At 38.1% G+C, this 144,179-nt stretch overlaps 5 protein-coding genes across 8 annotated transcripts in view; all 5 read right to left on the bottom strand.

Annotated features, from left to right (window-relative positions):
• LOC149800212 (heat shock 70 kDa protein 12A-like) overlaps positions 1 to 7,616 on the bottom strand; it is a 15,141-nt gene extending 7,525 nt beyond the window's left edge. The window contains exons 1-2 of the mRNA XM_089959786.1: positions 7,494 to 7,616; positions 5,901 to 6,246 (exon numbers count right to left, since the gene is read on the bottom strand). Of these exons, the coding sequence (XP_089815912.1) occupies positions 5,901 to 6,209 (309 nt within the window). The 5' untranslated portion in view covers positions 6,210 to 6,246; positions 7,494 to 7,616. The remainder of the gene's footprint in view (positions 1 to 5,900; positions 6,247 to 7,493) is intronic.
• A 7,031-nt stretch (positions 7,617 to 14,647) lies between these two features.
• LOC149800211 (heat shock 70 kDa protein 12A-like) lies at positions 14,648 to 23,991 on the bottom strand. The gene is made up of 5 exons (XM_089959785.1): positions 23,811 to 23,991; positions 21,733 to 22,078; positions 20,830 to 21,048; positions 20,213 to 20,369; positions 14,648 to 17,736 (listed from the first exon to the last, which is right to left on the bottom strand). Exons 2-5 carry the CDS (start codon positions 22,039 to 22,041, stop codon positions 16,661 to 16,663), a joined length of 1,761 nt encoding a protein of 586 aa, XP_089815911.1. The 5' UTR covers positions 22,042 to 22,078; positions 23,811 to 23,991; the 3' UTR covers positions 14,648 to 16,660.
• Positions 23,992 to 36,425: 12,434 nt separating this feature from the next.
• LOC149800210 (uncharacterized) lies at positions 36,426 to 54,145 on the bottom strand. 3 transcript variants are annotated; one of them, XM_089959782.1, is made up of 5 exons: positions 53,923 to 54,144; positions 45,764 to 45,939; positions 41,429 to 41,622; positions 38,258 to 38,386; positions 36,426 to 37,300 (listed from the first exon to the last, which is right to left on the bottom strand). In XM_089959782.1, the coding sequence occupies exons 2-5, from the start codon at positions 45,928 to 45,930 to the stop codon at positions 36,741 to 36,743; spliced, it is 1,050 nt and encodes a 349-aa protein (XP_089815908.1). In that variant the 5' UTR covers positions 45,931 to 45,939; positions 53,923 to 54,144; the 3' UTR covers positions 36,426 to 36,740. The 3 variants fall into 3 exon arrangements, with proteins under 3 accessions (XP_089815908.1, XP_089815909.1, XP_089815910.1); XM_089959783.1 differs by lacking the exon at positions 53,923 to 54,144 and adding an exon at positions 52,649 to 52,745; XM_089959784.1 differs by lacking the exon at positions 45,764 to 45,939 and having other exon boundaries at positions 53,923 to 54,145.
• Positions 54,146 to 65,291: 11,146 nt separating this feature from the next.
• Positions 65,292 to 110,953, bottom strand: LOC149800209 (uncharacterized). Its single transcript, XM_089959779.1, has 5 exons — positions 110,902 to 110,953; positions 100,343 to 100,518; positions 73,632 to 73,825; positions 66,863 to 66,991; positions 65,292 to 66,164 (listed from the first exon to the last, which is right to left on the bottom strand). Exons 2-5 carry the CDS (start codon positions 100,507 to 100,509, stop codon positions 65,605 to 65,607), a joined length of 1,050 nt encoding a protein of 349 aa, XP_089815905.1. The 5' UTR covers positions 100,510 to 100,518; positions 110,902 to 110,953; the 3' UTR covers positions 65,292 to 65,604.
• A 1,341-nt stretch (positions 110,954 to 112,294) lies between these two features.
• LOC149800208 (uncharacterized) lies at positions 112,295 to 130,058 on the bottom strand. Of its 2 annotated transcripts, none has more exons than XM_089959780.1 (5): positions 129,959 to 130,058; positions 120,025 to 120,194; positions 114,114 to 114,307; positions 113,621 to 113,746; positions 112,295 to 113,264 (listed from the first exon to the last, which is right to left on the bottom strand). In XM_089959780.1, exons 2-5 carry the CDS (start codon positions 120,192 to 120,194, stop codon positions 112,708 to 112,710), a joined length of 1,047 nt encoding a protein of 348 aa, XP_089815906.1. In that variant the 5' UTR covers positions 129,959 to 130,058; the 3' UTR covers positions 112,295 to 112,707. The 2 variants fall into 2 exon arrangements, with proteins under 2 accessions (XP_089815906.1, XP_089815907.1); XM_089959781.1 differs by having other exon boundaries at positions 129,986 to 130,037.
• Between the last annotated feature and the right edge of the window lie 14,121 nt (positions 130,059 to 144,179).

The following is a 144,179-nucleotide window of genomic DNA, read 5'->3' as shown; positions in this document are numbered from 1 at the left end:
ATGCATCATCTATGTTAAAATCGTGTTTAACAGACTTTTTATTCGTCCACTGCACATACGTATTAGGACTTATGAATTCCTTCTAAGATAAAGAAGATGTGGTGCCAGTTTCATCAGGATTCAACTTCATCTGTAGAAGGAAGACAAGGATATCTATCTTCAAACATTAGCTACAACGACTTTATGCTAGTGCAGGCAAATCGCGATAAACTAAAATAAGTACGAGATGCTATGGAGATATTACCATAGGGATGAACTGGCATCTTTGTTGCTTTCTTGTATACTGTTCACTACCAGAACTGTCTAGAATATTTAAACTATCCTCGGTATTCAAACCGTCACTGTCATGTGTATCTTCCACTCGATACATCACAAAGCATGGAGATTTAAAGATTATTGAAAATGATGCGCTCAACAGAAATGGATAGGCCAATGGACTTAAAAGACAAATAAATTATTACCCGGAAAAGTGACTGTTATATTAACTGAAAAGATGGCTAATACATTAAGTGAAATGGTAGTCAATGTTTTGCTGTAAATGCCGGATGAATTACTCCGTCAAATATTATTTATGACATGTAACTAAGGGTGTGTCCAAAGTAACTATGCCTAACAAAGTATCAAAATGCAGAAAGATTAAATGTATATATCGTGATAAAGAACTCATCGCAACAGTATGAGTAAACTAAAATAGACATGTCGAAAAAGTGGTAATAATAGTTGTAATAGTAGCTCTATTGACCTTAATCCTAATAATAACTCGTCTAGCAATGCTAACTGCAATGCTGACTCAAATCCTATTTCGAAATCTGACTATAATCCTAACTCTAATCCTGACTCAGATCCTAGTACACAATTTGACTTTAATCCTAACTCTAATCCTGACTCTAATCCTATTTCGAAATCTGACTATAATCCTAACTCTAATCCTAATACACACTCTGACTCTAATCTGAACTGTAATATTGACTCTAATCCTAATTCAAAATATGGCTCTAATCCTAACACTAATCCTGACTCTACTGACTTGGATGATGACGATTACTATACTAGCTATGGCTATCTGAATGAACTATAATACAAATATAATTTAGCACAATCCGTAACTGATAATTATTAATACGTTATGGAATATACAGGTCCAGAAGATCAATAGATTGGAAATATTTCTTTCCACAGGATACCAACGAAACAAAAAGGGAAAAAAGTACATGTTAACTAATTCAAAAGTATTAATTCATCTGTGATATCAAAACCGAGTGCTCAGGTTACTAACATAAGTATAATGCAATATGAAGTTACTATATAAGATAAGCTAAATAGAGTTAATGTATGCTTTAAAAATCTGTTACTCATAGTCATGATCCAGATGAAAATATAATTGGTATACTTCAATAATAACACATATTAAAATGCTATATTGGATTATACCGTTGGTGGATGACGATATATTTCTCTAACCTACGATATGGTTATCAATTTAGTGATAATAAGGGGTACTATAACAAATTTAAAAAAAATCATCAAATAACTTCACTTTAGGACTAAATGTCATAGAAACCGATGTAAACAAACAATTTCTTCCAGGAGATGATCAACAAAGTGTAACAATTCATTCAAAGGTTAACAATCAGGCAGAAGATCAGAATCTCAGCCAGATTTATGCAGACAAACAGGTAAAGAGTGGTGATTTGGTCTTCTAAGTCCAACATCTCATGTTAAAATCATATAAACGAGATCTAAACGAGAATAAAGGTCTAGAGAAAAGTAATCATTCGCTTATAATGATTATGATTGTAAAAGGAGCTGGACTGCGGTGGGTTGTTACATAAGGAGGCCTCTTTATAATTCGGTAAACAGAAAGCTATACCTGGGAAAGTATATTAAGTTTGAGCTCGTTTAGTAGAGGTCTTCACCTGTTATGAGTCTATGCACTTATAATAAGTAACAGAAAAGTGTGAAAGACACCAAGCTTTGTAAAATTTAACAAATAATTTATTTCCCTAGAGTACAAAGTGAAAATGAGATAAATGAACTTACAGTATTGCGAATTTAATCCGAAAATAAACCAAGAACTACAGACACAGGTCCTGGTAATTTATTGTCCTGAATAAAATTCAGTAAAAACCCCTAAAAAAATCGCAACAGAAGTCGATGACGTGTCTGTGGTAGTTATTAACGTGTTGATGTGTCAACAGTCTTTTGTTGAATTACAGAAATATAATTCCAGGTGTTGAATATACTATAAATTCCAGTGAATGTCCCTATCCAACAATTTTATCAGAGAACTTTTGCTTTTCCAGAGAAAATAAGCACTTGAATTCAAAAAGTTTAAGAAGAAAATTACAGCCCAAAACTACTGGTCATAACATATAATATACGATTTGAAGGTATTATATGTTAAAGCGCGAATGACCAAGTTACAAGATTATATAGTTCTCTACTTGAGATCAGGTCACAATTAGCATTTTCTGTTTATTAAAAATTACCTTATGGAAGATAACCTTTTAGAATGATCCTGATGCTTACCAAATCAAAAAATAACGTATAAAATTCAATTAGTAAATTCCAAAATAATGACCCAAATAAACATATTTACTTCTTCTATTAATAAAGATCCTGATATTAAGCCCATACACAGAGAGGATAATTTAGTTATGTATTAGTTGTTTACTTAAAATGAAATGAAAAGTCAATCAAGTCAAGCAGAAATGAACTCCATTTTGCACAAGGTCAAGTCCAGCATACAATCTTACATTACAATAGCATGTAATGAAATAAAAAAAAAATTTAAAAAAAAATAACAAACAAACAATTTTTAAAAAATATACATAATACAGCTCTTAAGAGCTTTCAAATAAAACCTAACTAATGCTACCCTAAGTAGCGTTACATGATCATCCAACAATGGGGCAATCTTAATACAGCTATCAATACGGTCAATAATACCAGGAATGGGTCCTTTTACTTTATCAACTACTTCAAATACCAAGTCTCTGCAATATGTTTCAAACATTGGTTAATTTTGTAAATGATTTTGTCTGTGAAGGATTGAGCTGGGAAAAAGAGTTGGACTACATGCGTTCAAATTACTTTCATAACATGGTTTGCAATGATCAATGCAAGAGTTACAGCAACCATTCCTGTAACTGTTGCAATGGTTGCAGCCTTACCTTTAAACAGCTGTTTAAGCCTCTCACCAAGACTTAAGATAGCGTGTGTATTTATCTTTTCTATTATTCTTTAACTTATCTCTCTGATTCTAATTTATATTCACGTCTTTGTATTTTCAAACTTTCAGCACCAAGCAACATATTTTGTAACGTCTTTGATTTACCGCTATTTCTTTGCTAATGTCTTTCTGTAGGACCTATACATCTTTGTCACACACACACATACACACACACGCACACACACACATATATATATATATATATATATATATATATATATATATATATATATATATATATATATATATATATATATATATATATATATATATATATATATATATATATAAATATATAATTACAATCGTTTCATTACATCTCGTTTTCATAGTCTTTATCGAATCAGTTAATTTCTCATTATTCCATAAATGTACACAGTTAATCGGGAATTTGTTGCCATTCAATTCATTCATAAAATATGTCTATCATTGTTCATACATCTCGCACCTGCTGCTCTAATGTTCAGTTCATATCTGTTGTTTACATCTTTATTTCCTCTGGTAAGGTTGTCTGTTGCCTTTGTGTGAAACTATGTTCCAGTTGTTGTCTATCTATTCTGGTTAGATTGTTTCTAGTTTTAAAAACCACATTCGAGAACACGTTGATGCTTATCAGCTTGGATCACTAATTTGTTTCTATGTTCGGATGATATTCAAATATAGATAAACAATCACCTGCCATAAATGCTTAAAACGTAATTACTCTGTACAGAGCATGATATGAAAAACCACCATAATACCATTTTGGGGGCATTTCAATCTACTTTTCGTACGTGTACATACAACAATATTTTGTTAACTATAGCTCCTTCCAATCATTGATAAATTCATTTCAAATACTTACACTATTGATCGCACATAAGCGTAAACACTCTACAGAACAATAATACAAGAAACTAGCAAACATACACCGACACAAAATAATTCCGACAAGAAAATTTCAGCTTTATAAATATGTACTTGACCAGTGTAAACATTGAACAAGTAAGTTTATTTTCTCCCTTTGCCTTATACACATATAATTGGCCGCGCAATAGTAAATATATGGGCGCGTGAAAACAAGTTTCAGAGGAATTTTACATTTCAATTATATAACAAACTGCAACACACTTTCTGTCTTGTTTATATTCTTTTTTATTCATTTGGTTAATTCCTGCCGAGCTTATTTATTTTACGGTTCATATACGCATTCTTGTCACTCTCAGTATAAAGGATTTCTTTATCAGGGTCAGTTTCCTTATATGTGATGTACTTTATTTTGCAACGTTTTTCGATAGATATATAATTTATTTTCCCAATACACTTTCATTTATATATTTAACCTGTAAGATACATGTTAATAAGACATCAAATATCAACGGTTACTCCAGTGTTTATGTTCACAATGCTGACATCTGCGATATAAAAAAAAAATGCATTTTTGCATCGCTTCTGTGTTTTTCTGTTTTCGCAGCAATTGCAATGTATAGTTTCCCATTTATTTAATGAATTAAATTAACAACTGACTAAGTGGTAGAAATAGTAGAAAGATGTCTGATAGTTCTATATCACTATCTGCTGACACCAAGTTTTGATTGCATGGTCTTTGTTATAAAGTGGACCGTAGTATGTGGATGGATGGTTGAATGTAGAAAATTAATAATAGCTCATGTTGTGATCACAATTATTAATAGTGGAAGATGTGTCGGTGGGAACCATCAATAATTTTAAGATGAACGTGTAAATAGGAAATGAATGAGTTCCAATGAATTGATTATTACACATGTGTATAGCTATGGGAATGAAAGGAACTAAAATTAGTTTGGTACATGCAATTGTACACACACACACACACACACATTAAACTCGAGAGATGGAAAATCAAAGACAAGACTCTATATAAAACCTTAAAAATCGCATGAAAAAGTCAATGTCAAAATCTAGACAAAAGAAGTCATGTATTAAAGACCTCCACGTCACTCGGGTAATCCATGACATTTTGTATTTCACAACACCTGGGTTTCCCTGCAACTAAAGTAGCTGAATTGATCGATGTGGGGTTCAGTGTTTAGGTACTAATCCTTTTAACGACTTATCAACTACAATGGACGCGCTTGTCACATGAGTCTTATAAGTTTTGGGAAGGAATGCTTTAAGGAAAGACGAACATGGAAGGTAGAAGCAGCAATAACACGCGGCGAAAGCAGACGATGATTGATAAAAACGTAAATAATGCTGAGGATGCAGGAATAACACATGTTAGAGGAAATTCCAGAGCTGGAATTTTTTTAATAATCAATAAGAAAAGAATAATTTTATCGAAGCAGTCTGCACCATGTAAAGTAGGGCGGAGATTATTGATTTTCTCCAACCTCATATGTGGTATTTTTCTGAAGAAAAAAAAACAAAAGCAGACGAAAATCAAATTAGATGTTCTAAATAATCTTTTGGAAGTGACCTGTCTTTAACATAAATTGTATCGCGTTTGAAAAATAATTGTATCGCGCATATATTTGCTTGAAGAAAAGACTCATAAGGACTGTTCTGAAAGTAGTCTAGATTGTAGATAGGTTCTGAAAAAGAACATTTTGAACAATTTTTCATTTCGAAACATGATTGGTTACGGGAGGAAGGGTGATGATGAGTTTGCGGATGTATACAGCTAATAATTTTTCTTTTCAATACTCACAGCGTTGTCATGTAATGCCATTTTGAAGTGGTGGAAATAGTAGTAGCCGTGATGAGCGTTGTCGTCAGCCAACTCTGCATACTCGTTTTCAGCATCAAATCCAAATGCCACAAATCTCTGCTGGGGGTCCAGAAGCAGAACTGTTGGTGTCTTCGCATACCCATCAGGCTTCCAGTGCTTGGTAAAAATCTTCATTCGGTCCTGCTCGTACTCAGCTTTAAAGGAAAAAGCGTAGCCGGAGTACGTTGTTCCGAAATCGATGCTCACTACAAGCAATTTATTGGAAGTGTGAATGTCGGCAACTGCCATTTTATTTGTTTGGGAATTTTGTTAAATCTCGTTAGACCTGAAGATAGAGAAAAAAGTAATACATGTCTTACAATGACCAAAAGTGAAAAATATGCGTGGGGAAAAAATGAAGCATCATGTGGGCACATTTATCTCAAGACAAGGTTTACCCTTTGTAAAATTGCATATTAGACCAAAGCCTACATCAGATTTTAATATGGAAATTACTTTTCTTTGCAAGAGTTCGCTTATTGTTTACATATTAACTCTATATTACTAGAAAATAGTCCACATCTTTATTTTATTCTGCATGCTTGTTTTGAACATACAACAATAAAATGAGTTGTGAAGTGAATGCTAACAGAGGATATGCTGGGTTTTCGGGCTCATGCACTCGGATAAGTGTAGCATTTCTCAAATATGTCGTAAAGTGAACTGGCTCTCTGTTGAAATAACTTAAGATGTACCCATTCAGTGATGAATGAGTAGTCGTATATTCCCTTCTTCTATATTGTTACGTGTTTCAACTGCCACCACCAACCCAACAATTCCTATATCCCATGACCATTCAACGTAATATCATTTGTATCGAGGCCCTGTACTATAAGTGCTTCTTGAGATATTTGTCTGATCATTCTCCAGATTTCAGAGGCTGGTCCAGAAGGTGAGTGTGTACCAGAAGTTAAAGTGGGATGAAACCCCTGGTAGGGCCCAGAGGTCAAAACTCCCTGAAGGAAATGATTCATTTTATGCCAGGGAGTTGGGGTGGGGCACTGCTCAATCTCCATCCTGGATCCACACCTTGTTTGTCAGACTTTAATTTAAATACTTCATCATACACTATCTTGCTTTACTTGCAGACACATATATTTATTTTCTCTAAAGAAATTTCATTCAAAGACGTGAAATAATAGCAGCTACAGATTTCATATTTCACCGTGTATATACAGCATACATTAGAGGATGTTTGGCGTTAACAGGAATGGAAAAGAGAAATAAGAACAAAAAGGTAGAATGCACGTGAGGAGAAGTAAATCATTCTAAAGAAACGATTACAAATTCTTACAATCAGTTCTGCATATGGATCGATGCACTTGACTTAAATATGCATACGTATTCATCAAGATGTTTACAAACAAGACATTGACATAAATATACATACGTATTCATCAAGTATTTACAACTAGATATTGACTTAAATATACACACGTATTCATCAACGTGTTTGCAACAAAACATTGACTTAAATATACTTATGTATTCATCAAGGTGTTTACCAAAGACAATAGCAATTTACCTACCTACCGTTATACTGTATTGTTAATCAGTTGTATGATCATTACTGTCCAAATCTTAAACGTGTAGACTAAATAAAGTGCGTATAATCATAAATTCCTATGAGTTTATCCAAATCGCTGTTTCGAATGCATTTGTTTGCTGTGAAATGAGGCCAATCCCAAAAGTCTGTGCGTATTATTACATCCTCGTTGAATCATAATCGTGATAATTTAAAGACAGGTTAGCATAGGTATTTTATGACACCACATGGAATAAATAAATGGCACTTGGGACACATGGAGATATTAACAGTATGCCTCCGTTTTGAAATATGACACACGTGGTATAAGTAGAATTTTAGATAAGTGCTTCGGTTTAACATAAGTATCACACTCAGGGGTAGGTGTGGAATTTATATTAACTCTTTACATGACGCTTCCCTTTGTGGCCATAATTTGCTTTAGTTTTGAGTACATAAATTACACCAGCAGTAGATGAGTTGTACACTCACACCTACATACAAACGAAACTAAAGTGCTATATGAATAGAGAAATGGGTTGAAATATTCACACTTGCACACAATACATGGCGTGAAGATTCACATAAACATGCAATCACCCACTCCCTCAATTACACGTTTTCATAGATGGGACAAAAGGAAAGAAAATGGCAGGAATGCTCTCATACAAACGTACGATCACGCGTATAAAATATATAAGGTTGGTGCTTAAGTTTCATTTGTGGAAGACATACAAAATATTCATCAGTTTAACATTGGTAAGACATTATTCGACATTAGGCAATGATAATGTAAATAAAATATCCATAGGTTCAATTGACCTTCTAACTCACCAGCATCCACCGCTGTTGATCGCACCCTTATGGGAATTAAACATTAAGGAGCGCTACAGCCTTGTATAGACGCTAAATATAATTGAGAGAAAAACAAACACAATCTAAAGGACGGGTATGGACTTATTTTTCCAACCCTAGTGTATTACAACATATCCAATGTAAATGTTGTATTGTGGCAATTAGGGTTTACAGTGTGTAACACTATTCTCGTTTAATCGTTTTAGATAGATTTACTTCGCTTACTAAATAGTTACGTATTGTCGATTCGATAAACATTGGCAGAAGGTGTGTAGTGAACATTTGATGTCAGTTTGATTCATCTAGTTCCAAATGCTTTTGTCGCTCTTGATTTAATAGAAGTGCCACCTGTAGTGAAGAGAGGTGGTAGTTTATCACGCTTTCAGACTAGGTCAGAATTTTTTGTTAAGGATTTGTTGTACCATACGTTTGTGACATTTTCTGTTTGAGCTTGGTAATGGTAAAACTTAAGTATGTTGCCATTGTACGTCGAAAATGTGATCACCAGTCTCTGTATAAAATATACCATATATTGACTTCAAATTAAATTCTTCGTCATTCTTTGCTCTAAAACTCAACGATCAAACTTAGGAATATCAAACCCCCACTATCGGTGGGTGGCATCATTCATACAGAACAAATCAGAGATATAAGGTAGCACTGTACCAATCACTTATCGGACATATATCTGACTCGTACATCCTGAGTGGTGAACCAATACCGGAATTCATACCATGCAAGTGTACATTGACAGTGGAGTTTATTCTTATCGAGTGTCTTGATTTCCAACCTGTGAGACAAAAGTATTTGAAGACTGTTGGAAAACCTTAAAGGATGTAGCTCATTCTTCTCGTCTTTGAAGACTTTTACTTGTGTTATTTTAATTATATTTTTACAGACTGTTAATGTCTCCATTTTTTGTATTTTATCTTTTGTACGATATATTTCATTGTATTTGCAAGTTTGTCTTCATAAACTTTTGTAAATTCGTTTATATATTTTTCGAAAGTTACCTTTCGTTCGCACTACACAGTCTTTGTTGAAGTGATGTGCCTCAAATTCAACTCTTTGCAAATTTACTGTATACAAACCATCAGTGAGTGCACATACTGCATTGAATTGAACACAAGGTCGAAGAAAGGGTAAATGTTGTAATACTGGTTTGTAAGATTTATCTCAGATGTCTCTCTCTCTCTCTCTCTCTCTCTCTCTCTCTCTCTCTCATACGCAAACACAAATGCACAAATAATGCGGATGGAGGTATGGCACGAGTCGCGGGTGATGCACAAAGTATGAAGAGCGTGGAAAAGAAAAACTTAAATAGGTTTTCAGGAAACGTCCGAAGCCAAGTATATGTTATACAGTATCTCCAAATAATCTGGTCAACACAACAAACGGGACTAGATAACGAATCTGAAAATAGGGGATAAGCGACTTCTGTCTCCAAATTAAAAGGAGTGAAATGAAAGATTGAAAGGAGAGATAAATGGGAAAAATAATAATAATAATAATAATAATAACAGCAATGTTTACTTAGTAAAAGGCCTAAGTTTTAGAATCTCTACGAGCTTTCCAATAATAGATAACACATAATATATATATATATATATATATATATATATATATATATATATATAGAGAGAGAGAGAGAGAGAGAGAGAGAGAGAGAGAGAGAGAGAGACAAGATTACAAAAAAGAAACACCATGACATTTTAAAACATAAACATGCTGACACTAATATGGAAGCAAACATTGTTAAGTGTTTAAGTCTTTTACTGTGGTCGAAATAAGTGACTTTTAAGAGCTCTCGTGAATGAGATCATAGTATCCTTGCTTTTATGTTAAATGGATAACTGGGACCTGGTACGCAAAAGAACGTTGTCCGTATGACTTTGTTTTAACAGTTGGAACAATGAAGCTACGAGTATCGGAAGAAGTGCGTAAGTTTGTAGATGGGTTGCATACACCAGAAAGGTCAGGTAGGTATATTAGACTGGAGGCAGATAAAGGCTAATTACAATAGCCCAGTCTTGAAAGTACTAAGGGACACACGAATGCTTTAGTAGCATCAACCGAAAGAAATTTGCGAATGAAGCTGATGCGTCTCAGCTACAGATATGCAGCCTTGCATATGTCCGTGACAAGTTGGTGTAACGATAAAGTACTAATCGAGTATGACGCCTAGGTCTCGTACTGACTGTTTGAATTAAATGTTGATATTGCCGATGCCTAATTTCTCAGGTAAAGAATGCGAATGAAATAGTATTTGCGTGGTGATCACGATGGCTTCAGTTTATATCCATTTTCTGTAGCTTGTTCCTTGCATCCATGACTTCACATCAGTAAAGCACATCTCTAAGCCTTGGATGGTAGACTCAACTTCAATTGGGAAGATAGATTTGTATATCTGAGTGTCGTCAGAGTACAATTAATTGAAACATTGGATGCCAATATATGACACATGACAGGAGCTGAGTGTATAAAATGAAGAGAGCGGGGCCGAGAACAGAGTCTTGTAGTACACGAAAACATAGATAATCTGGGCTGAAATTTTTTGCATTTACGGACATAATTTGTGCCGTGCTGACTACGTAGATGTGCAGCAGTCAAGTCAAGGAGTGTGAAGACATTATATTTCCACTATCCAAAGTAGAAAGCTGTGAGAAGGTGGTTAATTACTCTCAGAGGGGCCGTTTCAGTACTATGGCGAGGGCGAAATACCGAGGTTATAAACAGTTATTTCAATTCAAATGAGATACAATTGTAGAACAATTTTTTTTAAGATTCTTGACATGAGTGGGAGGTTAGAAACAGTGCGGTAGCTCTTTAAATCGTTATGTTCAATTGTGAGTTTCTTAAAACAAAGACTTTACAGTGGCAGTTTTGTAAAATAATGGGAATTGCACGGAGAGAGAGAAATACTGATTACATCAGTTAGTGGCCGCAAAATTGAGCCTAAGTACTCAAGCAGCAGTAATGTCGGGATTGGATTGAGTTCACGTTCGGGGGGGGGGGGGGGGGCTCTTCGCCAAAATTGTATGTACCAGGTTTAAATTCTGTTACAGGTTGCCGCTGACATACTGTATCATAAATGTAACGTGACGATGAGTCAACTGAAATTATGTTGTCCTGCCTATCTCTAATGGATTGTACATTTTCACGGAATAAATTAATTTCCAAACAGGTACAGAAGGTCAACGAGAGAGGTCATTGGAAGTGGGTTACATTTCTTCCTTGACATTAGTTTGTTTTTAATCTTAAAGAGCTCTTTGCAGGCTGGAAATTTCAGTGATCTTAGTACTGTAGTGAACTATATTTGTGACATCTTCATAGTAGTTTCATACTTCTGTGTTTTTTCAAGTAGGGCGAAGCTCGTTCCTAACACTGCTATACCAATTATAACGCTTTTGCACTAGGTTGCTTGGACATGTTTAGTAGTAACGAAGCTGTTAGGTTTGCTTGGATGACATGCATTAGTTGAGTTATATTTATCATACGGAGGTTTCTCTTAGTAGCAAATATAGATTACGGGACTGATATATGCTGAGATTGCATATGTCGCGGAGGTGATCTGATGAAGTTCGTGGGACACGAATGAAGTCATTAGAATCATAAAAATATGTATAAGAAAGATCCCATCTAAAGTGTGACTATGACTTGGTTGGTTAAAAAGACTGAGGTTGAAAATGTGAATAGAATCAAGGAGTGCTGTTGTGTATGGGTTACCAGGTCAGTCAAAGTGAAAGTTGAAATCTCCAAAAATGATCAGGTTGTCACCTTCTAAATATATCTTCTAGAAGGTTAGGAAAAAGAAAGATTCATTAAGCTTGTTTTTTCGACTAGGAGGTGGACTGTCAAGGTAGAAAAAATTGACTGATCTTTGTTCCAGTGAGTGAGATTTGGACTCGTTCAAACCATGTGTGATCGAAAATTAAAAGTTGTAGCTTGGTTAAAACATTGGATTATAGTGTTCATTGCGATGGCATTCTTTCCACCTCCGCGTGCTGTCGTAGGAACGACTTGATAGAGTAACCGGATGATGTTAACTCCGTACACTTTGGCTTAACGCCTTATTTTTTAGCTATGTTTCTTTTAGGAAAAAGACGTCGATATACGGGCTGTTGATAAAGTTAACTATCTCTGCGCGCATTTCCGGTTGTTCAGACTTCAAAGTTGAGTTTTCGAATTGCTGTGACAGAAAAGGGGTTAAGGGAGACAACTGGAATGTTTCGTCCTGTTCTACGCCGGCATGTTTTGAAACAACGTTTAAGTAAAAAATGAATGTAGTCCTAGGTCATTAAGTCTAGTGTTAGTGTACAATGCAGTATGGCGTACTAATGAGGGATTATTTGATACAATTAATGAAGGTTCATCGTAGCATAAATGGGGCGACTGGAGAATGTAGTTTGATGACGTCATATTCAAAACAAAAAGGTTTGTAGCGGTGGTGTAAGACGGCTGAAGCAAAGTCCAATAGTTCTCTTTTCCAAAAACAAGTAAATGAAGAAACACGTTCCAACAGAACAGCCAATGCATGATGAAATAACTAATAAAGACGAATACTGACAACAAACACTTATATCATAATAAACGGATAACTAATCTGGAGTAGCTACCGCAAGCCTGTTAATCGAAGGCGGCCATATTGAATATCATATTATTCGTTTAAAAAAATTTTAAAAATGTATTCTGAACTATTGTAAATAGAGGGAAATATTTTGGAATGGTTTCCAAAAGAATGCTCTAATGATTTGTTTTCAAATTAAAGATAAATGTATTGTTGAAAGAATTGCATTTGCAAACTGGTCCTGATAATTACCTTTATAGCCAGTGCATAATTATTTTAAGGCAGTACTTTAACAGGAGCCTTGCGAAAAGGCACAATAATAATAATAATAATAATAATAATAAATATAACGTGGACTTATTACAGCACTTATTCAAACTACTTTTTGGTACATACACAGTATGGTTGGTTTTTCAATGCTGGTGAAAACACATTTTACATTCATAGTGGACACCTATTGTTATTGGAGGTGGAAACATCAGATTGTTTAGCAAGAATTTTCGCCCATGCAATCTCCATTTGTTCTAATATACCGTGGACTATATTATATCGTCATCGTATCCTAATGTTAAATTATGATGAGAAAACGAAAATAAGTTTTCGAGTTTACATTTTTCTTTAGTTTGAAAAAATATTTCATGATATAACTGTTGTGAGATAGACCAACCAGGTACCTGTGCATCATGCTGTAGATACCTTTGATAAATCAGGACATCTAGAACAGGGCTACAGCGTTTCTTCAATTCTCTAGCGATTATTGCCCACCCACCCACCCCATCCCACCCCACCCCCATAAATCACGATGCAGTTGCGCTAACTCTAGAAATTAACAGATATTCCGAGACTATTCTCAGCATCAACAATATAGATATTCCGAGACTATTTTCGACATCAACAAACTAAATCCAGTAATATTCCACGGTGTTTTATCTTCATACTAAATGATGTAGTGTGAGACTCGCGATATTACTCTAACACTAGACACGCATTCAAGAACAGACTTGCTTGCGAAAAAATTTATATTTTCTAAATCAAGACGATTTTATTAGCAATTCCAGTTCTCGATTTTAAAGCCATGCCTATCTGTTCAAGATTTATCGCCTTTGTTTATGCTCCTGAAAAGTTCATTTAGATCAGATTTGTGTGAATTCCTTTGATACTGGAGTGTGGGTTTGACCCGAAATTAGCAACTTTTCATTGGAATTTCAGAATTTACATTTATTCTTAAACTGGGTATCTACATTGACAAATGTTTGTCTTTGCGTCCAGGTATAATCTAGATCTTATTGTAATAAATGTAGGGCATTTGCTACTTGTATTTCCGTTTCCATTTATAGTTTTAGTAGATTTAGGTGAGTATCGGCTAATTATGGGGAGACGGTGTTAGAAAGATATTTCTCAACCCGGTAAATTAACCTATTTCTAGGAGCAATATCACAATGAACAGCAATCACGAGAATTTAATACAGCATGTATTAATTCCGTAAAAATGACTCTTCCGAATGTCAAAACATGTGTTGTTCTCTGTAAAGATCTTGGTATGCGGGTATAGTATTTTGAGGTAGAAATAATTCTTCCTGTTATTTATTTGGGTCGTATTTGTATAGCCTGGCGTGAGGACAAACGTGAATTTAGAAGTTCGTGATATTTGGTCATTAGGTGATTGGATAAAAACTACTGTAGTATTTGCTAAATTTGTCTTGAGGTCCTTGGAAAGAGGGGAAAAGATGGACTATAAAATGTAGCTCATGCGGGTGTTTAATGCAATTTGTAGCGTGTAACACCATATACTCAGTCAATTATTGCTTGCCATAGGCAATCGGTTTAACACTCGCCATTTTATTCTCAGCTGATCAAAAAATGTAATAATATCACATCACATCGCATCAAAACCACAAATGAGTAAAGAAGTTCGACATCGTTCATTCTTACGGAACCATCAATACATGAAATGCTCTAGTTTAAAACAGAAACTTTAGTATCAGATGTAAATCGTCTCTATATGATACGTAAATAGTTGAGAGTTCAGAATAATTTTCAATAAAGTAGCAAATATCTTTGATAATTTCGAAATTATTTCATGATTTGCATTAAAATATTCAAACATGTATCGCATTAAGAATATGCTCTTTGCGGAGGAATGTAAATTTCAACTAATATTCCAGTAAACCGTTTAACTGGACTTGGCAGAACGCCAAATCTTTATTGATAATTTTCCATACAAACATATTTATCACATGAACTGAATTTATATGCAAAGCTTAAAGAATTGTATGCATGCCGTGAGAAATGGAAATGACTTTTATCACTAACTGCTAGACTAAGAGTGTCAAAAAGTATCATAGTCATGACTAAATGGAAATGACTGTTATCACTGACTGGTAGACTAAGAGTGTCAAAAAGTATCATAGTCATGACTAAATGGAAATGACTGTTATCACTGACTGGTAGACTAAGAGTGTCAAAAAGTATCATAGTCATGACTAAATGGAAATGACTGTTATCACTGACTGGTAGACTAAGAGTGTCAAAAAGTATCATAGTCATGACTAAATGTATCGTGTCAATGATGGATGTACAAAATTCCACAAATGAGAACAAGAAGGAAATAGAATAAAAAATCACAAATAGTTATGGTAGGGGTGGCCAAAATGTTGGATACCGATAGATTCATTCACACACTGTTGCCTGTGCAGAATTTTCAATACAGAGAATGGTGAAATTTTGGAACATATCTCCCATTAAAATGACTAAAAAGATGCGAGGCTATTTTGTAAGGGAAATTAACCACCACAAAGAATTAGTAACTTAAATATATAAACATGGTTCACAAAGAGATAATAGAAGCATGGAACGTTATCAATTACCCAAAAATATATCACTAATTAATGTGAAAACATTCTGGTACAGCCACACAATTAAACACAGAAGATTAATTTTAGTATACTGAGATTGGATAGATAAAATAAAATGCATAGGGATATATATTCCTTCACAGAAAATACATTATTAAATTTCAGTGAAATGTGTAGCCATTACACAATAAATACATTATTAAATTTCAGTGAAATGTGTAGTCATTACACAATAAATACATTAAATATCACATGCTAGTATCTTCTATTCCAAAATAGTGGTTAACTTCTCTGGAAAACGGGACGGGACAAAACGCTATGCAAAGTGCGTAGAAACATTTGATAGACAAGTTCATGAAAGGTAATAATGCATATAAACTTCTCTGCAAATATGACAGAACTACTAACATCTGATAGTTCCTTCATGTTTCATTAATCACGGATATTCTGCTAAAATATTTAAAAAAGTGATTATTTTTCGATGGATCTCCGAAGTTGGTTGTTTTGCCAGATGCTCATGAAAACCGATTATATTTTTCAGCTGCACCGTCCCTCAAAAAGTTTCAGTCAAGACAACGAAATGGATCAGCGTCTTAACGATGAAAACTTTAAATTGCATCTGAATATTTCAAATTCTCTATCGTTTATTTTTACACAAAAAAAACAAAGTTCAATCATGTTTTTATGTTACAACTGTTTAACGAATACTTGGGATGGGTGCTTGTGATACTAACTTTTTTTCTTTCCAACTTATTTTTCAACAACCCCTCTGTATTTGGCCAACGTTGATAACAACCCCAACCCCGCAAACAAACATAAAACAATCCACGTATATTATTATGTTGCCAGACAATATTCCATCATTAGGAGGGAAAACATTCTTTAAATGTGTTATCTCTCAGCTATTTCTGTTTCCTGGCCCTTTTTCACCAAGTAAATCAAAGCTGGCAGAAACTTTCTCTCCTGACTGAGCATTGATGGCTTCAAGCATCAGTTCCGATTCTCCATATGTAATGCTGACGATCACCTTGCGGTTGATTCCACCGGATATGTCCGGCATGTCCACCTTTACCTTTCCAAGTAGTCGACAAGAAATATCTGAGGTGTAAACAGGATTTTTTTCCTCTGAAACAAATACCGGAATAGTCATAACTGTCATTGTTGCCCTCACTGCCTCCAATTCGCACTTCGATGTCTCTTCAATAGACACGGTCTGTCCCATTTCTGCATGTTTCACAAAGACTTTGCAGAAAGGCTGGCCATCAATTATGACTTTCTTGTCTTCAGGATCATATCCCTCTATGAAATAACGCATGGCCTCGGTTCCATATGTACATTTACAAACACGGGCTGTAACAATACTAGGATCATGTCCATACAATACGGCTCCCTTAAGGACACAAAGTCCAGCATCATCGTGAGATACTATTCCTTTGCCTGGAAATGTTTGTCGAATCGTCTCACAGACCAATGGCGATTCAGCGAATCCACCGACCAAAAAGAATGTGTCAATATCAATAATCTTAAGGAGCTTCTTTAGATGTTTAACAATGCTTTTCAGAGAATCGTCAAAGAAGGACTGAACAAGTTTGGGATCTAGTCTTAACTTGTCCCTCTTTATCTCTACCTTACCTTGGAACCCGCCTTCTATAGCTCTAACATTATTCAGATCCTTATGAGTTACTTCCTTGAAAATGTCTCTAACTGCCGACGGAAGCTTGATCAAGATTCTGTTATCGGAGCCAAGTTCTATATAACGCTTCTTTTTCTCAAAATCTCTCTCAATTTCTAGCCTGTCTGACATGTGCTCTGAACAGAATGTATCCCACACCTCCTGGCTAAGGAGTTTTCCCATGAAGGCCATGAAATTGTCGTTTACCTTCGATCCACCCCAAGGTCCTCCAGTCGCTACATGCAGCTCCTTCAACTTTCTTCCTTCGACTACCTGCCGCACAGTGACATCAACAGTTCCACCTACAAATATTAGTAATGATGAGTGTAGTTGTGTCTTTCGATCACGAAATTTCTGCATTTATAAATGGTTTTGATACAATGCTTTTTAATAGAATATAATATGCTGCTTTTGCGAATGGAGAAGATAAAAATGCTGCATGATAACTGTTAAAATTGGATGCCGTAACCAGAAAGGCCTGTTTTGATATCAACAAAGAGCAAATTAAAAATGCTCTGATATGTACAATAATAAATGTTCTTGTATAATTTCACCTTATATTTCTAAGCTTCATCATGTAGGGATTGCAAAGTCCACTCTAATGTGTATTTATAACTTTCTAGCAGAGAAATCCAAGGTGAACATTTGCTTAGATAAGAGGTACTGAAACGCGATTCGAGTTTGTTTGCTAATCGAGTCAATGAATATCTAATACTGCGTTCTATGCATGTTCGAGGTTGTGCGCGCAGTAAACGGTTAGTATCGAGATTGGTGCATGGATGTGAGCCCTTGCGTCCCGTAACTGTGAACTTGTTTTCCAGACTAAGAGAGGAAAACTTAAAACGTCGATATTTTTTAAAATATGTTTCATTCTTCAATCACACGCTTCAGTAGGTAGGTGACACTGTTCAATAGGACAAATGTAATTATTAAATTTTCATAAGCAAAGCTATATTGACTTTTGTGTAGAACAATATCTTTTGAAAAAGGTTTAGATCTGTAAAGATTTTTAGGACATTTCTGCTCCCTGACAATAATTTTTTAAAAAATGTTTGGATCAGCAAGACATTACAGCTCAGTGTCAATAAGTTTCTATAAAACTTTAACGTTTAGACATTACAGATGTCTGCCAATATCACTAGAAAAAATTTAGATCTGAATGGCATCACAGCTCCCGGTAGATACGTTTTGAAACAAGTACAGAGTTGTAAAACATAACAGCCTGACAATGCGTACTATTTCTTACAACTGAAGCGTCATGAACAAAACCAGAAGTCTTAGAATAGTGCAGAGAAAACAGTCGGATGTGACAATGCTTAAGACACGATCTTCAACGACGAAATTTTAAACAGTTCCCTATTCTCAAACAGTATTCTAATCTTAAACAGTGCCCCATTCTAATAAAGTACATTATTCTCCAACAATGCCCCATTCTTCAACAGTACATCATTTTTCAACAGTGCCCCATTTTTAAACAGTTTCCCATTCTTATACGACTTTTCAACAGTTCCCCATTCATTCTGCAACAGGACCCCATTCTTAATCACTGTGCCATTCCTAAACAGTACATCATTTTTAGACAGTACCCCATTCCTAAACAGCACATCATTTTTAGACAGTACCCCATTCCTCAACAGTACATCATTTTTAGACAGTACCCCATTCCTCAACAGTACATCATTTTTAGACAGTACCCCATTCCTCAACAGTACATCATTTTTAGACAGTACCCCATTCCTCAACAGTACATCATTTTTAGACAGTACCCCATTCCTCAACAGTACATCATTTTTAGACAGTACCCCATTCCTAAACAGTACATCATTTTTAAACAGTACCCCCTTCTTAAACTGTATATCATTCTTAAACAGTGCCCAGTTCTTAAACAATACATTATCCCTTGGTTGCCGCTTCATTTTAGTCTCATATAGCACACCTTCTTAAAAAGTACATGGTTTTTCAACAGTGCCCCATTTTTAAACAGTATATCATTCTTCAACGGCACTTAATTCTTAAACAGTACCACAGTCTTAAACAGTACATTATACGTCAACAGTGCCCCATTCTTAAAGAAAGCATCATTCTTTAACAGTGTTACATTCTTAAACAGTGTTATATTATTTAACAGTGTTACGTTCTTAAACAGTGTTACGTTCTTAAACAGTACATCATTATTCAACAGCCCCAATTATCACGATATGTTGCACCTTTATATAGCGTTAGGACTGGTCGGCCTGGTGTCAGGATAATGTTACTGGGTGGGACATCACGCTGCATGTCTGCGACATGATGCCAAAGTGCTCGACATCACTAAAAACTGCCACATTGCATACATCGTATCGATATGACTGAACAATTGTTAAAGCTACGCTAAAAATCCAAATCACACACACACACGCACACGCACACACACGCACACACACACACACACATTCACCTTTATATACATACATATTAATCTAATATTATTACCAATGAAAACTCGAAAACCGTCATCGATTTCGAACACGCAAGACTTCAAATGTCGTAAAAGACTTAGGTCTGTTTTAGAATCCTACAGGGATTGCAGAAAAAAAACAAATGTTGATCACCTATCCTAAGGAAGTTTTTAATATCACACATATCACAAAAGGAAGCCAATATGTAAATTATATGCCTCGTAGCATTTCCTCAGATACATTATCCCTTGTTTGCTGCTTCATTTTAGTCTCATATAGCACACCTCCTAAAGTTCAACTCTCTCTCTCTCTCTCTCTCTCTCTCTCTCTCTCACTTTACCACCCATATCCACCACCATGAACTTGCTTCCCTCACGAAGGGCCGTGAGCTCCGAACTCTGGGTGTTTTCTTCGCGATTGACGATCAATTCCTTGCAGTAAATGCTGGCTGATTCAGGTTCTAAAGCCAGTCTCAAGACGTTGTGTGTTATTCCTGCCTGAAAGACAGTTATTACATAATTTCGCCATGTATTCATAATTTTGTACCTTTTTATGGACTACCATCAATCGAAAATAAAGCATCCGATTAGTCTCATAAATGGACAGTAACAATCAGCTACAATCAGTTAGAGTATCAAGGATTTAATCAGGACTTTGCCTCTAAGCAGTAGGGCAAAGTCACTGAATTTATACTTTTGTATGCGGATAAATGAACACAACCTAATGACAGACCATAACATTGGTAATCTCAGTATGCTTAACACATATGAAACGTAAATGGTAATATCATAAATACATCGATACGAACTAAGATACATTTAAATATGAACATTCGTGAGCTAAGACGTTTTGCTTTTAAACAATAATCTGTTGGATAAAACAATGTCTTGAAGCAACTGCACACTATCAGGAATAGAAATAATTATCTCAGCACCATTCCGCTTCCCCATTGCTTACATCAGCGGCGGCTTCTCTCATGAATTGTTTAGCAGCATCATTCCATATGGCGGGAACAGTAAGGATCCATCTGATCTCGTTTTCTGTTATCGGTATACCTCGGTCCTTTAAGTCCTTCTCAGCCGTCTCCTTCAGGTAACGTATTGAGTGCGTGAATACAACGCTAGCACGCACATGTTTCCCTTGGTGGTCCTCAATGTCTTCGTTCCGACTTAGATTCTGTAGAGACAGAGTAAAGTATTGTGACTTTGTTGACCAGGTACTGAAGAATACTGGAGAAACTTAACGATATCAAGTGATGACAAATATAGAAGAGACTAATTTTTTTCTGAAAGATAGAATAGGCCTGACAAAGGAAACAAAAAGATATTTCGTGATCATATCACGCCTTATATTCTATGTATTTTAGATATTCACGTTAACAATTAATATCTATAGCACATAATATTTCCAGTATGCACTAACAGTCAAATGTTTGGGGGAAAAATTGGGCAAACAACGGTGTGCCTCGGATGAAAACATCCCAGTATGCACTACACTGTCATTTTTTAAATATAAAAAGGGTATGACTAGGATAAAACATCATGATAAGATTTGATCAATACGTTTCAGATTTAACATTATCCTAAGCTGTTTGTTGCTGGTGAATACATATGTGTTATTGCCGAGTGATATGCTAACGACAGTGGGTAGTATATTTGCTTAAATTAAGAACCTCAAAATGGGTAGAAATGTTTAAAACAAGATCCTGAAAAAGGACTATAAGACCTTTAAACGTGGAATTAACTCTTGTACATTATGATTCGGGGCAGCCGATTAATAGTTAATTTGTTAAAATAAGTGTAGCTGAATAAACGAAAGCGTGAGCAAGAACTGTATACACATTATATTTTCAATACTCACAGCGTTGTCATGTAATGCCATTTTGAAGTGGTGGAAATAGTAGTAGCCGTTATGAGCATTGTCGTCAGCCAACTCTGCATACTCGTTTTCAGCATCAAATCCAAATGCCACGAATCTCTGCTGGGAGTCCAGAAGCAGAACTGTTGGTGTCTTCACATGCCCATCAGGCTTCCAGTGCTTGGTAAAAATCTTCATTCGGTCCTGCTCGTACTCGGCTTTAAACGAAAAAGCGTAGCCGGAGTACGTAGTTCCGAAATCGATGCTCACTACAAGCAATTTATTGGACGTGTGAATGTCGGCAACTGCCATTTTGTTTGTTTTAGAGTTTCCTTATATCTTGTTAGACCTGGAGATGGACAAAACAGTAATGAATTTCTTAAAGTAACCAAAACTTAAAAATATACATGAAGAATAAATGAAACAATAAATGAATACCATTATCTCAGGACAAATTTCACCCATTACGAAACTTTAAGCTAGACCAAGCCTAAATCAGTTTAAATATTGAAATTACTTTTCTTTACAAGACTTCGCTTAATGTTTACATATTAGTGAAATGCTAGGAGTAAATAGAGCTTTGTTTTATATCGCATGCTTGTCTTGAACATACAGTTTCGTCAAGAGTACAATACATGATGATCCGAATGCTAACCCAGGACATACTGCCCGTTCGTGCTCATGCAGTTGGACAAGTGCCGAATTTCTCCAACATCTCATAAAGTGAGCGAGTTTTCTATTGAAATAATTTTATGTACTTCTTCCTACGTCATACGTTATTTAGAGACGAACATAGGAGATGCTAGCTCGGTTGGGAAGAGTGTATAATGATGATATTTAGCTCACCACCACCCGTCCACACAGTCCTCTATTGCCTTGCCGATAAACTTAATATCATTTGTATCGCTGCCCTGTGTTATAGCGTGTCTATTGAGAGATTTGTCTGGGTACCTCCCAGTGTATGTGGATCTTCCAGTTTGCATTTTCTGATCCAGAAAGTGCGTGGAAGCAAGTAGATAAGAAGTATGTGATATGAAACCCCTGGTAGGGCCTAGAGGCCAAAACACCCTGAAGCCCCTGGTAGAGCCTAGAGGCCAAAACACCCTGAAGTCCCTGGTAGGAGCTAGAGGCCAAAACACCCTGAAGTCCCTGGTAGGAGCTAGAGGCCAAAACACCCTGAAGTCCCTGGTAGGGCCTAGAGGCCAAAACACCCTGAAGTCCCTGGTAGGAGCTAGAGGCCAAAACACCCTGAAGTCCCTGGTAGGAGCTAGAGGCCAAAACACCCTGAAGTCCCTGGTAGGAGCTAGAGGCCAAAACACCCTGAAACCCCTGGTAGGGCCTAGAGGCCAAAACACCCTGAAGTCCCTGGTAGGAGCTAGAGGCCAAAACACCCTGAAGCCCCTTTTAGAGCCTAGAGGCCAAAACACCCTGAAGTCCCTGGTAGGAGCTAGAGGCCAAAACACCCTGAAGTCCCTGGTAGGGCCTAGAGGCCAAAACACCCTGAAGCCCCTGGTAGGGCCTAGAGGCCAAAACACCCTTAAACAAAACCTACTATAGGAAACGATTCGATCATTTTATGCCAGAAATGTGGGCGTTGGGTGTGGGACTGTTCCGTCTCCATCATGGATCCTCGCCTGGTTTTGCTTGTAAAACTTTTAATTGATATGCATCACCATACACTGTCTTGCTTTACGTCCCAACATATTTATAGCTACACATTTGGGACAAATTTCATACAAAGACTTGAATTAACAGTTACTGCAGAATTCATATTTCACCGTGTACATACAACATACATTAGAGTGTGTTAAGTGCTAAAGAAATGAAAAGAGAAAAATGAATGAAAAGGCAGAATGAAGTAGATTATTCTAAAGAATAAAATTAACAATTCTTACAATCAACACTAGATATGGATCGAGGCACATGACCTAAATATATATATATATATATATATATATATATATATATATATATATATATATATATATATATATATATATATATATATATATATTTATTTATATAGGTAGTAATCAAGGTTTATACAACAAAACAACAGACGTAACAATTTATGTACCTACCGTTACACTTTATTGTTGATGAGTTGTCGGATCATTACGGTCCAAAGATTAATAGCGTAGACTAAATAAAGTGCTAATAATCAAAAACTGTTATGCGCGTATCCAAGTCGCTGTTTCTAATGCATGTATTTACTGTGAAACGAGGCCACTCTCAAAAGTATGTGTATTTTACATCCTTGTTGAAAGATATTCGTAATAACTGGAAAGACAGGTTTGTGCAAGTATTACCTGAGGCCACCTGGGGTAAGTAAATGGCACTTGGTGTACAAGGAGATATTAGCAATATGCATTCGTTTTTAAATTGGACACACCTGGTACAAGACAAATTTTAAGATTAGTGCCTAGGTTTAACATGAGTATCACACTCAGGGGTACATGGGGAATATACATTAGTTCTTAACATGACATTTCCCTTTGTACCTATAACTTTCTTTTGGTTTTGAGTACATAAGCAACGCTAATGGATAAGGGGGAATGTAACGTCAAGATATATGGCGACTGTGGAAAACGTAATGCTAAATTGTTGATAGGTTTGAACTGGGATATATGGCGGCTGTGGGAAATGTAATGCTAAATTGTAAATAGGTTTGAACTGGGATGTATGGAGGTTGTGGGAAACATAATGCTAAATTTGGATAAGTTTGAACTGGGATATATGGCGGCTGTGGGAAATGTAATGCTAAATTGTAGATAGGTTTGAAATGGGATATATGGCGGCTGTGGGAAACGTAATACTAAATCGTGGATAAGTTTGAACTGGGATATATGGCGGCTGTGGGAAACGTAATGCTAAATTGTGGATAAGTTCGAACTGGGATATATGGCGGCTGTGGAGAAACGTAATGCTAAATTGTGGATAAGTTCGAACTGGGATATATGGCGGCTGTGGAGAAACGTAATGCTAAACTGTGGATAAGTTCGAACTGGGATGTATGGCGGCTGTGGGAAACGTAATGCTAAATTGTGAATAGATTTGATCATACTACACCTACTGACTAGCTCCTACCGACCAAAATGTCATCTTACTAGCTATCACGTAGTTTAAAAGGGGATGTAAGGAAAAGATGTAAGAAGGAAGAGTAACGCAAAACAGCAGATGAATTTCACTATCACACCTACATACAAACAAATCTAATGTGATGTGTGAGGAGATAACTGGGATGGAATTTTCCCAATTGCACACAATACGTATTGTGTAAGATTCACATACCCATTCAATCTCCCTCAGTTACACCTCTCTCTAGATGGGGCAAAATGAGAAAAAACGACAGGAATACTAACAAACAAACATACTCTCAAACGTATATACTAGCACACAAGGCTAAGGTTATAATGCTCGTGTTTAAATTTTATTTTTAAAAGACATAAAAACATTGAATATTGATTCATCAGTTTAACTTTCGTAAGGCTGTTGTTGTTGTTGTTGTTCTAGGGTTTAACGCAATTTTTCAGTACAAGATAGGCTATACATGGCGGCCAGTATAACTGGTGGAGGAAGAACCTTGGAAAACCCCAGGAAGAACCACCGACCCACGAGAAGCTACTGACAGGCTTTCCCACATACCCACGCTAGCCGAGCCTTGGACTCGAACCCACGCAGACAGAGGTGAGATGGCAGTGATCCGGAACGGTGAGCGCTTTAGACCACTCGGCCACTCGGGGCCCCCATTCGTAAGGCACTAAGGGACATAAAGGCCGCGATAACGTTGAAAATGGCCATAGGTTTAACATCACCTTCTGACTCACCAGCATTCGCCGCTGTTCATCTACACCCTTATGGACCGCTCAATTGTCCGCGTCCATCTCGGATGAGGGAGATGGCGGGTTCCAACCCAGGCCGAGTCATAGCAAAGACGTATAATAAAGGTACCAGCAGTTGCCTCGCTTGGCGCTCAGGATTAAGAGGTTAGTGCTAGGATTGGTCGGCCTGGTGTAAGGATAATGCGACTGGGTTGGACATCATGCAGCATGTCTGCGGCATGATGCCCCAGAAATAGACATCACTATAGCATGCCACGCTGCAGGCTTAAAGATTGTGAAATACGAAGCAAGGCTGGTCCTCAATACTACAATAACATGGATAGTCCTTAATACTACAATACAAACGTTGGTCCTTCTGAATACTACTATACAAAGGCTGGTCTTTAATCGTACTGCACCAAGGCTGGTCCTTAATAATACTATGCCAAGAAGTGCGAGGCTGGTCCTTAATGCTACTATACAAAGGCTGCTACTTAATACTACTGCACCAAGGCTGGTCATTAATACTACGATACCAAGGCTGGTCCTTAATACTACTATACCAAGAAGTGCGAGGCTGGTCCTTAATACTGCTATACAAAGGCTGGTCCTTAATAGTACTATACAAAGACTGGTCCTTAATAGCACTATACAAAGGCTGGTCCTTAATACTAATATACCATGAATGGTCCTTAATAGTACTATACCAAGGAGTCCGAGGCTGGTCCTTAATAATACTATACCAAGAAGTGCGAGGTTGGTCTTTAATACTACTATACCAAGGCTGGTCCTTAATACTACTGCACCAAGGCTGGTCCTTAATACTACGATACCAAGGCTTGTCCTTAATACTACGATACCAAGGCTGGTCCTTAATAGTACTATACCAAGAAGTGCGAGGCTGGTCCTTAATACTATTATACAAAGGCTGCTACTTAATACTACTGCACCAAGGCTGGTCATTAATACTACGATACCAAGGCTGGTCCTTAATACTACTATACCAAGAAGTGCGAGGCTGGTCCTTAATAGTACTATACAAAGGCTGGTCCTTAATAGCACTATACAAAGACTGGTCCTTAATAGCACTATACAAAGGCTGGTCCTTAATACTAATATACCATGAATGGTCCTTAATAGTACTATACCAAGGAGTCAGAGGCTGGTCCTTAATAATACTATACCAAGAAGTGCTAGGTTGGTCTTTAATACTACTATACCAAGGCTGCTACTTAATGCTACTGCACCAAGGCTGGTCATTAATACTATTATACAAAGGCTGCTACTTAATACTACTGCACCAAGGCTGGTCATTAATACTACGATACCAAGGCTGGTCATTAATACTACTATACCAAAAAGTGCGAGGCTGGTCCTTAATACTACTATACCATGACTGGTCCTTAATACTGCTATACAAAGGCTGGTCCTTAATAGTACTATACCAAGTCTGGTCCGTAATACACTATACAATGGATGGTCCTTAATACTACTATACCAAGGCTGGTCCTTAATACTACTATACAAAGGCTGGTCCTTAATAGTAATATACCAAGGCTGGTCCGTAATACTACTATACCAAGGCTGGTCCTTAATACTACAATACCAAAGCTGGTCCTTAATACTACTATACCAAGGCTGGTCCTTAATACTACTATACCAAGGCTGGTCCTTAATACTACTATACCAAGGCTGGTCCTTAATACTGCTATATCAACGCTGGTCCTTAATACTACTACACCAAGGCTGGTCCTTAATACTACTATACCAAGGCTGGTCCGTAATAATACTATGCCAAGAAGTTCGAGGCTGGTCCTTAATAGTACTATACCAAGAAGTGCGAGGCTGGTCCTTAATACTACTATACAAATGATAGTCCTTAATACTACTATACCAAGGCTGGTCCTTAATAATACTATACCAAGGCTGGTCCTTAATACAACTGCACCAAGGCTGGTCCTTAATAGTACTATACCAAGCCTGGTCCATAATACTACTATACCAAGGCTGGTCCTTAATAATACTATACCAAGGCTGGTCCTTAATACTACTGCACCAGGGCTGGTCCTTAATAGTACTATACCAAGGCTGGTCCGTAATACTACTATACCAAGGCTGGTCCTTAATACTACTATACCAAGGCTGGTCCTTAATACTACTATACCAAGGCTGGTCCTTAATATTACGATACAAAGGCTGGTCCTTAATACTACTATACCAAGGCTGGTCCTTAATACTACTATATCAATGCTAGTCCTTAATACCACTATACCAAGGCAAGCCCGTAATACTACTATACCAAGGCTGGTCCTTAATACCACTATACCAAGGCTGGTCCTTAATACCACTATACCAAGGCTGGTCCGTAATACTACTATACCAAGGCAGGTCCTTTAAACTTCTATACCAAGGCTCGTCCGTAATACTACTATACCAAGGCTGGTCCTTAATACCACTATATCAATGCTAGTCCTTAATACTACTATACCAAGGCTGGTCCGTAATACTACTATACCAAGGCATGTCCTCTAAAATACTATACCAAGGCTCGTCCTTAATACTACTATACCAAGGATAAATGTTTGAATTTATTTATTTTGCACTTGGCTGCTGAAACATAATTGACAAGCAATAAATGCAATCACTTATCAAGTTATACTGCTGTTGTTGTAACGAAGCTGTTGGGTTTGCTTGGATGTCATGCATTGAGGTATAGTTATCATACGGAAGTTTCTTTTAGTAGCAAATATAGATTACGGGACTGATATACCTTGAAATGGCATATGTCGCGGAGGTGATCCGATGAAGTTCGTGGGACACGAATGAAAACATTAGAATCTTAACAGCATGTCTATGAAAAATCCCATCTAATCTGTGACTATGATTTGGTTGGCTAAAAAGACTGAGGTTGAAAATGTGAATAGAATCCAGGAGTGTTGTTGTGTATGGATTACCAGGTCAGATAAAGTGAAAGTTAAAATCTCCAAAAATGATCAGGTTGTCACCTTTCGAATTTCCAGAATCCATGTGATTAAGAAACCGCTCCAAAAAGAAAGATTCATTCAGCTTGTTTTTTTTTTTTTCTTTCTCACTTGGAGTTGGACGGTCAAGTCAGAAAACATTGACAAACCGTATTCCAATGAGCGTGGTTTGGAATAATTCAAACGATGTGTCGTCGCAATTGAAAGTTGTAGTGTGGTTAAGACATTGGATTATGGTGTTCATTGCGATGACAATAATTCCACCTCAGCGTGAGTGACGTGGGAACGACTTGATGGTGTAACCAAGTATTTTAAATCCGAGTAATTTGGCTCATCTCCTGAATTTCTTGCTATGTTTCTTCTGGGGAAAAGACTTCGATATCATGACCGTTGATAAAGTTTACTATTTATGTGCACGTTCCCTGTGTTCCTACTGACTGAGCGTTGAATAATACAATGCGCAACGGTCTCTCAGACTTCAAAGTTGAGTTTTCATATTGCCGTGACTGAAAGAAGGAACGGGAGACAACTGGAATGGTTCTTCCTGTTCTACGCCGGCAGAGTTTAAGTAAAGATGAATATAGTCCTAGTTCATTAAGGCTAGTGTACAGTGCAGTATAGAGTGGTTAGTTAATGCAGTTAGTGAAGGTCATTCGTAGCATAAATGTGTCGGCTGGCGCGTGTAACGTGATGACGTAATATTTAAAACAAAATCCTTTGTATTGGTGGGGAAAGACGACTGAAGAAAAGTCTAATAGTTCTCTTTTCCAAAACCAAGTAAAGAAGAAACACATTCCAACAGTACAGTAAATGCGTGATGATATAATTAATATACACGAATTCTGACACGTATGTCATGATCAAGGGCACTAAATTCCGAGTAGCTGCCGCAAGCTTTCTAAGCGATGGAGGCCATAAGTATCATTTCATTTCTTTCAAATAATTTTTAACAAGTAATCTGAACTGTAGACAATAGTGGGAAATATGTTGGCATGATTTCGAACAGAACGCACTAAGGTTCTAACAAAATAACCGGGTTGATTTCGGATTTATAACAGAACACTTTTGATGGTGATACAAATGCAATGTTTATTGACGAATGTCTCAAATAAAGAGAAAAAAAAATATGACTAATACGTGCTTGTATAAAATCCAAATATGGGACAAATTAACACAATCCCCACGAACCTAATAAAGTAACATAATGTGAACTCAAGTACATGACCTTACACGGTACAAGGACAAAGGTTAGTGATTCACAATAATTTCACACGTGGAAAAGAATGGTATTTTATTCAAATAGTAAACATGATTTATGGTAATTTCACACGAGGAAACGAGAATGATGTGTTTTACTCAAATAGAAAAATTGATGTTCTTTACTCATTCAGAAAAATGGTGTAATCAATCAAATGGTGAAAAATGAGGTACTTTGCTCAAGTATTATAATGATGAAACGATGGGACAGATATCACACAAAATATCTTTACAGTCAAGAAGCACTAGGTGTAACAAACCCCAAAATTAGCCGACGGCTAAAAGATTACATTTATGGAGTTACACAAAACATTCAGTTACTAGAATACTTGGGTACCAGACACACTGGTCAATCAAGCAGTCAGCATTACAGGTAGTCGCCGACCACCATTCAATTCATTGATCAATCAAGGAATCAGCGCCCAACAATCAGTCAGCAACGCCCGATCACCTGCTACTCAACCAGCAACGAATTGTTTAATCGGTTCCACTGCCGTCGTTCAACCAGCTCCATCGCCAGCTCCACAGCCGCTTTGGCCAGCACCACAGCCGTCATGGTCAACATATATGGTCAGCTCCACAGCCGCTATGGCCAGCACCACAGCTGTCATGGTCAACATATGTGGTCAGCTCTATAGCTGGTACCCCGTCAACCCTGAAATTAAGAAAATATATTGTTGAAGGAATTACATTTTTGACAACAAACTGGCCCTGATAATTGTAAAAAACTGCAATAATGCACGTTTTACTTTATGGCCGGTGAATAATGGTTTAAAAGCAGTATTTTGAGAAGAGCTTTGCAAAAATATTAAAACTTATTCTTTATTTATTTATGTGTTTATAGGCTTGTAGCTAAATAGTGTCTTATGTGCAGAAATAAAGAACCTGTGTTTTTTTCACACTGTAAGCTACTACCAGGGGATTCTAAATGGGGACGAGAATAATGGAAGAATAGAAATAAAACCGAACCTAGGAAAAGAATATTTTATGAAACGTAAAAGCTAGCAATGGCGGTATAAGTAGATTGTTCTTTTGGACTTGCAGCTCTGGCAGCCAGTCACACTATCAAAAACAAAACAAAACGCCAATGGTAAGAATAATGGCAATCAAATATGGTGTATTTAAGCTAAGAGTAAGTAAATCAATACAGTATTTCTATTTAACTTAAGGGTAAATAAATCAATACAGTACTTCTATTTAACTTAAGGGTAAATAAATCAATACAGTATTTCTATTTAACTTAAGGGTAAATAAATCAATACAGTATTTCTATTTAACATAAGGGTAAATAAATCAATACAGTATTTCTATTTAACTTAAGGGTAAATAAATCAATACAGTATTTCTATTTAACATAAGGGTAAATAAATCAATACAGTACTTCTATTTAACTTAAGGGTAAATAAATCAATTCAGTATTTCTATTTAACTTAAGGGTAAATAAATCAATACAGTATTTCTATTTAACTTAAGGGTAAATAAATCAATACAGTGCTTCTATTTAACTTAAGGGTAAACAAATCAATTCAGTATTTCTATTTAACTTAAGGGTAAATAAACCAATACAGTACTTCTATTTAACTTAAGGGACAAGGAGTGATTAAGTTGTCTGCCTAGCTCGCCTTTACAGAACACTCACATCTCACCTCTAGCAGCGTTTTCTCGAGTCTGATCTCGACGGGTAGCTTCGTATGGGTAGGACGTTCTTCCTGGTGTCTTCCTGGTGTCTTCTCTTCCCTCAACTAAACTAGATATCATGTATAGCTTATATTGTGCCTAAAAATGGCGTTAAAGCTCACAAAATTAAACCCTGAATTGTAGTTAGATCCAAAACAACGAAGGATAGGAAAACAAACGTCTATGATATATTCAATTACACTTTTAGTATTTTCTCTAAACTATTTTACCCTCAAACTGCTGGGCAACCAGAGCAGGTTTATATATATATATATATATATATATATATATATATATATATATATATATATATATATATATATATATGCGCTGTGATGCACTACAAGAAAGAAATGTTTTGTTTGAGTTTTCTCAATATTGGTACGGTCATCCAATTAGGAGAAGTAGCTGTAATGAGATGTTTCAGATGTTGGAAGGTCACGTCATTTTTATTTCGGACTAACTTCATATAGTACGAAGCGTTTCATTGAAATCCTTATGTCTATTGACCATCCCGTTAGCGAGAGTAGGAAAATTATTGTCGGAAAGGCCACTTTTAATTACCACCATCTGTATTATGGACCAGCTAGATGTCATAATAATTTGTTTAGTGCATATAAGACAATCGAGGCTTTTCGTAGGGTATGGCATGGGGCCTTATGGGCAACTATGAGCAAGTAATTAACTCAAACCTGGTGCAGGTTGTTGAGCACCTCTATGACAAAGCCACCAGTGCTGTCTTCATCAATGGTAGCAGAGGAGATAGGTTTCGAACAACAGTTGGAGTCAAAGAGGGATGTATACTGTCAACCACGCTCTTCAACATTTTCCTGTAAAGGATCATGGAGGATGCCTCGCATGACCAGAAGCACACTATCAGCACCGGAGGAAGAACAATCACCAACCTTCGCTTCGCAGATGATACTGATGGTTTAGCAGGAGATGAAAAAGAACCGGCAGACTTGGTTGAGCGCCTCGACCCAACCTCCACAACATACGGTATGGAGATTAGCACCCAAAAAACCAAACTGATGACAATAATAACAACGGCACCAATGAAGAAGTAAAGGTCAGTGGACAGAAGCTGGAAAGAGTCACAAGCTTCAAGTACTTGGGAACAATTATCACAGATGAGAGCTCCATTCCTGAACTACTTTACAGGATTGCCCAGACATTGGTAGCAATAACAAGGTTGAGACCAGTATGGAAAGATACCGATATTACTTGTGTTTCCAAAATAAGCCGATGTGCTGCATTGTCATATCCCTGTTTCTATGTGCTTGTGAAACATGGACGCTCACATGAGATCAACAAAGAAGGAATCTTGATCATTTCATACATTGACCATGTAACCAACAAAGAAGTCTACAACAGGATCAAACGAGCCATCGGATCCTAAAAAGACCTCTTGACCACTGTAAAAAAAAAGCGTAAACCGAAGTGGTACGGTCATGTCTCAAGATCATATGGACTAGCAAAACCAATCTTCGAAGGCACAATGCGAAGGTGAAGAAGAAGAGGCAGTCAGAAAAAGAGGTGGGAAGACAAACATTAAGGAATGAACAGTCCTGGGATTTGTAGATTCCCAAATGGAGGAAGAGAATAGGCAAAGATGGAGAGAATTGGTTGTAAAGTCAACTGTGTTGAGCCAATGACCTCATAGGTTAAGGGATTGATGATGATGATGAGGAGGAGGAGGAGGAGAAAGAAGAAGACAATCTGTTCAGACGAAGTAGCTACAAGAAAATATTCACGATGGCGACAATGGCGTCCATAGTGTAGGTTAGCTCGGCCCCATTATCATCAAGGACCATATATATATATATATATATATATATATATATATATATATATATATATATATATATATATATATATATATATATATATATATATTATATCCTAACTTTAGATGATAGCATATAATTTGCATTTTTGTCCTTCCTGTAACATGTTAGTATTGTGAATATTACTGTACCCTTAGGGCACATCATGGAAAAAATGTTCAATGGCGCGAACATTGGTTAGAACGAAAGAAATGAATACCATTTTTGTCACCCATTTACTTTCGCACCAAGATAATAAGATTTACATTCATGAACATGACCTAGCAATGGACGACGTAGCATAATAGATCATGTGTATGTGCAGCCCAGACATATTTTTACATACGACGCTCGGAAGTAGTAAATATGTCACCGAATGGTATTATACACAGGAACAATTTCTAATTAAGAACTTTAGCGGGCTAAAAGAAAGTCGTGACATCAGCGGGGTGGTCTGAATATAGTGGCACCGCTTTTAGAAGCTATCCGACAAAGAGGCTGTCAAGGTTTGCAAAATCGGGACATTATCCAACGCGTTTGAAAAATGTAAATTAAACCATTACCCATTTGAAATTATGTTTATGACATAGTTTTTATTTCAATGGCATTAATATGGAGAGAAAGGGGAAGAAATAATTTCGCTCCTTCTACTAAAGGCCGTGCACCTTTAGCTTGTTGCTCGTAAAAATGCTCCAAGACGGGGTCGAATTAATAATGCTGTGGATTTCTATACCCAGTAACATTTAAAAGTAGATTTTGATGCAAATTATAATTCAATGAGAAACTGTGCTTCCAAATAAATAGAACGTTTGATACTGATAACTTCATTTTTCAACACAGGATATATCAAGATAGGTCAGGAACAATACAAGCATTCGTATGTGTCAGTATATAATTGGGAAATTCCACCCGAGAGTAAAAAACTTCTTATCCCGAGAGTGATAATTTTCTAACAACGATGCATAATGAACGATGTTTGTTTTCTTCTCATTCCTGAACCAAAAATGATATTTTGTCAGTATGAAGTTAAAAACAGGATACCATTCCCCTTGTTTAGACTGGTTTTGGGATACGACAGGTTCTCACTACACCTGCTTCTCATTCAAGTCAGTGGCTGCAGGATAGGCCTTGGGGTCTAATTGCAGCCTTGCCATCACGTTTTTATAACACACCGGCCTGGTCATGAAGTTGACAATAAGCAAGCTTTGCACTTGCGTAAATGACCACATAGGTTAACCCTTGAAGTTGCCCAAATCTAGGTCCCTAATGTTAATACGTGGGGATTTATGGTATTTCACATCAGTTTCAAGAACGATTAAGTATAAAAAGACGATGACGATGAATAACGCATTCTAAGATTTATCATAGTTCTGTACCACAGTCTGAAGAGATATATAGATAAACATGTCGCCAAACAGTTGCAACGGGAATATATATATATATATATATATATATATATATATATATATATATATATATATATATATATATATATATATATATAAACTAAAAATGTAGAAAAACAGTTTACGCATCCTTTCTAATACGCATCCTTTCTAATAAACTTAGTTTCAAAACAACATATTTACACTCTCACTCATACTGATGAAACAGCTCGCAAATTGATAATGACAGAAATGGTTGGGAATCTTGTTTTACTTTTGGACTATACTAAATTACTAAATTATTCTTTGAAAGACAAATTTTGCCTAGGTCGAGTATGTGTGTGTGTGTGTGAGAGAGAGAGAGAGAGAGAGAGAGAGAGCGTGCGTGCGTGTGTGTGACATGACAGGCATTGTTGCAATACAACATTGCAATTTCAAACAAGGGACAAAGTGGGTCTAAGATCGATCACCTGTCTTACATTTCCCTTATAGCCAAACGCAGTTATATTTGGCACCAAAATCTGGAACAACATGAAGCATTCTGCAGAAATTTCATCCAGTACTGTTGGTTGCATACAAGATGAAGAAAAAATACTGTTTTAGGAATTCTCCAATTTTTATATCTTCATCCGTATTTGATATTTGCACATCAATATCTTTTGTCAAAACACTTACAAACCTCTGTGTCTGGATGAATAACATCAAGTTGTGCAAATGATTTCATCTGTTTAGTAATGGCCACATTAGTTGATTGTGGACCGACATGATTTTATAAATATGAAAGATTCTTAAGCTAGCACACATTATGTCTAATTTTATCAAGTTCTTATATGCAGCTTTTTAGAAAAGTTATTAATTTTTGTATTCTTCTTTTAACGACAGTAGCAGATTGTCGTACTTTGTAAAATACCTAAAAGCGCTTTCATGCCAAGATAATTTGTCAAATTAGGCCAAATTATGCCGAGTGGTTTTAAAGATTTTAAACTCTTTGAGTTTAATAATAATAATAATAATAATAACAAGAACACCAACACTGCCGTACTCGAAGATTTGACAGCGACCGCTTATGGGTCATGTTCTGGTGACCATTTAATTAACCAATGGAAAAGCAGCTTTCATAAATCTGAAAGTGAATCAGATCGTTCGGTACGCACTGACGCTGTTCAGCTATAATGCTCAGTCTCCCAAACGCGCATATATAAGACTTCATCTAATTGGCAGATAAAATTAGGCATTATGATAAATAATATAGGTGACAAGAACGTGATCCCAAAGCGGAAGCTGTCAGATCTTCAACTGCGACAGTTGATATCTTATTTTAACTGGACAACGGGTGAAAGACCAGTTGACCAGCTCAGCTAATCATAATGGAATGTCAAAACCGTCATCATTTCAATAATTCTGCAATCATGCAATTAGTTACATGACATAACTAGGATACCCTGCTTTACCGTTGTGTCAGTTTGCCTTGTTTCAAATAAACTTTAATTGACCGTAAACATGAAATATAGTTATTTGGTACGTGACAATACATAATTCATGCAACTGAGCTAAGTGAATCATATTTGCAAGTATATGCACGTTAAGTTAATGCGATCAAAATAGTTGGCTGATATATAGACACAATGTGCTCACAATATCATGGCATTGTGTTTGTATTCGAGGAAGAGTCGTTATTACACAAAATGGTGTAACTAGTCCATCAGAGTCTTAAACATTACAGTCATAAACGCATGGAAGCATGAAACATTGATATTTGTGGATTTTATTTTATTTTCAATGACTAAAAGCCGAGGGCGTGTAAACGTAATTAAGATGATCAATCAAGCAAATGTTCTCAACATCGGGTTCTGCACAAATCAACTGACGCTTCCACTTTTCTGGTAAGGATAAGCTTGATCCGTTCTGATTAGTCATAAGGTAAGCACTGTACGTAGTACGTATATCAATGTTTCCATGTATACGCGTCTTCATGAGAAACAAAATTGGGCTTTTCCTGCTGCCAAACCACTTTTCAAATTAAAAAGTCTGTGAAAATTTGGGAGACGGTCTACTTAACGCAACCTATTTAACGCAGATAAACAAATATCCGGACCCATCACTGACTGTTTTCTTCATTATAACTTTTAAACCTGATTCTACCAGGGCCTGTTCGCATTCTTCGATACCCCAGCAAGTACCATATCCAATATAAGGTGGGTAGCACATGCTCGCCGGCAGGCAAACAAACATGCTCGCCGCATATAGCATGGCGGCAACTTTGTTCCCCACATTGTCCACGTGTGTGCTGTGTGCATTAACTTCAAAGACCCAACATATGCCACCATCTTTCAGGATTCGTCTTATTTCTGAAATGGCTTTCCTCGGGTCTGGAAGATCGTGTATGACATCATAAACAAACACCCAATCAAACTGCCCTGTCCAGGAATCAGGGAGATCCAGAGCGTCTCCTTGTTCGATGGTCATGTTAGTGACCCCTTCACGGCGGACGTTCTCTCTTGCTCTCTCTACCCCGGATTCTGCATATTCGAGGCCAATAAAGGTGGAATTCGGAAAAAGTTTGGCAATAGCACATGATATGTTGGCTGAGCCACAGCCAATATCCACAACTTTCATGCCAGACTCTGAAATGATATAATTGTCATTTTCCAGATTCCATTTGCTGATTTAAATACGAATCAGTCAAATGAAAATTTGTATAATAAGCGACAATATGACATAATGGTTATACAATATCACATAATGTTTATAAACTATGAAATTTGTTTATACAATACAAAATAATATACACTTGTAGGTAGTGATTGTCACTCAGTAATGTTGAGTCAAAGTACAATCCCATGGGATATTTAACGATTAAAACAATAACCTTCGGCTCTAAATTCATGAAATAAATAATAAGCATGTGTGTCATATACTTGAGTAGAAAGTATGGTGTATTCAGAAACAGATACAGAATTCCTTTCAATTGTACTATAAAACGACAAAAAGAAAGAGTACATTTCACAGTACGTTCCACATTCCACAGTACATTCCACATTCCACAGTACAATCCACAAGAAAATGAATATGTTTCTCTTACACATTTGTTTGGTAAAGGTGACATGATCTTTCCAACAAAAATTATATCGAAACGTTTCATATGACACGACGGTACAATATATGAAACATCGATCAAAATAATGAGATGCCTAAATGTGACTTGAGTCAGGATGAAATATTTCCATCAGAGGGACAAGTTATTGATAGCCTGCACTTGTGTCACTAAGCAAATTACAAGGACAGAAATTATGTCCGGAGAGCCACAATATGTCAGCTTCCGATTGATATTTTAATATATTCTGGAAGGATGCATCACGATTAACAATTAATTTGTATTAGCAGGATTTTAAAAGATCACAACAAAAGTTTGATACCTATGAATAAAACGACAAAAACAGTACAACAACAACAAACAAACATTAGAAAAGTCTAGTCTCGGTGATCGGGCACATTTGATAGGACAGAAATAAATCTCATTTATGCATTCAACAAAGGAAACAACCGCCATCCACGTGTATAAATGTAACCAAAAAACATACCCAGTTTTTGCTTCATCCCCAGATCCTCGAGAACCGGGAGAACCTCAGTTGCAATGACACGGTCCTTATTCTGCTCTCGCAACGAATCCATCCAATCGAACAGGCGTGGGTCTGTTGCAAATGGAAACCCTAGGATGCAAAAACAACAACATACACAACCAATCGAAAATCATGTTAATTACCCTGGTAATAGAATGCATAAATTCGTGGGAAACATGATTATCGGGATGCGTGAAATCAGTGTTTTCATACAAAAACAAGACAGCTGAGTATGCCTGAGACTGCTCTCCTGTATGAAGTCGACAAAATGAAAGAGATGTCGCCAAGACATCTCACAAAGGGGAATGTTTTCTGCATAAAGTTATTCTAATGGTGTTGATTACAAGTGTTATCAACAAAGCAATTTTTGAGGATTCTCGACTTTGGGCACTTTCATCAATACTTGAGGGCACATCATCATTTTCATACTTTTGAAAGTCCTCAATGGCATGACGTGTTCTGTCAAATTTGGTAAATTCATGTTCCATCCTTGTTCTTTATTGTATGACATTGATCTGAGTATGAATCAGTATTACTTGTACAAATGTCAAAGGCCTTTGTGTCAAAGGCCTTTATGTCAAATCCTTTCTGTAAAATCGGGTCAAAATCTGTTAAGCGAATGTAGAGTTGGAATGGTTTAAAGAATCTGTTTACTACATATTTTACGGCAGATTGATTATATTTGAACAAATGTCAAACGTACTCCTTCCCGGATGTTGTATGCCAAGTTTGAATGAAACTGGTTTATTGGTTTTTGACAATAAGTTGAAAATAGCAATCGTCGACAGACAATTCAAACTCCATGAACACACAACTCATTGGAGAAACCGGGTTTTGGCTTATGGTCAGCCGCTGCTATTGCTTACTGTTCGCACGTTAGCAATATTGTTACAGTTTACGACTGCTCTAATTAATCTACCAGGTTAGACCTGTGTGATGATTTATGAAAAGTGCTAATTTATGAACACAATCAAAATGTTTGGACTAATATTTGTACAAAAGAGACATTCAAACTGAACTGATTTATACATGTTTCTAACTGCTTTCATTTTATAAAGAACAACATAAATATATGATATGTTATCTACCATGAAACAGACTATATAACCGAATATGTTGTTTGATCTTACTATTTTTACGACTCAAACGAAAGAACGATGAAAAGCTCATCAGTTCTTGTGCATTACGAGAGAAATATATTTTAAATTTTGATTATAGGAAAGATTGAAAAATAGATACAAAATGACCAGGGTCTGAAGGTCAATCCCACGACCGAAGAGACTCCAAGATCCAAAGGATGTAAAGAAATGAAAATACTTAACCAAATCCTTAACGCAAATTTTATTTTGACTGTGACCTTAACTACAAGGTCATAGGAGCAAGCTATCATGTTGCAAAGTGAATTGGCTTAGCTTCAAAATAATTCGTCACTGAAATGAAGAAAGTCCATAAAGGAGTTCAAGAATATGATCAAATAAAAAAATTAAACTTTAGCAATAATCTTAATGGTAACTTTCTATGATGGTGACCTTGACCCCTAGGTCAAAGGATGATCGATAGCTTGTTGTAAAATGAATATTCCATGATTTATAATGATTTTGAAAACCAAAACCTTAAGAAGCTGTTGTTAACGAGGACTACAGCAGCGGCGGTGGTGAAGGATGAAAAGTGTTTCGCTTCCCACATTCGTGGGTTCTACCATACTGTAAATATAAATCATGGCTAACATAATGCATGTTAGATATTTATTCATACATGTATTTAATATATCTTACAACGCTTAAAACCAGTATTGCTTTATACTATCATAGGACCCATTTCTGGCTTATGCTTAGATTTAGAATAAAGACTGAACCTTTTTATCACAAATTCATTATAAACAAGCACACGCTTTCAAATATTTTTTTTTAAATGCATGCTCAGTATTACTCTATATGCGGTTTTATCCAGGCCAAACTGACATAAGGCAGAGTTTTCAATTATTTTGCAATTATAAAAACGAAACAAATTGAATCAAAATTGAAGAAATGTTATATAAACACCATGCAAAGTGTGACTTTCACAAATCGTAGCCGCATGCCTAGAAAGATATCACACTCTGTCCGTCTTGTTCGTGAATATTCATCAGCTCCTTTGTCCACGCCCTCAACAACTTGCTGCAATGCAACTCGTTATGTAAACATAAACAGTTCCTGTATCTACACAATCATATATACCACTCGAACCATTGTGTTTGAACTTTCTACATTTAGCACCTAAAAGTTAATTGAAAACTTTAAAAATGTACTTGCAACGCGTTGTGGAAAAAAAAATTATTTTCTTTGAAAAAGATGATATATTGCAGTCACACCATGGTGTTTGAGCTTTGAACGTTTGCTATCTTCTTCATTTCAACCGAAAACTAAAAAATGCCCATGAACTCCTATTCTGAATATAGTGTTTGCGTAGAAATAAAATGGCGAATCCCATCAAGAATGGGTATCAAATAGCCAGGGAAGAAATTAAATGTGTCGTTTAATTACGAATATGCATGATTATACTGAAAGGCAGCCGCTATATTCTCGCAAAACTAAAGTCTTTATTGATATGGACACTAGTCTGTCTCTTGCAGAGTGCAAGGTCGTGTAGACAAAACAGTGCGGGAGACCTTTCGGTCGATGCATTATAGACATACATATGCAGATTACACCGTGGGTAATCAATTATTACTGAATTTATTTTCTTATTATCAAGTTTCCAAAATATAAGAATGTGGCGTGACATACTGATCACATTCTCTAAATAGTCTTTCCAAACAAAGAAGCTGTCATGCTATTATTTGTTGTGAAACAAGGTCATTTCAAATAGAATTATGGACCTCGTATATAACATATATAAGTACAACTTTTTCTAACTGACCATTCACCTTCAAGGATTTAGGAAATGTGATACGTACGAAAGATAAATGTCGGTTTTAATTTCACAACCCAGCTTGCCATCTACATAATGGTCCGTTGCATCCATAGAAAAATGTCTAGTTTGTGCAAAGACAGCAATTCGGAATTAATTTTACTAGCCTTTATAAATGTGAACATTTTACTTAAATGTCGGGTTTCATTGTATCTAGCCTATTCTGGCAATGAAATCTCTTACCTTGCGGTCCACCTGCTGCAAAAACCTCTTTCGTCATGTCAAATCTTCGCGCCCAGTGAATCAGACCGGATGAGAATGCTGTGTGATTCAAGAGACCATCCTTGTGGTTGGCTGGCACGTAATATTTAGCTGACTGTACATCCAAGATAACAACATTAGCAGCTACCATACAGCCCAACCATTCTCTTACATATCTAGTGAGAACGAATAAGACTTTTTAGTTGAGTGGTGAAAATAAAGAAAACATTAAAATCATTTCAAATTTAAATTTAAAATCACTGTTATGTATATCTATATTATGTGTATTATTTTCATAACAATATTTTTGCAAGGGTCATTTAGTTAATGGCGTTTTCTGTGCTACTATCAATGACCGTAGTATGTACATTAAAGATGAGTTGTGTACAATACGTAAACTCTTTCATTGATAAAATGTTCCAAAGTTGAGATGTTCTATAGTTCAAGTAAACATCATGTGATATGAGAAGAATGTTGGTTCTAGTAAAAGGGCATTCAAACCTAATTTACTGATTAGCTAATGTTAACCACGTGACCCTTGCTTACTTTTAAGATTATTTCTAAATACATTGATGCTTCATTCAAAGGCTCGTATTGCATTCTCGCTATTGCATATTAGTATTCTATATAAAATAAATAATGTTTAGAATAAGACATTCTTTATAGTACTATCAGTCTTGGAAAGTTCTATTTAGAACACTGAGTCATTTAATTAGTTTCATCATTCGTTTTAATTGCAAAGCAATAATATTCATTTAATGGCTTTATTAGATATATAATAGCTATACGGGATTAATGCGAATTCATTAAAAGACAATTTAGGATTATATCATATTGATTTCTTCTATACTGTGGACAGTTTATTATATTACTGACTATCATTTGGAATACTTTTGGAACTCATTTGGATTACTGGAAAATATTGGCATTAATAGAACCTTTGGGATTTTATGAATTTGTTCACGATGCTGTAAGTTATTTTTGCTTCTTTCAATTTGTAATTTAGGGGAAAAAACAAATATTTTTAAGTATACAAAACTTGTTGGCTTAATTCATTATTGTTCCTAATTGTGAGACAAAGGTGTCGCAACACCACCACAAATTAATTGTGAGGCAAAACAGTCGCAAAACCATTACAAATTAATTGTGAGACAAAAGTGTCGCAAAACAACCACAAATTAATTGTGAGACAAAAGTGCGCAAAACAACCACAAATTAATTGTGAGACAAAAGTGTCGCAAAACCACCGCAAATATTGCAGATCTGCATTAACCATAGCTATCCTCTCTGATATATGTCCCATGATGAACATTCACGGAAGGAGGTGGGGGTAGGGGCAGGAAGGGGAGGGGAGGGGAAGGAGAGGGGAATAACGTTTCTTCTGAAGTATGTGTCTGCGTGTACGCATATGTTGGTAGAATAATGAATACACTTTTATGGTCCACTGTATTAATGGAATCGTATTGACGAAAAAATAGCTTTCCAGTAAACAGCTACTTGCAGCTGAATAGATGCTTTAGTGCAGACAGACTGCGTGGGTTTGCATCATATTTAGTCTCTCTATATAGCTTTGTTTAATCAAACATGAGGTCACCGCTCCGATGGCCTAGTGGCTAGAGAATCTGCCTCTGATGGGGGAGGTTGCGGGTTCGAACTCCGGTTGAGTCATACCAGACACTTATAAAAATGGTACTAGCAGCTACCTCGCTGGGCGGTCAGCATTAAGAGGTGAATGTTAGTAATGGTCGGCCTGGTGTCAGAATAATGTGACTGGGAGGGATATCGTATTACATGTCTGCGGGATGATGGCCTAGTGCTAGACATCGTTTTAAACTGTCAGCCTGCAGACATCGTAGCGATGTGACTGAAAAATGGTTAAAGATACGTTAAAAATCCAAATAAATAAATCTCTCTCTCTCTCTCTCTCTCTCACTCTCACGCACACACACACACACACACACACACACACTCAAACATGAGGTCTTTAATGCAGTACAATTAAACATATCTGCTAATATTGCTCAAATGTTTAGAAAATGCATTCATCGAGGAGAAGCAAATTAGAGAAAAATTGTAAAGAAATAATCTCGTGTGCGTATGTGTTATAGCTTCACCTTCTGCGTCGATTTATTTTCCTCCACTTTATAAATTATTGCAAACTAATGAAGCGACGAACTGTACAGAAGCCTCTCTATCAACGTATTCAATCAGGAACAGAAGCTAAAAGGAATAGGATCAATGTATTTTATAAGCAACAAAAGGAGAAGCAAAAGTCAAAAGATTATCATTTCTTTATTGCATGCTCTTTGGTCAAAATAACTACCCCTTGAACCGAAACCAACCCCTTCCAAAAATCAAGCTGAAGATCGTGCATTTTATTGTATCAGTGATTCGGACTGTGTAAACCATTTAACTGTATGATGATGTTTATATTTACCATTTAAAGCTGTGGGTTTTGGACATTTGTGTTTGACACCAACAGTTGTGTTTCTTATGAGTACATTATTTTGCTGAAATAACCATACTGAAAAAGTCTAACTGATGTTCACGCAATTCGTTCCTTCGGCATAAATAGCGAATTAACTCAAATCGTACTGGTTTTCCAAGAAAAGCTTTCACGAAAAAGTCACCTTTTGTGCTTTTCTCACCAAAATCTACTTTTCTGTGAAGAAAAAAAAAACTGTTTTCTTCACAGCTTATTGTGCAGCTAAGACCGTGAAAATAATAGTGAGTACCCTGACCGAATATATCCGAATATATTATTTTTATCAAGAAACTAGTTTTAAAGATTCACCTTTCTCTCAGAAAGAAACCACACATTTACATAGAGGTATTACTTACAGCATGAATAAAAGTTGAGATTCGTTAATAAAAAAAATATCTTTAAAGTTAAAACGTCACGAAGAATTATTGTTATATAGAAATTACATAGTAACCAATTTACGAACACAATTTCTGTGTATATCGATGCAAATTTTTCACAAAAAACAACACTACAATCATCGTCGAAAAAAAATGTTTTCGAAAGGAGCGTCAGTTTTACATGATGAAGTTATTATTGTGCGTCGAAAGCGATTTTTGACGGGGAAAAATCAGAAAAAGGTTACTTCTGTCAGAATTTTTTGTTATCTTCATGAGGAATGCAACCTTAACAAAAAATGTCTTTACATGTCATTGCAAAACTTCCATGAAAAGTTGAATCTTGTTGAAAATGAGAATCTTCCATTAAAAAAGTAACGATCTTTGTAAACATGACAGACTCTTTAGTGAAATATAGAGGAATTATCAGAACAAGTAATTTATCACAAATCGCATACGATTTAAATGTGCGTCCACATTACACGCTTGTTTTCGTATAACAAGAGACATATATATGAAGAAATTCACTTTTTCCGTAAAGGGATTTTCTCGCCTAAAATCAAAATGTTAATGCCATGAATAGCCGTTGATAGTTTGTGAGTTTCTTGGAGAAAGTAAATAAAAGTATCAAACGTCATTTCGATCTCAACTTACCGTCCCAAACCCAAAATAATATTCCAGTATATCTCCATAGTACCCGATAATTTTAATTAATATACATCGCCACAACGCTCCATATCTAATGCTAAATTCCCAACATCCATACAGTGCCCCATAATGTTACAGTCCGATTTATGTCTATACGAACTGTAATAAACATGGATTCATCCACATTACACCCTATTCATAATAAATTATCCTTAGGCTAGTGGTACAACGATGCTAAGTTCCCATAGAACTCCACAGCGAGCCATCTAAGTCAAATTCCCAAAGGCCTCTATGATACATCGACTCTTTCTAACACAGATTAACTAAAGGCCTGCATTGTCCCCTACAACTACTACCGACTTTAGATAATAATCTATAGCTGTATAGCACTGACCTTCTGACATTTAGATACACAATCCACCGCTGTCTAGCAATATAGCTCTAATATTACAGCTATGTAGATTAGGTTCATATCATAATTATTACCCGATATGTAATATTGTATGACCAGTTCAAATGAGCACATATCCTAAACACTATATATGAGTTCAAACAATGCATGCGCAATTGCCAACATTTGGTGCATTAGGTTAGTGGTGATATTCCAAACATTAGTAGTTGCTTAATCGTGTTAAATACAGAAACAAAACCGATGAGAATTGTCGTCTTGCTTCTTTTTTTACGCAATTCGTTTTAAACAAAAATGTACCCACGCGCATATTTACGACAGGCAATTTCTGAATGCGTAATTGTAAAATTAACGTCTGTGATTACATTACGCACAAGGTAAGGTCTTTCCATTCTCAATACCTTTCCTTTAAATTGGTACCATCTGCTATCTCCATAGCGGTTAATGGTTCGTCAGTTTTACACAGGAACTCCAGGAGTCCAGTTTCTCTACCGATGGCGATGGCTAGAGTGGTGAAGCCAGAGGAAAACATGTTCATCAGGTATTCTTTGAACTCAGACTTCTCCATTGCTTTATTCTGAAATGTGACTCTAAGCTGTTTTTAAAAGGTCTGATTAAACGATCTCTGAAGTTCGCTGCTATGAGACAACACAATATCGCTAGCAGTTGAAAGACGACATAGCAACAACAGTTCATCACAGAGTTTGAAGTCCGGAAGGATCGTGCACTTTTAACGAATGAAACACGAATGCCGATCAAAGTTATTTACCCTCAAATGCCAAACAGCAGTATCTTTATAAAAGTAATTAAGTGTCAGGTATAAATTTCTCTTGATATGTTACGTCAGAGCCCAGAAATTTCGCATCAACGGCGCAAAAACAAAATGTATTTAAACTAATAAAGGAAAAGTAAATGATTATGACTATAGTGTAAATGGGTATAAAACTGAATTATTGATGCCCTTTTTCTGCTTCCTATTTTAGTATACACATGTGTTTCAGTCAGTAAGGTCAAACGGATGCGATGCGCCACCTTTGTAAATACTTTAAGTTCATGAATGAATTACATATATACTCGACTATAATTCGACTACAACTGCAAGCTGTATCGACTCAGATCGGCCTTCGCAGAATGCTCAAATATATCTGGGTCTCTGTAGTTTGTTAGGAATAATCAGTTCAAGAAACAACATACATTTTTAACTACATGCACTTTGTGGAATACGATTGGTTAATGAGATGAGGTGATGTAATAAGTCATTTTGATGACTGAACAACATTTGTATTACCTAATCATGTACAGTGTCCTTCGTAACCGATAACCTCCTGCACGCACCATCATAGTCAACATGTCGACAGAGATAATTGTTCTTATCCAAAACAATATCAAGTGTGTTTGTTTTGTTTTGTTTTATTTGGAAGGAGGTATATTATTTTTTTTGGAGGAGCTTAATTGTAATCTTCAAATCTAATCTTACTATTCTTTCGCTGAATTTGTGCAAATAATTCCATAAAGGTTTGATAATACTTCTGACATGGTCCTATTTCGCCTAAAAACCTTCGGCGTGTGACTGAGTTATCTGCCATTTTACAGCGATTTACCCCTTTTTAAGCTGTTTCACGCCATGGAAACATTCTGATGTGGATTTAGGTAGAAAATCCACGAAGTGTTCTGATCGTGCATTTGTAACATTCTCGTCTATACCCGATGCGATTGGAATAACCTTTCTCTGAATGAAACTTTTAGGTGGTTGCAATGACAATCTAAATTGATTAAGATTTTGGCAAACAAAATGTCCGCCAACATTTGCGAAGACAAGATCGTCATAAAAAGATAAGTGTAGAAAACAACATTCGAAGACAATTGAACCATCAATGAAATACCCGTACTTTTGACTTTTAATATCCTACAACCTTTAAATGAAGAATAAAATGAACTTACCGTTCAGTTTCAACAGACTCAACTACTGCTATAGTTGATATTAAAAATTATCAAGTTCTTGTGAAAAGCAATAAAGTCATTATTGCGTAAAAACAAATGCAGACTTGAAATCAGTTCGAAATTGCGGCTAATTTACATCTAAGGAAGTTTTCTAGCATACTTCAGCTAGCATAATGTAGCTGGTGATGTTCTGATTGTGGAACGTGGCCTCCAAGTTCGATAATTAACTGGAGTGCGATGCTGTGCCTCGCGACCGGAGAGAGGCCGTACCATGCGATATCAGCGATGCAGCTCAACGTTGCCTCTCCTCAATTATTCGTGTGTCTTACCGCTCTACTTGCGAAATCGATTCGCAAATCATTCTGGAGACCATTAGCACATCGATATGCAAGAGTCAAAGACGAATGTGCATTTCCTGTAGCCTACACTGGCTAATATGGCTTTGAAAGTAAGATCTCGATGTAATACCATGTCCCAAAGCGTTAATCATAATTGGATTTGTCTGTTCGGCAAGGGGAGACAGGTATGGTGTTTCATTTGTGCTATACCGATCCACGAATGGGAGTACAAAGCCTCAGCTTTCCTAGCACATGCCAGATGGAATCCGTGCTATCACTACCTTTCTTTGGTGGGGTATGATTATTATCCTTGTGGATACTTCATTTAGAAAAGAACATTTTTAGTTTAACTCCTGAGCTACAAGAACGCATTTACAAAGAGCCCGAGCAGATTCAATTCAAGTGAAACGCAAAGAACAATTACGTCATAGACTTTTAAATCAGTTGTACCTGAATGCTATAAGAGGGTTGGTTACTTTGAAACTGTTCATTTGGTCAGACATTACTACCCACGACTCAGAGGTATTTCGATGCCACAACTACTACCTACAAGATTCCAAAACTTTAAAGAATTCTTCCAGACGACGAAGACTTAAAGGATTACAAAAAGCATGTACAAGAAGTGTCATCTCAAGACGAAAATCTGCAAGACGTGTGGTGTGCGTGTTAATAACTGAACCATTTCTATTCCACTCCTTGCGAGTAGATGACCTGTATAAAACAGTATCAGTATTTCCTCAAAAAAAAGAAATTGCTCGTCGTACACATCAAGCTTCGTCTAATCACACTAAACTAAGAGTAGCAGTGGGTGAGTTACTGAAAAGCAACCACAGAAAACCGCAATAATGGAGACCCTTCTAGCTAGAATTTACAATCATGGAATTTACAACAATCTTGCACATCCTGCTGGTTATGGAGAAGTTCAAAAATTGTATTTGCTAAAACCAAACTTAAAGGTGGCGTGGGCGGAGGGGAAGATTGAAAAGAAGAGACTGTAGAATGAGAGGGAAGATGAGAGGAAGTGTGTTATTTCCATACCCCTTCGTTTAACCATACCTCCCCCCCCCCTTATGTGTTAGTATGTTATATTCATTTGTAAAAGTGTGTGTATTCACAATTCCCAACCGTTTCAATTTAGTAATGGGGGGGGTGGGGTTTGCGGGGGGGGGGGGGGGATAGTAATCAAAAACCGGATGTTGAATTGTATATGTGGTGTGTTTTCATAGTAATCAAGACGCGAGTGCTGGATTGTATGTGTGAAGTGTTTGATTGTAAATCAAAATTTTAACCTTACATTTTTCCTTGTCTCTATAAATGTCGTCTCTTTATTCCTATTACTATTCGTAGGTAAGGCGATGGGTGCCGTAACAATCGGACTTGGGTTCGAACCTCTGTCGAGTACGAATTAAAAGTATCTAATATGTAGTACTGGTGTCATTTATTCGTACTTAAATGTTTTATTAGTATTGTCAAGCATTCTCCTATTATACCCAGGGATAGTATTTTACCACTCTATTTGGTGTCTCTCCCTCTCTCTCTCTCTCTCTCTCTCTCTCTCTCTCTCTCTCTCTCTATATATATATATATATATATATATATATATATATATATATATATATATATATTGACGTTAGAACACATCCGGACACGATGGGTGATTGCCGATTCATTTCCACCTGACATGAATAAAAATTAAGTCATTTCTGGACAATCGCTTTCAGATGCATTTGTACACCATATTTGCGCACGAGTTCCCCTCTGCCCAAGAAAGACGGGAGAGGGAAGTCCTTCATAGTCGAAATCACTCTTACTAAAAATAGATTTGCATTTCATTCCGAAGCAGAGTTTAAGTTTTCTTATTTGATTTCAAAAAAAGCTTTGATGAAGAAAAGTAATTTGAAATGAAAACACTAGCACATGCAATACTGATGATAAAAGATTTGCGGTATTATTTATCCCTGTTCCATTTACGATGTCTCAGCGAGATGAAACTAAAGTATTGCTATCACAATTTGAAAAAAAAATGAAAATTTACCGTACATGATGTTTTTATTTAATTTCTTAAAGGAAGAAAAACAATGTGTTTACAAGGAAACAGCATGCAAAAAGATACCAGAGGGCAAGAATATCTTCGTTTGTCTGTGCATTTCTCAATAATTGTTTTAATTTAAAATGATAATTTTTGGAATGTTATCATATTTATTTGATTAAGCTATATAGAAGATTTGATTTAACCAAGCTAATTCAGTAAAGGTTTGTCTCACGCTTACTATGGTGAAGACAGGAAGCTACATTCTTGGTCCTGAACCATGTCACCCAGCCTATACAATATAACTTTACGCTGAGGGTGGCTGGTTATTTAGTTGTTTATCACAATAACAACACATTCTTGGGCCTGAACCATGTCACCCAGCTTATACAATATAACTTTACACTGAGGTTGGCTGGTTAGCTACTTGTTTATCACAAAAACAACACATTCTTGGTCCTGAACCATGTCAACCAGCCTATATAATATAACTTTACGCTGAGGTTGACTGGTTAGCTAGTTGTTTATCACAAAAACAACACATTCTTGGTCCTGAACCATGTCACCCAGCCTATACAATATAACTTTACGCTGAGGTTGACTGGTTAGCTAGTTGTTTATGACAATAACAACACATTATTGGTCCTGAACCATGTCACCCAACCTATACAATATAACTTTACGCTGAGGTTGGCTGGTTAGCTAGTTGTTTATCACAAAAACAACACATTCTTTGTCATGAACCATGTCAACCAGCCTATATAATATAACTTTACACTGAGGTAGACTGGTAAGCTAGTTGTTTATCACAAAAACAACACATTCTTGGTCCTGAACCATGTCACCCAGCCTATACAATATAACTTTACGCTGAGGTTGACTGGTTAGCTAGTTGTTTATGACAATAACAACACATTATTGGTCCTGAACCATGTCACCCAACCTATACAATATAACTTTACGCTGAGGTTGGCTGGTTAGCTAGTTGTTTATCACAAAAACAACACATTCTTTGTCATGAACCATGTCAACCAGCCTATATAATATAACTTTACACTGAGGTAGACTGGTAAGCTAGTTGTTTATCACAAAAACAACACATTCTTTGTCATGAACCATGTCACCCAGCCTATACAATATAACTTTACGCTGAGGTTGACTGGTTAGCTAGTTGTTTATGACAATAACAACACATTATTGGTCCTGAACCATGTCACCCAGACTATACAATATAACTTTACGCTGAGGTTGGCTGGTTAGCTAGTTTTTTTATTATTATCAGAACAACACATTCTTGGTCCTGAACCATGTCACCCAGCCTATACAATATAACTTTACACTGAGGTTGGCTGGTTAGCTAGTTGTTTATGACAATAACAACGCATTCTTGGTCCTGAACCATGTCACCCAGACTATACAATATAACTTTACGCTGAGGTTGGCTGGTTAGCTAGTTTTTTTATTATTATCACAATAACAACACATTCTTGGTCCTGAACCATTTCGCCCAGCCTATACAATATAACTTTACACTGAGGTTGGCTGGTTAGCTAGTTGTTTATCACAATAACAACACATTCTTGGTCCTGAACCATGTCACCCAGCTTATACAATATAACTTTACGCTGAGGTTGGCTGGTTAGCTAGTTGTTTATCACAATAACAACACATTCTTGGTCCTGAACCATGTCACCCAGTCCATACAATATAACTTTACGCTGAGGTTGACTGGTTAGCTAGATGTTTATGACAATAACAACACATTCTTGGTCCTGAACCATGTCACCCAGTCTATACAATATAACTTTACGCTGAGGTTGGCTGGTTAGCTAGTTTTTTATTATTATCACAACAACACATTCTTGGTCCTGAACCATGTCACCCAGCCTATACAATATAACTTTACACTGAGGTTGGCTGGTTAGCTAGTTGTTTATGACAATAACAACACATTCTTGGTCCTGAACCATGTCACCCAGACTATACAATATAACTTTACGCTGAGGTTGGCTGGTTAGCTAGTTGTTTATCACAAAATCAACACATTATTGGTCCTGAACCATGTCACCCAGCCTATACAATATAACTTTACGCTGAGGTTGGCTGGTTAGCTAGTTGTTTATCACAAAATCAACACATTATTGGTCCTGAACCATGTCACCCAGCCTATACAATATAACTTTACGCTGAGGTTGGCTGGTTAGCTAGTTGTTTATTACAATAACAACACATTATTGGTCCTGAATCATGTCACCCATACTATACAATATAACTTTACGCTGAGGTTGGCTGGTTAGCTAGTTTTTTATTATTATCACAATAACAACACATTCGTGGTTCTGAACCATTTCACCCAGCCTATACAATATAACTTTACACTGAGGTTGGCTGGTTAGCTAGTTGTTTATCACAATGACAACACATTCTTGGTCCTGAACCATGTCACCCAGTCTATACAATACAACTTTACGCTGAGGTTGGCTGGTTAGCTAGTTTTTTTATTATTATCACAATAACAACAAATTCTTGGTCCTGAACCATGTCACCCAGCCTATACAATATAACTTTACACTGAGGCTGACTGGTTAGCTAGTTTTTTTATTATCACAATAACAACACATTCTTGACGATATCATGTGCGGTAAATGGGAAGTACATGACCAACGACACACCGAGATAGCGCATGCATAATTGTCTGGGAGAATATAGAATTACCGTTGAAAATACTCCAGCCTGTATCTTACTTTATTTCTTTTTTTATTCTTGCGACATAAAAAATAATTTCGACTCAACAGCATTTTCTTAAATGCACCTACTCTGCAAATATATTAGTGTTATTACATCCACCCCCAATTTGGTCATACAAAGTTTTTAAGCTTTTTATTGTATTAAATTTGTATTTTAAAAAAAATAGGTTTCATCTACTTATCTTTGGTGCAGTCAACTTTTTCTCGTAATACAGCAATGCTTAGACTTACTGAAAAGGAGCCCCGAGTGGCCGAGTGGTCTAAACCGCTCTCCGTTACGGATCACTGCCATCTCACCTCTGTCTGCGTGGGTTCGAGTCTCAGATTTTGCCAATGTGGATATGTTAGAAAGCTTGCCAGTAACTTCTCGAGGGTCGGTGGTTCTTTCCGGGGATTTCCCGCGTTCTTCCTCTACCATTAATACTGGCCGCCATGTATCGCGTGCTGAAAAATGGGTTAAAACCCTACAACAACAACAACTAAAAAGCATAATACTTCTGCAAAGGAAACATCTTGGTCTCGACCAAATCCCCAAATGAGCCTCGCCAAAATAAATCGGTCGCGCGCGCAAGGAAAGCAGGGTCAATAAGATTTGTTTCAAGCAATCTGAGTGTATTTTGTTCTCAGTAATCTTAAAGTTAAATACTTCGAGAAAGAAAAAAAAATGCGAGCATGCGCAACTCAGTTCTTTACGTAAAACGCCAAGTTACAATTTGCCGTCTCTACGTTGTAACTTTTGTAAATATGGTAGTTTTCAAACACCTGCACAACCATGCTCCATATTTTGAACCCAAGTTTATGATGATGGATATGCAATCAATAAATTGCTGTGTCGTCGAGAAAACCCGCGCTCATATCTAATTTGGAGTTTCAAGTTAATAAACTTGGCATATATTGTGCAATTCCGAATAGACTTGCCTATGTGGCATGGTCGTTTTATGTATGACATAGACACCTATAAGTAAAATAACTATAAAGCCATTTAACTTGTATATTGAATAATACATTAACACGAACGCCCTTTAAATTTATCAAAATCTCTCTTGCTTAAAAATGAGAACAGAAAAAAGAGTCTTCGTCACATGTGGTCATTTGCTAAAAATAACTTGATATCGTTAATCTTTCATGCACGTACTGCGACTAAAGTTCATCGTTTTGCCCTTTCTTCCCAAATAAGTACGGTGCACATCATGCATATATATATACATATATATATATATATATATATATATATATATATATATATATATATATATATATATATATATATATATATAAAACCTCGCACTAAGTAGATGTACGGTAAGTGCATAGCGCCTCCCCACCCCCGACACCCCCCTTTAGTGAGCTGGGGAACCGCTCTCTTGTATAGCAAGCAGCCCGTTTCCATATTAATCCACGGGACCTTTTTCAGTGTACTGGGTTACGTTATATACAGACGGAACGAAGACATTGCCTGTTTAAAAATAATCCTTTCCTGGGATATATAGGTCATCGATACGTACTTGCTTTCTCAGTCACTCCTTCCTTGTAGTATGTTGTTCCAAATAGTAACATCCACAGTAATTTTCCGTTCACAGTGTTCTCATAACCAGCTCAAAGGCCAGTGTCACTCCACAGGACAGTGTACGTGAAAGAACGGTAGTGAGCAAATTTATGCATGGTTAGTATGGTTTGAGTCGGTCATTTTGAGGCACAGTAACACTTCTTTAAGGTTATAGTCATAACGTACCGATCCGACTGTTGTAAAAGGACAACTGTCTCATAGAAAAATTGAAAATTCACCTGTCACTTCTTCGCTTGGTCTAATCTATATATAAAAAATCGAAAAAAAACCAAAGGCTTCGAGACTTTGTGAGAGGTGATATAAATATGTCATGAGCTTAAACGTAAAAGCAGAAATATATTTATCCAGAGTTAATGCCTATTTGTTTACAAGTTTGGACTGTATACAATTGTGGGCAAAGCTGGTTGTGTTAAAGAATAACATTACGCTTTTTAGAGAATAAAAGTGTAACATGTGCTTATACCGACCATAATGGTATACTCCAATCTTTCAGTGAAAAAAATCAATTTAGACCCTTACTCACCCAACCAGATTAAATCTGATGACGCAGTCCATCCAACACAATATATATATATATATATATATATATATATATATATATATATATATATATATATATATATATATATATTTCTTGCCAATTCTATAAAGAAGAAAACTTAAGATAGTTCAATACGGGTTCTAAGAAAGAACTAAGACATTGAAGAAGGCAACAGGAAAAAATAATCATAATGTAAAGAAGTAGAGATTCGTTCAAGATTTGTATGAAATTTTCAATGTCATTTAGTCATACAAAGTAAGTAATGATTCAAACAGGATTTGGTTCTGTAAAAGTTCAAGTGGAGACTGAGGACGCCAATCCCAGTAATATGGTGATCATATTAGATCACGTGATCTAAATATGTACAAGTGTCAAATATAACTTTACGTTGGAATAAAAGATCTGTCCAGACTGGCGTCATCACAGATATACAAAAATGAGAAGAAAAATATACATGTAAGAAATGTTTGAATTTTGTAACACAGCAGAAATGTTTTAAGAACACACATAAATATAGACAAACAAACTGTTCTAGAGTAGGTACAGGGCTGTCACAAGTTTGCATTTGACGAAACTACGCACGGGCGAGTGTAGTTTTCGGTGTCCCAACTCGGTACAAATACCGCAAAATCTGTACAATGGCGCCCCCTACCCTCTCAAGGGCCTGGGGCCTAAGGTGGTCACCAGTATCACCCGCCTATCAAGACGACCTTGTGTAGGTAACCCAGTTGTCATTATGCCTGAAGATGGATAAGCTATCAAATTTAAAAATTATCAGAATCAATTAAAAGTTTCATATGACTGCATTCAGGTATTTTGCAACTGGGTTTGGTAAGATATCAAATTGTTTACAGTGAACAAAGAGCTTAAACGCAGAACCTACACAACAGGCAAGGAACATCATTTCAATTCAACTAAAATTGGTAACATCTTTCGAAGGAAAAATAGTACAGATCACGAGCATGATAAGTTTACTGGAATGTACATCAATACTGTTTACAACAAGGAAAATTTAAAACAGCTAAAATTCATCCCTTTGTTTACTTACAATTTGTTTATTACAGTAACTTTTTTCAAGGAAATTGTACTGAATTGCTATGAGAATTAATTTTTAATTATCAAGTAATTCACAGTTCAAGAATGGTAATTAAATAACTGAACATAACGATTAGATTGGTTGGTATCTTTTAATTTATAGCTCAATCTCTACAGCAGTTGGCAAAGAATTTAGATGAGAGAAAATTTACAGAAAACATGAAACACTTTGACGCGAAGAACCAACCAATTTTGGTGTTAACTTTGCTATTGCTTTCTATGAAATTTCATTGGGTTAAGGCTATTCTATGTATGTATTATACAATGATATTTTCGATTGTGCTGTTTAACTCCCTGCGTTATACAATGATATTTTCGATTTTGGTGTTTAACTCCCTGAGTTTTTTTCCACCTAATTATTCGGAATTGTGTATTGATCTTACAGCTACATCTAGTTATTTATTGTGACGGAACAAAAACAGTACATCCAGAGGCTACTAATAAAACAAAATATGGCTGCCTTGGTTTTCAAAATTATCTGAATACCTCATATGGTTACCTTAGTGTTCAAGATTCACTGGATACCTCATATGGTTGCCTTGGTTTTCAAGATTCACTGGACACCTCATATGGCTCCTCTATGTAACTTTAATGACTTTGCATTTTGTTTTCCTCTACAGTGTTTTGTATTCCTGTTACAAACTGTCGGCCTTTATGATACTGCTTCTTGTTACGTTGTCATTGATGGTAGGATGTTACTACAGTTTAAACGAGTCACTAAAATTGTCGTTCTGTCTGATTATGCTACTCATTTTCGTCACCATGTCACTCTGTTACAAAAAGACAGTCGCTACAACGACATTGTTCAGTCTCGTATTGTAATCTGTATATTGCACATGTTTTACCATGCTGCTCTAGTCTGTATGTAAGCCTTGTTCTGCCGATATTAATAGTTATATCAACCTTGTAACAATACTTGGTACTGTCAAAATAGACTGTGCCATATACGTTCTATGTTGAACCTGTTCATCCATAATTTACGATCTTTTTGTTTCATTTCTAAATTCCTTCATCTGTCAAACATTACTATCTTACAGAAAAATTAATGTGCATTAAAATTCCTTGTGAAACCTTTTAACATTGTTTCGTTTGTTAAGCCAAAATCTCCAATCTTTAATTGCCTTACCTACCACGTGATCCTTTCCATCAATAGTCAAATCCATTTCACGTTTCTGATAGAAAGAGTCATTTATATACTGATTAGTCAAGTTCTTGTACGTGTTGTCAATGAAATGGATTAATAAATTTCACAACCAGAAGTTGTCATCAACACGGCACTGATTAGTTCATTCTGTTCATTTAAACCGTGATCTGGGTCTTGTCCTAGACTTAACCCAGTCCACTGTTTACTATTTTGAAGCGCATACAATTATCTTATTAAATTTATTGTTTGTGTTGACTTTATTAACCTGTTTTTGCATTGAAATGAGTCGCTAGACAAGTTTAAGACGATGTATCCTTTAGGTTTTCAGTCTAGAATCCTTTCCTCTACAATGAACTATTAGCTGCTGCCAAAGAGAAGAAAGTGCCATGACATTTACTTTCAAAATAAAAAATATGTTGAGACTCTATTTACTATTTTGTCACAACTGTATGTAGTTCTTTTTGATTTTTCGGTCTAGTATGTTTGTTTCCTCTATCGTGATACAAGATAAATCTCGTCTCTTTTGCATTTCGTTTTTAACATTTCTTCTATGATCTGTTCTGTGCTGCATTTTACAATGGCCTATTTTCCAAGCTGAATTTTAGTCAGTATCAAATGAAAGTTCTGTGAAAGCCTGATATTAAAAATCCGTATATGAACATACCGGAAAACGTGTGCTTGTTGGTATATCATCTCGGTGTTGTACAATTTGATTCCAAATAACCCGATTAAATGTGTTAACATTCTCTGTAATTAAAGGTTGTATGAATGCAATGCAAAAATACAATACAAGATTCTTTAAATGGTAATCTAGGTGATCAGCCCATAATACAAAAATATATTCAACAACAAAATATATCAAAAGAAGTGCATATCTCTAGACTGTTTATAGTGAATATGCCATCTATTTTGTGTTACAAACAGTAAACGGAAAGTAAATATTACAGCTCTGTGGACAACAAAACGATTTTGTGTCTTATCTTTTCTTTTTATGGCAACGTGGAGCTTAACATTGGACCCGCATCAGGTTGCACAGGTAACAGTGATAGCAGTCAAAATTATATGTTACTGACGCTGATTATATACGTTACGTTTCCCATGTATGCGATTTTGTCTTTTAACTGCGACTTTTTTACGTGTGCATTTTTTACCCTGGTTTTACGCTCAGTTCAAAATTCGCATTATGTTCATTGCGATAGAAGAAGGCAATTATATGACATTATCAAAAAAAAATTTAAACTGTAGGTTATAAAGCACGAGGCCACGACTAATCTGGTGAATTCGGCGTAAAAATAGAATTACGTGAGAGTAATTGTGAAAATAATTGTAAAATATTTCTAAAATGTATATTAGTAAAAACACAATAGAACACAAACGACTTTTAGGAGATGAATACACTTCTGTATATTGTTATTATATTTGTTTAATTTATATTTGATTTAATGTAATTGTTTGTTTATTTATTTTTTTTAATTTTTTTTTGTACGATTACTTGCTATTGTAATGTAGCTTTATTTACTGGAACAGAGTTCAGTTCTGAATGATTTTGTATTGTTGACGTAAACAACTTTATAGCGACATTGTATCTAATGCTGACGATTTCTTGACATTGATTCAGAAATCAGTGAGAATTGTAATAAACAAATTTTTTTATAAATATTAGTTTTTTCTCCGAGTAGGATTCAAAAGTGAAATCGAGTCCATACTTGGAGTACTTGACAAATAACACGCAGCAATTGGTTTTTCCAGAGGATTGACCCACATCCGAGCATGTATTGCGTTGTAGCTAGATTTATTATTGATGTTTTGAGAAATAATAGTTATTCCTTCCATATTGCTTGAGAAGCCAAATTGTTTTATGTTGTGACCAGTTTTGAGGCTAATTAATTTATCTTTCTTCAAATTATTTGGATTCCAAGAGATTGTTTTTCCCTGGAAATACTTGTGTTCTAAATTCTTGGACAAGGAAGTGATTGAAATTTACACAGAATTCAAACACTGGAATACTATTTTCTGTGATTCAACAGACTGACTGTTGACGCATCAGTACGACGCTGACCACATCGTAAGTCATCGCCTTCCATTCTGGATTTCATCGGGATTTGAACTCAGTTTCATTAGACTTTTTATTACTTGGACTTCTATTTTTATAATTCTTGGATTATTTGGGGATTTTATTAATTAATTAATCATCATGATGCGCCGGCAGATCGAGGTCTCCGATATTCGTTATATTGATTACTCCTAACAAATTGCATATACCCAGATCTGCAAGCGGATTATGTGACGGCATATATTGCTTTATACAGTGTGCAGTTAGACCTGGCTTTTACGGGGCGGTACTGTAACTGTACCAACTAACCATTGAATAAATAAAGGATATCTACGTTTTTGCAACAGCTAAACGGAAATATTCCCACGAGTGAAGTGGAACCGTTTTGTTGTCACGAGTAGCGATTCGTGACTATTTAAGATGTTTCCACTTCACAAATGACTATTTCCATTTATAAATTAAAAAACGTGGACCTTATTTTTTATTATATATCATGTCTACTTTCTGCTGGTTTGATTTCGTTGTATGCATTTCTCGATGGCACCTCAATGATTGCATAAATGTACACTAGAAGGTCTACAGTTGGCGCATTTTAAGATATGTATATCTAGATGCAGAGAGAGAGAGAGAGAGAGAGAGAGAGAGAGAGAGAAAAGAAGAAGAAGAAGAAGATGATGATGATGAATGAAGAGACAGAAAAGAAGAAGAAGAAGAAGAAGATGATGATGAATGAATGAATGAATGAATGAATGAATGAATTAAATATGTCTTAATATGGTAATACATTTTTAAATAACACAGACGAAAATAAATTAACAGCCACGTTTCACGAATGTATCGTTTACACATCATGATCATGCATCAAACTGTATATTTTACCAAAGTAATGACGTATTCGTATTCGTATTAAAATGAAGAGTTATTTTCTTGTTTTCGTTAACACAATCATGCGCGGATTGATACTTTTGGGGTGGGATATAGAAAAAACAAAGAGCAATTGTGTCTGTCAAACGTCAGATTGTAAAGTATATAAATAACAGATTTTAATAATTCTGACTTTAATGAGTTCTTTATTTTCCTTATTTTTATATTCCAACATGACTTTTCTATGGCCTTATTAGGTTTGCACACTAGCTCGGTAGCAGCTGCTGTATTCAATTTGCTATTTTCATTTAGTTATTGTTTGCAATCAGCCTTAATCGCGACCCGATTTATCCTCCGTTTTCAAACACGATTCTGATACGACTCAAAATTGCTACTTGGAAAATTATAATGCTATATTTATTCAGGAGTTTTTGTCGTTAAAAATATGTACCGCACGTCGCAGTGTATTACATGTATTTAATCCTGTACAAGTAGCAACATGTCATATAAGTTCAGTCACTGACATTTTATATGATTCGTCTCGTAAGCTCGTTATAAAAATGATAATACTTGAGATGTACTGCTTGTTGTTTAAGTTTGTGTTTACGCATTTCTCAAAGGCACCTCATTGATTCTATATGTGTGCACTCTTGAGAGTCTACAGTTGACACATTTTAAGACTGTATATTGTGACGTGGAGGGAGGGTGAAAGGAATAGAGAGAGAGAGAAGGTGCCGAACGAAAATGAAATAAGCCTGATATGGAAATACAGGTTTGAATAACAGACATAAAGGTAGATATACCTCCAAATGGGAAAAGGTAGGTCACCACTGTGGAGATATCATTTTTCTCCAACTAATGTTTAATAATATCTCGCAGCGTGTATTTAATTCCTTCCACCAAGCAGATTTCAGAACCCCAACTACCCCACTAACAAGCCGTCCTCTGCTATGGTGTATTATTTCCTGATATGGCCGGTGAAAACCAGAAATGTCCGAAATTACTACTACTAATACTACCAATACTCTCTGCCTCCCTCTGTCTGTCTGTCTGTCTGTCTATATATATACATGTGTGTGTGTGTGTGTGTGTTTGTGTGTTTCACACAACATGCATTTTTGTGATTCAACATTACAGTTTAAAACAAGACGCCAAGTGGGTCTGAGATCGCTTACCTGTCAAACACTACCATAATAGCCAAACGCAATGGATAGTTCCAGTGACGAGTGAAAAGTTCCGCCCAGTCAGTTATTTTTCCTCCGGCTCGCAAGCTATCGTCAAAATGATAAATTGAGTAGCTTCAGCAGCAGATTCTTTGGTAAATATTACTGACAATATTTTTTAATCATTCCTGCTGGATTGCAAGATTATTTCAGATTGTGTGTTAAAGAAAGGCTTGAACTACTACACACAAGGGTATATTCATGAAGTTTGGATTTTCGATGGCGAAAATCAGGTAAAGGTTTCACCTCTTTGCTGGCAGTCTGTGAGGAAGAACGAACATCCTCATAAACTTCAAGAAGGCATTAAGCTGGAATAGGACACAGTAACATAATCCTTCTGTTCTTGCCAAGTTTGGTATGTGTATTAATTAAATCAGAATTCATTTCTAGCATCACTTCAATACTGGTTTTCTTTCACATTTAAAATAAAGCTTTCGTTATTTATTCGCACCCATTAAATTTATATCTTACATGTGTCATTGTCACGTAAGAATAATAATAAAGATGTTTTCTGATCTACAATAAAAATTTTGTATTTATTATCAATTAATAATCTAATTATGTTTTGGAAAAGCACTAGTGTTACAATAAATAAATAAAAAATTGTATACAAAGTTTCCTGAGTGATTGAAGGTAGTTTTTTTTGCGTTCTATTTGCCGCTTGACATGTACCCTCGGTTAGACTGAAGAAAAAAAAAACGTTTTGAAACAATGAAGGGTAAACCTGTAAATTTAAATTAGCGTAGACCCATGTAAAATGATCATTCTTAATATTCTCTTAGAAAAGAAAGAAACAATATTGGCAAGTCGAAATAACAACTACGGACATGTTGACGCGGTTTTATTTGCATCCGCTTGTACCCTTGTTTGCTATTTAGTGTAACACATTCTTTCTTACTTCACTAATGTCAAGCCATTTTGTAGGTGTCATGAAATCAGTACTTTGTTAGAGGTAAATCTTATTTGAAGTCAGAATGACAAAAATGCAACAAACAGCAGGACATAACTTGCTGTTGTTTATAGCCTCGTGCCTAATATAAACAAAATATATTTTATTACAGTTTCAACTCTTCGTAAAGTTAAATGTTGAACGAGAACCTCCGTAACAAATCAGTTTTTGCAAAAATTCACTTTAAAAGTTTGACATAAATGATGTCTAAGCATAATTTTGCAAGTATATAGTGACAAATAATGTTATGCAGATATTTTTATTTCGATCTTGGTGTATAAATATTTTCCCTTTTTATAGCGATGGCCACCATATTTGATGATGTAGCGAAATAAATTTTTAAATGTGAAAGGCTCTTAAACTAGAATGCTTCATGTCAAATTAAATCAAATTCTTTCAAGGGCTTTTATGAAGAAACAATTCTATGTTAAACAGCAGCAGCCATCTTTTATAGCAGACTTTGTAACACGGTAAAGGCCTTTCCTGTCAAGACGCTTCTTACCAAATTTAGTAAAGTTCTGTTGTGTGGGTTTTTAAAGTTATTTAAACCTGAGATTTAAATAATAATAATAATAATAATAATAATAATAATAATGGTATTTATATTTGAAAGTAGAACCGTATCATTGGCACGAAACTTAAATGGGTTTATACCAGGATGGCTTCCGTAAAATTTTGTCTATTACTTTTTGAGTGGAGTTTTTGCCAGATTTCTTCACAGAGATGAGCAGTCCTGGAAAGTCATTTAAGTGTTTTGCTGGCGCTTGCCTCGTTTTGCAATTTCTCCTTATTATTTTCTTCCAGGTAATGCTGGCCATTTTTGATGGGATATCAGTATCTTTGAAGAGATTTTGAACGGCATCAACGCCATGATGCTTTTTGCCAACCGTGATCAAATTCTTATGAGCAGATTTTGGAAAGAAATTGTTTAAAGGTCTTTTTATATATTTTGTAACAGCGGCAACATTTGATAACCGATCAATATCATATGATTCATATTGACAGATCTTCATGCCAGGATGTCGATTGTCGAATTTGGTCAAATTCTGCTGAGCAATTGCTGAAAATACGATGCTGAAAACATTTACTATTATCTTTTCTTTTAGTATGGTGGCCATATTCGATTTCTGATCAGCATTATTTGCATAAAACTATAAGACTTATTAAATGCTCATTTGTTCTCCGTTAACTTTACATTGTCAGAATCGTGCAGTATTTTACGATATTGAACTCGCGTTCAATTCATATTGAACTCACGTGAATAAAGTAACTACTTTCTATTTGTCAACAAATAATGGACGCAGACGCCTGCATTTTCGAGTTATTTGTTGTTTTTTTGGGGGGGTATGTGGATGAAGTAAACCCACTCTTTGAACTATTTTGAAAGCAGAGATGCCAACGTTGATATTGTGGATGAATTCATAGACTCAATAAAAAAAACTTTCAACGAAGCACGCGATTGAACGTTATATCAGAAATGTGCAGCGATTGCTGTGTGATAACTATTTTGTAAAAATATCATGTACACCCACGTAGTAGGCGCTTTACGTTCTGGTTGATTAAATTTGTTTCTGAATGAACTAAAGCAGATGTTTGGTGGAATGCCACATAGCAGCTGCTTTGCCACATTCCGCGTTAACTTTTTTGATACAATGTTTCGGATTTAGGCGGGCGATCGACGCCAGATTTCATAAAATTGATAGGTTCTTACAAATAAAATGCAAGTGGCAAGGCATAAACTGTCTTCTTTAGCTGGAAAGAAGAATAGCAAAGAATATACTTACTGTTTTACTTTCTGAATTTCCTCAAAATGTATTTTCTTAGTTCTGCAAATCCGAATTACAGGAGTCATGTCATGGGTTCGCAAGCTTGATTACACATTTTGAAATTGTATTGTAATTTCGACTAAAAGCGCAATTACATCCTCCTTACTGTACTCAAAATGAAATAAATATTATGTTCCATAGCGTCGTTTTGATAATTGCAATTGAAAGACTTCATATTTTCCCACATTATGATATTAACATTCAGTGACAGAACAGAAAAACCTGCAGATGTCAACACGCTGCTCCGTCGCCACTGAAATCCGATGTGCTTCATGTAGAATTGGTATAGATAAAACCAGTTCATAATCACAAAATTTAGTAGAAACGACAAAAATATCAAAATCTATTAACTCCAGATCAAATGGAAAAGTTGTTGCAATGCTCATTCATTCACAAAATGATTCCAAATTTCAACTTTAAGTAGACCAAAACGACATTTTCTTTCGAAAGTTATGTCTAGCGCGCGACTAAATTCAAATTTATCTGAGCGGAGTTGTGTGCGAATTAATAATGTTGTTGTTCTGAAATGATGAATCTGCGCTTGTGTATTTAATTTGGAATACGGCATACGTTCAGTTACTTTGTTTCTTGGAGTGTATTCTTGTTTATATAATTAAGCCTTAGGTAGAGTAAGAACATGAACATATAATAAAATGCTTACTGCATTTGTCTGTGAAAATATAAACTCGTTTTGTCGAATGGATATACGGCACTCCCATGGTCGTGTAATATTTCCATCCGAAAAACTCGTTCTTATTTTCCCATGCAAATGCAGTAACCTATAAATATTTGGTCGATATCTGTTAAATGGCTTTTGAAAAGAAGTCATTTAAGTTTTACTGCTTCTAGTAATGGCGGTCACATCTGACGGCGCATTGGCAGCAATTATATAAAACTGAAAGCTGTTTATGATAAAATGCTTTCTTTCAAATTATGCCACACTCTGCTAAGTTGATTTTGAAAATGGTTTAACGGCTTTCTATTTTGGTTTTTATTTTTAGTAACGGTGGCCATATTAGATAACTGATTTAAAAGAGCCTCCATTATGCAATTTGGTCAAATCTATAGAGTGGTTTTTAAGTTACAGTTACAAATAGCAACCGTGAAATGACGACGAAAAGCGGACGGCTCACAATGATGAAGCACCAAGGACCATTTCATATGCTCCGTTGACCATATGGCCAGGTAAGCTAACAATGACATATATGTCCAAACCGTCAGTATTTCAAATATTTTGCAATCGTCCATTTGATCATATGACAGATATAGAATATTTGCTCATGGCACAACTATGGTGCTTTACTACCGTATCATTTTACTTTGTCCGTTTTTCTACTGTTACAAGTTTGTGAAGAAGAAGTTGTTCAGACACAATTTCATTTACCGCAAACATTAAAATACTCGTTTGGTATAGGACAATAAATAATGCATGCGTTTAGTTGAGTGAATCATATTTGCAAGTATAAGCACGTGTAGTTACTGGCATCAAATAGGATTTTGACATAGATACAATGAGTCCATTATATTATGGCACAATATTAATATTTGAGGGACAATTGTTGCTACAGAAAGTGGTCCAACATATGTTAGCAATCAACACACAAAACATTGATATTGGTCTCCTTTTTATTCTGAATGACTACAAATCGAGGATGTGTAAGCATAATTAAGTTGGTCAATCAAGCAAGTATTTTCAACATCGGGTTCATTCGAAATCAATTAAATCTTTCACCTTTATGGAAACGATAGGCTTGATCCAGCTTCATTCATCATATCGTGTGCACAGTACATCGCCTTCAGGAGCTCAAAAGCTTGATTATCCTGGTGCTAAATCCCATTTATATTTTTTTCAAATGATAATGTTTAATCTCAATCGCCAGTCTCTGTCAATATTTTGGAGATAAAGGGACTCTATTTACCGCAAACTATTTAGCGCAGACAAACAAATGGTTGGCCCCATAATTGGCTGTTTTTGTCTTTATAACTTTTAAACCTGATTCTACAAGGGCCTTCTCGCATTCTTCGATACCCCAACATGTACCGTATCCAACATAGGGTGGATAAGACATGCTCGATGGCAGGCAAAGAAGCATGCTCTGTGCATAAAACATGGCGGCATCATTATTCCCGACATTGTCCGCGTGTGTGCTGTGCGCATTAGTTTCAAATACCCAAAATATGCCACCATCTTTCAGGATTCGTTTTATTTCTGAAAAGGCTTTCCATGGGTCTGGAAGATCGTGTATGACATCATAAACAAACACCCAATCAAACTGCCCTGTCCAGGAATCAGGGAGATTCAAAGCGTCTCCATGTTCGATTGTCATGTTCGTGACCCCTTCACGGCGGACGTTCTCTCTTGCTCTCTCTACCCCGGATTCTGTATACTCCAGGCCAATAAAGGTGGAATTCGGATAAAGTTTTGCAATAGCACAGGATATGTTGGCTGAGGCACAGCCTATATCCACAACTTTCATGCCAGACTCTGAAATTATATCATTGTTATTTATCAGATTCTATTTAATGATTTATAACATAAAGTCCGAATAATATGTGTCAAATGAAAAAATAGCTATACAATATGAAATGTTGGTTGTATAACATAAAAGAAATGGTTAAATGACATGAAATAATGGTTACAAATATGAAATAATGACCATGCAACATGAAATAATGGTTATAAAATATGAAATAATGGCAATATAACATGAAATAATGACCATGAACATGAAATAATGGTTATAAAATATGAAATAATGGCCATACAACATGAAATAATGGTTACGGATCTACAGTGGTTAAGTGAAGAAACGAATGATTCCTAATTTAAGGTGAGAAGATAAATGGTGTTGCAAGCAACGTTATTGTTATTTGACAGACGCATACGAGTATACTTGAAACCGAAATGTAACTCTAAACGACATAATAAATGATAAATTAGGTCATATTAGATGACAATTACGCAATTGACTCAAAGAACGAAGACGTTTCAAGGCCATAACTATAATATCAACACAAAAAAAAACAACAGCACAACAAAAAGAAAAGAAAAAACAATCATTCGAAAAGTGTGGTCCCGTTCATCGCTTCAAATTTGGTACGACGGAGATAAATTAAACTTGTGCATTCAACAAAGGAAACAACCGTCATCCACGATTATAAATACGACCTCAAAAGTATTACCCAGTTCTTGCTTCATTTCCATTTCCTCAAGAACTGGGAGAACATCGGTTGCGATGATGTGGTCCTTTTCCATCTCTCGGAATGAATCCATCCAATCGAACAGGCGTGGGTCTGTCGCATATGAGAACCCTAAGATGCAAAACAATGGAACACTGTTTTACTATCATTTGTACAAATGTGATTCACCTTACTTCCAGAGTCCTCTATGCCAGTTTTCGTTGAAATTGGTTAATTCATTTCTTGACAATAAGTTGATAAAACATGTGTTGACGGACAGACGACAGGCAATAGTTGTAGGGTCATGCCATAAGTTCTTTATGCCTTACAGCCATGAGTCGAAACAAATACAGTAACCTTGTGCTTTAACTAATTTGCATTTTGCGAAAGCGTCGTGTTTGAAAATTCAGTAATGTAGATCTAAAATTTCACTATCTGTAAATTTGTTAACGCTTATTTATTAAAGTTATAAATGATAGCAATTGTGACCTACAAACGCAGTGGCAACTTCACCTAATTTGTCTGCAAGCACGATTACTCCGATAAATTACAACTTAAAAGTAAGTCAAATTCATGGCAGCAGTAGCCCTCTTTTGATGGACTTCCTCAGTACATATTGTATGGGGGCCCCGAATGGCCGAGTGGTCTAAAGCGATCTCCGTTACGGATCACTGCCATCTCACCTCTGTCTGCGTGGGTTCGAGTCTCGGATTCGGCTAATGTGGGTATGTGAGAAAGCTTGCCAGTAGCTTCTCGTGGGTCGGTGGTTCTTTCCGGGTTTTTTTCCAGGTTCTTCCTCCACTATTAATACTGGCCGCCATATATAGCCTATCTTGTGCTGAAAAATGGCGTTAAACCCTGCAACAACAACAACAACATATTGTATGCTGCTTAAATTTTTGGAAACTAGTCTTAGTCTTCATAGGTAGCGGGACGTACAGGTGAAGTGGGTCATCTTTGCTAATATTAGCAAACATTTACCTGTAATGAGGAGCAGGAACTTAATTGTTTAAGCTGAAAGTTCTGTCGTCTGTGTGTAATCCAGAAAACAATTAATTTACTCAATACTTGAACACTTTGAATTTGAGTTTACTAGTAAGAGTTAATAGATTAATAACATAAAGCTTTCTCAGATATATATATATATATATATATATATATATATATATATATATATATATATATATATATATATATATATATATATATAATCTTATTTAAAAATACACCAGTAGTTAAAGTCACATATTTCATTCATAAAGGTGTCCTATCTTTACACAGTTTGTAAAATAAAATTGCACTCGATGACAGAAGCAATGCCTTTGACACAGTGACATTACAGTATGAACTAACGCTATCATATAATACTGTCCCTGGTGTGTGTGTATATATATATATATATATATATATATATATATATATATATATATATATATATATATATATATATATATATATATAGGCTTATAATTAGGCAAATCAGCAATAAAAGGAGAGAGAGAGAGAAATTCGTTGGTTACAGCCACTATTGTAAATATCGGTTGTTATATAGACATATTACTTAGAATATATTTATAAGTGCTAAAACGTTTCTTTTTGTGGATATATTTCTGAGCATTAGACATATCACAGAGTTTGTCTGATTTATTAATTCAACGTCACCTTCCAGTAATAAATCTAGCATAAGACAATGATTGGGTTGAAAACAAGAACGAAAGAGCTGGGTCCTTTGAGCATTAAAAAAGAAGCAATGCACAGTGTTCAACATTTTCCTTATAATAACCACATTCCCACACTAAGTTTAATTTACAAGGTCGGATTTTAAGGGAAAACATGCATGTCTATGTTTAGTGTGCAAGATATTAATGTGGTATTTGCGAATAGCCTAATACGTTGGTGTCTCGTTAGTTGGATTAGTAATGTGTGTGTGTGTGTGTGTTTGTGTGTGTGTTTAATTAAAAGACAGAATATATTTTTATATTGTCAGGGAGAGCGTTCCAAAGAACAATCGTAGATGAGAAATAAGAAGTCTGAAACATCTGAACTCTGATAAGAACTGGTGTGAAATTTTGAGACTTGACTAGACGGTAACTAGATGCTTCATATTTCCCGTGCGGAAGAAATATGTTTATTACCAGTAGAATCAAACATCTGCGTGAGCGTAACTTGAAGCCCTTGTTGATGTTATTTTCAATGACCTGGAGACAACAGATGGTGTCAACTAAAGGGTGTTCAAACGAACAAATTTTGTATCATTCATCAGTAAGCCATTCGTAGCCGAATATGAGTACTTCACACCATGCAATATAAAACAAGACACAAACACTTAATATAAACAATCATTCTTATCGCAAATCCCTAACAGCAAAAAACAAATTCTATAGAGAATTCCAGATGCTAAGAAGTTAGGAAGAGTCCATTTTACGAACTTAGTACATGCCTTCATAACGTCTCGTAAATACTGCACATTACGGCATCTGCTCTTAGAAACTAGCTAATTACTCCGGCTTGGAAATGTGTTCCCAACACCGACTCAATAACTGATCACTAAAATCTAATAAACCTAGAAACGGTCACGAAATCACAATTATCACATATTCTAGGTTTATTTTATTATGCATTGTCTCCCTTTTTCCTTCACTGTACAAGAGTTTTCCAGCCAATTTTCTCATAAATAGGCTCTCCAGAACAATACATGTGTAGATCTTTAACGATACGCGTAGATTCAATTTGAATTATTAAAGATCTTTCCGAATATTCCTTTGGGCAATTGTCCCTGTCTTCAGACGCGTATTTACGAATAGTGTACATACTTTACCAAGAGTTAGTTTCATATCAAAAATAAAATTAGACGCAAGTAACATAATTTGATTAGTCCATTTGGCATCAGAACATGATGTTAGTCCCATGTGACTCTGACTTTAGCGGAGTCCTTGTTAGCCCAGTAGTCTAATACGCTCGTCGTTACAGATTACTCACAGGTATCCTTTGTCTGTTTGGGCTTGATTCTCTGCTTGTTCACCTTGGGTATGTGATAAAGTTTGCCAGATGATTCCATTGGATCCGTGGTTCTTTCCGGGTTCTTCCTCCGCCAAGATTACTTGCTACAATGTATAGCCAATCATATGCTGATGACTGGCGTTACACCCACCAACCAAACCAAATCAACCCTTTCACAGGAAGCAAGTTCATGTTATCAAAAGAGAACATCAGAAAGAAAAAGTCATATGCAACAAATATATGTCGTTTTTCGAAGCTTTATAAGTAACAAGCAAGTCGTTTGAATGTGAATTACGTTTTTCCAAGATCAGTGTTTATAATCTGTATCCTGGTAAAGTGTCTGTCTAAGAAATTCCAAGGGAAGTATCATTATCAATTATATTATCTAATGCGTTCTAAGTGTCTGCTATATAGTTAGTAAGAAAAAGTAAAGGACCTAACACTGAACCTTGGGAACTAAGGCAGCTAGTAGATATTTTTCTTTAAATAAATTTCGATAGTAAACGCACTTGTAACGCATTGTTAAGTAGCTTTCAAGATATGAGAGAGGTTTATCCGCAATTCCAGAAATTTGTAATTTGTAAAAGAACCATTTTACCGATACTCTATCACAAATTTAACGGAATGTTAAATACGCGATTTCATTCAAAAATCAAAAGAAAATATATGTTACCATAAAGTTCAATTAAGTCATGGTTGTTGAACAAGCTGGTAGACATACAGATTGTTTTTCATATATAGAGTCATTTGGAGCAAAACGTATATAGACATTAAAACATAATTCTTTCAAAATCCATGTACACACAATTCGGAAGGGAAATGGATCGTTTCTTCTTATCCATCCATTGCTATTGCTTACAGTCCGAAGGCTTGCAATATTGTTACAGTTTACCACTGCACTGATTAATCTACCAGATTATATGTCTCGTGATTTGTAAAATGTTCGAATTTATGGATACAGATGACTTTTTAAAACAAAATATTATAGCACCATCAAAACATTTGGAACAATATTTGCATAAGAGAGATTTTGAAATTGAGATGATTTATACTTTTTTTCCAACTGCTTCCGTTTTAATAAGAACAAAAATATTTATAATATATTATGTTACATGAACCAGGCTATACAACCGACTATGTTATTTGTTCTCTTTATTGTTACGAATCAAACCAAAGAACAATGAAAAGCTCTTCAGCTCTTGTGTTCTATGCAAACAATACATTTTGAATATTTTTGATCTGGAAGATTGAGGAAAAAACACACAAAAATTCCAGGGCCAGGGCCTACATTTTAATTACACGTTCAATGATCCCTCAGCGTCAAAAGGATATAAGCAAGAGAAAACACTTTAACCACAATCTTCAGGCAATATTTTTTCTGATTGTAACTTTGACCCCAGGGTCATAAGGGCGAGTTAGTTTGTCGCGAAATGAATTGGCATAGCTTCATAATAATTAGTAGCAGTCATGAAGATAATTTATTTAAGGTTTAGGAAATATCAACAAAATAGAATTGTTTTAGCTTCATAATTATTTGTTCCAATAATAAAGAAAATCCATCATGACGTTCAAGAATATAAGCAAATGAAAAACGTTAGCCAAACCCTTAACGCACATTTTCTATAATTGTGACCTTGAACCCAAAGTCAGAGGTTGAGCGATCATTTGTTTTGAAATGCATTTTCTAAGTTTGATAATGATTTGGTAAACCAAAGCCTAAACAAACGTGTAAGAGACAATAGCGACGGCTGCGACGAAAGAAAAGTTATTGCTGTGTTTCTATTCCCACAAGCGTAGGTTCAATAATACTGTAAATATAGGTTTTGGCTAACGAAATGCATATGAGATATTTATAAATGCATGCATTTAATGTGTCTAACGACGCTTACAAAGAGTATTGCTTTATCATATCATTAGCTTTATGTTTAAATGTAACCCAAAGACTGAACGTTTTACAAATTAATTATCATTAAACAATTGCTTTCTATTATTAGTCTTTAAAATAGAAACTTCACTATTACTCTATTTGAGATGTTATCCATGCCAAACTTATATAAGTAAAGGACAATTCAATGATACATTATTTTTCAATTTCTAAAACGAACCTAATCTAAAACAAATTGAAGAAATGTTATATAAACTGCAGGGGCCCCGAGTGGCCGAGTGGTCTAAAGCGCTCACCGTTCCGGATCACTGCCATCTCACCTCTGTCTGCGTGGGTTCGAGTCCAAGGCTCGGCTAGCGTGGGTTCGTGGGAAAGCCTGCCAGTAGCTTCTCGTGGGTCGGTGGTTCTTCCCTGGGTTTTCCAGGGTTCTTCCACCACCAGTTATACTGGCCGCCATGTATAGCCTATCTTGTGCTGAAAAATGGCGTTAAACCCTAGAATAACAACAAAAATATAAGTCGTGACATTTATAAAGCGTGGCCTTCAGGGCCAGAATGCAAGACGCACACAACACTATATCCGTTTTGGTCATGAATATTCATCGAGTCTATTGTCCAAATCCTCGATAATTTGACGCAACTCATTATGTAAACATATCCAGTTCCTGTATTTCCGCAGTCATATACAACAGTCCGGCCGTTGTGTTTGAACTTTCCTTATTTAGTACCTTATTTAGTACCGAACGTCATTGAAGATGATAAATGTCACTGTAGATGAAAAACGTCATTGTAGATGATAAACGTCATTGCAGATGATAAACGTCACTGAAGATGATAAACGTCATTGAAGATGATAAACGTCACTGTAGATGATAAACGTCACTGCAGCTCGTTATGGAAATACATTTTCTCATGTTTCCATATGGACGATATTATGCAGTCACACCATTATGCTTAGCTTTCTATATTTTCTTTCTTCTTAATTTAACCTGAAGACTGAAAACCATCCTTCAAATCCTTTTTGAACAACTTTTTGAGCATAAAGAATAGCGAATCATAATAACACTCGGTAGAAAATAGGAGGGTGAAATTACGTTGCTAGTTTAAGCATAGCATTACATGATTATATTGAAAGTCAGTCGCTATTACCTCACAAAACTAAGGACATTATTGCCACGTCCATCAGTCTGTATAATGCAAAGTACAAGGCCGTTTATGCAAAACAGTGAGGGAGACATTTCAGGCTGTGCATAAGAGAGATACAAATGCGGATTACACCGTGGGTTGTCGAATTAATTCGGAATTTCTTTTTTATGATCAATATTCCTAAATCAATGAATGTGGCGTGGCATATTTATCACTTTTCGTTCTTTATCTGCAAAATGCATTTCGAAAACTGGAAGTTTTGATGCTGTTATTTGTCGCGAAAATGGTCACAGAATCATGCACCTCATGCACAATGTATCTGATTGCGACGTTTCCTAAATGACCAATCCTCTTCACGGACTTTGGAAATTTTATCCGTAAAAAAGATAAATGTCGCTTATAATTTGACAACCCACATTGCCAAGTACATTCTTGATCCGTCCCATGCATAATCTGAAATGTACTGGCTTTAATATCACGGCTTCTTTCAATATTTGAGAGAGAGAGTGTGGTGACGGACCGCCATAGAGTCGGTCCTGCGTGAGAAGATCCTGTACAACATATTCTGAAATGCATCACTAACTTTAATTATATTAGATATTATGTTCGAAAAACTCTAGTTTGTGTAAGGATAGTAATTCTTAAATCATATATTCATTTTATTATTCTTCATCAATTTGTATCTTTGACTGAAAAGTCAGGTTTCATTTATCTCGCCTGTTTTAACAATAGCTTCTCTTACCTGGTGGTCCACCTGCTGAGAAAACCTCTTTCGTCATGTCAAATCTTCGCGCATAGTGAATCAGACCGGATGAAAATACTGCTTGATTCAAGAGACCTTTCTTGTGGTTGGCTGGCACGTGATACCTGCCTGACTGAACATCCAAGATGACAACGTTAGCAGCTACCATGCAGCCCAACCATTCTCGTACATATCTACGGAAAATGGATTAGGATGATAAGTTAAATGGTGAAAATAATGACACTTTTAAAATTTAAATTTAAGCTACAGTCATTGTTACAAGGTCTGCATTATCTGTAACTATCGTCTCCGCTGCGCCTGCAATGAAGGCCATATATAGACAGGATAGTAAAAGCAGTAATTATCTCCTTTTCCCGTTTAAACCAGCCAATTCTCGTTATCTTGGCAAGAAGGGAGGGGATAATGATTGGTCTTACGTATGTGTGAATACTGACATAAAAATGCATTTTTGGACCACTGTGATAATGCAGTCATTTTGACAATAAAATTTCTTCCCCAATAAAATCTAGTAAACAGCTACTTGCAGCTGAAGATGCGCTTCACAGCATGGAGCTTGCGGGGTAGGCACCACTTTAGTCCGTACTAATACCTCTGTTTAATCAAACATGAGGTCTCCAATTCAGTACAATTAAAATAATCTGCTTGCATTACTCAAACTTTTCACAGAAGACAAGTATATTGGATAGAAACTGTTTTTTACAGAATATATTGTGTAGCTAATATCGTCAAAATCTTGATGAAACTGTTCCATGGTTAATTTTCACGTACATTGCGTGCACCCGTGTCTAACGTATAAAAAATAACCGATTTCTTCATGAATAAACAAGTTATAATTAGTTCTCTTTCTTTATAAAAAAAGAAGAAATAGCACATTGTTACCCTTTTCGGTAAAGAGTCGCATTTTGCACACAGGTTTCAGTGAGCACGTAATTGAGTTATATCCACAGATCCATATGCTGTCCAAAATCCAATGATAAATTCATGCATATAATCAGTGCCCCATAATATTACTTTCATAGATCACCTTACCGCCCTAAATCCAATGTTACATTTATGTAAATAATCAGTGCCCCATAATATTAATTCCAATGATCACCCTACCGCCATAAATCCAATGTTATATTTATGTAAATAATCAGTGTCCCATAATATTAATTCCATACATCACCCTACCGCCCTGTAAACAATGTTAAATTTATGTATATCATCAGTGTCCCATGACATTAATTCCATACATCACCCTACCGCCCTTAAACCAATGTTAACTTTATGTATATCATCAGTGCCCCATAATATTAATTCCATAGATCACCATACCGCCCTAAATTCGATGTTACATTTAAGTATATCATCAGTGCCCCATGATATTAATTCTATAGATCACCATACCGCCCTAAATTCGATGTTAAATTTAAGTATATCATCAGTGCCCTATAATATTAATTCCATACAACACTATACCGCCCTAAATCCGATGTTACATTTAAGTATATCATCAGTGCCCCATGATATTAATTCCATAGATCACCATACCGCCCTAAATCCAATGTTACATTTAAGTATATCATCAGTGCCCCATAATATTAATTCCATACATCACCATACCGCCCTAAATCCAATGTTACATTTAAGTATATCATCAGTGCCCGATAATATTAATTCCATACATCATCATACCACCCTGAAAACAATGTTACATTTAAGTATATCATCAGTACCCCATAATATTAATTCCATACATCACCCTACCGCCCTAAATCCGATGTTACATTTAAGTATATCATCAGTGCCCCATAATATTAGTTCCATACATCACCATACCGCCCTGAAAACAATGTTACATTTAAGTATATCATCAGTGCCCCATAATATTAATTCCATACATCACCATACCGCCCTAAATCCAATGTTACATTTATGTATATCATCAGTGCCCCATAATATTAATTCCATACATCATCATACCGCCCTGAAAACAATGTTACATTTAAGTATATCATCAGTACCCCATAATATTAATTCCATACATCACCATACCGCCCTAAATCCGATGTTACATTTAAGTATATCATCAGTGCCCCATAATATTAGTTCCATACATCACCATACCGCCCTGAAAACAATGTTACATTTAAGTATATCATCAGTACCCCATAATATTAATTCCATACATCACCATACCGCCCTAAATCCGATGTTACATTTAAGTATATCATCAGTGCCCCATAATATTAATTCCATACATCACCACACCGCCCTGAAAACAATGTTACATTTAAGTATATCATCAGTGCCCCATAATATTAATTCCATATATCACCATACCGCCCTGAAAACAATGTTACATTTAAGTATATCATCAGTACCCCATAATATTAATTCCATACATCACCATACCGCCCTAAATCCGATGTTACATTTAAGTATATCATCAGTGCCCCATAATATTAGTTCCATACATCACCATACCTCCCTAAAAACAATGTTACATTTAAGTATATCATCAGTGCCCCATAACATTAATTCCATACATCACCATACTGCCCTAAATCCGATGATACGTTTATGTATATCATCAGTGCCCAATAATATTAATTCCATACATCACCATACCGCCCTAAATCCAATGTTACATTTATGTATATCATCAGTGCCCCATAATATTAATTCCATACATCATCATACCGCCCTGAAAACAATGTTACATTTAAGTATATCATCAGTACCCCATAATATTAATTCCATACATCACCATACCGCCCTAAATCCGATGTTACATTTAAGTATATCATCAGTGCCCCATAATATTAGTTCCATACATCACCATACCGCCCTGAAAACAATGTTACATTTAAGTATATCATCAGTGCCCCATAATATTAATTCCATACATCATCATACCGCCCTGAAAACAATGTTACATTTAAGTATATCATCAGTACCCCATAATATTAATTCCATACATCACCATACCGTCCTAAATCCGATGTTACATTTAAGTATATCATCAGTGCCCCATAATATTAGTTCCATACATCACCATACCTCCCTGAAAACAATGTTACATTTAAGTATATCATCAGTGCCCCATAACATTAATTCCATACATCACCATACCGCCCTAAATCCGATGTTACGTTTATGTATATCATCAGTGCCCCATAATATTAATTCCATACATCACCATACCGCCCTAAATCCAATGTTACATTTATGTATATCATCAGTGCCCCATAATATTAATTCCATACATCATCATACCGCCCTGAAAACAATGTTACATTTAAGTATATCATCAGTACCCCATAATATTAATTCCATGCATCACCATACCGCCCTAAATCCGATGTTACATTTAAGTATATCATCAGTGCCCCATAATATTAATTCCATACATCACCATACCGCCCTGAAAACAATGTTACATTTAAGTATATCATCAGTGCCCCATAATATTAATTCCATACATCACCATACCGCCCTAAATCCGATGTTACGTTTATGTATATCATCAGTGCCCCATAATATTAATTCCATACATCACCATACCGCCCTAAATCCAATGTTACATTTAAGCATATCATCAGTGCCCCATAATATTAATTCCATACATCACCCTACCGCCCTAAATCCAATGTTACATTTAAGTATATCATCAGTGCCCCATAATATTAATTCCATACATCACCATACCGCCCTGAAAACAATGTTACATTTAAGTATATCATCAGTGCCCCATAACATTAATTCCATACATCACCATACCGCCCTAAATCCGATGTTACATTTAAGTATATCATCAGTGCCCTATAATATTAATTCCATACATCACCATACCGCCCTGAAAACAATGTTACATTTAAGTATATCATCAGTGCCCCATAATATTAATTCCATACATCACCATATCGCCCTGAAAACAATGTTACATTTAAGTATATCATCAGTACCCCATAATATTAATTCCATACATCACCATACCGCCCTGAATCCAATGTTAAATTTATGTATATCATCAGTACCCCATAATATTAATTCCATACATCACCATACCGCCCTAAATCGAATCTTACATTTAAGTATATCATCAGTCACCCATAATATTAATTCCATACATCACCATACCGCCCTGAATCCAATGTTAAATGTATGTATATCATCAGTGCGACATAATATTAATTCCATACATCACCATACCGCCCTAAATCCAATGTTACATTTAAGTATATCATCAGTGCCCCATAATATTAATTCCATAGATCACCATACCGCCCTAAATCCAATGTTACATTTAAGTATATCATCAGTGCCCCATAATATTAATTCCATACATCACCATACCGCCCTAAATCCAATGTAAAATTTATGTATATCATCAGTGCCCCATAATATTAATTCCATAGATCACCATACCGCCCTGAAAACAATGTTACATTTAAGTATATCATCAGTGCCCCATAATATTAATTCCATACATCACCATACCGAACTAAATCCAATGTTAAATTTATGTATATCATCAGTGCCCCATAATATTAATTCCATAGAATACCATACCGCCCTGAATCCAATGTTACATTTATGTATATCATCAGTGCCCCATAATATTAATTCCATACATCACCATACCGCCCTGAAAACAATGTTTAATTCCCATACATTCATAACATGCCCTATAATGTTCAAGTCACACTCATGTCTATAAAACGCCCTTGCAAACATGGATTTCCCATCCACAATAAACTCTCATTGTTGATAGTGGCACGTACCTGCTAAATTTGTATAGGACCCCACAGCGGTTTATTATGTTAAATTCCTAAAGCCCCTGTGATATATGGACCATTTCCAACATACATTGTCCATAGTCCTCCATATCAGCCCCCACAACTACTATTGACCTTAGATGACCTATCGCTAAATTTCTAATGTTCCGATACAGCATATGTACGATCACAGATTAGCACTAACCTTACAATATTCAGATTCATAATCTACTAAGAGTCTTATATTATATTCATGTACACTAAGTTCACGTTAGAACGATTACTTGTTCTGTGATATAGTAGGAAATTTCAAATAATCAAAATATCCTGAACACTACATGTGTGTTCAAACCACGTGTCCCGCAATTGGAACATTTGGCTTGTTAGGGTCTTATCAATGCTGAAATTCCAAACTCCAGCAGTTGCTTAATTTTTGTAAAATACTGCAGTAAAATCCGAGTGAAATTATTGTCACGTGGCATGACTCTGTGGTCTTAGATTTAGTAACAGAAAAGAATAAAATACCAACACGTTTAGTAAACATTCAACAAATAATTTATTTCCATAGAATATAAAGGGAACATTTAAAAGAAACTCACAGTATTATGAATTGTATCTCAAATGATCCAAACAGTTGTATTATAAGTTCAAACGTATAGAGTTTTAGAATGAATTCCAGTGGTTTTCTGAATGAATTCTAGTTTTGAATGTGTCGATGTGCCAGTAACCTTGAATGTGCTAATACACTGGTATTCTTGAAGTGTCTCAATTATATCCCCAAAGTCAACGAGCACTTTGTAATTCCAATGAATTCTGTTAAAACACAAAAAGACTGATCCCACTAGACACACGTCAAATATAAATAAATTCTTCTGATGTAAACAATCTTATACATAATCCCCCGACTTGAACCTTTTCTGAGAATACCGGTAACTCAATTATCTTTGTAGAAATTTACCGCAAACTGTACATAAAATGTGTTTATAGCATCTGAGGTCAGAATCAATGTTGTTACCTAGAACTCATACTCAAGTAAACGTGTTTAAAAAATGACATTAGTCAGGTAAACCCAAACTCCTATCTTCAGTTACACAATGCAAACTAAATGACGTAAACAGTCTTACAAAACACGCGTTTTTTAAGCATATTGATTTAAAACCAAAAATTATCCGTCCATGCACATTACGAAAACGAATTTCAGTTGTGAATGGATAATTCTTGAGCTAACGTGAGTAGTGAATGGGGTCACCCTACGTACAATGGGAATTAGCATTACAGGGACCCCTGGGTCAATCTACGTACAATGGAAATTTAACATGGCGAAAAATCGTGGGTCAATCTACGTACAAGGGGAATTTAACATGGGAATAAATCGTGGGTCACTCTACGTACAAGGGGAATTTAACATGGGATTTTTTTTAAATTTTAAAAAAAATTTTTTTAAAAAAAGGGGTAGGCAATTCAAAGACTATCTCTTTTCGAGAAATATGGCTGGCCCTGAAAAGGGCCTTTGGGTTTTTTTTTCTTCTTCTTTTAACTTCTTAACTTCTTCCACCATCCTCTTATTTTGTCCATCATTCCTTTCTTCTTTTTCTTTTCTGTTTCCGGCAACCAGTCCGGGTGGCCCATGGCCCGGAACTTCTCTTGGATTTTCATCCAGTTTGTGTTCAGTTTTTCGAATTCATCCCTTTTTTTTCTATTTTCTTCTTCTTTTCTTTCCTTTAACCACTTTTCTTTGATCTTCTTGACCTCTTCGGTCAGCACATTCCTCATTACTTCTTCCGCTTTCTTAAGTTTTTCTAAGCCCCACTTCGCGAAACACCAATCTGTCCATTCTACAATGTCTTCTAAAAAACACCTTGCACTCGTCACATGATCTATCGCTTCTTTTAACTTACCCACTTTGACATACGGTGGGTTAATTAAACCTCTGATTCTCTTCTCCTCATCCTGTATCATTTCTTTTACAATATTTACGGATAAGTGGAGGCTGGTTACTTGTCTTGAGACGAAGTCTTTTGTCACTGCATACCTCCATTCCTGTTCAACCCTTTCTACTACACTCAATCCATCCACCATCCAATACCAACTTCCCATAAGGTTGTTGTACAAAGCTGAAGCTGCTGGCATCTTCTTGTTTGCTTATTCCGTAGAATGGGCTCCAATGGCCAACACTGTTAGTTTTATACTTAAAGCGCGAACGTGAAGGAAAACATCCCCCTAAAAACATAAAATGGATATTACCTAGATCATGACCCAACAACGCGCGTACGTGAAGGAAAACATCCCCCTACTTTCTCATTTCATATAATAAAACCCTAACTTTACTCTTCACATACGCTAAGAAACCCATAATCTACTATTCACACAAACATACCTGAGCTCTTACAAACATAAACACACAAACACACAAACGCATACCCTCACACTATCTTAAAAAAGAGTTAGTGTTTATATACACACTACTCTACCTACACACATTGGCAAATTAATAGTTATTTCTTTTCTAGACTATTGGTAGCCCTGAAAAGGGCTGTTTTTTAAACTCCAGATGCACCTATCTAATGGTTGCACCTTCCTGGCCTGGCGCCGCACACGCATCTTCTTCCCCAGTCTTCTTTCACCTTTCTCCTGGGGAGCGCAGAGGGAGGATGATTCGCTTCAGCACCCCAATCCTCTGTTTCAGGAATATTAAACGACATCATCTCTTCTCTTTTCTTTTCCTCCTCTTCCCTCTGTCTTCTCTCCTCTTCTTCCTTCTTTATTCTTGCTTCTTCTACTATAGCCTCCGCTGATAGTTCGTTTACTATCCGCCTGGCATATTCCAGGTGCATCTGGAGTTCTAACAGTTTCACTATTCTGCTAGTCATTCTTCTGGCTGTGTTGATCAATCAACAAGGGTAGCTGGACTGCCGAACGAGTTTCAATTTATACTGAAAGCGCGAACGTGAAGGAAAACATCCCCCTAAAAACATAAAATTCATCTTACCTAGATCATGACCAAAAAAACAACAACAACGCGCGGACCTAAAAGAAACACTCGCTCACTTTTTTATGCTACCCATCACTTCAATAGACTATCCACATACTCAAAGCAATCCAATCTAACCCCAAATATACACCTCAAGCAGCCCAAAAAAACAAACTAACATCATTTTAATCTACTATCCACACCAACCTACTTTATCACTTACAAACACAAACACACCAACACATACCCTCAAAATTTTTAAGAAAGAGTTAGTGTTTATTTTCACACTACTCTACCTACACACATTGGCAAATGGATCATTACTTCTTTTCTAGAGTATTGGGGTAGCCCTGAAAAGGGCTGTTTTTTTTGTTGTTTTTTTTTGCTATGGCATTCTTTTTTAGTTTCTAAGAATGCGATGTCCTCTGAGGATAGACTTTCTGGCAATAGGTCTGCTTCTTCGGAAAGAGAAGAAGAATTCTTTGGTGTCGATACGACAATCGACAAAGCCTCTGTCAGCTTCAGGTTGTTGCTGCTGTTGTTGTTGCTGCTGTTGTTGCTGTCTCTGAAGTCTGTACTTCTCTGTCCATTCTTCTTTCTCCTTGTTCATTTCTTCTCTGAAGAGCTCTTCTATCAGGTCTTCAGTGATTTTTAACATTCTCACATTCTCTATTTCTTCTGGCTTCGGTATCAGACTGTGTCTGACCCTATGCAAATTCACGTAGGCTTCGTTGAGCTTAGCTAGTTTGGAGCACATCTTCTTAGGAGGATGAGTCGACAATGGATGGCTAGACTGGGAACAACCCGGTTCTTAAAGTTAAAGCGCGGACGTGAAGGAAAACATCCCCCCACACGGTTTTCGAGCCGCAACGTTCATGAGAGGGATAGTAAGAAATGAAAGAGCATCAATCCAATATTCTTATAGCTAAACAAACCACAAAGGCATTTTTTTTCAAAACACAACATTTTTATTCAAAAATCACTTAACACTAAACAACAACTCTAACATTTTTTAACATTAATCCAACACTATAACATCTAACAATTTTTTTCAAATCACAAACATTTTTTTCTTCAAATACTATCTACTTTAAACAAGGCTGACAACGTTGTGAATGAAACTGTGATTTCCACTGTTGGAAATCATTAGGCCATTGATGGACACTACGTTTCCTAGCTTGAGACAAAAGATAAGCATAATGGTCACAAAACCATCGATCTACTTTCACATCGTTTCTAGCAGAAGAACGAGGATCAAAATGAGTCACTAAATGTTCTAAGGAATAGCCCAGGCTGCGATGATGCAGAAAATACACACAGTACTGTCCACACACCAAGGAATCTGTGCCTTGTAATTTCACGTTATTGAATCGGGTGGTTTGAGCATTTCTTCTCATAAAGTCGATGATATCGTTTTCCAAAGGGGGCAATCCGTACGAATCGAAATATTCCACACATCCTTCTTGAGGAAAGTAGACGGCTACCCAGTGGGTTCCTGGGAGATGACTTTCGTCCGTGTTGATCACGTAAGCTTGATGGTCTTTAGGTTTGCGATGAGGGAGTTCATCTTTAGCACAGACGACAGGATTCCAAGAAGCCGTATACGAACTATGGTTCAAAAGGTAATAAAGTTCCCAGGTATCCATTGATTTGTGTTTTTTTTTCTTCTTCACAGGTAATAATAAGTCGTCAATTCGATCCTGACTTTTTGCTTGAAAATGTCTGACGAATAAACGGTTATTCGTTCTGTTTCCTCACTCTGATTCAGGAGAGCTTCGATACGATGGATCTCTTGAGTGGTTAATGGTGGACAAGAATGTTCACGCAAGTCTTTATACCACTGGTGCAACACGTCTTTGTTTGAGATGAGACTCCAAGCTTCGTCCAGATACTCGTCCAATTTTTTTTCTTGACTCAACATCAGGCCTTTATCGTGTTGAATTTGACTGGGATGATCGTTTTGACATCCATAACAATTTTTCTTGATCAATTCCGTCATTTTGTCGACCAAGTGTTTGGCAAAACAGGAGACTAAATGGGCTTCTTGTTCTGGCCATCTCGACTTCATCATGACAATTTCTTCGTCTTTGTCTTGGGATTCTCCTTCCACGGTCTCCTCACATTTCATGTCCAAAGTTTCTTCACTAGGTAAAGAGGGATAACAGTCTTCCATGGCTTCTAGTAATCTAGAATGACTTCTCTCAAACTGTTGATTTCTATCGTATTGTCAAATTCTGCATACAGGATCACGTTCAACGTTGGATCAGCAGGGTCTCGATTTGCAAACTGAATTTCCACACGAATCTGGCCAGATTTTATAGGGTGGAAATGTCCCTCGTCGCTGCCTTGGTCTGGAGTGAAATCGAAAGCCCACAAAGCGTAGCCTCCTGCATAATCTTCGTACGTAATACCGTGACTGGTATTGGTTCCTAACTGTCCGGTGGCTTCGTACAGGGACAAGTACGATCTCAAGTAATTGTTCTGGGCAAAGTTAGGCTCAAAGGGTCGTGTACACAAGGTCTTGCCGTCACGACTGACTTCGATTTTGGACACGCTAGAGTGTCGAAACTCAAAAGGATTTTCGTTATGAAGTCCATTGAAAGCTGAATTCCTGACGATACCAACGATCAAACGCTTGGGTAACTGTCCTTGGAACAGATGATCTTCGATCATGGATCGCTGTCCAACAGGAATGGTGAACGTTTTCACTTCCACACGTCGTATGGGATACTTGGCGGTCGTTCTGCTCAACGTCTGACTGATGTCGTTTCCCACTTTAGGTAACACTTCCACACGGCGTACGTAAAGTCTGGCTTCTTGGATAACAGTTTTGTATTCGTTGGCATGGGCCATCAAATGGAAAGCGGCAGTGCTACGATTCAGTCTCAGGCGAATATCAACTCCGTTCAGTAAATACTTTTCTTGTAACCACATGTCCAAATGCAAACGATCCATCAGTTCTAAACTACGTCCTTGCAAAATTTTAGTTCTACGTGTGTTAAACCCCACATTGTGAGGATTGTCATCTTCTGTCAGGGCTGTGTCGCTAAACGTGCCTGCACCTGCCGTGTCAGGTTTCCATACCACGCAAGCATCCAGATGAGTATTCTTGGCTTCTTTTCCGTACGTCAAGAGATTTTCCAAGTAGGCACGATATGGGTAAGTATCCATGCTGCTGCTGACCAGTTTGTTATTCAAGTACAAGTCCACTTCGCTGAACAAGGAATGCATGAAATTGTTGACGGGCGCTACCCTATCATTGGCTCCAGGATTGGTGTTGTCAGTTTTGATCACTTTGACTTTCAAATACAGGTAACTGCTATTCAGATCGATGTAATCTTCGGGTTGTCCTTTGATTTCGAACTCGATGGGAGCGGAATCCGTCAAAGAGGAGACGGGATGAAATTCCACCCACTGGGATTCTTGCATCGTCATCATGGTGGGGGGCATGGCAAACATATCCAGTTCCGTCTTGGAACAAGCACATGACTCTCGGTGCATCATTTTTTCTGTGTCTCAATAATCGAAAACGTCTAAGTCTCGAACGGTTCTTCTTTTCTTGGCTTTTCTAGCTTGAAGTCTGGTGAAAGGGTGTTTTCTTCGTCGTCTCTTTCTGCCTTGTCCTTGCTGAATGCCTGACTCGGTAGCGTGCAGGGCATTTATAGGTGTGTCTCGTCGGCCTAAAATGTCTTTACCCGTTTGCAACAGGACATTTTTGCCTGCCCTCATGAAGGCTTCTTTAGGGTTTTGTTTGTCGATGATGACATTTTGGAGAAATTCTTTGCCTTGCGTCAGTGCCGCATCTTTCAAGGCGTGCAATCCGCGTGTCACCATCGGTTTCAACACCGGGGCCACCGAACGAAAGGCCGATTTTAACATATCTCCTAAACCGTGTCCTCGCTGTCGTGCAACCCCTTGGTACACTGGATACATGACTTGCTTACGAATCGTGAGAGAACCGTTTTCGAAAATGGAGTTTCACCGTGACTTTTCCTTTGGTGAATGGAATATTTTGTCCCAAATGTCCTTTTATAGTAATGTTGACCGTGTCCAAATACGACTTGCTGACCGGCAAATAATGAGGATGGACAAATTCGCGGTGAACGTGGTAAGTGTTTCCACCTTCCTCGTCAGCGTTTGCGGCAGAATCCACTTTGAAAGGAATGACACGCAGTAACGGCACGGAGGTGTGTCCCACCACGTTGTATTCCACCACATCGGAGTACACGAACATCAAATTCAGTCCTTGGTTCAGTTCTACTGGGGTACGAAATAACTTGCTAAAAGACTCGTTGTCGTAAACGATGGGTAATTCGTTGTTCTTGAGTATGCTCATTCTCAGGTTCATGTCTCCGCCCAACATGTCAAACAATTCAGGACAAAATAAAATGGACATGATTTTACTCCGCTCAAATCTCATCGAGAAGCGACGAGCTACTTTGTGGTACTCCATGGTGACACTTATTTTGGCATGCTCCAAAGCTTTCCCAAACACGCCATTAAACTTGGCAGCTATGACGTTGACCAAATGTTGACCACTGAAATAATAACCTGGGGGAATTAAAAAGTGGTAGGTCCATTTTTTAGTTTTCTCATTATAGATTTTATTGTCATACGTGACTTTCTTATTCAACTCCTGTTGCAATGACTCGTCATGAACTTCCACATTAAAAAAATTTTGATTGGGAATGACATTGAGGACTTGGGTCGGGTGAATGATTTCCACTAAAGCCACTTCCCAATGGGCTTCGTGATCTAAGGGGATGGCCTGAGGTAATTTGGCCGTGTAACAGCACAACGTGTTGTGGGGAAACACCTCCATGGAACTGTCACTGGGTAAGGTTAAGTAAAATTGGTTTTGGTGACTCATAATTCCAGAGTTCTGTGGCTGTCCGAGGGAATATTAGTGGATGTCAGAGGTGTGTCTCCGCCCAAAATGGGGTTCTGGTTGTGGTTGTTGGAGTGGTGACTGGCACTGGCACTGGACACAACGTTCCCGTTCGAGGAGAATTTCAGGGAGGGATTGGGAAGCAGGTAACCGATGCAACTGCTCAATAAAATGGTCCACAATTGTTTGTCTCCTTGTTGCAAACTCAAATTGGCGATGGCTGCCCCGATGACACAATACACCACGAAGATTTGGCAGAAAAAGACGATTTGCGTTTTAGGCACACGTTCTCCACACCACACCCACAAGGGTTGTTTTTGTAAATCTTGCACAGAAGAACTAGGGGAAGAAGGACTGGTCGACGTAGCTGCGTCTGCTGCTGTGTGAAAGGGCATGATGGTCACTTCTTCTTTTTATAGTCGATGACTTGCGAAGCGTCGATCCAAGAATCGAAACTGGGTGGATATCCTTTCCAACGTACTTTGACTTCTTTGACACGTCGTTTGCCCACTTTACGGGTTCTGCGTTCGAGAATGCTTTCGATGTCGTACACGTCGTCTTCTTTTTTGGTGACACGTTGTAACTCGGGCAAATAAAACGTTCCTTTGAGTACTTCTCCGTTCATGTCTTCCAATTTATAGACGGCAGGATGACGGCCATGTACTCGTCCAGTGACGCGAAACAGTTCGGTCGTCCAGTTAGGTAAGTAACCTTTGTCGAAAGTGCGTTTGGTTTTGCCAATGCGCACCCAATCTCCCACGGTCAACTCTCCACTTTTCTTGGGGACAGCCCTCGTCGGGGACGTACCGAACAGGCGCTCGAACACCAGCACTTCGTTGTCGGGAGTCACGTCTTGCGGGGCACGTCCGATGCTTCGATGGTAAGATTGGTTGTACGCTTGCACCAGGTGCGGTAAGATATCGATGTACTTCAGAGTGTGGTGATGCGTAAAATATTTCCACATGCGTTCTTTCAAAGTACGTTGAAAACGTTCCACGATACTGGCTTTGGTTTCGGGATTCTCGGTGGTAAAAAAATGAATGTCACGTTTCTTTAATTCTTTTTGGAAAGCTTGGTTCAGAAATTCGGTGCCTTTGTCCGTTTGCCATCGAAGAGGGCGACGACCGCTTTGTTTCAACACCCGTTGCAGGGCTCGCACTAACTCGCTGCTCGATTTGGAAGTCAAGGGCACGACCCAGGCAAATTTGGAAAAGACGTCGATGACACAAAACAAATATTTGTAGCCGCGATTGTAGCTGGCCAAATGAGAGACATCGGCTAAATCGGCTTGCCATTGATGATCGATGCCTTCCACTCGGGTGCGACTTCTGGCAAACTTGCGTCGAATGGGTTTGTGTAAAGTGTAGGTAGCTTGTTCTTGTAACCATCGATGCACTTGAGGTAAACGGAGACTTTTCAGTCGAGTTTTGGCAGCACGATACAATTTTTGAACTCCTGCGTAACCTGCAGGATGGGAGGGATCGTAGTAAATGCTGGCTAAGACTTTTTCCATTTTTTGTGTTGGTTGATGTGTTAATAAGGCACCCACTCTTGGAAGAGGCTACTCTTTTTCTCTTGGGGTATTTTCTTGGATTGCAAGGCTTTGCGTGTGCGACCAGCAATAGGTGTCGAAGAGGAGGAGGATGTCTGTGCAGGGGATATCTGTTCTTGTTTCACTTCTGTCTTCACTTTCTTTTTCTCTTGTGATGAAGAAGGGGTGGCCATCATCTTTTTAATCCATCCAATTCTGGAGGTAGGTGGTGTTGTTAACTTGCGTACTTTTTCTGGTGGAGTTAGAAACCCTTCCTCTTCTTCTTCTCCTTTTTCTGTCTTGACCACTGGTACTGGTACTGGTACTGGTACTGGTGATGGTGCTGGACTTTTCATCAAGGTCTTAAAATCTTTCAGAGTGGGTAGAGCTGTTTCGTCTAAAGCTTTCTGGTGAAAGAGTTGCAATCGTTGCAAGAGTTGACCGTACTTTTGCGATTTTTCTGTTTCGGACAAATCTTGGCGATCCATCAAGGACTGCAATTCGTGTTGTAACTGGGACATTTCGCTCAAATTGGGATTGGGAGGTAAATGCGGGGTGCGTTGTTCTTGCCACCGATGGTATTCCATCCATCGTTTGTAAGGCACTAAAGCTAGTTTTCGTCCTTCCATGGGGTTGTCAGGGATGAATTCTGAGATCTTGGGACTTCCGAAGGCCTTTTTATCTTGCTCCCATCAGTCCTCCCAACATGGTTCCCAAGACTCCTTTTAGTATGGGGCCTAACAAGAGAGGTAAAATGCCTCCACGTTGGACCAACATCTTCTTTTTTTGACGAATGGGAATTTTCTTTTGAACCATTTTCCGAAGAACGTGACGATGTTTGCCTAAGCATTGTTTCTGGTGTTTGGACAAAGGGATCGTGCCTTTCAAAACGTTCAAACAACATTCGCACACGGTATCGATGACCTCTTTGGAGGCCGTTTGAATGAGTTTTTTTCGTAGGGGTGGAGAAGCTTTGGACAGGACAGATAACAGGTCCCCATGTTTGGCTAAACGTGGTGGCAGTCCTTTCCTTTTTTTTCCTTGGGGTTTTCTGGAGGGTGACATTTTTGCTTGTGGGTTCCGGGACATTCACCGAACAGACACTAACGTCGATGACTTAACGCACACCCTTTTATCTTTTTTTTCTGGGACTATCGCTTTGTCATAAAGGTGACAATGTTTTTCCGAAAATCGCCAAGGAATCCTCCCCTTTGTTGACGCCTCTTTTTCTTGGAACGACTGTGTCTTTTTTTAGGGTAACGTCGATGCTTGGCTAAGCGCTTTGTCGGATGACGCGTCTGCCTTTGTCTCTTTCTTTTGTGGCTTCTTGGAGGTGACATCTTTTACAAGTTCACTGATACCCCCGACTTGGTCACAGGTCTTTTTATACTGGAACTCGTCGCCACTGATTGTCTTTACGTTTTATCAGTTTGAGGACAGGCATGACACGTCGTGCAGGGGTACGTAACGGATTAAATCGAGCCAGTTCTTGCTTGGACAAATCCAGTAAACTTTGTAACATGCCCGATCTTTCATGGACTTTGATTTTGGGAGAAGGTACTTTGTGAGCAGCAGCCACTGCCGCTAAATTGGAAGGTCCTGCCACTGGGGAAGTTCTTTTGGGGGTCATCAACGGAGAAGTTCTTGGTGTGATCAACGTCTCCAAGTACTCTTCAGTTCCTGGTGACATCAACGGAGAAGTGGACAAACGTGAGGCTGCCGGAGACGCTGTGGCAGGTCGTGGCTTGCGAGTGTAAGGTTGCGTCCTGGCCGAAGTGCCTCTCTTGCGACTAGTTTTCTTCTTCTTCTGTGGACTTTTCTTTTTCTGGGGACTTTTTCTCTGTTTCTTTTTCTGGGGGCTTCTTTTCTTTTTCCGGGGTGATGGTGGTGGTGTCTGGTAAGAGGAGGGTCCTGCCACTGGAGAAGTTATTCTTCTTGGGGACCTGGTCTTTTTCTTTTTCTTCTTGGGGCTTCGTTGGACTTTTGTCTTGGGGATAACTTTGGGGGCATTAGGATCCCATCTTAAGAGTGAGCGAATGATGACCCCTCCTAGAGTACCGCTCCCTCCAGGTTTCAAAATGATTTGTTTTTTGGTTTGAGTGTCGATGCGGGGATCGGCCAGTTGGACCAAAGCGACTTTGTTTCGATCGAAAAAGCGTTGGGTTTGATGAGGAATCTGAATGATTCCTTGGAGTAATTGACGTGCCGTCACCGTGAACCATCGTAAGACTTCTTTGAGACTAGCTTCTAAGACACGAGCTCGTGTTTGTGGATCTTTTTCTCGACTGATGCCATACAAGGCACGAATCAATTTGACGGGAAGATGTGACTGAAGGGACGTCATGTTCACACTGTGTGAGACAGACGAAAAAGGGTCTGAGGTTTTTATAGATTTTTTTATGGGGAGTGAAATGAAGTCGAGGACGGAGACGTGTACAGGACAGGCCCTCCGTCTTGGCACCAGTGGTGAAACAAGTGGGTACGAAATCGCAAATCCTCGGGAGTCGTAGGTTTCAAATCGACGAGTAAATAGGCGTGTGGCGTTTGAGTGGCATCGTCGTACGCCTGAGTCAGCCAAGGCGTTCCTAACTGTTTGGCTAAAACTTGCACTTGCGATTTATCTCGAGGGCTTTTAAACAAGACCACGTAATGCGCATTGAGACTGATGGTGCGATGGGCTTTACTTTGTTGAAACAAATTTTGGGTGATGTAAATGACACTGGCATTACGGTGATGCCCTTTGCGCGTGAACCACAGTTTAATTTCTTCTTCGTCTTCTCCTAACATGTCGTCGAAAATGACCAAATGGGTTAGACGGGAGTCAGAGACGATGCCATCGTCTTCTTTAGGAATGCCTTCCACAAACACGATGGAATCGCCTTGACTTTCTCGCAAGAGGTTGTACGCCGATTGCCACTCTTTGTAACACCACACGATCCGTTGAGGGGGCCGGTCGATCAAATGATGTTTATGTTCGATCAAACGTTTGACGAATTCGGTTTTGCCTGAACCGCTAGGTCCAGCAATGAGCATGTTAAAGGGATGGCGAAGATACAAAGCCTCCCAACTGGCACGATCTAAGTGTTCGTCGATGACTTTGACAGTAGAGGAAGAGGGAGCAGAGACAGCAGAGGTAGCCATGGTGTGAGAAATGTCACTTGTGACACGAAAAAACAAACAAGACAAGAGTTTATATACTTTTTCAGAACACGTTTATTGAATGTTTCAAATATGAACACGAAAGACAAAAATACATACAACCCAAATAGTGATGTACAGGAATATAAAACACAGCAAAGCGATCAAAGTGGAATATAAACAAGTGTCTGTACAACATGTTTTGGGTAACCAAGATGTCCTAGGGACAGTGTGTAATGTTCTTACAGTCTCTACATGAGGTATTGTCACACAAGTGTCCTCCCGGAATGACCTTTCAGGCATGTCCATGACAGTCCTGTCCTGAAGCGAGTGGTTGTTCTCGGTGACGGGTTCTTCTGGCACCGTCACTAACACGGGTTGAAAAGTAACTTTTTTCCTTGAACAACTCTTGTGCATACTGGGCCACTTCTTGGGTCCAAGCCTCAAAACCCCCCTTTTTCCAATCACGAACATCTGTCCAATGAGGGTGTAAGTCACAAGCTACACACACATCGTCATACACGTCTTGGGTTGCTAAAAGTTGACGAATCTTTTTTTCCTGTTGAGGTCGAGAAGTATCCAGATGAAAACGCAAGGCTTTGAACAAAAGGAGTTTTTCGTGACCATTTAAGGCCATGGAGGTGGTAAGTACTGATCGTAAAGAGTCCACAAAGAATCGGCTGGTAAACGAAATCCAAAAAAACAAGTCACTAAGACACACACCACTTGTCGTCCCAAATTGAATGGATACAGTTCTTGTAATAATTGATGGTAATGATCCACGGTTTGAATATGGTCATTGAGTTCCTTCCACGGAATCTGTTGGATGACATGTGACATAAACCGTGGCATGGCAGCCTGTTTTTATATTCTCTTTTTTTCGGATGCAATAGACGTACTTTCTAGCCAGAGATCTTCGTTCTCCAGTAGGGAATCTAAATCTTGCATACTATAACCGAAACGTCAGAGTTCGTTTAGGTGTTTCCTCTTCCTCTAAGTAGATTCCACGTAAAATATGTTTGTAATCCTTTAACTTGTCTTCCTCAATGCGTTGCACTAGGTGAATCTCGAAGTAACCATAATTATGAACATGTCGATCATTAGCGACCTCAAAGTGTTGAACAATGTCTGACCATTGAAAGAATTTCTGACGAATCAGTTCTCTTATACCATTCAGGTACCAGTGGTTAAAGATCTGGTGACGTAACGGATGCAATTGTTCTTTACGTTTCACTTGTATTTTCACCAGCTCTCGGTAAATGCGTTCTCTCAACTCCACAGGCAAAGCACGAATGTTCTCTAGCAAAGTATCCATGAATAGGTCATACTAAATCCTCTTTGGTCTGACACAAGAAATGTACTCTTTGCACAAACATGGTTTCACTTCAGTGTCGAATTTAAATCGTTGAGTCACTAATCTACACATGACAATTCGTTCAGAAGTTTCCTCTTTCACCAAGTTGACATTGCGTGAAAGATGTTGGTAATTCGTTAACTCTTCCTCTGGAATTCGATGCAGTACGTTTACAATGTAGTAGATAGAATCGTCAATACCAAACCATTCCTTTTTATAACCAGGAGGTCGTTGATCAATGTCTGTCCAATGGAACACTTTCAATTGAATCAGTCCTTGTATAGCCTGAAGGTACCAGTGGTTCAAACACCGGTGACGTATCGGATGCAATTGTTCTTTACGTTTCACTTGTATTTTGACCAGTTCTCGATAAATGCGTTCTCTCAACTCCACAGGCAAAGCACGAATGTTCTCTTGTAAAGTATCCATGAACAGATGATTATGGTAAGAAGTTACTTCAATGTCTCGGTCCCACTAAGGGTAAGTAATGACAATTCGGTGACCATCGAGCATGTTCTACGTAGGCCGAATCTTGCGGTTCCCAGTGGTGAAGTGACACACCGCAACTGAAGCACTTGACTTTATCTCCTTCGCCCAAGTAGAAAAATCCGGCTCTGGCTAATTCTTCGGGGGTCGGTCCTCCCAGATACTTTGGCCATTTTCCTTTGAACGATTGAAGACGATTTTCAAAGTCGCAGTATTCCGACAAACGCACAGGAAACGAATATTCGTCTTTCACAGGTTCGTTTCGATGAGGGTTGAGTGACATGGGTAGGAGTTTGCTCAGGGCTGGATGACATCCGTAAGGGGGTAGACGTGAAGGTGGACATTCCCCTTTAAAACGAAACCCAGTAAAATGTCCAAGAGGACGAGCAGCATCACTTTCGCATCCCACAGGTCTGACACGCACAGCATCACTTTCCATGATAGGGGTAGGGGTACTAAAGTTCCCATGATGCTTTACGGCATCGCTCAGGTCACAAGGTACAGCATCGGTCCCATCGCAAGGCTCACAATCGCACTCGTCTGCAAACTCCGTTACGCAATTACAATGGTAACCACATGGACAATCGCAGTTTCCTTCCGGACATTTTCCGTCGCAATGCATGGGTCTTATCCATCCAGTATTAGTCACACTAGAGGAAGATACAACTTTTTTACAATCCCCAAACTGAAACGATGTCTTTTTCAAAGTATTCATCTTGTTCGCTCGGTCTTGGTAGTCACAATGAACTATCGATCTTGACCATAGCCCCTTTTTTATACTAGTCTCAATGCAGTCTCCAACTTGTACATCTTTCCTTTTTTACGTTTTTTATGTCCTGTTCTGGAAGGTACCGTCTCTAAGGTACCGTCAACATTGTACCGTAGTGTGATGGGTGGAAAGGCCATAGAAAGGTAAGGGCAATTCGGAGACCATCGAGTATGCTCCAGAATAGCTGAATCTTTATAGATACATAGATCCATTCGTAACTTCAGTCCGCAAGCGAAACACTGTACCTCGTATCCCAATCCTGACTCAGGTCCCAAGTAGACAAATCCTGTTCTAGCTAAAACATGCGAAGAAGGTAATCCTTCCCTATCCGTAGGCCATTTCTGAAACGTGTCCAATCGACGGGCACAATCACAATAGTCAGGTAAGAAGACTGGAAAATGGTAGGGTTTGAACTTGGAGTTCTCATCGGGTTTCTCACTCGATTCTTGCTGTGGCGAAGTCATCTTTCTGGTGGGGTAACTATCCTCTTACAACCAATGTTTTATACCAACGTGTCCATACGGTAAGGTGAAATGATTGGGAAGTCGAACTCGCTTCTGGTACACGATTTGATAGACTTTTTCCAAGGGCCGACTGACGATGTGGTGAGTGGGTAAACGTACAATCTTGTTCGGTTGATAGGTGGTCACTTTAAAGTTTCCATCCTCTCCCGATTGCAAGGCTTCTTTCAATACCCCAAAATTGACCACTCGACTGGTACGATAATTCAAAGTCAGTCCTTTCACTTTGCACGTCGTGTGCACTTCTCCTTGTTTGTCCCGGTATTCGTAGCCGTAATTTTTGGGACCGCCACTGACGAAACTTAGAATCTTGTCGTCGGGATGCTCGTCTGTCCAGGCTCCTAAACGGTCTCCTTCGATGTTAGGGTGATGTTGAATCGGGTGATGGATGTAAATGCAACTGTCCGTGTCAAAGTACAGGACGCGTTCTTCTAACAGTTCTAAAGCTTCGTACAATTTTAAGCGAGCATGAGCTGTCACGTAAGCCGCAATGATGACATTTCCAAAAGGGTCGTCTTGTACAAAGTCCAGATCTTCTTCGTAATTGACCAAGATCAAATTCTCTCGAACGACGTCCACGTGTTTCATGTATTTGGTTTTGTCGTGAATCATCTGGAAGTAGCGGGAAGGTTCTGTCAAATATTCCGTCTTGGGTAAACACGGTCGTTGTGCCATTTTACCCCACAAGCAATTTAACATCACTTTGGCAAACGATCGCCTGCCTTCGTTTTTCTCGATGTGGTCTAAAGTGATACCTTCTTGTTCGTAATATTTCTCTTTGAATTGTATTTGGTCTTCGGGAGTGTGACACCAGGAAGGATAGCCGCTAGCTTCTTGCTTCAGTTTCAAAAAGGCATCCACGTAGTCTGCGAAAATGCCTTTCTCCGTGGGGTCACCCTTGCGGTACTGTTGTGTCTTGGGAAAGTGGCAAATTTCGTACACTTCTAACAGTTGGTATCCCATGTCCAGAGCTTTGAACAATTCCACGCTGACCCAGGTTCCCGTCAAGGCCCGTTCTTCCTGGCTGTGCTGACAAGGCTGGTCTTGGTTGCACGTTTCGGCACAAGTACGGCACAAGGGAAACATCAGTTTGCCTTGACAATGGTGAGGTAAGACGGGATGGTATAGGTTCGTGGGAGGCAAAACTTTGCACTTGATCAAGCCTTCGTATTGTCGAATGTTGACCATGTCAATGTGTTCCGTCAGCAATTGCAGGTGCCCTACAGGAAAGCGACAATATTTGCACACGTAGGGATACAGCGAACACACGTCCAAGTATTTGATTTCTTCTCCTTTCTCTTCGTCGGCTTGGTACAGCAAACAGGTGGCATTGGTCCTTCCTCCGTACAAACTATCCCTCGGGTTCAGCGGGTCCATGAACTGGTAACTTTCCACGAGACGTTTAAACTCGGGATCGGTTTTCATACGGTGATCGTACTCGTGTTCCCACATTTCCACCACTTGGTATCCTTCCTGTTCTAACTTTAGGCGTCGCTGACAAGTGTCCTGGTACAAGTCTTCCATGGTTCGTTGCAAAAACTGATTTTTAGTACCACGGTCAGGGTAGCAGACGGGACATCCGTGAAATAAGCAACCGTTAAACTCGTACACGATCTTGGGGTTTTCTAAGTCCCAGCCATCTACCGAATATGTTCCGATGGTCTTTTCGCCCCCTCCGTTGCGGGCATGCTGAATCCACTTGTCTTCCTTGTCGCACAAGTAATGTAACCAACGTAGGGCTTTGACCGAGTATTGACGTTTGACAAAGTGGGTCGTTTGAGGACTGATGACAGCCACGGTGTTTTCAGGCATGAATCGTTGTCGATACACTAAGGAACACGCTTTGGCAATGGTGCAAGCTTCTTTCAAAGGATCGACCCCTCCGTGTTCCATGAACAGTTCTCGAAATTTTCCACAGCAACGCCGTAAAATGTCCACGTCGGAACGACAATACTTTAGCATTTCTTCCTGAAAGTCGAAAGGGTCCGAAGCGTGAGCCTGGTACCAAGCGTAGAAAGCTTCTCGTTGTTCGGTACGCATGTTGTCGGGGTCGTAATAGTGAGCCTCAGGTAAATGGGGTAGAACGGCGTGTTGATTGGCTTCCGTATTGAAAAAGTGTGGAAAGTACCCTTTAGCCATTTCTGTCATTCCAAACGTTTTAGGCATTCGACTCAAAGGCATGGCCAAATAGCTCATCGAATCTTTAAACTGTACTTGTCCCACTTGCATGAAAATGATTTTGGCTCCGTTCAAAGTCACTTTAGGACGCTCGGTGCCTTGTTCCGTATAGTACCTCAAAAGAAACTGTCCATCGTATCCGGAGAAATTGTGAGCCATCACCGTGGCATGACGATGACAATCTCCGTAACGTTCGATGTCCTCTTGGCTCCACGTCTTGTCGATGGGGTCTAAGACCCATTGTGCAAAATCGGCTAACGTGTTAGGTCCCCGAAAGATTTTTTCACGTCCTCCAGGAATCTTGCTGCAGTGAGGGCAATGACTGAAGATAGGTTCTTGAATGCACTTCTCGCACGCTCGATGAGCCACGCAAAAATTAGGAATGTGAATGCCAGTCTCTTGCATGCATTCGAAATCGAAAAAGATGAAATTGCCTTTCTTCTTGTGACCGTCCTCTTTCTCTGGTGGGGGTTGGTATTTTTGCACGTAGCATTCGTGTTCCAAGTCCACGATGTGGTGACAAATGTGACATTTTTTCTTTCCTCGACATACGTGTGCCTTGGTACTATTGGTACGTATGCCTTGTCCACACGTAGGGCACAATCTCAGCAGTTGACAAGCGCATTTCTTCTGTGAACCTTGCGTCTTCAGATGTTGTTGGTAACAGGCAGGGCTGACAAACGTGCGCAGACAAGTTGAACAAGGCACTGGTTCTTCGCTCAGACAGGGTGGAGAGGCCAAACATCCTGAGCATTTCCATCCACAATGTTTGTGTTGCTCTCGATTATTATAACCATAGTCACATTTCTCACAATAATAAACATATCCCAGGAATCCAGTGATACTGGTAATGGTATCGAAATGGTCATCGTGATGATAAAGGTGAATGTATTTTCCGTCCTTAAAATCTTGGCCTCGAAACAATAGAGGCCCGCGCATTTCTTGAGGGTGCACTTTCAAGGTGTATCGTGGAGCTAGGGCATCTTACAATTTTTGCATCTCGGGAATGCCACAAGGTGTGTCTTTGGGCAGTCCGGCTTGTTGTAACAGGAGTTCTGCTTCGTTTCGTTGTTTGGCTCGGTCGGAACGTTGAATAGTGTTCCAGGTTCTTTTCCATTCTACCGTGTCGTTCTTGTTGGCATAGGTTCGTCCCACCACGATGGCACGGGCTAAACACATCTGGTCATGAGGGTTGTTAATTCGGACGAGACTCGTTTTGGTGTTGCGAAGGTCGTCCACCAATAACATCTTTTTGCGTCCAGTCCCTTGAGGAGGAGAGACGTGGGTCATGTCCAGTGTGGCTTTACCATCGGTGATGTCAAACTGATCATTAGATTGTTGTACGTGTTGAATCTTGTCCATGACTTTGGAAGCAGTTAATTCTGCAGGGGTGCTAAACTCGATCCAAACAGGGGATTTCAAACCGTCGTGTTGTATGGAAAGTCTCAAGCGATCGTCTTCTTTGGGTTGACATTGTCGCTTGAGTGCAGTGAGCAAAGAATCCCACACCTCAGTGATGAACCCTTCTGCTTTCTCTAACGGCACTTCAGCCTTGAAATCTTTAAACTTCACCGTGTATTTGTAAGCCGTGGTTCTAAATTTTCTAGAGGAGCGCTTTTCCGTCTCTCGAATGGAATAGTAATTTTCAGGGTTAACTAAGGGTGATGAACTTGGTTTAGAGGGTTCGGATTCTGGTTCACTCATGTCCTCTTCAAAATCACTGGCATGAATTTGTGCCAAGATCTCAGCCCTGGTACGAGGCGATAGATCACGTTTCTGCCTCTTACTTTCTTCTTCTTTCTTCTCGAATGAATGGGATCGTTTCATCTTGAAAGCAAAAAGTCAAATGACTCAAGTTCAAACACCATAAACTACTTTATAGTCATAGCAGACCAGCGTATATAAAAGGGTGTGTGTCTTGTCCTTTCACTATTCATTTCACTCTCGAGCCGAGCACAACGATGGAAGAGACTGACCAGATGGAACGTTTCGTCAGAGCTTTGCGAGGGGTCATTAGAAAATTCTCTTCAGACCAGCCTACGGACTACTCTCCTTCCTTTAGAGATAAAAGTCAAGATACTTGCTATATCTGTCAGAAGAAAGGGCATTGGTCTTCAGAGTGTCCAGACCGTCAAAAAAGAAAAAAAACAGGGGATAAAAGAGACAAAAGTCAAGATACCTGTTATTATTGTAAAGAAAAAGGACATTGGTCTCCAGATTGCCCAAAAAAGAAACAAGAGGAGTCAGAAGAAGAGAGGAATTCTTCAGAAGAAGAGAGGGATTCTTCTGAGGAAGAAAGAAGACAGGTGAAGAAAAAGAAACAGGAGAAAAAAAGAAGAAGGGAAGAAAGCGAGGAGGAAGAAGAGGAAAAGAGTGTGACGGTGAAGAAATTCAAAAAACAGAGAGACTAAACAAGGAGAAAAGAAGAAATTAATGAACTTTTTATTAAAGTGTTGTGTTATAAATTGTGAATTGGATTGTAAAAAATGGAGAAAAGAATAAATGAATGATATAAGGTAAGTGTCTTTGAGTTGTGATTTTAAAATAAGAAGCTACACTCACGCACTCATACACAGACACGTATTAAAAGGGTAACATGGGTGAGTTTTTTTTGAGTTATTGGCAAATTGAAATTGTATTTCTTTTCGAGAAATGTGGGTGGCCCTGAAAAGGGCCTTTTTTCTTCATGGTGTAGGGGTGAGTTTAAGCAATCAATTTTAACTGCCTTAAGCCTTTGCCACGGCCAAGGCCTACTTCTGGACTGCGTAATGTTGATGATGATAATGATTGGGTTGAAATCACTAAGGGTGGTACGGTAGGCTTAGTCACAGGGTTGACATGTTTGGCTCGGGAAGGTCGTATTCTCTTCGGTCGTGATAAAGAAGTCTGATACATTTGTTTCAGACTTCTTAACTCCGCTAAAATGTCCAACAGTACCGTGACCGTTTGATTTTCACCCTCTTGTTTCTTTGCTGCTACTTCTTCTTGCTGTTGTTGCTGTTGTTTTTTTCTTACCTCTTCTTCTTGTTGCTGTTGCTGTAGGAGAAAAGTCTGTTCCGCTTCCTTTTGTCGTTGTATAAATTTCTCCAATTCTTCTTTCTGTCTCTGTCTAAAATTCTCCACTTGCGGTAATGAAGAAAGTAACGAAGGTTCCGGAACAAATTCTTGCGAGGAGAGAAAATCCACAAAATCCCAATTCACCTCTTCTGAAAGTAAGTCCGGGTTCCCTTGGGCAGTCTCCCCTGCTGGTGCACCCCAATGGATCGTTTTCTGAGTTTCCGTCATGTTGAATCACTGTCGCATAGATTGACTGCACACAAGCGCTAGCGAATCTATATTGACTACGTGACGTCACAGACTGCTCTCTTCGGATTGGATGCGAGCTGACTGAATTCTGTAACGCGTGTTCGGATTGGTAAATGAACTCAATCCGTTTCAATCCTTCCTCCGCCTATAAATAAGCGCCGTTCAATGCATTGATTCACCTGTTCTCGTCGCTTCAAGATGTGGACTACAGTTGAGTCATCCACCCTTGTGTCTTCCATGATGTTTCGGACAGACTTGCTCATGTATGTCCGATCGAAGTGGACCGTTGTCCACAGGACAAACACCAGCCTGTGGATACGTAGGATCTACGTCGAAAGACAAGGATGCCTGAAAAGAGTGCTGATGTACGGACCAACAGTAAGACGCAGCCTAAGGACAAGAAGAAGACCAATGCGGTGCCATTTATGTTAATGAATACATTAACATAAAACCCAAAGGCCCTTTTCAGGGCCAGCCATATTTCTCGAAAAGAGATAGTCTTTGAATTGCCTACCCCTTTTTTTAAAAAAATTTTTTTAAAATTTAAAAAAAATCCCATGTTAAATTCCCCTTGTACGTAGAGTGACCCACGATTTATTCCCATGTTAAATTCCCCTTGTACGTAGATTGACCCACGATTTTTCGCCATGTTAAATTTCCATTGTACGTAGATTGACCCAGGGGTCCCTGTAATGCTAATTCCCATTGTACGTAGGGTGACCCCATTCACTACTAACGTGTGTGATAAATCTATGCTCATGGTAAGGCCTTCCTGTTTTCAATACCTTTCCTTCAGCTTGGTACCGTCTGCTATCTCCATAGTGGTCAGTGGCTGTTCAGTTTTACATAGGAACTCCAAGAGTCCAGTCTCCCATCCGATGGCGATTCCGAGAGTGATGTAGCCAGACGTAAACATGTTCGTTAGGTATTTATTAAACTCAATCTCCTCCATGGCTGAATGCTGAAAAATATTATAAGTAGTTTTTAAAAGGACCAGATAAAGAAATTCTTCAGGTTAATAGCTATGAGAAAGTATACCATAGCTTACTGTGAAAGACGATAACACAAAAAAGTATACCATAGCTTACTGTGGAAAGACGATAACACAAAAAAGTATACCATAGCTTACTGTGAAAGACGATAACACAAAAAAGTATACCATAGCTTACTGTGAAAGACGATAACACAAGAAAGTATACCATAGCTTACTGTGAAAGACGATAACACAAAAAAGTATACCATAGCTTACTGTGAAAGACGATAACACAAAAAAGTATACCATAGCTTACTGTGAAAGACGATAACACAAAAAAGTATACCATAGCTTACTGTGAAAGACGATAACACAAAAAAGTATACCATAGCTTACTGTGAAAGACGATAACACAAAAAAGTATACCATAGCTTACTGTGAAAGACGATAACACAAGAAAGTTCATTACGTTGTCAAAAACGTCAGGATTTACCACAGACCTTTGAAGTATCGAACAAAAAGTCTGATCAGAGCTAAGTCGTTTTTTAATGCAAACCAGCAACATTTTTATGCAAGCATGTGAGTTGTGTGTCAAAGTATCAGGTATTATTGATCATAGTGTCAACGTATCATCCTGATATTCTTATCTTAAAGAACTTCGTATCTACGGAGTTAAAGCGTAATGTTTTGTAATTCAAAAATTTAAAGATAAGAAAAAGATGGTGCTCCCTCCGTTTGCCAAACGCGGTAAATGGATTGTGAGCATGATGTAAATGTTCATAAAATGTTATTTTTTCTGCTTCTTATTATACTAAAAGTATAGTGTGTAAACATGTCCGAGTCACTGGGATTAAACTGATGGAATGTATCACCTATGTACATACTTTAAAGTCAATGAATGAATCACCGTATATCCCCGTTTATAATTCGAGCCCTTCTACAAGCTGTCATCATAGTGTTCATTACGGCGACTTATCGACAAGTTTGACTTGTTCGTGGACAAAACGTTTTAAAGCTTTTTTTTTCTTTGTCTTTTTTGGTTGTTTATGTTGACCTGTTAGTTTGATTCTTTGTTGTCGTTTATTTTGGGGGGATACATGTTCTGTTATGTTCAAGTGTGAACTTACTGGATAATCTGTTGTGTCCTGAATTCGTAAAAATAATTATATAACTGTGTCATCATGCTGCTTATATTGTATGTAGTCCATAATCTCGCTGTGCCTAATCAGTTTTGAAAACCAAGGTATCTTATGAAGTCGGGCTGTTAACATCCCGCAGACCAATAAACAGTTACCTAACTGCAATGCCTTAGAAAGGATACCACTTACAGAATTCCACGCATGCGCTGTATGTCAAATTTGGAACAAACAGATCTTGTAAGTGAACACTAGTAGTTTTCTTTTCCAGATCTGTAATGGACAGAATGGTCTTTAGATAAGATAATAATTCTTCAGGTTGAAGAAACAGTCGGATTCTCTGAGCATGATAAGAACTTCAACGTGTTTACATGGTGCATACATGGGGCTTGCTGATAGGATAAAGTTCACTGCTGGGTTGTACAAACTTATTCTCATCAACATGGTGCATACATGGGGCTTGCTGATAGCATACAGTTCACTGCTGGGTTGTACAAACTTTTCCTCATCAACATGGTGCATACATGGGGCTTGCTGATAGCATAAAGTTCACTGCTGGGTTGTATAAACTTATTCTCATCAACATGGTGCATACATGGGGCTTGCTGATAGCATAAAGTTCACTGCTGGGTTGTACAAACTTTTTCTCATCAACATGGTGCATACATGGGGCTTGCTGATAGCATACAGTTCACTGCTGGGTTGTACAAACTTTTCCTCATCAACATGGTGCATACATCGGGCTTGCTGATAGCATACAGTTCACTGCTGGGTTGTACAAACTTTTTCTCATCAACATGGTGCCTGCTAATTGCATAACGTTCACTGCTGGGTTGTACAAACTTATTCTCATCAACATGGTGCATACATGGGGCTTGCTGATAGGATAAAGTTCACTGCTGGGTTGTACAAACTTTTTCTCATCAACATGGGGCTTGCTGATAGCAAAATGTTCATTGCAGGGTTGTACAAACTTATTCTCATCAACATGGTGCATACATGGGGCTTGCTGGTATCATACAGTTCACTGCTGGGTTGTACAAACCTATTCTCATCAACATGGTCCATACATGGGGCTTGCTGATAGGATAAAGTTCACTGCTGGGTTGTACAAACTTATTCTCATCAACATGGTGCATATGTGGGGCTTGCTGATGGCATAACGTTCACTGATGGGTTGTACAAACGTATTCTCATCAACATGCTGCATACATGGGTCTTGCTGATAGCTAAAGGTTCACTGCTGGGTTGTACAAACTTATTCTCATCAACATGGTGCATATGTGGGGCTTGCTGATAGCATAACGTTCACTGATGGGTTGTACAAACTTATTCTCATCAACATGCTGCATACATGGGTCTTGCTGAAAGCATACAGTTCACTGCTGGTTGTACAAACTTATTCTCATCAACATGGGGCTTGCTGATAGCATAACGTTCACTGCTGGGTTGTACAAACTTATTCTCATCAACATGGTGCATATGTGGGGCTTGCTGATAGCATAAAGTTCACTGCTGGGTTGTACAAACTTATTCTCATCAACATGGTGCATACATGGGGCTTGCTGATAGCATTACGTTCACTGCTGGTTGTACAAACTTATTCTCATCAACATGGGGGTTGCTGATAGCATACAGTTCATTGATGGGTTGTACAAACGTATTCTCATCAACATGGTGCATACATGGGTCTTGCTGATAGGATAAAGTTCACTGACTGGTTGTACAAACTTAAATGTTTGAATATTTGGATCGTAAAAGCTTAAGCAAAAGACGGAACTGGCAGAGAATGTGAGCTATTCTTGTGTACGGACAGAGAATGTGAGCTATTCTTGTGTACGGACAGAGAATGTGAGCTATTCTTGTGTACTGACAGAGAATGTAATCTGGTCTTGTGTACAGACAGAGAATGTGACCTATTTTTGTGTACTGACAGAGAATGTGACCTATTAATGTGTACTGCAAACGTATTTTCCATCTACGTCTCATTGATGTTGTTGAAATTCTGTTATTAGAATACATCTTGTCACACTATATTCATATATTCCGAACTGGAGTAAAGAAGTAAAATCAGTCACGATCTACACCAAAACTTACATGTAGGTGTCGGCTTGAATTCCATCCCCTGCATTATGTATGTTTCCATTCCACCCGAGTTCCATTTTCAACTGGATATACTTATCAAAAGATATAAATGCCCCTCCCACACCACCAACAACAAAAATATTTGTGCTGAGTTAGTGTTACCATAGCGCTAACATCAATTACAGCACTCAACCCAGAATACGTTTAGTTTTGTGTTTTAGGTTAGTTTTGGACGAAGTAAGCTCATTTTTGGATATTAAGAGAGAACCGTGCATATGTAGGCATGCCCAATAACTGCATGTATTTAATGACTTCTATTGATTGAGGCTTGTGACCTATTGTTATTTTTATACGCTGTTATTTTGTCACTGGTTTCTTCCGTTTACCTTAACACCGTATGCCTCTACCCCTTACTGAACCCACTCTATTTATGCACTCTTGAATATGACCCACAGGTAGCACTTTCGATTTTTCCGCTTTTACATACTGATCAAGTGTTACCTTAGTTTTCTTAATGAAAGTATGTACAAACAATCACGGTTTCTATATCGATATTTTTATTTTGTCTATTGATTTTTTCTTAAAACATTAAAATAAAACGTGCTTGTCGCGTTGGTTGATAGCTTTACCCTCAAGAATCGGGCTACGATTATGTGTCGCTAAACTTCACATCCACAGTATAGACTTAGTTTAATAAGAATGGCACCGCTGATCATACATGCGATGCTGAAATAGTATCGGCAGCCGTTTTTACATATATTCAGTTCAATACATACCTCTTTTTTCTTTAGAGATGTTTCTAATTCAATTAGAGATCTATACCTGTCACAGAATTAGGCAAAGAAATAACTTGGTTTTGTCTTAAAACAATTAGACTATTTCTCGTTGTACATGCGTACAACGTTATATAGGGTGAATATGTTTTTCCAGGTAAGCGACTGTATAACATGTACCTAGCCAAAGATTACTTGTGTCAGGTATCATGACTAACATGATATGCACGGGTATTCTAACCCGACTTGTACTCACTCTCCTATGGATTTAAGTAAGACGAATCACGAAAAACTACACTGGTCGTTTTTGGATCACGTCAAGGAGTATACACTCTCCTTCATTCTCCAGCCATAGGGGTAAGTGTCAAATTTACATTCTCTTTATTTGATAGGCGAAGCTTATTCGGTATGTACTGTGTTATCGCGTAATAATGTGTTTATTACAACGCAGATTTTTAAAGTATTATCATATATCTAGAAATTATACAGAAACTATTATGTCCCATTTGGTTTTATTATAGCTGTTTGTGTCTGTGTTTGTGTCTGTGTTGGCAGCTGTGTCTGTGTTGGAAGATGTTTCTGTGTTGGAAGCTGTTTCTGACTGTGTTTGAAGATGATTGTGACTGTGTTCGTAGCTAACCGTTTGTAGCTGACTGTTATAGCAGCTGACTATTATGGTAGCTGACCGTAGACTAGGACCTTGGTGTGCTGTCAACCCGTTGTTTTCCCACACCCTCTTCATTAGTCGTGCCATGATGGTGTTTGCTTTTCCAAGCCTTCTGTCCAGCTCCATATCAAGCGAGGGAGTGTTGCTGATAGTTGACCCCAGGTAGGTAAAGTTGTTGACTGCTGCCAGTGTGACACCGTGGATTTTGATAGAAGGGGCAATGTTGGTATCTTGCACGCTGACATTTGTTTTTTCCAAGCTGATGGTGAGACCAAACTGCATGCAGGCATCAGTAAAACGGTCGCCCAGTCTCTGGAGGGCATCCTCAGTGTGGGTCACAAGAGCTGCGTCATCTGAAGAAAGCATCTCCCTGATGAGCACAGCTCTCACTTTGGTCTTTGAGCGCAGTTGTACCAGGTTGAACAGCCTCCCGTCGGACCTGATATGTAGATATATGCCATCCGTGGACGAGTCGAAGGCGTAGGACAGGAGCAGGGAGAAGAAGATCCCGAAAAGGGATGGTGCCAGCACGCAACCCTGCTTCACGCCGCTGTTAATTGGGAAGGAGGTTGAGGAGGATCCATCATACAGGACTGTTCCCTTCATATCTGCATGGAAAGAGATTATCATGCTGCGGAGTGGGGGGGGGGCAACCGATCTTACTGAGAAGTTCAAAAAGGCTCTTCCAACTGACCAAGTCAAAGGCCTTGGTGAGGCCGATGAACATCATGTAGAGTAGTTGACCTTGCTCTCTGCTCTTCTTTTGGAGGTGTCGTAGGGAGAAGATCATGTCTGTCGTCGACCTGCCTGCTCTGAAGCCGCTCTGGGATTCCGGGTACACACGGTCCGCCAGCAACTGCACCCTGTTGAGTATGATGCGGGCGTACACTTTACCAACGATGCTCAGGGCGAGATCCCTCTGTAATTATTACAGTCACTGCGGTCACCCTTGTTTTTGTAAAGGGTCACAATTGTGGCATCGCGCATGTCTTGGGGGACTACTCCTTCCTCCCGGCAGAGGAAAAGTAGCTCATTCGGTGGTTTAAGAAATGTTGATTTCCCACGTTTAATAGATTTGGGCGGGATGCTGTCACTACCTGGTGCTTTGTCGTTTGGGAGGGAGTCGATTGCTTTGCTGAGCTCCTCTTAAGGTTGGCACTTTGTCGAGCTCCTCCGTGGTGGGCAGATTCTTTATGCTGCTGAGGGCTGCATCGGTGACTGAGGTTTCTCGGGAGCATAGCACTGAGTAGTGCTCCACCCATCTGGTCATCTGTTGCCCACGGTCTGTGATCTTCTCTCCCATCAGAGATTTCAGGGGAGCTACCACTTTCACTGTAGGGCCTAGAGCCTTCTTGATGCCACTGTACATACCTTGGATGTTTCCGGACTCGGAACTGCGCTGGATCCCTTCACACAGTTGTTGCCAGTACTCGTTTGCACACTGTCTAGCGATGCGTTGGGTGTTGCTTCGGGCACTTCTGAGAGCAGCAAGCGTTCGTTCATTAGGGCATTTTTTGTAAGCTATGAAGGCTTTTCGTTTCTCCTCGATTTGTGGTTCCATCCTTGATAGGTGTGCGTTGAACCAGTCCTAGCTGGGTCATTCCTTCTTGCCAAACGTGGACATAGCTGCACTGTAGATAGCACCCTTCATGGCGTTCCACTTGGCTGTAGCATCTTGCTCAGGCAGGTCCTGGAAAGCCTTGACCAGTGCGGACACATACTCCTCCACCTTAGCGGGGACCGATATCGGCGCAGTGTTTATGCTGTTTCCATGACACTTTGTGTTGTGGTTTACACTTGAAGAAGGTGTTTGTGACGCACAGGACATGGCTCGTGGTCCGCACCTACTCTGGCATTAAAGTCGCCGAGGAGGAATAGTGGTTCGTGTTTGGGAGATGCTTTGATCTGTTCGTCCAGCTGCCCATAGAACTGATCCTTTGTGTCTTCTGACGATGTGAGGGTTTGGGCGTAGACACTGATGATGTTGACAGGACCTGCAGCAGTGGTGAGGCGGATGGACAAGAGACGCTTACTACACCCTGTGGGAGATTCAACCGAGGCCAGGAGATTGTTTATGATGGCGAAGCCCACTCCGTGCTGGCGGGGCTCCTCAGGTTCTCGACCCTTCCAGAAGAAGGTGTAGTTTTCTCTCGGAGGGAGCCACTGATATTTAGTTTGGTGAGTTCTCTATCGATGATGGCCGTCTTTCTGGTATCGTCCACTTCTCTGAGGTCGTCGGAGATGCCTGTACATATGGTGCGCAGATTCCAGCTTGCGAATCGAAGAGCTGGAGTCTTCTTTATTGGTTTCTTGGTTCTTTTGTCTGGTGTGGAATTACCGTCTGTTTGTCATGTCATGCTGAGCAACACACTGAGCTCCAGACACCCACTGGAGCAGGCAGACGATGGCGGGTCAACACCTTATTGACCGGGGGCTGCCCGGCTTGAGGAGGGCTGTAGTCAGCCAGTGGGACACGATGATCCCTCCCACCGTCAAAGCTGACTCGTGGCGCCCCTTCCCTATGCCAATCGGGTGGGACTTATAACCCGTAAACTGCCAGCTTCCGTGTTGCTTCCTCACTTAGTAGCAAGACTGGAGTATCCTGTCCAGGGCGCAAGCCTGGGCGTGGAGTATGGAGATCCTGGGCTGCCCAGACGTCAGGATCCCCCCCCCCCCACTCGTCCTTGCTGGTGGGGTCCAAAGAAATGCTGAGCATGACATTTGGCACCAGTTTGGATGCAAGAGCTGCCGGAAGGAAGTCGTAGTCGACACCCAGCCGCCTTGGGGGCTCCACTCCCGATTTTCTGTCTGGGTTTACTCCCGTAGCCTTTCCTTCTCCCGAAGATATCCACAAGGCAGTGGGGCCATCATCTAATGGATGGGACTTGGTGGGTTTTGAATCAGAGTTTCCTTCTCTTAGACGAACTGCCTGACAAGACAGGATCTACGGTATTAATAAACATCACTTTTAATTTTCGGCCAACAAAAATGATGTAAAATCTTGTGATCAGTTTTATTGACTCCTAAATAACCAGCCAAATGGAGTTTCATGGGATAAACTAAGAATATTTTGTATATATTAATTAGGAACAACAATTTGATAGCTCACTGACCATTTGTCATCCTTGGGTACCTCAGAATATCTCCTTTTCCTCATAAAGACCCCATCATTCACAAAATAGCAAGCTGGTACCTCTCTTGAATCAGTTTCACTGAAACAAACAAGACACCTCAGGATCTTTTTCAAGTTCGAAGACATGTGATAGTTGTTCATCACAATTAATAGAAATGATGAATGAGTAGTAGGAAGTGGATCAAAATGATCGATACCTTTCGATTAATCAATACCAGGATCAAAAATTTATGACCAAGTCCTTGACCTCTGAGAAACAAACAAATTTAGTACAGCTTTCTTTGTTTTGATGCTAACTTATAGCAGTCTTAAATAACGTCCCTATTTTCTTGCAACAAATGCACATAAGAAGAGATAAGGATTTCTGATCAGTCTTATCTAATTCCATCACCTAATTTGAAACTGGTTTAAGGTTGTGGATTGGAATGCTTGATTAAGCCATATAGTACAGAACCATGAATTTGATTGTATTCCGATGAGTTAACCGATACCTTCTAATGATGATGTATAAATATAATGAGTTTCATCCGATGTTTAAGCAATATAGGGGAAATGAGAGGGCACTGAAAAGCTTAGACGTTGAGACGTGACTATGACCTTGAAGAAATGACCCCTAACACGAGATGCATCAGTATAGCAAGATTTCTCCTTAACCACAAATTATTTTAAAGCTATAGAGAGGAAATAAAAAGGTAACTGACAGATGGATGGAGGGTAATGCCGACAATATGGCCGGTTCTGAAAAAGGATACAGATTGGTCCTAGAAATCAGCAATGAATATCGACAACCTGTAAAAATTAAGTTGTCATTAAGTTTGCATTAAAAGGCAAAGAAATATGAATTAGTTGTTTTTAAATATCGTCCCGTAATTGGTACTGAACCACGTAATAATGTAGCATGACACCGTAGCTGGTTTTGTATGGTTGGAATTTATTCGTACTTTCACCACGTTATTTTTGGCTATAACATGCCGAATAAATGGTGGTGGTGGTGGTGTGGGGTTTAACGCCATTTTTCAGCACACGATAGGCTATGTATGGCGGCCAGTATTAATGGTGGAGGAAGAACCCGGGAAAACCCCGGGAAGAACCACCGACCCACGAGAAGCTACTAGCAAGCTTTCTCACATACCCACATTGGTCGAATCCGAGACTCGAACCCACGCAGACAGAGGTGAGATGGCAGTGATCCGTAACGGAGAGCGCTTTAGACCACTCGGCCACTCGGGGCCCCCCGAATAAATGGAGCTACGTGACCAATGAGACGCCGAGACAGGCGACACAGAGTGATCTGGGCGAATATAGAACTGACGTTTGGGATAGTCGATGCCTTGTCTATAACATTATTTCAAACAGTTTTAAGGTAACTACATAAACAATATCGACTCAAAGATGTTTTCTTAAATATAACAAACTCCTTCTAGGTATATAGTAGTTTTATTTCACCCACCCCCAATTTGGACATACACGGTTTTCATCTTTTATTGTATATGATTTGTAAACTAATAATTGATCTATTCATATTAAGATAAGGCATATTTTTCCGATAATATAGTCATACTCAGATTTACTGAAAAGCACAATACTGATTTAAAGAAACCGCTCAGTCTCTGTCAAATCCCCACTGGCGCCTCTCCAAAACAACCAAGCCACGCGCGCAAGAAAATAAAAATGAAAGACTCGGTAATTTTCTATCAAACAATTTTTGATTATATTAAAAGTAAAATACATCTAGGAATAAAAATAAAGACGTAGCGACCAACTACAGTTCACTCACTTTACATACAACGAAGCAGAAACGATTTGCCATCTCTATAAAGTTTGTAAACATTTTGTTTTTTAGACACCTGAACAACATTGTTCCATGATATTTTGAACCTACGTTTGACATCACATATACATATCCATGGAAATTTAATCGCGGAGTAAACCCCAGGCTCATATCTAATTTGTTGCTTGAAGTTGCTTACATATGCCCTATTTTGTAATTTACAATATACCTGCTGATGTTCGATGGTTGTCGTAAGAATGAAACAGAAATCTATAAATAAAATCACAATGAAACAGTCTGATTTATATATTGAATGACAGAATAATACAAACAGTGCTTAAATTTATCACACTTTGTTTTGCATGAAGGCGAGAACAGAAAAAGATCTTTATCACATAATATCATTTCAATCTTTGCTATAAAAAAATAAAAAAAAAATAATAAAAAATAAAACAATTTAATGTTCATCTTCGTAGTCTTTCTTTCCAAATAGATATGCTACATATCTGGATATCATGTCTGCTTAAAAAAAAATGGTCCTCTGCTTTAAAAAAAAATAAAAATCGTCAAACCTCGCACCAAGTAGATGGACATTAAGTGCACAGAACCCCAACCTCCCCCCCCCCCTTCCCTTTGACTGAGATCGGAGTACGCTCTAGTTACATGATAAGCAACATTGTCTCCATACGAGAACTCATTAATGGTTGATGTTGTATAGCGATTAAATAATGGCATAGTCTGTTTAAAAGGAATCCGCTCCTGTGATAGTTAGGTAAATAAATGTTTAATAGATAATACGCACTTGCCTTATATGCCACTCGTTCTCTGTAGTCTGTATTTCTAGACAGTAACAACAGCTTACAATGGCCTCATACTTATCGCACATGCCATTATCACTCCAGTGAACGCAAAAAGAGGCAAGCGCGCAAGTGTACTCCGTGTCAGTCTGATTATCCACAGTCCTACGTGTACATCTGACAGACGCCGATAAAAGTTCATGTATGGTTGACCTTTGGAATTTCCAGTCCGCTTAATTTTAGTAACCTATGAGAATTGCACATTCGTGCTAAGGAGGATCATTGTTAGTAATTGAATATTTCGAATGATAAACCTTGAAAGTTGTAATTTGATTGGTGAACCACAATGTCAACAGAACATGACCTGTTATTGGCGTCTGCCAGATCTGCGCGTCGCATTGTGGATATCAAACTTTAACTAGACAGGCAGAGGGTTATCTTGGTTTCGTTTTGCTATTTTGGGACTCCGCAACACTTCTTTAGGGAAGTTATATCATTATATCGTACTGATGCAAATACTGTAAAATGACAATACTGGCTCATAGAGAAATTTAAAATATTGCGAACTCTTCTTCATATAAACGACTATAAGAAAGCTAACGGCATCGAAACATTTCGAGAACGTCAAATTCAAATAATGTTATTGTATCCATTAATTAAGCGCAACAAGGCGTAGCGAACAATAGCTGTGTCACAGCATACATGTTGATATGCTAAATTGCAAAAGACTTTAACAATTTTGGGAGAGGTGATATGAATATTTCACGAGTTTAACATAAAAGCAGAAATATATTTACATAAAGTTTGTACCTATTTGTTTACAACTTTGGACTAGATACAACGACTAATATATTTACTCGAGTTGGAAATTTAAACTAGGCGAAATGAGGAACCGGTAAGAAATAATTCAAATTTTTAAATGTATTTACAGTCCATCTAAGCCATTACTATAATTTAATTAACATTGCTACCAATCATAAGGTTATTTCTATCCTCCAATGCTAACTTTCCCCTTTCCGTCGATTCGTGACTACATTTTTCCATCATTCTTAGGTCCAGAGACATCGTCACATGACACAAACGAAAATCCTCCACGGTTGTTTTTTAACGGATTTTCGTTGGTATCTTTCTACTAAGGTACGAAGGTCCAGAGAAAAAGAGAGAGAGAGAGAGAGATATGTTGTGATGGGGTTGGGAAGACTTACCAAAAAGGCATTGATTCAATGTCGATCCTTTTTTCTTACTGGTTAATTAGTCTGCAACCTTACCAACCTACACGATGATAGAGAACGGTTGAGAGATGGTAGAGCGGGCTTCAGACATTTTATTATTAAATATGTCATTAGATCAGTACTAATAGATTATATAAAACATAAAGTAAGAAATAAAAACAGACAAAGCATTAACAGATTACACTATGTATTCCTCTTCATATATAAATGTACCGTACAAATTTTGACAGGCTATTGCGACTTTGTATCACTGGTACTGTGAACACTATATTAAAATTTCATGGACATCGCTTATGCGTGAGAGAAATTCATCACAGAATTAGAGAATATGGAAGCGACTATTGGAATATAACCTAATGTTGAAACAATATTTACATACGCATATTAATGCGCCATGGGCAGATCACAATTTGATATAACAATTGTATTGGTCTTTCAAATCGCTTCATACCAACACTTTAATAGCCATGTTTGTTATTATTATTATTATTATTATATATATATATATATATATATATATATATATATATATATATATATATATATATATATATATATAGCTAAATCAAAAGGGTTATATGACTCATTTGGCGCAAAAAAATAGTATTTTCGTTCCAGCTATCTTGGTTTTGTTGATTACTCTCAATCCGCCTTCGACCACTGCTTTCTCACATGCTTCCATACCCCAGCAAGCCCCATATCCCTTATGGGGTTCAAGAGACAAGCTTGATGGAAGACAGACAAACATACTAGCAGCGTAGTACATGGCGGCAGTTTTATCACCGACATTGTAAGAAAGGTCGCTGTGAACGCCAATCTCAACAAGAGAGAAAATGCTATCGTGCTTCATGATTCGGCGCACCTCACGGATTGCCTTATGTGGGTCTGCTATGTCATGCAAGACGTCATAGATGAACACCCAATCAAACATCTCAGTCCAGGAGTCTGGAAGGTTGTGTGCATCTCCTTTCTGAAAGGTGACATTCTGGAGACATTTCTCTTTAGCCCTTTCTTCTGCCTTGAGAACACCTACTTCCGCATATTCCACACCAACAAATGTAGACTTTGGAAACATCTTAGCAAGAGCTATTGTATAATTTCCAGTACCACTTCCTATATCCACCACATGAATGCCACATTCTGAAATTGAATTGAGGTATATGCAGAACTTTTTAATTAACAGAAAAATAAAATAACATGACGAAACATTCTACATTGAATTCTTCTAGTGGAATGAAAAGTAGTTTTAGAGTATTTTGGTATTTAATATCATGCAGATTTTGTTAATTTTTATGCAATTGTCCTGACACCTTTGTTCTAAAATTAGTATGTCTAACGATCTCTTTTCCATTTTAAACGACAAAATTACCGTTTTACCTACTTCGTGCCCTTTATCCATCGTGACTTAAATAAAATATGATATTCTTTTTCTCTTGTACTATTAATTTTTGTAATGAGTTTAAACTTTTTATTTCAACTACCTAATTAAAGCTTACCTAGTTTCTCTTTCAACGTGGATCCCAAAAATGGAATGATTTCCTGTTCTACAACATTATCACATGTGACAGATCTATAGGAATCAAACCAGTCAAACCAGCTGGGCTCTTCTGAATACTCGAAACCTGCAATATAATCTCATGAAGTAATCTAAAATTGCCTTGACTAGTATAATGATTCTAAACCGACAAAACGAAATAAAAAACAGCTAGAAAGACGAAAGACTATGTTCCGACACATATTCGGGATATCACGTATTATTACTATCTCTCTCTCTCTCTCTCTCTCTCAAGCGCACTGAAAACTATTATTGGTCTAATCGTGCAGTCTTTAAATTTCTGATACAAGTCACAGTAAATTACAAGTTATCACTGCCCGTGGCTTACTGGTACAAAATATTGTATTTGCATAAAGAACAAAAACTCTGAAACCTCAGCTCTGTTTTTAAGTTTACATGTTTATTTGGACAATGCATTAAGACATGATTATTACCTAGAGGTCCATCCTTTTGGAAGCATGACTTGACCAAGTCAAATCGTTTACACCAAGGCCCAATCCCCTGGGCGAAGGCCCCTCGGACTCTGAGAGGTTGTCGGTGATTGGGCTGAACGTAAAACTTGTTGGACTCAGTATCTAGCTGGATGAGTCTAGCCGAGACCATGGCACCAAGCCACTCCTGGACATAACTGAAACAAACTGATTTATATCGACGTTACACACATTCGCGAGTATGGGGCATACACGAGTAGCAAAGTTCAAATGCTTACCATAATTTTTCAAATGGTATCAACCACTTAACAAAATAATGATTTCTCTAAAAAATAATGGCCCAAGCGCATCTTCACAACCAGGGCCTGCCTTAAGTCGACTGGACCAATTTGGCCAAATCGGGCCCCGCGCTCACAGCGGCCCCGCACAATAGTAATTTTAAAAATGTAACTGCTGAGAGAAAGTAATTTTAAAGCTATGGAAGAAAATTTAAAGTTGAATATCATATAAAACTTTTTTACAAATTTATTTCCAACTACCGTGCACATACAGAGCCCCGCATGTAAATCAAGGGAGCCCCACCAAAATGATCCAAATAGGGCCCCGCGTTTGCTAAGGTCGTTCCTGCTCACAACACGGATCCGAAAGATTCCAAAGTGCAACTCTGCTCCGGTGGTGCGTAACATTTCAATACCATCATTTTAAGACACAAAGAGAGCACAAATCATAAGCCTCAAGGAAACTGAAACAAGCTTGATTGTAAAAATTACGTTCTCAGTCATTCGATCATTCCTAACAACGGGTCTCAGCTCACTCACTTGGGACTTGATACGGGTAGACTCGACAGTACTCGGATACACAGAAACATTACGAACTGTATATACTGTGTGATAAAAATGACACTTAAGACAAATACTAGTAGCACCCTTTATTGGTTTGTAATAAGTATGCTTTGTTTAGAAATTCCCTCATTTAAATGGATTTGTTGGAAACATCCTTGAATGATAAAATGTGTCGAGTAGAAGTGTAACTGTACTCGAAAGAAAATACGATGTAATTTAATAAAATGTGTTTAACATTTGAAATCAGAAGCCAGTTATGTCCTCTGGCCTCATCCTCATCTAGGAGTTACGATAATAAGGTGTGTGAATTTATGTTACAGTACTGAAAACATGTCTACATATTTATTCCATATTGACGACAAATTTCGTGTTCTGCTCGATGAGCGCGTAATGCAGACGAGTAAAGATTTAATCCGAATTCTACTATTGTAAATCAATCTTCTATGTGCTACGATTTTAAACGTGCGGCCTGTACACTGTTGCCAATTAGACGGCATGGATGTCAGATTATGATCAGTTTTACAGCAAAACCCCCAAGATACGTATTACTATGGAAATCAAAAGTCAAAAGATGAATTTTCTGGAAATTACCTTTGACTCTTACAAGTAGTAGTATTGTTATATTTGTATGAATAAAATAGCAAAATCAATCACATACTTTGTCCCTGGTTTCCGTTTCCGCCACTTTTTCCTCAGTACTTCGTAAAATCAGTGGGTTTTGACTGACCATTGTGGTTTTGACTGACGTTTGTGGTTTTGGAGTTTGATGCCAGAAATATGATTCAGCCAAGATCTAAGTTCATATATTTTCGTTAATTTCGTTATTTTCGATATTTTCGTTATTTTCGATATTTTCGTTATTGTCGTTAGTTTCGATATATTCGTTCAGCCGAATAGTAAACATGAATTCGTTTCTTTACAAAGTTACCAACGCATCTGAACAACAAATTAAACGTGAGATAATTTTTAAGTCACAGCGCAAAAACACCCTCCTGGTCTTTTAGATCTATTTACCTAACTGCATTTTACATGCATAATTTGGTGGTAGATCAAGAGTCTGTGCAGACAAGTGGATTTACGTAAACCATTTTGAAGGTGTAATATGCAATTCAAACATATAGTGAAAATGAAATGTATATAGATATGGCATAATGACATTACACTAGATATTTTAACACTAATTTTAAAGTGGCGGCTTAAAACCACCACACTACAACTACTGTAATAAAATGTGCCGGAGAAAATAGAATTTATGTAAGAGTAATTACGAAAATTATTGCTTACATATTTACATTACTCAAATTTAAAAACATGCATAATACTGACAACAACAAAGAATACAAACGAATTCCGGAGATGAATACACTACTGTTTATGCTATTATGACTCTATGGTTTTAAAATAAGTATTAGAAAAGAGTGAGAAGCAACAGTTTTGTAAAATTCAACAAATAATTTATTTCCCTATCATAAAAAGTGAAAATGTAAAAAGCAACTTACGGTATTGCGAATTAAATCCCAACAAATCCTAAAATTACTAACAAAAGTCCTAATGAATAAAGTTCTGACTAATATTTAGTGCTATTACAAATAATTTCCAAGGTGTTGATGTGCTTGTGGTGGCCTGTAGGCTCTATTGTACCAATGTACGGAATTGTAATGTGCAGTCTTTTGTTCAACCGCGGAAATATGACCCAAGGTGTCCATGTTTTGAATTCAATATAATTCCCAGATAATGTCTCTGCCCATTATTAGTATTGTTATTATTATTGGTATTATTATTATTATTATTGATATTGAGCACTTTGTATTTCTGGAGAACAAATAATTTGAATAACTAAATTCCAGTCCAATTCAAACCTCAAAATCTCAAAGAACGAACAAATAATTTTCCCAGTAAACAAGATTATATATTTTTTTTAAAAAAACTTAAGATATAAAAGAATAACCCGGATGAGGGCCAAAAGTTAATTTCTAGAAAAATCTTATAGTTAGAAGGATGTTACCAAAATTATAATAAAGAATACGGTTAACACAATGTCCTTCACTACTCAGTCCATATAAATATGTTTACTTCTATAAATATTATTCCTAATATTAAATCCACAGACACTGAAAAAATATTAGCTATTTATTAGTTATTTACATAATAAAAACAAATCAATGATTCTGGTCAGGTGAACAATGAACTTGATTTTCGACAATGTCAGCAACAGTATTCGCTTATAACAATGCAAATTAAATATACATAACAGTATTCGCTTTTAATTCCGATCCAACTGCAACTACAGACTCAGATCGGCAGATCACTGTCTCTCTTGTTTGCTCTATTACTTACTCCTAACAAGCTGCATATACCAAGATCTGCAAGCGGATTGTGCGACGGTAGGTACGGGTTTATGAAGTCTGCAGTTAGACCAGGCTTTTAAGGGAGTATAGAATATTTTACAAAAGACAAAACATTTGTCAACACAAAATGTCCAATGCTTGTGAAGTCACATTGTTTGATACGGTGCACAGTACCGGTTTGAGTTGGCCTACACAACACAGTGCCAGTGTTTACATTGAAATTCGACTTCACAACAAAACATTACATTGTTGCGATATTTTTGTGAAAAGAATATTACTGGATGCAGAAATACACATATTTACTGTAATGTAGTTGTGACCGGATATTTTCCGTATAGGATTTTGAACATTAGACTGTACAGAAGATGTAAACAAATCTCTTTTTGAGTCAGACTTGCATCACATATTTACTGCGTAAATTTCCTGTGGTTGGATAAAACTCTGTCAGTTGGGGAAACCGGTTTATGTCTACATTCTTCTGTGAACAAAGGTGAGTTCATTTACTTCAGTAAGTTCACATTTACACAAGCTTGCATATAGGGTGGATTCCAGTCTACAGATATACCGCCGATCCATCCCCACCCCTACCCTCGCTATCATCTGGGCAATACCGGTAGTTTTACTTGTTGTTATTGTTCTTGTCTTAGGGATTTTGCCATTTTTCATGTTATATGTTATACATGACATAACAAACTGCTGTGGTGGTAAATTGGCAATATTGAAACAGACGAGACCATTTTTCCCAATTCCCTTTCTCGAGTCGAATATAAAAATTGCCGCCAAAATGTTCAATGAAAACAAAAAAAAATCCAGAAGGCGGGATTTAAAAAAAGTTTTCCCACGATCGCAGCCAATCAGTAAAGAGAAAACTACACATTAATTGCATGGGCTTATTTGGACCAATCAGAATCACATAAAGTGATATGTTCACATGTATAAATCAAAACTATTACACTCCACACACTATATGCAAAGTGTACCGACTATGTGATAAACGGAAATATTTCAGGAGTGAAGTGGAAACACTGTATTGTCACGAGTGGCGAAGGTACGAGAGACAATACAAAATGTTTCTACTTCACTGGTGTATGCGAAAAATGGCTCTACTTCACTTGTTCAAAGATTTGTCAAGACGTGATACAAAAATGCTTCCACTTCACGGGTCTATGTACAAAGATTTGTCAAGACGGAATTAAAAGGTTCCCACTTCACGGGTGCATGTGCAAAGAGTTGTAAAGAGGGATACAAAAAATTTCCACTTCACGTGTGTACGTGTGCAAATATTTGTCAAGACGGGTCACACATTGTTCCACTTCGCAGATTTATCAAAACGCGATACAAAATGTAGCTACTTAACTGGTGTGTGTGTCAAGACGGGACACAAACTGTTTCCACTTCACGGGTGTACGTGCAAAGCTTTGTCAAGACGGGACAAAAAAATGTTTCCACTCCATGGGTGTACGTGCAAAGATGTGTCAAGATAGGATACCATTACTACAAACTTAAAAACACTTCCTGATACAAAAATTTGGTTACGGTTTCATGAAAATAAGACTGTGAAAGTAAATATTATAGACATAAGTTTATCCCATGATGATTATACAAGTATCTCAAATATCATTACAGACCAGACTAAGAATAAAAGTGAATGGGTTTATATTACTATAAAATGACCATGACCAACAGGAGGCTCGACGTGATGCATTGCTGTGATATGTGACGCTTAACCTAGCCATGAGATACAAATGACTGAAGATTCTTTAAAATATTACCAATGGCTCAAACTAAATACCCTGTATAAGGAAAAACGTGGGTTTGAATCTGCATTCAGTTTGACCCTGACCTTTATACTGTGAGTGCGTGAGTGGCTGTAGCATGCAACACACATATAACTGTGCAATGCATAGTGCAACAATTTCACTGAAATTCCTCGATGGTAAATATTTGTACCCAAACAAGTGTCTAAGTCACTGATTTGTATTTTCCCCAGGCTGTAATCTTAACCTTGAGGCCTGGGGGTGAGACCGGTGAGCGATATACAATCTCGACATAAAATATATCTAGTGTTAGCTTCATCTACAACAATTCAGCTTGTCATCCGTTGAGGCCTTGAAAAGGATTCAGACCATCCAAAATATCTGTACTAGACTTTCATTGATATGGGCCAGACAATAAATTATTATCGGACGGACGGACGCACGAACAGCGCCATAACATAATACGCACGATTACTGACAGGCGTATAAACGGAAATTCCAAAAGATACATAAAATGGAATGCGGATATAAAAATCGACTAATACATTTTTACAATTCAGTTTTTGCCATAAACAAGCATACGTTAACAAGCCTACGTTAAACAAGCCTACGTTTACAGTATTACGTTAAACAAGCCTACGTTAAACAAGGCTACGTTAACATTATTACGTTAAACACATTTACGTTAAACAAAACTACGTTAAACAAGCTAACGTTAAACTCATTTGAAAAACAGGAAAGGAATCGTCCATCATTGGATCTGTGATGTTCTTGCTTAAAAGTTTTCAATCTTATAGCTTTGTGCATTAGAAGTAAACATTTTCTTCTTTCTGGAAAAGAAAGCGTGTAACTATTAACACCTTGAAACCACCTATAGAGGCAAGAATGAAAACAAAAGGTCACGAAAGAAAATGAGTTATTTATATATAAAATATAGCATGTTTTGTTCACTTTGCTAAATGTATACCGTTGTTTTAGTCTGGTTCCCTCTGAAATCTGTTCTGTAGTAAGTGGAGAGTCTGCGGCACACAGAAAGTCAATCAGCCCAGTCTCCTTCCCCAGGGCGATCGCTAGGGTAGTAAAACAAGATGATAATATTCCTCCCAGGTAGGCATCGAACTCAGCTGTCGTCTCCATCTGCAAGAAATGTCTCTAAGTGGCATATTTACAAGAAAAGAAAAGAAGACAAAAGAAACGAAGATCACGTTTACAACATCTGTTATCGTTTCTGTCATTATTATTGATGTTGATATTATTATTATTATTATTATTATTATTATTATTATTATTATTATTATTATTATTATCTTTTTAAGAATATGTTTTATTTTGGGGAGGGACGCGGCCTCAGTGTCTCAAAAAACAACAACATTGAAAGCTTCAAATGAATCTAAGTTGTATCTGAAAATACAAACGCGTCTGCCTTCATTTAGCGTAGAACTTGTAATATTCTAGTGAAAAGAAAACATAGTGTGAAATATAATAAATTTATTGAACATTCCAAATGACACCATATCCATGACGGTTTTCCTTTAAAATAAAAAATGCACAGGGTATTTTAATTTAACAATCTATATTTTAAGCTATACAACCCACATATCCACCCTGCCTTAGGACGTTTAGTCGTTCAGTATCAATGTTTTGTTTAATATTGAGGGACCCACATCAAACCAGCAAAGAACCAGCTGAGTTACATACATCGAGCCAAATGAATAATCTGCTGAGCGGCACGCAATGAACCAACAGAACAATCGTTTGAGTGACATGCATCGAGCCAAAAGAACAATCTGTTGAGTGACATGCATCGAGCCAACAGAACAATCTGCTAAGTGACACACATCGAGCCAACAGAACAAACTGTTATGGGACACACATCAAGCCTACAGAACAATCTGTTGGTTGAACCACAGATCAGATATTTTGTATTCGTGCTCTTACCAAATTTTTAAAAGCATGCTGCATGAAACTAGTTTGTGCTCTTTTATGACAGCACTGCCTTTGACAATATTTGAGGATAGGGCTATGAATGAAACTATTGGATAAAAGTGTCAACAGGAAACTATTGGATAAAAGTGTCAATAGGAAACTATTGGATAAAAGTGTCAATAGGAAACTATTGGATAAAAGTGTCAATAGGAAAATATTGGATAAAAGTGTCAACAGGAAAATATTGGATAAAAGTGTCAATAGGAAAATATTGGATAAAAGTGTCAATAGGAACATATTTAGAATGATATATAATATTTATCATAAACTCAAATATTGACAGTTACACGGAAGAACAATCAGCCTTCCTTCAGTTTAGAAAGTATGTTAGGCAAGTTGAAAATATTTCATCAATTTTATTCCTCATGTAAATTAACGAATAAGAGCACCAGTTCTCTTACGCCTCTATAAAATTATTTCTTTCTAATTATATACTGCATTACGCCGATAGAGTATAATTTTTGGTAATGATGAAAAATGAAGGTTTTATAAGTGAAATAAATACAACGCTCATCACGCTAGAAGGGTGTGAAGTTTGGAAACTTGAAAGTATAACAAAAATTGAAAATTTGCATATCGAAGTTTTAATAAACATTCTACAACTGAGGAAACGTAGTCGCCTGCACATGAGCTTCATTCAGAGCTACGACGGAAATCAACTGATATAATTATCATATCACGAAGTATAGATTATGGATCGGTATTATCAATGGTAAATGGGCTAAACTATCGAGACTTCTCTAACAACTCATTTTAACAAGACCAATGCTAAGGAAAATACTTATAAATGGATGACAAGACTCCTCTGACAACTCATTTTAACAAGACCAATGCTAAGGAAAATACTTATAAATGGATGACAAGACTCCTCTGACAACTCATTTTAACAAGACTTATGCTAAGGAAAATACTTACAAATGGAAGAATAGCATAACGAACACTCTGACAATTGTTGGGAGACCAAACCTCCCAAACTATGAATTTATTAATAATACGAAAAGAACAAAAGGCACGAAAACAGAAACTTTAAAATACCTTTATATACAGGAATGGTAATCGTCGGTAACTCTATCCTACACTGGAAAAGTTTATCATTCTTTAAAAGATTTGAATACGCAAAACTACTTATTACTGTTACCTAGGAAATCTATTTATCATTGATACAAATTTAAGTCTACCAATCACAAAGTCTGAAACCAGTCGTTGGAACACAACACTTCTGAGGCAAAAATACGTAATCATTGTGATAAAAATGAAATCGGCAAACAAATGCAAGTTTCTTAATCCGTTCTATTACCGCAAACCCTCCATTGCAAAGCCGCATATACCACCAGTGATGGTAATACTCTCTGAAATGTCACCAAATGTTTGACTCTAATAATAAACAAAATATAATCAAATTTGCGCAATTTACAAGATATACTATCCTTTCTCTTTTACAAAGTTAGTACACCTCAAGACCATAACAGTGGTATATTATTGAACCAATATGATCTCCTGTTACCTTCGAATATTTATTCTTTCTCTGCCTGTAAATGTTGAGAGGTTATGTGTCTGTGTCCTCCAAAGACTACTGACGTAACCTTATAATGTTGTGGCAGTTGCTGTATACAACGCCACATATTCTTGGCCTGTGATTTACTTTAAGTAATAAAGGTTTTGCTCTGCTCTTGAGGAAAATGCATTGATTCTACAGCACAATCACCTGAGGAACAAATACTGAATTTCCAGCACAATCAGTTGTGAGACAATCATCGAATCTACAAAACAATCAGTTGAGAGACAATCATCGAACCTCCAAAACAATCGAAAGACAATCATCGAATCTACAAAACAATCAAATGAGAGACAATCATCGAATCTCCAAAACAACCAGTTGAGAGACTAGCATCGAAACTACAAAAAAATCAGTTCAGAGACAATCATTGGATCTACAAAATAATCGGTTGAGAGACAATAATCGAATCTACAAAATAATCAATTGAGAGACAAACACCGAGCTGCATAACAACCAGTTGAGACAAGCGTCCAACCTACAAAACAATCAGATATTTGAAACATTTTACAATCCAGAGATAACCCTGGTCTTAAGCTAGTATTTGAATAGACAACCTCTTTAGTGACTAACACACACAGTGTGTGTGTGTGTGTGTGTGTGTGTGTGTGTGTGTGATTTGGATTATTAATGTAGCTTTAATAATTTTTCAGTCATTTCGCTACGATATCTGCGGTGCGGCAGTTTATAGTGATGTCTAGCACTGGGGCATCATGCCGCAAACATGAAGCATGATGTCCCACCCAGTCACATTATCCTGACACCAGGCCGACCAGTCCTAAAACTAACCTCTTAATGATGAGCGCCAAACGAGGCAGCTGTTAGTACCATTTTTGTAAGTTTTTGGTATGACTCGGCCGGGGATCGAACCCACGACTTTCCGCATCTGAGGCGGACGCTGTAACCACTAGGCCACCGGAGCGGTATATATATATATATATATATATATATATATATATATATATATATATATATATAGTTAACACTCATGGCCATGAACTAAGTAAAAGAAAGAAACAAGTCTTGTAAAACATAAAAATGAAGTATGATAGTTGTAAAATGAAACTTTAAGATCAACTTGCAGTGTTATGACTTAAATCCAAAATAATCTAACGAATACTTGTCTGTCAACAGTCCTGATGCATCACAATGGCATTGACCCAAAACTACTTTGAACAAATTGACAATATTCTCAGAATAATATTTTAGTAGAATGACAACTTTGTAATTATAATGAATAATCCAAACACGTTTCTTCTCAAATCAAATCTAAGCACAAGATTAAACACATCTGCAGCTGATTTTCAAATAAGAACATAAGAAATAAGAACGAATTAATTCTCAGTTCAGTCATTAAATACATCTCCAAGAGTTTATTGTACGCCATTCGTTTAAATCCCCATTGTGTGGGATAGGTACAGCTAACTTTACTGATTACTTAACTGGTGCATCCCCATCAACATGCTATTAAAATATGGCATATATTTGTTTTGTGTTGATGATATAATTTAGGTCACTTGCTTTGTTTTCAACTGTTTAATGACCATACTACTTAGCTTAAAGAGGATTTTGAGGTATGGGCAAAATAGCTAGAACTTTGTCACCAGTCTGAAAAGTTATTTCCTTTGCAGTGTTGTCGAGCGTTAATTTCATTTTTGATTGGGCGGAGTGAAGATTGCTTCTTGCTACTTCACTGTTTCACAAGCATTGACAGCTTATATTTAAAATCAGAGATATAATCAAGAAGATTAGTCTCTGAACCTTCCGTTGAAAGCAATTTCACTTTCACTTAATTCAGTGGTCCCTGGGACAGTGTGTCCAAACACTAGTTCAAAAGGACTAAAACCGGCCATAGGACATTTATAACAAGATATACAGCATTTGGAAACTTCACGTTCCATTTTCGTCCAATAAAATGATCTTGTGGTAAGGTTTACTGACTCCTAAGTGACATTTTCTCATAATGACCCCATTTTTCAACACAAAAAAGATACCTCTGTGGCTTTAGTTTCGCTAATAGCCCTCTGGAAAAAACAGGAGATCTCATGATGCTTTTCCTCTACGACGATAAGTGATTGTCGTTTGTCACCCTAATTAGAACTGAGAGAATTGGTAGTACGAAGAGGATCACGATAATCAATACCTTTTGACAGATCAATGCCTGGAGCAAAAGTGACCTCATCAAAAGATTGACCAATAAATGTGCCAGATAAAGGAATAATTTCCTGATCAACATCATTCTCAGTAGCTCTTATTTGTTTTCATAGCTATAGTAAGTGCACAAGCAGTGTATAAATAAGGATTTGATTTTAATAGGATCAAGGTTTTGATCAAAACTAGGCTTGTCGGTAGCAAAAGGAATAACCACACCCTTATCTCCATCTAAGTCACTGCCTAGCAATAAATGAACCATATCAATGAACAAGGAACTCACAGCTCCGATAGTCACTGGTCCTGAAACAAAGTCTGATGAAAAATTAGCATGATGGTCTGGAGTTTGAATAAATGACATTCTACTCCCTCAATACGAACACTTTCATATAAAGAAGACTTTTCAGAGAATTGCAAATAATCTGATAATAAAATACTCTGAGAAGCTCCCGTGTCCCTTAATATTTTAATAGGGGTAGGATTGGCAGCATCATGAAAAAGTGGCATAGAATCTTTCGCCAAGAATGGTTCATAGTTGTCCTTGACATTAGAGAAACAACAAAATTTGGAACAGCTTTGTCTTTATGCTGTTGCTTATTATATTCATTTTTAGCAAACAGAAATAACATGAGCAAGGTTTTTGCAATAAGTGCACGTAGGAAGAGATAAAGACTTTTCGGATCAGTCTTATGAAAAGATGGATTTTTATAAGTTGTGCCAGTATATTAATTAAATACTGACGATAAAAGTAAAAAGAATTTTATATTTACAATACTATTATCAGTAGTCACCGGATATGAAATCCAGTTCGAAGGACTCAATATCCATCCAAACGGGAACCTAACTGGCTTTGGTGCTGGTGTCTAACATTATATTTAGCATTACATGCAAGTGATGGATTCTGAACGAAACAAGGTTAAGCAATTTACCGATGGGGTGTTGGAACAGTGATTCTAACATCGAGTGTGATCTTCTTCCACTTGTCTACGAGTATCTGCGTTAAAGGGCGTTCACCACTCCTCGCACACACTAAAATTTGATCGTGTTAAGGGTCAAATAGACATCAGTAGTTATGACCATCCTGATATTCCAAAACTCGAGGCGGTATAGCATTAACACAGTCGCAGGCTTCACAACCAGGGGGCAATATCACTCAAGGATTGTTTCTACAACGATGAAGTGGAATTCACCGACAAATCCACCCCAAATGCTTTTCTTGTTGCACCAACACTGACTCAACCAATTAGAAAAAAACTCTCGACTGTTGTCCTAACAGTGACTCAACCAAGAAAAAAAAAGCTTGTCTGTTTTTCAACAAGCACGCGCTTCTCAGTATAACAGAGAAGACGAGAAAGATCGTTGCAGACATCATTCAACTGCGTACTTGGTTTGTCTCTATTTGAACGTAGTGCCTGCTCGAAAGAACGCACAATCGACGGAGGTATATATTCATCGAGGAGAGATTTGCTGTAATTGTTTGACAGTTGTACCAGTACAAATGGTAAATGGTTATAAGTGCGTGTGCGTCCTGCACCTCATAAAGGCCAGTCTGTCGAGCAATTATACTCCGCAATTACATTGTTAAAAGAAGAATTGTGAAAGACCCTAAGTGTTATCAAGGGGAGATAAGAATGGAAGCAGAACAACAGTTGCGAGATGAAATCGACAAAGGAACTGCGTTACCCGTGAAATATAAACATATGTGTGTAGTTGTATATGCCATTTGCGGAATCGCCGCTGAAGCCAACGTTGCTCTAGGTGTGGCGGGAATCACGACTGTGACAACTATTATAGGCACACCAATGGGATTGTTGTTAGGGCCATATCAACAATAACAGGTATGACTGGTGGTTCTGATAAAATAATCTCGTCATAGCTGCATTTGAGAATGAGGGTCACTTCAAAACTTCAGAAAGCGGCACAAAGCAGTCTGAATACAATTAAGAAACTTTATTTTATGGTTACTGAGTATAAAATAATTAGTATGGCTAAGTTCGACATCATACGAACGGAAATCAAATATTTCAGTAAATTATGTTTCTCCTAGAATAATTACCCGATCACACTAAGTTAAGAATATAAGCCTTACTACCTCCCGAATTCAGACATCTGGCTTTTCTGTCTATATTCCACATACCTCCCCTTTTCGCCTACAGGTGGCGATGGCTTTAAGGTGAGCAGATAATCGTGAAACCGGATGCTTGCAATGTGCGGAGGATGTAAGTGTATTAAGGTAATGTGATTGCTAAGTATTCTAGGAGAAACATTAACACAAAAATGTGATTTCTTCTGCGAAAAAGTTCTGCGACAACATTAACGTTAGGAGAAGGTAATAGGCGAAAGGAATATTGTTGTTGTTGTAGTGTTTAACGCCATTTTTCAGCACACGATAGGCTATACATGGCGGCCAGTATTAATGGTGGAGGAAGAACCCGGGAAAACCCCTGAAAGAACCACCGACCCACGAGAAGCTACTGGCAAGCTTTCTCACATACCCACATTGGCTGAATCCGAGACTAGAACCAACGCAGACAGAGATGAGATGGCAGTGAACCGTAACGAAGAGCGCTTTAGAACACTCGGCCACTCGGGGCCCCAAAGGAATATTGAGCATCACACTTATACCTCGGTTAACCTCTGTGGAAAGAAGAATGGATTTCACATATGAAAGTCAATCCACTCTCCTAACTTGCGAGCATCACAACAGGAGGAGACTTGATTAAATCTGGGAAGAAGAAATGATGAGATCGTCTTCCCACATAAATATCCAAGTGACTCAGCGAAAGTTGCGCAGGATGCCCGTCCAGATGTAAGGTTGATGTCAACTGGATCTGGTAGCCTCATGTGGGACTGACACGGGGCCTACTAGATCCAGAGTATGTCGTTGTGGAGCCAAGTCTAGTAGAACAGAACTCGAAATGGTTGATGGCTTCGATAACATCTTTGATAGAGACATTGCGATCAAAGGCAAGAATCGCAAAGACTGCTCTTATCTCATGAGCAGTGATCTTCATGAGGAAACTCTGTTCTAGCGATATCTCAGATTATGCCGTGCGTAGAGCCCACTTCAGCAACGATGAGAGGGCTTGCTGATTTATGTCCTCTTTCCCAGGTATAAATGTGAGAAAATTGCGTCTTTGAACTCCACACATTTGTACAGCCCGCTTGAGATAAAGTCTGAGAACACGTTCCTGACCCTGTTTGAAAGACTCCTAGGTAGTGTCAATACAGCAGGGAGATAGTATGATGACTTGTTGTTGCTCACTGACTAACAATCAAGTCCTGGCGACGAAACCAGCAGAGCAATCTGATCGAAACTTCATGTACGCTGGGTTAAAAGAGAGGATATGTAATTCACTAACTCGGCATGCCGATGCGAACGGTATCAGGAAACGGGTTTCGTATGAATGGATCATCAGTCAATTGACAAAGACTCGAATTAGTTTGAATTCACCGAGTCAGAGCCCAAGAAATATTCTACTTGGGAAAGAGTGTAACTGATTATGGCATATGCAAGTCCGATTGATCAACAAGTTAGAGAGGTCTTTGTTATGACCAAGATTAACTTGGCCATGATGACGGAACGGGTTCAATAGAATGGTATCCCTAAGTATTAATCAGAGTCAACTTTTTTCCTCAGAACGGCCAAAGTTTAAGGCACCTGCTTTTGGAACAGAGGCACTCAAAGGGACGGTGTCCGTTTTTACTTTGCACCAGTCCTTGAAAATGCTTAACTGCATTAATAACGCTAGAGACACCAGCTATACCAGAGGTGATAATTGTATAAAGAGTGTGCACGAACACGAACTTCAAGACATTCTATTACAATGTAGCCATGTAGATACGGTCCGAGAACGAGAAAAAGAGTCCACAGCGGCAAAAAATTTATATATTTGTGGCCAAATTAAAAAAAAATAATAATCCTTAATACATTAGTAGTATGATAATGGCGGTTTTGTTCATTACTGATTTATTTTGAAATATTATGTCCTTCTAGCTTACGAGATATCACTCTTGCATAAGCATAAGTGGGTAACGTTCATGTGTGGGCATGTTTGAGTTATACGAGAACAAAGTCAAAGAACTAGAAGGCATCAAACCGAGATCAGTATAAAAAAGAACCTCTATTATCTGACTTGTTGCCTGTACACGAAATTGTTTAGGACGCCATCTAGGTGAAGTTTTAAATTTAAAATGACATTTTTTTCTCATTCCATCCAAGCTTGAGTGTGAAATGGACCAGTTTATTCTTATCATCAATTTTCAGTGCATGAGACATAAACAGTCATATAAAGATTCAGGGTTATACAACGGCATGTTAACTTCATTAAATCATTAAAAGCAAGCGCCAAAAAGAATTGCACAAAGAATACTCATGTTTGCAGACGCGTTTGCATGCTGACTTCAGTTCCACTTCACAACTGTTCATGAAAATTCATTATCTGACACGTATGTGATCTGCTTGAGGTTCAATCTTTGTAGTGAAAACTGTCAATCACTGGGAATCGTTTAAACTCATACCAACCTAAATAAACTTATCAATCAGTGTAGCTGGTAATTGTATCCTCTTGGTAAGTCAAACTTATTCCGCATCAGTTTAAATCCTGCTTGTGAACAAAGAAACTAAACCAACATTCGTATACGTCACTCGCATTTTAATTTGCCTTTCGCTGGATGAAGTCTGACCTGCCTACGTCTAAAAATGATGTATACTCTGCTTCCTAAAACTGGGTGCTCGTTTAGAGGGCATAGCTTCGCATTCGAACCCTCTGTTTAGAACGCACTGAATGATTAAATAGAAAGTATTCACGACAGAGGTCAGATGGCAGTGATCCGGAACGGTGAGTGCTTTAGACCATTCTGTCACTCGGGGCCCCAACCAATTATAGTATGTCAATTAAATTATCTATCAATTATAATAATTTTTCAAACAAAATCTTGTTCATTCAGTACGTGACATTTCCATATTTAAAACAGGCTGACGTAACAAAGACTTGACACTCAAACAAACTGGAATTATAGCTGGATTAAAACGTACGACCCGCTTATTTCAATTTTCAGTGTACCACTTTCCCCAGCTTCACGACAAACCGACAATTCTGTTAGACAGTTATAATGTAGGGCGGCAACATTGTCATATGAGTGTACAACGATTGTCTTCAAAATATGTTCACGAAGAAAGAAAATATTAAATTACAAGTTTACATACCTTCTGTTCCTCTCTGAAAAGTCGTACCTGTTAGCGCTCTGTCACTGCGCAATGTCACGAGCTGCAATATCCAAGGGAAATTACTCTGTTGTTCTTGGACATTTCTACTATCAAAATAGTCCCATAAATTAACCCCTCGCCTCCTATATTTTGATGGTAAAGGTATCTAATGTCGCTTATTCTTTAAAGTGCACAATTTAAAAAATGTATCCGTAACACATCGGTGTACACTTCAGGCTTCATGCACCAGTAATTCTCATTGCACTTGAGGGTGCATTGGACTGTTTTCATGCACAAATGTATTGACGCATCCACCTAACAAATATAAACAAATAATAAAAGCCACAAACAGGTCCATATTTTTAGATAGCTATCTTAAAATAAAGCATAAGAATATTATTCAATTGACTAGACAATTAAATGGTAATTCGTAGCAATTAAAGTCAAGGGACCCCGACCCCGAATTTATACCGGGAATTCTTGCGTCCGAAGGTCATTTCTGACACCAAGTGATGCTTACAGTACAAACACATTCCCTTTTCCTAATTGATAATTCTGAAGAAGAAAAAAAAAAAAACATTGTGCACTATACAGCTTGATGTAATTCAAATTATTTGCCATCTAGGCAGATTTTGAGAAATTCTACATGCATTGAATCTACAGGTCTACTGTTATGGGTGGATAGCTTTTCTTCCTAGGTGCCCAATTAGTATTTCGCTGTGTACATGCTGCCAAGGATAAATGGAGGGTATGCACGCCTCACATTAATTTCAAGAACAGCATAAGCCCGAAACAACTAATTCAAAATATATCCATCTCTTTAATTATTAAACATTATTTTCTGAAAAAGTCACACCGTAGCCTTTAGTTAAGGAGACAATTTACGGATCTATCCCCTGTTACTTGAGACATTATCGAGCCTAAAATAGTAAAGGCAAGTAATATAAAGAAATGGAGCTCAAACAAAGTAATATAACGAATATCAATGTAATGGAAAAAGAAATTTAGCATACTGCACGTACATTGTTGATAAAGGATGACACTTTTACATGCACAGATAATTGATGCTTGCTTATTCAAATGAACGGTACTTATAATCTGAAGATTAAAGATAAAGTGTTATATGAAGTATTACCGACTTCTTATTAAAGATAAAGTGTTATATGAAGTATTAACGACTTCCTATTAAAGATAAAGCGTTATATGAAGTATTACCGACTTCCTATTAAAAATAAAGCGTTATACGAAGTATTACCAACTTCGCATTAAAGATAAAGCGTTATATGAAGTATTACCAACTTCGCATTAAAGATAAAGCGTTATATGAAGTATTACCAACTTCGCATTAAAGATAAAGCGTTATATGAAGTATTACCAACTTCGCATTAAAGACAAAGCGTTATATGAAGTATTACCAACTTCATATTAAAGATAAAGCGTTATATGAAGTGTTACCAACTTTACATTATAATTATATAGAGCAATTAATATAACAAGTAAATATCAACTGATGGCCAATATAAAATTATTGCTTCGAGTCAAGACACATTAATTCGGGAAGGTCTTTTAGACATTTTGATATAAATGTTCCGAAATTCATATTAGATAAAAGAAATCACACCTGACTGGCGGAAGTGTATGTCTGTCTGTCTGTGTGTGTGTGTGCGTGTGTGTGTGTGTGTGTGTGTGTGTGTAGGACGAACATGCTGATTTACATAAAATCTTAAATCAATATATGGGATCTTCCATTCGGAAACTAGTGACTGCAGGTTTGCTTTGGTTGCTTTACCTTCCCGTTCATTTCCCTTTATACCGGTAGAACTTGCCAGCCAAAAGTATCGAATAACCGATCACCTTGCGACTGAGAACAAAACTGCCGTTATGGAAATGAGTGCTTTGACTCGACATTTGTTTAAATATTACAATACTGGCATTAAGCCCATAAATGAATATTGTTATCCTCGTCGATGTCATATTTCATGTTTCATCATATTGTTATCCTCGTCGATGTCATATTTCATGTTTCATCATTTTGTTATCCTCGTCGATGTCATATTTCATGTTTCATCATTTTTTTAAAACATTCCATCACATGGATACTGGTATTATTTCCAGTCATGTATAATAGTAGATATATTTATATTATTATAATGTCCCCACCCACACCAATATCCACTTTGCATGTAATATTTCATTATTTATGCTCAGCAAATCCTCCACACATGGGTTTCCCTGCACTAATAATTGCAAGGGTAAAAGAGATACGAATGTCTGACTTTACCTCAAGATTATCTGAGCGGACAGGATTTAAAAGTTCGTCGTTAAAAGAGTTACATTTTGTGTAACCTCCATTAGTTAAGAGAAACTATTTTCAAAGATGTTGTCCGCACACTTAATTTTACATTTTCATTTAGTATGTTCTAAATCTTAAAAACTTTTTGAAAATATTAGACAATCTGTTAATAACTTATTGGGGCTCTTCGTATAAATGGCGTCATGTCACCGCACACACACGCACACACACACACACACACACACACACACACACACACACACACACATGTACAAACACAGAAAAATGCTTATTTGGTTTCAAATCCTTCGCACAGATATTTAATAGCATCAATTTAATAATTTAAATGTATACAAATATTGTGCCATTGACTGATTAAATGGACACAAAAAAACTATCACCAAATACACGGTGCTTCATTAATACGTATAAGATTATTTGGAAATGTTTCAATTAAAAATTATTTTTAATTTTAAAAGAAATTCGACACTCCAATAAATGTTGTCATCAAATTCCCATTTAATCTGCGTAAATCCTTTGCAACGAATTTTCACTGAAGCTGTATGAAAATTCTTAAAAGAAGCAAATTCGAGAAATAACAGCTCTCCTTTCACAGCTTGTTGTCAGGGGTTGCTGACCCTCCCCCATCGAGAATTGAACACAGAGAGTAGTTGATATTCACGATTCCTCCCTCCACTGCTGTTTCTATGTTCACTTATGTGAAATCTCACTCATACATAATCCCAGACGGTTTGAAATCTCACTCACACATAATCCCAGGCGGTATGAATTCACACTCACACATAATCCCAGGTGGTGTAAAATCTCACTCGCACATAATCCCAGGTGGTGTGAAATCTCACTCACACATAATCCCAGGTAGTGTGAAATCTCACTCACACATAATCCCAGGTGGTGTGAAATCTCACTCACACATAATCCAAGGTGGTGTGAAATCTCACTCACACATAGTCCCAGGTGGTGTGAAATCTCACTCACACATAATCCCAGGTGATGTGAAATCTCACCCATACATAATCCCAGGTGGTGTGAAATCTCACTCACATAATCCCAGGTGATGTGAAATCTCACTCACACATAATCCCAGGCGGTGTGAAATCTCACTCACACATAATTCAAGGCGGAAAACAGGTATATGCATTAACAACATATGTAGATCACTGCTAAAGAAAACGTCACTCGGTTTATTTTTAAGGACAAGGAAAGTATAATCTGCTTATATAATTTGCTCCTGCGCCGGCAGATCTGGGTCTGTACAGTTTGCGAAACTGAACAGTAGAACAAACAATAGAGGCCCTGATCTACCGTCGCATAAAGCGTCCGCAGGTCATTGTCTATGTTTGTTGCAGTTTGAACTGACTTTATACAGTATCTATCTCTGGTGCGTTATGTATCCATTAGAATGGCTTCATAGACCATAGAGCTTCCCAAAATAACTGTCTTCTTCTTACCACCACAAGCACCACCACAACACCACCAGCACTAAAAAAAAACATTTACAAACAACAGAATTGAAAAGGAAAGGAGACAAGGGCTGACTGCCAGATTCACACGTATTTGTTAGTAGTTAAGTGGGACACTCTAGGGACTAGGGGACTTCCATGTTAAAAAGGGTATATCCACTTTGGGGACTATGTAAAATTTAACATAGGAGAAAAAAATATCCACTCTGGGGACTATGTAATTTAACATGGGAGAAAAAAATATCCATTCTAGGGACATGGGGAATTTAACATGGGAATAGAGTTTGGGCCTGTCTAGGGACAAGGGGAATGGAACATGGGAATACTGTGTGGGCCTATCTAGGGACAAGGGGAAATGGAACAGGGTCGGGGACCCTATTTTAATACGGTCCCGACCTGATGGGTGTATGGAAAGGGAACAGGCAAAAAAATTGAAACAGGGAGGGGGTCTCTATTTTTTTTTTAAATAAAAAAAAAATAAAAAAATGGGCTAGGCAATTGAAAGTCAAGATCGTTTCGAGACCTATGAGTGGCCCTGAAAAGGGCCTTTGGGTTTCTTCTTCTAATTTCTTCTATTTCTCCACCAGCTTCTTATTTTCTGTCCTACACTTTTTCTATTCTTTTCTTTCTTTTCTTCATCCTTTTTCTTCTTATTCTCTTCTTTCTGCTTCTCCTCCTCTTCTTTCTTCCTCTTCTCATTTTCTTCTTCTTTTTCAATTGTTTCGTTCCATGCTCTCATCCTTATCCTTTCCTCTTCATCCTCCTTCTCCTCTTTTATTTCTTTCAACAGATCACTGATGATTTCCTTTAGTTTTCGTAAGTTGTTAATCTCCATCTTCACTCGATGGGGACTATAAGAATAGTGATCCTCGTTTAGCCTAACTAACATTTGCTCCATCATGCCCAAATCGTCCAGGACGTCTTGCAATTTTTTCATTTTATCAAGGTGGTTCGAAGCCATCTTCTTTTTTATTCTTTGCAGAATGGTGTGAATGACGAACTTTGTGGGTTCTTATAGTTAAAGTGCGGACGTGAAGGAAAACATCCCCCAAGACATAAAATTTATATTACCTAGATCATGACCAAACAACGCGCGGACGTGAAGGAAAACGTCACCTACTTTTCTCATCTTATATTATCTACTACGCGGAGCAGCAATAAACAAACCACAAATCTACTATCCACACACGCAAAGCATTAAAATGAAACCCAAATCTGCTATCCACACAAACCAACTTAAGCTCTTACAAAACCCAATAATCTACTATCCACACTAACGTACGTGAGTGCTTGCAAACACAAACACATACACTCACACTAGGAAAAAAGAGTCAGTGTTTATATTCACACTACTCTACATACACACATTGGCAAATCGATTACTATTTCTTTTCTAAAGGTTTGGGTAGCCCTGAAAAGGGCTGTTTGTTTTTGAACTCCAGTGACACCTGGTTAATGATGACACCATCCAGGCCTGGCACCACACACACATCTTCTTCCCCAGTCTCCTTTTACTTTTTTTCTTGGGAGTGCAGAGGCAGGATGATTGGCTTCAGCACCCCAATCCTCTGTCTCTGGTATCTTGTAAGTCATCCTTTCTCCTATTTTCTTTTCCTCCTCTTCCTTCTGTCTTCTCTCCTCCTCTTCTTTCTTTATCCTTGCCTCTTCTACGATGGCCTCTGCAGCCAGCTCATTTACTATACGCCTGGCATATTCCAGGTGTACATGAAGTTCAAGCAGTTTTGCTAGTCTGGTGTTCATTCTCTTGATCAATCAACAAGGGTAGCTAGACTGCCGAGCGATTTTCAATTTATACTAAAAGCGCGGACGTGAAGGAAAACATCCTCCTAAAACAAAATTTAGTTAGTTAGTTGGATTATAGTGGTTTTCGTTCTTTTGAACATGTACCACTTTTTCATTCACGCACTACGTGATTTTTAATTACTCCTGGGGGAAGGAAAAGGAGACTCATCCCCCAGGCTTTTATGTACTCAAAGAGTACTTTTTAATTTAGCCACTCAGGTGTAGGACTAACTAGTCCTTAACAACCTGACTGAAAGGCTAATAGACATGAGTGGGAATAGTCACACCACACACTCGTGTTTCTTAGTTGGATTGAAATGCCCCAGGTGTCAAACCAAGCAGTATGTGACTCCCGCCACGATTGGTCGGCAGCGATGACGTCACATTAGGACACCCGGTCTTGTGGCATTGACGAAGTGGCCCGCTTTTTTGATATCATCAATTGCCTTTCCCAGTCCCATATTCCGGTAGACAGAGCCTTCCTTTTTCCACTTTATATGACCTAGATCATGACCAAACAACGCGCGGACGTAAAAGAAACACTCACTCACTGTTTTTACTACCCATTACTATTTTTAAAATTTTCATTAAAAATAATATACCATCCACATACGCGGAGCAGCAATAAACAAACCCCGAATCTACTATTTCCACACGTCAAACATCAAAAAACATTATCTACTATCCACACAAACGTACGTGAATGCTTACAAACACAAACACATACAACCACACCAGAAAAGAGTCAGTGTTTACATTCACACTACTCTACATACACACATTGGCAAATCGATTGTTATTTCTTTTCTAGAGATTTGGGTTGTTGTTTTTTTTTTGTTTTTTTTTGCTTGCGTGAAGTTGAAGCTAGGGCGATCTTTTAGTTTCTAAGAATGCGACGTCCTTTGACAATAGACTTTCTGACGATAGGTCTGCTTCTTCGGAAAGAGAAGAAGAACTCTTTGGTGTCGATACGACAATCGACAAAGCCTCTGTCAGGTTCAGGTTGCTGCTGTTGTTGTTGTTGTTGTTGTTGCTGCTGTTGCTGCTCTCTCTGCTGTTTCTGAAGTCTGTACTTTTCTGTCCATTCTTCTTTCTCCCTGTTCATTTCTTCTCTGAAGAGCTCTTCTATCAGGTCTTCAGTGACTTTTAACATTCTCACATTCTCTATCTCTTCTGGCTTCGGTATCAGACTGTGCCTGACCCTATGCAAATTCACGTAGGCTTTGTTTAGCTTAGCTAGTTTGGAGCACATCTTCGTAGGAGGATGACTCGACAAAGGATGGTTAGACTGGAAACTACCCCCTGTTTTAAAGTCAAAGCGCGGACGTGAAGGAAAACATCCCTATACGGTTTTCGAGCCGGAACGTTCAATGAGTGTCATGAGAGAGATAGTAAGAAGTCAAAGACCATGAATCAAGATTCCTATAGCCAAACAAACCACAAAGGCATTTTTTTCAAAACACAACATTTTTTATTCAAAATCACTTAACACTAACAAACAACTCTAACATTTTTAACAATAATCCAACAATATAGCATCTAACATTTTTTTCAAATGCCAAACATTTTTTTTCAAATACCAAACATTTTTTTCTTCAATTTACACATTATTTTGGACAGGGCTGACAACGTTGTGAATGAAATTGTGATTTCCACTGTTCGAAGTCATTAGGCCATTGGTGGACACTACGTTTCCTAGCTAGAGACAAAAGATAAGCATAATGGTCACAAAACCATCGCTCTACTTCCACATCGTTTCTAGAAGAAGAACGAGGATCAAACTGATTCACTAAATCTTCAAATGAGTAGCCCTGGCTGCGATGATGCAGAAAATGCACGCAATATTGTCCACACACCAAGGAATCTGTGCTTTGTAATGTCACATTATTGAATCGGGGGATCTGAGCATTTCTTCTCATAAAGTTAATGATATCGTCTTCCAAAGAAGGCAATCCATACGAATCGAAATATTCCACACATCCTTCTTGAGGAAAGTAGACGGCTACCCAGTGGGTTCCTGGGAGATGACTGTTGTCCGTGTTGATCACATAAGCTTGATGGTCTTGAGGTTTGCGATGAGGGAGTTCATCTTTAGCACAGACGACAGGATTCCAAGAAGCAGTGTACGAACTGTGTTTCAAAAGGTAATAAAGTTCCCAGGTATCCATTTGTGTGTTGTTTTTTTTCTTCACAGGTAATGATAAGTCATCAATTCGATCCTGACCTTTTGCTTGAAAATGTCTGACAAATAACCGTTTCTTCGCTTCGTCTCCTCACTCTGATTCACGACAGCTTCGATACGATGGATCTCTTGAGTGGCTAATGGTGGACAAGAACGTTCACGCAAGTCTTTATACCACTGGTGCAACACGACTTCGTCCGAGATGAGACTCCAAGCTTCGTCCAGATACTCGTCCAATTTTTCTTCTTGACTCAGCATTAGGCATTTATCGTGTTGAATCTGACTGGGATGATAGTTTTGACATCCATAGCAATTTTTCTTGATCAGTTCCGTAATTTTTTCGACTAAGTGTTTGGCAAAACAGGAGACTAAATGGGCTTCTTGTTCTGGCCATCTTGACTTCATCATGATAACTTCGTCTTTGTCTTGGGATTCTTCTTCCACGGTCTCCTCACATTCCATGTCCAAAGTGTCTCCACTAGGTAAAGAGGGATAACAGTCTTCCATGGCTTCCAATAATCTAGAATGACTTCTCTTAAACTGTTGATTTCTATGGTATTGTCAAATTCTGCATACAGGAGGACGTTCACTGTGTCAGGTAGAGGATTAGTGAACTGAAGTTCCACACGAATCTGGCCGGATTTTATAGGGTGGAAATGTCCCTCGTCGCTGCCTTGGTCTGGAGTGAAATCAAACGCCCACAAACCGTAGCCTCCTGTATAATCCTCGTACGATATGCCGTGACTGGTGTTGGTTCCTAACTGTCCGGTGGCTTCGTACAGGGACAAGTACGACCTCAAGTAATTTCTGTCACCAAACTTAGGCTCAAAGGGTCGGGTACACAGGGTCTTGCCATCGCGACTGACTTCGATCTTGGCTGAATGATGAAACAGGAAAGGATTTTCGTTGTGTACTCCGTTGAAGGCTGAAGTCTTGACGATACCAAGGATCAAACGCTTGGGTAACTGACCTTGGAACAGATGATCTTCGATCATGGATCGCTGTCCAGCAGGAATTGTGAACGTTTTTACTTCCACGCGTCGTATGGGATACTTGGCGGTCGTTCTGCTCAACGTTTGACTGATGTCGTTTCCCACTTTGGGTAACACTTCCACGCGTCGCACGTAGAGCCTGGCTTCTTGGATGATGGTTTTGTAGTCGTTAGCATGGGCCAACAAATGGAAAGCGGTACTGCTACGATTCAGTCTCAGGCGAATATCCACTGCGTTCAGTAAATACTTTTCTTGTAACCACATGTCCAAATGCAAACGATCCATCAGTTCTAAACTACGTCCTTGCAGAATTTTATTTCTACGTGTGTTAAACCCCACATTGTGAGGATCGTCATCTGCTGTGAGGGCTGTATCGTTAAACGTGTTATCACCCGCTGTGTCAGGTTTCCATACCACGCAAGCATCCAGATGAGTATTCTTGGCTTCTTTTCCGTACGTCAAGAGATTTTCCAGGTAGGCACGATACGGGTAAGTATCCATGCTGCTGCTGACCAGTTTGTTATTCAAGTACAAGTCCACTTCGCTGAACAAGGAATGCATGAAATTGTTGACGGGCGCTACCCTATCATTGGCTCCATGACGTTCAAATACAGGTAACTGCTATTCAGATCGATGTAATCTTCGGGCTGACCTTTGATGTCAAACTCGATGGGAGCAGAATCCGTCAAAGAGGAGACGGGATGAAATTCCACCCACTGGGATTCTTGCATCGTCATCATGGTGTGTGGCATGGCAAACAGATCCAGTTCCGACTTGGAACAAGCGCAAGACTCTCGGTGCATCATTTGTTTCTCTGTATCTCAATATTTTAATAATCGAAAACGTTTAAGTCTCGAACGGTTTTTCTTTTCTTTGTCTTTCTAGCTTTAGACATGTGAAGTCTGGTGAAAGGGTGTTTTCTTCGTCGTCTCTTTCTGCCTTGTCCTTGCTGAATGCCTGACTCGGTATCGTGCAGGGCATTTATAGGTGTTTGTCGGCGACCCAAAAGGTCTTTACCCGTTTGCAGCAAGACATTTTTGCCTCCCCTCAAGAAAGCTTCTTTGGGGTTTTGTTTGTCGATGATGACATTTTGGAGAAATTCTTTGCCTTGTGTCAGTGCCGCATCTTTCAAGACGTGCAATCGGCGTGTCACCATCGGTTTCAACACCGGAGCCACCGAACGAAAAGGCGATTTTAACATATCTCCTAAACCGTGTCCTCGCTGTCGAGCAACCCCTCGGTACACTGGATACGTGACTTACGACTCGTGAAAGAACCGTTTTCGAAAATGGACTTTCACCGTGACATTCCCTTTGGTGAATGGAATATTTTGTCCCAGATCTCCTTTTATAGCAATGTTGACCGTGTCCAAATAAGACTTGCTAACAGGCAAATAGTGAGGATGTACAAATTCGCGGTGAACGTGATAAGTGTTTCCACCTTCCTCGTCAGTGGCCGTGGCAGAATCCACTATGAAAGGAATGACACGCAGTAACGGCAGGGAGGTGTGTCCCACCACGTTATACTCCACCACATCGGAGTACACAAACATAAAATTCAGTCCTTGGTTCAGTTCTACCGGGCAACGAAATAACTTGCTAAAAGACTCGTTGTCGTAAATGATTGGTAATTCATTTTTCTTGATCATGGCCCTTCTCATGTCCATGTCCCCGCCCTACATGTCAAACAATTCAGGACAAAATAAAATAGACATGATTTTACCCCCGTCAAATTTCATCAGGAACCGACGAGCTGCTTTGTGGTACTCCATGGTGACACTTTTTTTGACACTTTCCAAAGCTTTCAGAAACACGACATTAAATCTGGAGGTAATGGTGCTGACCAAATGTTGACCACTAAAATAATAGCCTGAGGGAATGAACAAGTGGTAGGACCACTTTTGACTTTTGTCATCATAGGTTTTGTGATCATATTTGACATGGGTATTCAAGTACTTTTGCATTGGCTCGTCATGAACTTCCACCGTAAAAAACATTTTGATTAGGAAGGACATTGAGGACTTGGGTCGGGTGAATGATTTCTACCAAAGCCACTTCCCAATGGGCTTCGTGATCTAATGGGATGGCCTAAGGTAATTTGGCCGTGTAACAGCACAACGTGTTCTTGGGAAACACCTCCATAGAACTGTCACTGGGTAAGGTTAAGTAAAATTGGTTGTTATTGCTCATAATTCCAGAGTTCTGTGGTTGTTCGAGGGGTTACTGGACGTCAGAGGCGCGTCTCCGCCCAAAATGGAGTTGTTGTTGGAGTGGTGGCTGACACTGGCACTGGACACAAGGTTCCCGTGGTTCCCGTTCGAGGTGAATTTTAGGGAGGGATTAGGAAGCAGATAATCGATGCAACTGCTCAATAAAATGGTCCACAATTGTTTGCCTCCTTGTTGCAAACTCAAATTGTCAACGGCTGCCCCGATGACACAATACACCACGAAGATTTGGCAGAAAAAGACGATTTGCGTTTTAGGCACACGTTCTCCACACCACACCTACAAGGGTTGTTTCTGTAAATCTTGCAGAGAAGAACTGGGTGAAGGATTGGTCGACGTAGCTGCGTCTGTGTGAAAGGGCATGATGGTCACTTCTTTTTATAGTCGATGACTTGCGAAGCGTCGATCCAAGAATCAAAACTGGGCGCATATCCTTTCCAACGTACTTTGACTTCTTTGACACGTCGTTTGCCCACTTTACGGGTTCTGCGTTCGAGAATGCTTTCGATGTCGTACACGTCGTCTTCTTTTGGTGACACGTTGTAACTCGGGCAAACAAAACGTTCCTTTGAGCACTTCTCCGTTCATGTCTTCCAATTTATAGACGGCAGGATGACGACCATGCACTCGTCCAGTGACACGAAACAATTCGGTAGTCCAGTTAGGTAAGTATCCTTTGTCGAAAGTGCGTTTGGTTTTGCCAACGCGCACCCAATCTCCTACGTCCAACACTCCACTTTTCTTGGGGACAGCCCTCGTCGGGGGCGTACCAAACAGGCGCTGAAACACCAGCACTTCGTTCTCGGGAGTCACTCCTTGCGGGGCACGTCCAATGCTTCGATAGTAAGATTGGTTGTACGCTTGCACCAGGTGCGGTAAGATGTCGATGTACTTCAGAGTGTGGTGATGCGTAAAATATTTCCACATGCGTTCTTTCAACGTGCGTTGAAAACGCTCTACGATGCTGGCTTTGGTTTCAGGATTCTCGGTGGTAAAAAAAAATGAATGTCACGTTTCTTTAATTCTTTTTGGAACGCTTGGTTCAGAAATTCGGTGCCTTTGTCCGTTTGCCATCGAAGAGGGTGACGACCGCTTTGTTTCAACACTCGTTGCAGGGCTCGCACTAACTCGCTGCTCGAATTGGAAGTCAAGGACACAACCCAGGCAAATTTGGAAAAGACGTCGATGACACAAAACAAATATTTGTAGCCACGATTGTAGCTGGCCAAATGAGAGACATCGGCTACATCGGCTTGCCATTGATGATCGATGCCTTCCACTCGGGTGCGGCTTCTGGAAAACGTGCGTCGAATGGGTTTATGTAAAGTGTAGGTAGCTTGTTCTTGTAACCATCGTTGCAGGTAGCACGATACAATTTTTGAACTCCTGCGTAACCTGCAGGATGGGAGGGTTCATGGTAAATGCTGGCTAACACCTTCTTCATTTTGTTGGTTTCTTAATAAGGCACCCACTCTTCGAGGAAGCTACTTTGGGTGGGATGAAAGGGTGGTTTGGAAACTGATTTACGTGTCCGATGGGCTACGGGAGTAGAAGTCGAAGGTAGTGGTGGTGGTGGAGGTGGCAATGGAATGGCTTTGGTCTTCTTTTCTTTTTTCACTTCTGGTTTCCCTTCTTTCTTTTTCACTTCTGTCGAAGGAGGAATGGACATCATCTTTTTAACCCAAGCTTTCATTTCTTCTCGTTGGGGTGTGGGGGACGGGGTCAACAAGGATGCTGCAATCTTCCTTGAACGGGGAGCTGCTGACGGTGTTTGAAACACTTCTCGTATCTCTTCTTCCTCAGGTCTTCGTGGGGTAGCATCTCTGGTGACCCCTGGGGATGGTAGTAGTGGTGGTGGTGGTGCTGGTAGTGATGATGGTGCTGGACTTTTCATCATTTTCTTAAAAACTTTCAGAGTCTGTAGAACTGTTTCGTCTAAAGCTTTCTGGTGAAAGAGTTGCAGTCGTTGCAAGAGTTGACCGTACTTTTGCGATTTTTCTGTTTCGGACAAATCTTGGCGATCCATCAAGAACTGCAATTCGTGTTGTAACTGGGACATCTCACTCAAATTGGGATTGGGAGGTAAATGTGGGGTGCGTTGTTCTTGCCAACGATGGTATTCCATCCATCGTTTGTAAGGCACTAAAACAGGTTTTCGTCCTTCCATGGGATGTCAGGGGTCGATTCTGAGATCTTGGGACCTCAGAGGGCCTTTTTATCTTGCTCCCACCAGTCCTCCCAACATGGTTCCCAAGACTCCTTTCAGTAAGGGGCCTAGCAAGAGGGGTAAAATTCCTCCACGTTGGACCAACACGTTGGACCAACATCTTCTTCCTTTGCCGCTAAATTGGAGGGTCCTGCCACTGGGGAAGTTCTTGGGGTCATCAACGGAGACGTTCTTGGTGTGATCAACGTCTCCAAGTACTTTTCAGTTATTGGCGTCATCAACGGAGAAGTGACTGAACCTGAGGCTACCGCAGACGCGGTCACCGTCTTGACAGGTCGTGGTATGCGAGTGTAAGGTTGCGTCCTGGTTGAAGTGCCTCTCTTGCGACTAGTTTTCTTCTGTGGGCTTTTCTTTTTCTGGGGACTTTTTCTCTGTTTCTTTTTATGGGGGCTTTTCTTTTTGCGGGGTGGTATCTGGCAAGAGGATGGTCCCGCCAATGGAGAAGTTCTTGGAGTCACGTTTCTCCTTGGGGACCTGGTCTTGCCACCGTGGCTCTTTTTCTTCTTCTTCGAGCTTCGTTTGACTTCTTTTTTCTTGGGAAGAACTTTGGGAGCATTAGGATCCCATCTTAAGAAAAGCGAATGATGACCCCTCCTAGAGTACCGCTCCCTCCAGGTTTCAAAATGATTTGTTTTTTGGTTTGAGTGTCGATGCGGGGATCGGCCAGTTGGGTCAAAGCGACTTTGTTTCGATCAAAAAAGCGTTTGGTTTGATGAGGAATCTGAATGATCCCTTGGAGTAATTGACGTGCTGTCACCGTGAACCTTCGTAAGACTTCTTTGAGACTAGCTTCTAGGACACGAGCTCGTATTTGTGGATTTTTTTCTCGACTGATGCCATACAAGGCACGAATCAATTTGACGGGAAGATGTGACTGAAGGGACGTCATGTTCAAACTGTGTGAGACAGACGAAAAGTGTCTGAGGTTTTTATAGATTTTTTTTGGAGTGAAATTAAGTCGAGGACGGAGACGTGTACAGGACAGGCCCTCCGTCATAGCACCAGTGGTGAAA

The sequence above is a fragment of the Sinohyriopsis cumingii genome, chromosome 5, assembly GCF_028554795.1.
Source record: "Sinohyriopsis cumingii isolate HCF-2022 chromosome 5, ASM2855479v2, whole genome shotgun sequence".
Lineage (NCBI taxonomy): Eukaryota > Metazoa > Mollusca > Bivalvia > Unionida > Unionidae > Sinohyriopsis > Sinohyriopsis cumingii.
Note: the sequence above shows the minus strand (reverse complement) of the source record. Positions and strands in the feature narration are given on the sequence as shown.

Bases quoted from the DNA above. Each gene is read 5' to 3' on its own strand.
- LOC149800210 (XM_089959782.1), bottom strand. From the start codon at position 45,930: ATGGAGAAGTCTGAGTTCAAAGAATACCTGATGAACATGTTTTCCTCT. The intron at 41,623-45,763 runs GTATTGAGAATG...CGTTCTCACTAG, and splicing joins GGTACCAATTTAAAGGAAAG to ATATGTAAGAGAATGGTTGG. The intron at 37,301-38,257 runs GTATGTTTTTTG...ATATCATTTCAG, and splicing joins GGGGATGAAGCAAAAACTGG to AGTCTGGCATGAAAGTTGTG.
- LOC149800211 (XM_089959785.1), bottom strand. From the start codon at position 22,041: ATGGCAGTTGCCGACATTCACACGTCCAATAAATTGCTTGTAGTGAGC. The intron at 21,049-21,732 runs GTGAGTATTGAA...CTGTCTCTACAG, and splicing joins TGGCATTACATGACAACGCT to AATCTAAGTCGGAACGAAGA. The intron at 17,737-20,212 runs GTAAAGTGAGAG...TAATATTTGTAG, and splicing joins CATGGTGGTGGATATGGGTG to GTGGAACTGTTGATGTCACT.
- LOC149800208 (XM_089959780.1), bottom strand. From the start codon at position 120,194: ATGGAGACGACAGCTGAGTTCGATGCCTACCTGGGAGGAATATTATCA. The intron at 114,308-120,024 runs GTATACATTTAG...AGTTTGTTTCAG, and splicing joins GGAACCAGACTAAAACAACG to TTATGTCCAGGAGTGGCTTG. The intron at 113,747-114,113 runs GTAATAATCATG...ATTATATTGCAG, and splicing joins CCAAAAGGATGGACCTCTAG to GTTTCGAGTATTCAGAAGAG.
- LOC149800209 (XM_089959779.1), bottom strand. From the start codon at position 100,509: ATGGAGGAGATTGAGTTTAATAAATACCTAACGAACATGTTTACGTCT. The intron at 66,992-73,631 runs GTAAGAGAAGCT...TTTGCATCTTAG, and splicing joins CTCAGCAGGTGGACCACCAG to GGTTCTCATATGCGACAGAC. The intron at 66,165-66,862 runs GTAATACTTTTG...ATATAATTTCAG, and splicing joins GGAAATGAAGCAAGAACTGG to AGTCTGGCATGAAAGTTGTG.